The 144179-nt window shown below is 40.8% G+C and overlaps 2 long non-coding RNA genes across 2 annotated transcripts in view; one reads left to right on the top strand and one right to left on the bottom strand.

The window, feature by feature from the left end:
- The window catches only part of LOC125329140, a 13387-nt gene extending 4571 nt beyond the window's left edge, over positions 1-8816 (top strand). Inside the window, exons 2-3 of the long non-coding RNA XR_007205058.1 lie at positions 6486-6587; positions 8709-8816. This is a non-coding gene — a long non-coding RNA (uncharacterized LOC125329140). The remainder of the gene's footprint in view (positions 1-6485; positions 6588-8708) is intronic.
- A 34252-nt stretch (positions 8817-43068) lies between these two features.
- LOC125329790 lies at positions 43069-136939 on the bottom strand. The gene is made up of 3 exons (XR_007205277.1): positions 136832-136939; positions 44915-45170; positions 43069-43909 (listed from the first exon to the last, which is right to left on the bottom strand). It is a non-coding gene; the product is annotated as an uncharacterized LOC125329790 (long non-coding RNA).
- Positions 136940-144179: the final 7240 nt, after the last annotated feature.

Below are 144179 nucleotides of genomic sequence, written 5' to 3'. Positions count from 1 at the left end.
TAAAGTTGTATTGACACAATCCTCAAAGTGTAGGGGCTGCTCTAGTGCTCTCTTGGTGTAGGAGACTGCAGAAAATGGCAGATTTGTGCTCATTATGCTACAGACAAGCAGAGAAGCTATTTAAAATGTTGTCTAAATTCTTTCAGTCTGACAGATAAATGATTGCTCTGTTTGGATTAAAAGACCATTACTACAGGATGTCCCTGCAGGCTCAGGTTTTGTTCCTTTCCCCCTGGCAAGCTGTAGCATGATCCAAGTATGCAAGTGCCAAAAGCATCGTTTCCATCTTCCCTGGTGTCACACAGTCAAGTGCTGGAATGTCAAGCAAACAAAACACATCCCACTGCAGTCAAAACCTGTCATGCTGGCACTAGAACATGGACTTAAGAAAGAAAAGGTCATTTCTACCTTTCTGCACAGAAACTGGTGGGTTTGTTATGTTAAACTGATAATGTTTGTTATCAAGTGCACGAAAGGATCCTGATTAGTAATGAGAAATGGAATAATAAAAAAAAAAAATACAGGAGATGACTGCAACACTGATGCAAAATAGCCAACTAACAGTGGGTTTTGAATCCTGCTGGTGGAGGCTGGTGCTGTGTCTGGGCTCACTGGAAGCCCTGCCTGGGGACCACTTGCCTCTTCCCCACCAGCAATTCTTCTCGTCTTTCAAGGATGGCAGGCCAAGAGCATCCCAGGGTGTGCTGAGTTGATGCCAGTAGTGTTTCTCCTTTGTGGATCAAATAGCAGGAATTGGAATGAGCCTTCCTCAAATTCTCTTTCAGGATCTCCTCCAGGCAAAACTTTGAGGTTTGCATAACTCTGAAATGTAATCTGACTTGACTTTGGCAATGAAAAGGAAGCTTCTTATTTATGCCAAGAAAAGATATATTTCTTTTTAGTAGCATTTTTCATTTCTAATATGTCACTTCTGTCTTCCCTTTTTTTTCTCCTCTTGCTGTGACTTTCCCCTCTTTTAAGGATATTTTTACATATACTGTTCCAGGCATGTTGAGACAAGAGTAAGATATGTGCAACAGTTTATCAGAATGCATGAATTTGGTGTGGTCAAACAAAACATTTCAGTTACTGGTCTAAATGTGTTGTTGAAAACTGAAGGATCATATGAATAAATGGAACAATCAATTTTGCTTTGTTTCTTGAAGTACTCCCAGAAGCTTCAATGAGGACAATCCAAAAGAGAGAAAAACAAAATAATATCCTTTGCAATTAATAGGTAAAAATGTGGGTTTAATACAATGTAACACATTGCCAGAAGAGAAGCAATGCAGCTATTGTCATTTTTGATCAAGGCAAAGAATTTGTGTGATACTTTTCATTTTCTCACGTGACAAAATTTAGTTTGGAGCCAACTACAGCCACAGAGATACCAAAATGTTGTACCTTATACCTTTACAACTTTGTGCTAGAAGGTTTAGTTCAAGACCTACAAGATGCTTTGGAAAGTTTTAAGAGGCAGTTGGTGTCTCAAAAATGGATATACATTTATTTATTAGAAAGGAAAAAATATTTTAAAAAATATTTTTTAAAAGATTTTCACATGTCTTCTCAGTGACAGAGCTGTGGCCGCTCCTTGCAACAGCTCTTGGTGGGTCCTTTTGAAACCCTTGGCTGTAGAAAGCTCTGTAGTGAGAATCTCAAATTCCTGGTGCTCTGGTGTGTCTCAAAACATCACAGATATGCCCTGCCTTTAAGCAATCATTCTCCCCTCATTCATGCTTTAATCTTTTTGGGAGAGGAAAGAGAAAACAGTCTAGCTGCACTTTACGTATTTAAACCCAGAAAAGTCAGAGGGGCCACACCAAGAGGGGAGCTGCTAAGACAGGCTGGAAGGAGGTCAGGCTGGATCCCATCCATCACTGGCTACAGCTTTAACAGCCCCGAGGAAAATCACCGAGGCCCAGCATCAGCCAGGCACAGCTTTCACTGCACCTCTGTCAGCTCGGGGGGGATGGATGGAGTACAGGTTGGAGTCCTTGATGCTCGATGTGGTAATGCCCCGTGGAGCTGAAGTTAATATTGAAGAGAGGAAAAAGGGAACACAGTGTTGAACAAAAGGGGCAGCTTGATGTGATTTATTGGGAGGGCTGAATTTCTCACTACTATGCAATGGAGAAAAAAGGGTTTTAAAGCACCAGAAGTTTTTAGGCTTCCTGTGGCCAGGGATGAGTGTTTGCAGTGAGATGGGCAGGCAGAGGATGCCCTTGTCTTACATTGCATAACCATTCTGCAGAGAAAAGCACCTCTTCTATTCTGTGTGCCTCTTCAGGTGCTTACACTCTAATCCTTCCCATAAATTAAGACACAGTAATCACCTACTGCTTCTCCAAGTTTCCTGCTCCTGTTTGATGTCATTGTGCTTAATTCATCCTTTACACTGAGGTTAAGCCTGGCTTGCTTTTTTTGGTGTTGCCCCTATTTAATCTTCTTAATTTATGTGGCGTGCTGATATTTGTTTAGAACTCTAAAGTAGATATAAATAGTAAAATGGAGACATCCCTGAAACAAAGAGAACCTCTGTTCGTAAGAACTGGAAAGAATTTCTCTTTGTCTGTTCTAAGGAGATCACAGTCATGAGAAATTGTGTCAAGAAGAAAGGGTTCACTTTGTCTTAGATTATTTTTAAAAGAGAAAATGGAACCTGGGAACAGATTTTTGGTATCTTTTTTTTAGTATTGCATAAAAATAACAAAGAATGAAACTCCCTACAAACAGATGACATCATCTAGAACACCTCTGTGTTGTTAATTTTTTTTTTTATTAAAAAGAATTTGCCTTCAGAAACAAAAACTGTATCATTTATTGACAACACAAGACAAAATCATCTATCAATTGTAACTCTCCAACCCATAACATTGACTGAATTAAAGATATTACTTAAAATAATTTCTCTAGATCTTCCTGCAAACTTAAGATAGGCAGCTGTATCCACAGTGTTGTTGGGAGAGATGGAACTTAAAATGGCAGAATAACTACACAGGATCCCCACAGGACATAAATTAAACTGCCAAAAGTGTGGCTTTTATACAATCATTACTCTGATTTTAGGTTGCTATTCAACTGAGCCTTGCTAGTTAGGTATGGATTTTTCGATCTTCCTAACCAATAAAATTATGGCAGCAAAATTCCTGTTTTAGATAGAACCTAAATGACATATTTCAGATTTCAACATTTTTTATGTCGTCTCAATCTCACAAATGTCCTTTTGAACACCAGTTTACCAAAGCTGGTTATGTAAGTTTATTAGACCTCTAAGTGATGTTATATATAATTTTGCACAAGTATAGAGGCATAACATATGAAGGGGATTCTTAGAGATCAGCAAAAAGGGAGAATCGTGAAGTCTTCATAGAATAAGTCGGTGTTTGGTTGATGCAGATTTAGTCAGTTGATTAAATTTTGTCAAATGGAGGATAAATAATCTTCAAGGAGCAACGAGAGAAGTAGATACCCATAGTTTCTATCAGTGGATCCAGTTTAGTTGGCAGTGTACTCAGCTTTCTGTATTCCTTTAGTCCAAACTTGTGTTTTGTGTGACTGAAATTCCTCCCTGGGAGGGTGGGCAGGCCCTGGCACAGGGTGCCCAGAGAAGCTGTGGCTGCCCCTGGATCCCTGGCAGTGTCCAAGGCCAGGCTGGGCAGAGCTTGGAGCAGCCTGGGACAGTGGAAGGTGTCCCTGCCCATGGCAGGGGTGGCACTGGATGAGCTCTAAGGTCCCTTCCAGCCCAGGCCATTCTGTGATTCTGTGGTACTTCCAGACAGACCACAGCCCTGTGTCCACTCCTCCCCTGGTTTATGCACAGTGACCACTCCCAGGCAAAAAAGGGCTGGTCAGCTCCTGGCTCAGCCCTTGTGTGATCCCCTCAGGGCTGTTGAAACAGGGAAAACCGTGCTGGCTTTGCCACTGTGGGAGCCCCAGTGACTGTGAGTGGCTCTGACTGGTTCCTCTGGGCATTGTGTGCCCAACACTTCCTTATAGCAACTCCTCAACACAGGCTTAAATTAGCATGTCTAGAGCCAGACTGAGAGTATTTGCATGTCTGGTATTAGGCTGAGTGTATTTATCTTGGGCTAACACGATCACAGTTAATAATCTCGCTGTAATTGAAACTTGCCTTTGACATCACCTCCCGCCTGACTAATTGGATTGTGTCTCCTTATTCTCCCTCACTATTTATTTCTGTCTCTCCTGATCAGCCTGAAAGGTAACTCCCCAGCAGTATTACACTAAAACCAAATTGACCTGTCACAGGAATCAAGGCACAGGTTCATTTTTTACACACAATCCCTTCCTGAAAGAGTTGAGTGAGCGAGGTGGAAGTTTGTGCTCTGGTGCGTGGTGGAGCTCTGTGACTTCTGGTGTCACCCACGGCTTTAGAAGTCAGTTTTGCTCTTGCTTTGCTTTCACCATAATTGTTTCCATTGAGACAATATGGGATTTTGCAGGCTTCCAAATCTGAACGTTAGCATTATATTCTCTCATGTAAACGAACACATAAATTGTGGAATATTTAAATTGTGTTCTTGGGATAGTTTAGAACACAGGACACACCCTTCATAACGCTATTTATAAACATGGGGAGAGCAGTGAATGTCTCAGTTAAAACAGCCAGCTCACTTTGTGGCTCACAATATATAAAGCACTTTCCTCATAATGTTTGCATTTGTGGGAATATTTCTTTTTCCTACACTTTGTCATGCACTGAATTTGAATGACTGATCTCTTGAACGATAACTGATGTGGCTGTGATACAGCTGGCAGGCAACCTAAGACATTCTTTAATTTTTAAATAAATATGTTCAAATAACAGTGATTGAGACCGTGGCTATATTAAACTTGATATAAATAACCTGAATTACGTAAACGCAGCTATAACTTCATAACTTGAATTCACCTATGGATTCTGTATCACGTAATCCATTATTCTATAAACACTTCCAGGGAGATCACACTAGCTGGCTCACATGGCTCTTCTTGGAGGGACAGAGGAAATTTTTGCCCCTTAAGTCACCTGTAGCTTCTTAAAAATGTAAAGAACAACAGGACATCACGTTTTTCTGTATACAGACATACTACTGAATAATAAAGCATCTTCAGCACTGAGATTATTTTTTCCACTGCAAGAAACACGTAATACTTCCACTAAATGCCTGTGTGAAGTCACAGCTGGTGTAAATCAGGAAATTCCCATCGACTCCTTACTGGATGCAGTGCAACTGTAAGAAGTGCCTGGCATTGTTATCAAAAGGGTAAACAAGAGATCAGCCAGAAACCTCAGACACAACTAGCACTGTAAACTCATTGGGACAGCAACACACACATGGTGCAGGAATTTTGTGTGTATTTATCTGAAACAGCTAAATTGTGGGTTGGTTTCTTTCTTACCCCAGGAATGGTACAGCCATGCCATATGCACTAGAGTAAAAAAAAAAATTATAATTTAAGAAGTATACATTACTTAACACAAGTGCTATTCCAAACATGCAGCATAAATCCTACTCCTCGTTTTAGCAGCTGTAGCAATCCCAGTTCCCTCGGGAGCAATGGAAGTCTTGGCTAACCCTACACTGTCCTGCACCTCCCACTCCCAGCCTTGGAGTGGGGTGAAAGGATTTAGGAGAGATTTACTGTGGCAAGGAGCCTGAGCCTATCGATTTAATTCCAGAGCTGTTTTCCTTTTGCAGAAGGAAAGCTCACAGCCTTTCTTTGTGCACCACTTTGTGGTGTAAAACTTCTCTTGATTAAAGCACTGTATTAATTAGCTTTTGTACCCACGTCATTGAGGGTTATGGTGATGGTCCTTCTGCTTCATCTGCTGCAGTTCATGCTGGGATCTCCAAGGTTTCCATCAGGGGAAATATTTGGGTGCTGTTAGATTTATACCGGAGTGAGTCTCAGGTTGAAATTTTTCGTATTGTTCAGAGGAGTAGGATGCCAAATTCCCACCACACTGATGAGAAAGTAACCTTTCCCCTTCGAAAAGGGCTCTTGTGCCTCAGCTGAAGGATTTCACTCACACTAGGTAAAAACTTTACAGTGTAGAGACTGTTTTCATGTCTGCTGGTCAGATGCTGCTCTCACAGGTGAACAGAATAAAAACAGTTGATAAAATTCCTTTCTTTATAATCAACCTGATTGTCTTGACTTTGCAACTCTTTAGAAGGTCTGATGGATTCCTTTGAGTGCTGCAGTGCCCTTCCCAGTAGCAGCTGCCCTTCTATACATCAAAGGAACACAATAAAAGGCCCTGGGCTTTGTCCTGTGCATTATGTTGATTTCTGTCTCCTAGAACGAGACTAATACTTGACTGAAAAATCACTTCTATTAATAATATTCTGTGTAAAAAAACCAACTGTGCTTACATGTATGCTCTCTTGTTTGAGTGGAAAAGGATAAAGGTGGCTTGTCTGATTTTATTTCCTTAGAAATTATTTATTTCCTCTCCCCTCCATGTTTCTGTGCAGCTTTTGGAATCCCTGGAGACTCGGTATCTAACTGCATCAGGCAGAAACAGTTTCTTCCCTTCATCCCTGAAGCTCAGCAATGTTATTCCGAGCACCTGGAAGGTAAGAACAGGAGTTGCCATTTTTCTTCAGCACAATTCAATTTTTTTTCAGAGTTATTAATAACTAGAATGGTAGATTTCCATCCTTGTGTTCTGGAGCTTCCAAAAGGTCACAAGTTATCTAAAGTTTCAGGAGAGACCCTTGGTTTTTTTCCATGAAGGCAGTGCCACTACTGAAGCTGTAGGGTTGGTCTTGTACCCAGGTGGGATGACAGGAGGTTATTTTTATTAGAGTCTTTGTGGGTGAAAAAGAGGAAAAGAAGGGAACTAAAGCTCAGCTCCAGATGCATCTTCACCCTGCTGCATGTGGGGCTTTGATTTACTGATCTCTTTGATTTACTGATCTCATTTTGAGCACCCACACTAACCTTCACTCCTGTCGAGCAGAAATGAGATGTGCATAAACAACACAGCTGCTTTCAACACCTACTGAGAATAATTTATAGATCAGGACCTGTAGACGACTTTATTGTATAGTCACCAGCTCCACGAGGCAGAAGCTGCTTGGAATATCCATGATCGTGGCATGGAACCATCTCACAGGGTGACCACTACAGCTCCTGGTCGCTTGCCTGTTGCCATAGAAGCCCCTTGTCCCCCAGTAGGACCCTGGTTCTGGTTAACTAAGCAGATGAGGGTTTGTTTTCTATATTTTCCTTGGTTTGTTGCCTTTGGCAAGCACTTGGCTGCTGCCTGCACACCTATGATGTTCAGCAGAACGTGACATGCTAAATCTCTTCCACATTCATCTAGTCTGTGCCATGGTAGCACTTGCAAGAGCAGAGCACGCCAGGAGTGAGTTAATGTTTGCCTAAAAGACAGAAATTAATCAGAACTAAGCAAGCTCTAAACTACTTGGCTTATTGACAGCCTGTTAATGCAAAATGCAGGCCGTGATAATTGCTAAATACACTGGTCATTCTTTCCAAATTCTCATCAAACTAAATCCAACTTGAGAGTACAGGAATTAATTCAACTTCATCTTAAATGGGATACTCCTACTTTAATGTGTGGGTACTCCTAGTTCTCCTCTCTCTCTTTTATTGTTTGAATGTACTCCTCCATTCTGCATGAAACACAAATGCTGGGTGAAGCATCACAACAAAACATCCTGGCTGCTGCTCCAGGCTGGATGTGTGACCTCAGTATGTCCCCCCAAAACTTCACAGAGACATCCCTTTTCTGCAGAGCTTATGAGAAGTCATTCTTTAACTCTTGTTGCTGTTTGGCAATTAACCCTTAAAGGAATCATGAAATTTGTTGCACTGAATGTGGCAGCCTCAAAACTTATAAATTCTGTGAACTTCTCAGTAACATCAGACCCAGCTGAATGTTTGGATGCTTTGCTACAGCCAAGTTTAGGACATGTTCCTTGGTACAAATCCATCAATATAATGGTAAGGATGTTAGTTGTAGGTACCTAGAGCTACTTCCTTTTTGCAGTGTAGATGTTAATAGTGGCGGCAAAAAAAGCTAAGTAAAGTCTTCAATTTGTTGTAAAAATAAAACACTCCTCCCTAAATTTTAATAAAATGATACCATGTGCTCTTTCCAAGCTTTTATAAATGGTCTTAAAAAGAAATCCTTGAATCTGTGAAATGTGGCGGGTTCATTTAACATCTGGAAGTGCTCTGATGGCCACCCTCACTTGCTTTCAAGACAGTGAAAAACAAGGCTGATTCCTTGATACTCATACAAGGAGTCCCTAGTAGCATCAGTGCTAGAAAATAAAAGATTAAATTTTCTGCACTGGACATTGATGTTTGAAATCTTGGGTTTGGGCATTTCCTGAGGGCCTGTTACTCATGCAGAATGTTGGGAGCTGTTTGTTTTCAGTCCGTAACTAGAGCAGCCAAGCTGATGCTCATTAGGTAATCTCTGTTGGACCATCTCTGCTGCATTTATGCTGAATAGTGTCCTTATTACATGCCTAGCTCCATTTATTTCATCTGTTAAAATTAGATATTTCCACTGAATTAAAAAAGCATCCATGTTCTTGGCTAGCAGGCCCAGGAGTTGAAGCTAGCAGTTAGAAATTGTTTCTAGAGCAAGTTTTTAGGAAGTTTATTTTTTTCTAAAGCGACTTTTTATGAAGTTTATTATTTTCATTACTTTTGTTCAGGAACAAGAGCTCACAATGCCTGTGATGCTTCCCCCTGGCAACTCAAGGGAAGGAGCACAGTGACAATTGTGATTTTCAATAAATTTAAAGAAAATAAGCAGACAAAGCCCAAAGAGGTAAGAAAATAAACACTCAAACATTTCATATTCTATAATAACATATGAAGATCTAAAATGTTCCAGGTTCAAAGAGACCTCTGTATTTTCCTGTTAATAGACTTGGGGTTTGGATCTTCCCTAAATGACTTAAGGAAAAAAAAAGAGAGAGAGAGAAATTAAAAGAAGCGGTTCTGCGCATTTTTAGCAGGTTAATTCCCTCTTTTGACATTTCTGTTTCAGAGAGCTGTAGTGAAATACCAGCCTTGATGAAGAAATAGGCCATTGGTGTGGTCACAACTATGTGACTCAAAAAATGGCTGGAAAAAGCAAACCACTTCCAACTAAACATGCAAAGAAATCAAATAATTGTTCTTTGTATTGAAAATACTCACAAGTTTACACAGAAGGCACTGAGAGATGCTGATTATGTCCTTTTTGTTAAATTTGGGGTTTAAATGTCTATTTTTCATTTTTCAGCTGAACCAGTAAATACAGACTACCTGTCTCTGCAGGTATTTCAGGAGGAAAATCTCCTCTGCATTTTAATGGCCGTGATCATTCAGAGAGCACACAGCCTGCACCGTGGGCACAGGCACTTTCTCACATGCATCATTCATAGCAACATCAACTGATAAAAGGTTGAGAGAAAACTCTCCTTTTTTTTGCTAGATCCCTCTAAAAGGAGTTCAAGAATAGAGTGTTTAATAATTATGTAATCTTGGCTAGAGTTCCATGATTAAATCAGTGAACTACAGGATATTAAACACAGGGGAAAATACCGTGGGCATAAAGCAAGAGCTCCCAGATGGACTCGACCTCTGCAGCTGTGCTGAACCTCCTGCTGAGGCTGCTGGACATGCTGGACATGGAGCAGTGACCCTCAGCTGATTGCACAATGACCACCAGGCCCAGCTGATGCTCTGGCGTCAGGGTTTGAGTGGTGACCTGGACATGGCAGTGTCAGTGTTGCATGAGAAACATCTAAAATAGCAGATATTTCCTCTTTATCCCTGAAGAGCTACAGCTTCTACACTGAGCTGTTTTCTCCTGAAGAAACTGCAACCAGCAGCCACAGGGGTGGTGTGTGTTAGTCCTACAGCCAGCTGGAGACCTGGCCATACAACACACAACAGCCTTCACCAGGGCTGGGAGGAACTTCTGCCAGAAATTCCTCCCAAAATGGAAGTAATGGCCCAGGATCTCATGACCTGTGCTGTGAACTTCACTCGTATCTTTACTGAAAGAAGTTTGTTTGTAGAGATTTTCTTTGTATTTACTGATCCAAACAGAGGAAGTTCTCTGTCATTTTCTTTCATTGCAACATTTTCTTGGAATATTCTTTTGTATGTTTTTACTTTCTTTTTGTTTGTATGTTCTCTAGGAGGCACGGAACAAATTTCCAAACAATGTATGAACCAGGCTTTTCCTTCTGAATGTGACATGCTAGTCCTCAAAGGACTCTCATCTCTGTGCACTTGGGGCTGTGTTTGTAAGACAGAATCCCTTGGAAGCAGCCACAGATTCAGGGCTCATGAGTTTGGGGTGTCCTGTTTGATACAAATGGCTTGGGTTGTCAGATGACACATTGAACTCTTTACTAAATCCTTCCAAAACCAGCTATTTGAAATTGAAAAATCTTAATAAACCCTTCACCTGAAAATACTGACTTACCAGTAGAATTGTCCCTTGCAGGACAAATATTCCTTATTCCAGTGTGCCCTATTCTACTGAATTTTCTTCACATTGGAAATAGGACCAGCTTATCCCAGCAGATAATCCTGGCAGGCTCCGAGGGTGACCTTCCACAGAACCTGGCCGTGACCAACTTTGTCTGCTGAGGCACCATCACAAAATCCCTTGCCATTGCCCACCTGCTGTAAGTGACACTAAAGGTAGAGCTGAGACAACAGTTTACTACAAAATGTAATTGCAGGCCCATTTTTCTTCATTAATCTAATGTTAAACATGACCTATTACAGGGGTTCTATTTCAGGAACAGATGGTAAATACAAGTTAATGCAGATACTGATTAAATAATATTGGCAACGACTCATGCATTTACACAAAGCACAAAGCTAGTAAGTGCTAAGTGTTCTTAAAACTATGCTTAAATCATGGAAAATTAAATCCTTTGATAGATTTGTTTTTAAATTTCTTCAGTTACAAAGTATTTCAGTGAAGCTACAGGGCAAAAAGCTCCCAAGATCCCTGCCTATAAAACTTCTAGATCCACTCTATAAAATATTTTGAAGATTTTATTGCATTTTATTTTTTTTTCTGAGTTACAGTATCAAACAAATGCATTGCTTGAGCAGGGGAGCCAAGAGCTGGATCACAAGCATGGAGGCTGAGGTGCCTGGGCTTTTCCAGCGGGAGGAAGTGCTGGTTTAAGAATAGCACAGCAATGTTTTGTTTGCCCAAGAAAAACCCCCAAAGAATTCAGCTTCACACGATAAAGTGCAAACTGGGCTGTGTGAAGCAAGGTATTCCCCACACTGCAGCTGCACATCTGGACACAGCCTGCACCAAAATCCTTTCTCCTTCGCCCTGCTGATCCCTGCTGAATGGCCACTTCCATGGGACTCACTGCCTGCTTCCAGGGAATGTCAACCAAAGCTCTTTTGCCTTCATGATTGTTGCTTTCCCAGGCAGCTGGATGGGGCTGGTGAGGATCCAGTCCCTGGGATATGGGCAGAGAGTTTAGGATCACCCCGTGAGAGAATTTCTGGGAAAAGGGCAAAATAAAAGTAGCCAAACCTTGTCCTTGTTTTGGCTGAGATAGAGGTAAATTTCTTCACCCCACTCCCCACTTGTTTATTTGACTTGATAAGAAAGTGGCAGAAATCCTCCTGTTAAAAACTTGATTTTTTTTTTTTTAATGTTAAAACAATATCTAAAGGAACTTCCACATTTAATTAAAAAATATGACAGACTCAGCTGACTCTGCAAGACCCTACTTCTGTGCTTACCTCTGGCTGTAGCCAAGTGAGGGAGACAGAGAGATGCAGACAATGTGTCCACAAAATCATCTGCTAGTGGGGATGTTGTCTGCTAGATAACTGGATCTTCCCAAGTTCTACATGAGAACCAGGATCTCAAGCTCCCTTGAAAACACCACAAATGCAAGTCAAAGAGTTGCAGTGACTCAAACAGAAAGATTCTATTTTCTCTCTTTTTCTCCTTTAATCTGCTCCCCTCATTTTCTCTGTGCTGTCTCATCTCCCTTTCTTTGTGCATTTTGACATATGCAAATTTATACAAGGATATTTATACTTAATCAAACAAAACCTCTTGCTTTGAAAACAGTAATTTTTCAAACATCCCAGGAAGAAAACTAGTGGATGTTGTTCACTGAAACAAAATAAAGCAAGACAAAGAAACTCTAGATTTATTACAAAACAGAAACCCAGTGCTTGCAAAACAATTTTCTTTAAGTGCAGTAATAATTCCTTGAGGCAGATTATACGAGGCCCTTGCACATGAGTTACACTTCAATAGTGAAATCCAGCTCAATTTAGCAAGGAGATACAGCTCCAACATTTAGAGCAAGTAGCCTCTGGCTAGAAAATGTGCTTTTCAGAATCACTGCAGAATCTAGAAGGATTGTTCTGCAACTTTTCAAACACCCAAGGTTGTGGAGTTTTTGGTTATTTATTTTTCGGACTTAATGACGAGATGCCACAATCTTAGAGTAATGACATTATATAGATATTATTCCATTAGAGGAATGGAATAATGTCGATATTATTTTCCATAGTACCTACAAACTTGCTGGTTCATGGATTCAGGGAATTCACCATAAGAAAAAATACATGGAGTTCAGCGAGGCTGGCTTGCTGACCTCTATTGCATGACAGGCATTTGAGAATGGAGGTGTTGGAAGAGAGGTGGGACAGTGGTGCCACCTCCATGGAGCACAACACACTCTGGTGCCCAATTCCTGCTCACACTGACTCACTGTGGAGCCTCTGTGAAGCACAAATCCAACTCAAAGCACTTTTCTGTCCCGCACCCTGGTTTTCCTCTCCAGTTTGTGAAAGCCAGGCTTGAAATTACTTAGAACCTGTTTTACTCAGGTGGGTTTTCTTATACATATATAACATTGCACTGTTACAAATAATAAATTCTTTCCCCTCCTTAGCAGCCTCCAGCACATATAATTTTGGCAAGCCGATTGCATAAACATGTCTCTTCCCATCAGGGCTGCATAAACGTATTGGGTGCTGCCTGATCCAAGACACCTTTACTTTTTCCTAGGCATTTGTGCAGTCTAGAGTAGGATACTTTGGAAACTCTGGAGTTTCCAGCATGCTCCCTCCAGATATTTAATGTACAGATGATTTTTCTTTCGCAATCTCCCTTGTTCACTCTCTCCCATGCTCCACGTGGAAAGCAAACCCATCAGCATTTGTTTTATGTGAGCTCCACTTCAGAATGAAGTAGGACTACCATTCTTCTTGTTTATTTTTTTTTTCAGTCTCATCTCAGTTTTTTGTGCTCTTGGAAGGCTCTTTGTCTCATTTTTCCACTTGGCATTGATTCAGTAATCAATTTTTTTTAGTTGTCTCCAAGGCTACAATGCTCAAAGGCCCCAGAGTTGGGTACTTGACTGGAAAGACACCAGCGATGTGGGGGCCCTGCTTCTCCTTGTTAGCAGAAATCAGAAATCCCAGAAATTTCTGGGATTTCTAAAGGAAAAAATCCAGGGCTGCAAGCAGCAGCTGCCCATGAGCTGTCTGTAATCCCTTCACCCCCTTTGCAAACCTTAGCACATGCATTCATCTTGTGTAGATCACACCAGAAGTCCTTCATGGCCGATTGTAAAGGTCTAAAAGACAGCCCGTGGCAGAGCTTTGCTTGCAAGCCATGGTGCTGTCCATGAGTCCTGCTGTGCTCCTGGGCTGTGGGAATAGGGAGACCTGGGCATTGTCAAACTCTCCTCACAACCATCACCAGGAACGTGCAGTGCTGCTCTGGAAAATACTGTCTCAAATGGAAGAGCTGTTATTATTTGAATTATACCAGAATTAACCAAATCAATGGGCCAGCTCTTTCATCCAGCCTAGACTCTTTGTGCCATAGGTGAAATTTAAAAATGTTAGAGTAATTTAGCTGATGATTATTTTCTGGATTTTAAAGCTGTTTTCAAATTTTCAAATTTTCAGGGTGAAAACCAAGCTTTTCCTTCTAAGAATTTTCTTCTGAGAAAAAGCAATGTTTAGCTCAGAGTAGAGATTTTGTTAACAATAAAAGATAAAAGATAACAGACTAACCAATACCGCTCCTGGCTTGGTCATGAGGACAAGGGACAAGAAAGTAAATCAGACCCTGAAGAATGTATCAATCCAAGTAGCCTCATGGCTGAGTATCAAAATAGTAGTCAAAGGGTTTAAACCCATATTATTTACAAGAGTAAATCTAACAATGGGGAAATTTTCACCCCTGTTTCCTAATGTCAACCATTTCACCATCTCAGTTTAATCCCAGGGGTTCCTCTCTTCCCACAGATGTGTTTTACCCCAATGTCTGTGACTTTGTGGAAAGGAGATTGGACCCAGACACTTCCAACACTTCACCTGCTAAAAGGTCAGATGGCACAAGCTACATGAGACCACTTAGAATGTCTCTTCAATGTATTGCCCCTGAAATGTGAAGAGATCAAAGCTAAGATTTAGGGCAGAATTACTTAAGGATTTAGCTGACAGCTTATTTACATTATTATTAATGGTAGCATTAACAGGACAGTCACACCCCGAAGGAGCTTTGCACTTTACACACATGTCAAAGGCAAATTCCCTGCCCAAATAGCAAACAACTGAAAAGAATTCACTTCCTTGTCTCTTTATTTCTGACAACAGTGAAAATTTTCAAATGGAAAGAGTGAAGATGGAATTCCAGTCTCCAGTGGCACCTGCAATATCAAGAAGTACTTTAGAACATAATGCAACCTTCACGAAACACAAGGAAGCGTTTTAGATTTACAGTCGCCTGAAAAACTACTGGTGACACACAGACACAGATAATTCATTTTACTATCTGTCCAACCTTCTCAATCCTTTCCATCAGTGCTTTTCTTTCTGGCTGCATCGTTGTTTGAACTTATGTTGCCGTGAACATTAATATGTGTTTCATGGAGTTTGAGCCATGAAAGTTTCTGGTTACTTGGAAATTCTTCCCGTTGTCCTGATTTTAATTAAACTGCTCCAGTTTGCACCTCTCAGTAGATTTTATTAAAATAAAATCTCATCTTGGAGAGAATCTGGATATTTCTTACTAAAAAAGGGGGAAATTGTCGGGGTTTAGGTATTCCAAGAATAGAAGTCTTTAAATTCTAGACCTCTCAGATGGATCATATTGCTTTGGTCAGATCCACTCAAGTATTTAGACTCCCAAATGAGATTTTGGCATAATTTAGGAGCCTATTTCCAAGAATAGGATGCTCCACCTTTCTCATGGGTCTCCAGCTGTGCAGAATTATTTACACTTTATCAACTGGCCCATTATTTTGGTCCTGATGTTTTGTGAAAATGCAGAGGAGACCTCTGGCTCGTTTGGGAGTGCTGATCCGTGATCAACTGTGGTAGAGCTCCAAGGACATGCCAAAAGATCCTGTTTTAGAAGAAAACAGTGTCGTGCTGACCTGGATAGGACTGGTAGATACTACGGACTTTTCCACTCATATTTCAGCTATGGCTCTGACCAAGTTCTTTGGAGCAAAATATTCTAGTGTTCACTAATTTTGGATGTATGCCAGGTTTCTGACCGATTTCCCTAAGAATAGATCAGTTTGAGTTATAAAAGTAAAAAAAAAAGTTCTACAGCTTCACTTGAAGATTGCAAGAACTGTGGCACCCTACTTCACAGCCCCAACTATAGATTAATGCTTGTGTTATTATTTGTATGTTATAGAATGATGTTTATGTTATCATTTGTAAGAGAAAAACATGGATTACATCATGCATTAGAAAAAAAAAAAATAGTAACAAGGATAGAAATCCCTTCCAGAAGGGAAGAGAACATAGAGCCAGTGACCACATTTCTCCAAGAAACTGCTTTTTACTTTGAACTACACTTTTTGAAATATGACTTCTACAGAAGGTGTTTGTACCATGGTGTTGCATTTGGGTTTTTTATCCACAACTGAATGGATTTTATGCACTCAGATTTTCCTGGGCAGGGAGTGCCAGCCCAAAGCAGGAGCAGCCACACTGGGAGCAGCAAGAGCAGTGAGAGGCACCAGGCAAAGGCTGCACCCTCAGATGTGCCCTCCATCCCTGGAGCTTTTTGAGTCAGAGGCACGTGCCCTGCAGTCCTGTGGCAGGTCCACAAGTTGGTGCAGAGACAAATCACCGTGCCCAGTCAGCTCCCCAAATTAAAAGCCGAGACTGGCAGTACATCAAGAACCAGAATTTGTTCCAGATTTAAGCAAATGCAGGATGGCAGGTGTACAATGGAATTTAGGTCAGGCAGGGGAGAGAGATCAACAGCACAGAGCCACGGGCTCAAATTCTGACTAATCAAAGGCTGCCCAGGGGTTTAGGCCTGGCAGTTGAAGTGGCAAACTGAGGATAATTACATGTTTGGGAAAAACATCCCCGTGGGCGCTCCTGGGTAGCCCAGACCACCAGAAATGATTGTGATAAAAAGCATAATGGAATAAGCAGGTCTGCTGGTAGCAGCCAGAACATCTACTGCAGTAACCGTAATCTAGGCTCTGCAGAGATTTTTGGGGGAAGACTGGAGGACAGGGCAGGAACAAGTGTGTAGGGAAGTGCAGCTGTGTAGCTGTTTGAGAGACCAGAATTTTAAAGACCCCTATATAAGAGTAAGAACAACATGGCACTTTTAGATTTAGCAGAGGACTCAGAGATAAGCTGCTTAATTTTTATGACTGATGTAAAATATTTTAAAATGTTGCTCTTTATTTCAGGCAGGTGTTCAACGAAGCCTTTGCAGCAGCATGAAGATATCTAAAGCACGGAAATCCAAGGAAATACCCTTGGGGTTAAGAAAGAGGATGTGATGTAAATTATTCATAGCTGGAAATTTGTAATTAGTCGTTTGGTGACAGAGGAGACAGGAAGCCCAGACCAAGTGTTCATTAAGGTGTTCTAGGCCCTATTTCAGCTGGACTGCAAAGTGACAACCAGAGCAAAAGCCACAACACACCCAACTGAGAGGAGTTTGTGTTGCAGGAACAGACTGTGAGTCAGAGATTCTTAGAGTGTGTGAATAAAGGTCTGTGCTCCAGGGCCCCATATGGGCATGAAATGAGAAGATAAAGACCTTGCCCACAGATGAGCTGCCAAACCACAGTTCAGTGACACCTGTGCCTTGAAAGACGTCCCTCAGCCAATGGAGGTCACCTCACTCCATGGGGTCCCCCATTTAGGATCACCAATTCACCAAAATATGGCACTGGGGTTAAATATTGCTCTGTTATTCACTCTGAGCACTTTGGGGCAGACTGACCTAAGAACTTACACAGGGAGTACTTACTGCTTATGGGGCCCTCATGTTCCCTGGGACTCTAGAATCCTGCTCCTGGAAAAGAACTGGAATGAAAGGATTCAAATAAATATGGGAAATGGAAATGTATGAAGATAAAATAAATGTATTTTATTATAATAAATGCAATAAAGAGAGCTGTAGGAAAAAAAAGCGCCAATTACTTTAAACATTGATGGTTTACCATACTTGGAGGAGTTATGTTATTTAACTAACACCTAGTGGACTTTAGGAGCTGCTTTGGTAAGGATGTTTTGTTTTGAAATATAAAAACTAGAAAAATGCAATGAAACTAGGACTCTGAATAAAATAAATGAATATATTTTTTAAGGCCACCCTTCCCACAGCAGGAGTGTTGAAACTAGATGATTTTTAAGGTCCCTTCCAACGCAAATCATTCTGTGATTCTATGATTATAATTCAAACAAAGAATTTGTAACTTCTAGGGCCAAGCTTTGGAAAAAAAGTAACTTTGATAAAATGGGTTTAAAAAATCTGTAAAATTTTAACATGAAAATGCATTTTCACTAAAAATATTATTAATAATATGTATAGCATATAGAAGTTGATTTAAGCCGTTAATTGTTTGCAACAAGTTGGTTTCATAGGCTCAAACTGTGCAACAGATTTAGGGCAATCACAGGCAGCCATTTCTCAGGGGATGGAGACCTGCATTTGAATTTTCCCACAAAAAAACCTGAATGGGGGTTGGCAGTCTAAAATAAATTTTAGCAGGTCTGTGTACTTGTTATCTGCAATTTGTTATACAGAAGAAAAGAAAATGTATACAAGGTTGAGAGCAACCACAGTGTAGGAACAAACTGTTAAAACAGGGCACATATATAGGTCAAGACAGAGTTTCCATGGAGTGGGAAAAGCAGGAAAAGAAGATTTAGGAGACAGAAATAATTACTGAGGGAATTTTTGGCATGTGGACACTGTCAGGATAGAGTCAAAGAGCCATTTGAAGTAAAGTTGGCCAGTTTTTGCTGTATGAGCAGCACAGCAGTGAGGATCATTTTTACAGGGCTGAGGGAGGAAATGAGAAGATTACATATAAATCAACAGAATTGGAAAAATGTAATAATACAGAATTCTGACAAATACTGGTTTAAAATACATTCACTTATATAAAAGCTCTTACCAAAGCTGCATATAAACCCATAAGCTACCAAGAGTTCCAATAAGAGGCTCTGGGGTTTTACTCATAAAAATGTGCTGACATGGTCGGGTCAATTTTTTTTTTCCATTAAGTTTAACAGTAGGATCAGAATGTACATCCATGCATGGCTTGAGAAGAAAAATGTCCAATTTGGGAAGTCTGGTACCAGCCAGTGAATGAGATTAAGAAAATGAGATCTTAACACAGGGAAAAGCTCCTGTTTTTCGCCCATAAAAAAAAAAGAGTAATCACACTGTCAGCAGCAAAAATGATGCTGTTCTAGTGGATGCTGGAAATATCACATTGCATTTACTGTGGCAATGCAAGGCTGACAAAGATTAACACATTTCCTTCCACCTGACTTTATTTTCTTTATTGTGTTTACTTTTTAAACAGAAAACGTTGCTTGCAGATAGCAAAAAACAAATGTAGTGAGAGTGAAAGACTTAACTGTGATAAAGCACCTCAGTTTGTTCATTCTCTATTTTGTTTAATATAAAGTGACCCGCTCACAAAATGCTAATTTAATTTTAGTTCCATGTTTAAACCAGGGAGTAGAATTGTGATCTTCAAAGTCCTCGGTATGACTATAAAAATACCATTTAGTTGTGTAATAAATGGTCGTGTGAAGTGTAAATGAGCACTTGGGCAGTCAGATGCTCCATGTCTCTCCAGAATGGCATGTGGTCAAGGAGAGAGAACCATTATCTCCTCCAACAACTCACACTTTAATTAATTTATTTGTTCCTGCATGCAGTTGTACTGGTGGTGCTCCCTACAAGCTTTTATCAGAACTGCAGTAGAAATGTGCTCTGGAAATGACTCCTGACTAGATTCAATAAGCAGAAACCCTGAAAACATTTGCATTGTAAAAAATAATTTCCCAGAACTTAGGTTTTCTCAATCCTGTAAACACTGTTCATTTCAAAATGTGCCATTCCTCTGATGGCTGAGGCATTCATGTGATGGCATTTTAAAGTCCCAAACTTATGGTCTAATTGTTATATCATGAAGGAGTTAGGAAAGGTGATAAAAAGTGGCTTTGGGCTTTTCATGAATTGATCATATCCATGCAAAATGATCACAGATCTCCCATTTCCAGCACAGAGTAATTCCCATGGGAAAATTGCTGGCTGATCCACTGTTGTGGTCACCTGTGACATATCTCCTTTATGAAACAGACAATGATCTGAAGAGTGACAAAATGTCACCCATTCAGCTCCACATGGGAAGCCACCAAATCCACAAGGACCCTCCCAGGAGAGAGGCAGCTGACAAGGACAATGACAAGGTCTGTAAAGTCATGAATGATGAGATTGTGGATGCTGAAGGTTTAAGAGGGAATCGGACAAGTTCATGGAATGGAAATCCACTGAGGGTTGTTAAATCATGGAAACCACATCTGAAGCTGAGAGTGGTCAGAAGCTGGGAGAGCTTGAGTGGGGAAATCGTCTGTGCCTGTTCTGTTCCTGCTCTTTGCCTTTGGATGCCAGCAGAGAGAGTGGACTGAGGCAGGCAGACCTTCAGTGGGATAACTTCCTTTATATTTTTATTTAACTGAACCTGCGGAAGCTGCCATCTGTTGAAGTCTGCATGATTGGTATGACTCCTCTGGACAGAAAGCGTTATAAAAAGCTCCTCTTCTGTATTTGACACCTGAATAGATGTTTGAACAAAGAAAATAGGCACAGATTTTATTTTTAATGCCTGAAGTTACAATTTTATGGGAACTGTTTTTCAGGAGCCAAAAGAGATAAAAAAGATTTGAAAATATTTGATAGAAAATACAAGTTTGCCCGTTCAAAGACAACAGGACTGAGCTTTGAATATTTTGCTGTCTGAGAGGTTTCATGTTTCTCCTTCTTCAACCCCTAAGGAGGTTCAACCATTTGCCTGTTCAGAACTAGGGCAATAAAAAAAGCTGGATTTGTGGTAATCCAGTTGCTGGAGATGCACAAATGTTCAGATGATAAGCCAGGTGAAACACCACACAGGGACCCCAAACCCAAAGCATGGTGTGAAATGCAGGTTTGCTCCTGCTCCCACCTTCAGAAGAGGTGACTCTCCACCCCTGGGGCATCACAGGCTGAGGAGAAGGGCTGATTTTAACCTCTGAGTTTCCCATAAAGACAGAAAATAAGGAATTGCATTGGAGAAGTTACTTTCACCACAACCACAAGAGCAGATAAGAGAAGATCAAAGTTAATTCTTCTCTAAGGAGGGGAGCTAATAAATTAAAACACTAGATAACACCAAGAAAATGTTGGCTCGAGGAAAACCCAATAGGTGGGCCTACTGGTCAACAACGCCAAAATTAAATGCAAATATTTAAAGACAGTATCATCTGGAAATTACAGGGATAGGGATTAATCAGCAACTGAAGAGAGACAATTTTTACCAGGACAGCAGAAGAGGTGGGAAAGTCTTCATTTTATTGATCAGAGCTATAAAATGTGGGTGTTGTGCACACATGTGTCTGCCATCTGCAGAGCCTGGCAGCCCATGGGCTGGCTGTGCAGGCAGCCACACTTTCACATTATGAATGATAAGAAAGTAATACAGTGGCAGCCGTGGCTCGTGGTGTGCTCCACCACGCAGGTGGTGTTTACAGATAAACGCCTTTTTGGAATGAGCACTTGAGGTCAAAATAATCCAGGGAGTTGTTTGAGCAGAGAAACAAACAGTATTAAACTAAACATGAGCTCACTGAAGCCCTTCCTGCCTCGGCTGTTGTGTTTGTGGCAGGCTCCCAAACGGAGCAGGTCCTCTTTGTAGTCCTGCAGTGCACCTGCCACCTTTGCAGAGCAAACTCACACCTCTGTTTTCACTTTGGTAATCTCTGCGTGGTCTCCTTGTGCTCACAGGCTGTGCAGTCCAAGAAAAGACCCAGATTTTCCCTTGATATTATTTTCATGAATTGCATCATGGAGATGTAGGTTGAAAAACACACACTGTACAAGCAAAAATCAGGTCCATTTAGAGGAAGTTTTAAACAAAATAAAGCACCACGTCTTTGGCAGAGCATACACCGAGCAACTCATAGCTGTTACCACCAGAATGTTAAAAAATAAGTTTCATGTCCAACCTCAGCTTTCAGACACAGTTACACACCAAAATGTGCCATTCACTGTGACCTAAAGGAGCCAGTCACCACAAAGGTGAATTAGGACACACCGAGTTTGGTGAGATCAGCTCTGCAGTGTTGTAACTGTATTTAAATATATGGACAATCTGTAGTGTGGAAACAAATCATACCAGCCCAGAGCTGCCTGAGTGAGAGGTCTTTGACTCTGAATCTGTGATTTAATGCTGGTTTGGAAGAATAATTTGCAGTGGGATGAAAGGCTGGTCTCACATCCATTAATAATAGTCAGCATCTCATCATTCTAATACTAAATTATTTTGTGAGAGTATTTTCTTCTGTTTGGTTCTGTGTTGGGCTACAAGGAAAAACATGTGTTATGAGTTTCAGTGCAGGCAGAAGGCATTCTTGGCTCTTACATCTTCTGAAATGCATCCATCTTCCCAATTAACTATTTAATTTTATTGTGGCTTTGGAAGCCTTAAACTCAGCCCTGTGCTGCTTGTGTTTACAAAGCTCTCTGACCAAAGACGCCTTGTAGAAAAGATTTATTTGGGGAAACTATTTCTTGTTTTGTGAGTCTGGAAGAAAACCAAAAGTGAAAACCTGAAAAAGTCAAACTTTCATCATTAAATTTGAATTGAGTGCAAACATTTGACTCAGCAGAATATAGACATCAGTAAGGAAGTAACTTATCTGCTTAAAAATACAATGGCAAGAACATGCTGGGTATTTTAAGATACTTATAAAAAATAAGTGCATGGGAAAGATGTACAGTAAATGATAAGGCAGATGTTTATACAATCTTTTTACAGAGTCCAGAGCAGAAGCCTGTGTCACTGATGATTCCTTTTGGTAAGCACATTCAATTGCTCAGTATCAGGGAGCCTTTACTAATTTTCTCTTTGCAGGCAGCAGAGATAAGAAAAGTGCACTGCCAGCTTTTTTAGTGCTGCTAGAGCCTTGGAGCTGCTTCTTAACACAGATGGTATAGAGGTGGAACAGAGTCTCATATTTCTGCCTAGTAATAGCTATCATTCATAGGAAATTCTATTCCCAAGGCACTTATCTAGTTCTCATATACACACATTTACATGTAGATGCACATAAAAATAGATTAAAAAAAGAATTTATGTGTATAAAAAGAGACCACGAAAGGCAGAGTGCTCAGTACCTCCTTTAGCAGACTTCCTGGGGGCTGCCTGCCGTGCTTCAGGACAGAGCGTGTGGTGCTCTGCCTCGGGGATTTATTTCAACTTGCATGACAATCCACTGTGAAATTATGATTTTTCAGTGCTGAGTGGCTGTTGCTGGCAGGAAATGAGGTTTATGAATGCTAATGATATATGATTGGAGCCCACCACATGGCTCTTTTGCCTCCCCTATAGAAGAAGGCTCAGAGCTGTGTGCCAGCAGTGCTCGTCTCCTTCCCCAGTCTGCACCACGGGGTTTGGAGAAAGTCCCAGTGTCTGCTTAGGATTAACTTTGGAGACTTTTGGGGCAGAAATTGCCCCCTCCACCCCAAATACATCAAACAACAAATACAGGCAGACCTTAGGAGAGGGGCTCAACACTAAATAAAGTTAAGGAGATCTAATCATTCTTGTTCCACTCCAGCTAGAAAACCTGCCATGATATCCAGAGATCCCAGACCATTAAGGGCCTACCTGGAAAGAGATGGCTATTGGATCCAAGACACCAAATTTTTGTAGTTTTCCTCCTTTATCTGTAGCCAAAGTGGTGCCAACAGATTACAAAATACATGAGGAGAGCTGGTGAGAAAATTGGCATTATTATAGGAAGATCTTGACCTTAGATGCCAAGGATGACCAATGAACTCTAATAACTGGAATTTATCCTCTTGAAAACAATAGGGCTCGATGACTTTCTTTCTAGGGTTTGGTATGGCACTGGAGTTTTGACATATTTAACATTTACATGACAGCAGAATGTGCAGGGCACATTTCTCTGTCCATCAGGGTTAGAGGGCATCTATCTCTGAGTTAGACGAGATAAAATTTGTGATCACATTGCTCATATTTTTAAAAAATATCTCTGGTTCTGACTCAAAGTATTCTGCATCTCTGTATGAAAACTCTGTGTTTCCTTGTCTGTTACTGATTTTAATTGCAGCTAATTAGCATCGGGTTGTTTACATACCCTGTTTGTCTGAGGATGGGAGATTGATGATGTCTGTTAGATGATGCATTTCCCAGCTGTTGAAAGTGCACGGTGTTTGAAAGTTAATTTAAAAAGAGGTGGAATGGAAGTAACAAAAGACTCAGTTTAAACTGCTGTTAAATGCCACAGTGGCTAAATCCACAGTGAACCAACCTAAACCACAATTTTATCACTTTCCTTTTCACTGTTTGCACCCAAACCTTAGAACACAAATCTTATCCTTTTATTGTTAAATGACACTTTTTGAAGCACAGTCGTTTAACTTCGAATTGCCATGCTTATTTGTGAAGTTAAGAGTACTAAGGGAAGTTTAAGCCCCATATAATTGAAAACATCAAATTATATACCCATGAAAATGGGATTTAGAATGGAAATAGCAGCTGATGCTTAACTGAAATAGATATGTTGGAGTAACAGTTATGTACCTGATTTTTAATTCTTCAGATGACTCATTTAGGCAGGAGTTACCAGTAATTTTAGAAAAAGGTAAAGGTCAAACATCTTATTTGCAAATCCATGTTCCTTGGTTATTGCATATATATCTCAATTCAGATTTACATGTAAGTAATAAACCTGAAAATATTTTAAGCTGATTAAATGAAAGTGAATTTCATATTGTAACATGCTAAAACACATCTACAGAATGAATAACAAGCCCCTGAAGGAAATTTAAATACAAAGTGATTAATACCTTGAGCTGATGAATAATACAGTTTTATAAGAAGTGTGCTAATGAATCAGGCACCCCTGCTTGCAGTCAGTCCATGTGGGTGGGCCCTGCAGCTGGAACACACCGAGCTGGGGTCTCTGTGTGGGTGGAAAGGTCCAAACATACCCACATGTGGATGCGGCTGCAGGACAGGGACTGACCCCTTAGCACTCTGTAGACGCTCACATCCTACTTGGAAAATGCCAAAGAAGGCCAAATATCATTGACCTCAGTGTTTGTAAAGAGTTTCTGCCAAGTTCCAGGCAAATCCATAAAGAATAGACATGATTTTACTCAAATTCTCAGTCCCTTCATTAGCAGAACCAAGCAGTAATTACAAGTTGCAACTATTTTCTTAATTTGAACATATTTTTATCTACCGACTATCTGGTTTGTTACTTCTTTTAATTGCACATCTCAGTAAGGAATGTTGGGAAAGATGAAAGGGTCAAAAGAAGGATCTTGGAGGATAAACTGTTGTCTTTAAAAGCAATCCCTACTGGAAGAAAATATGATGATTGAGAGGCCAGTGGTGCTAGGGTAAGCACAGGATAAGTCGCAAGCTATTTGAAGTAATGTTTCCTTTGATCTGCCAGGCCTTTCCATACATAAGGAAATTCAGTGGGGTGCTAAAGGCTTTGCTAATCTTCCTAATGATATGCTGAGGATGCTTAAGGCTGAGGTTAAAGAGGCCTTTCAGTGCAGCTTGACTTGTGAACTTTTGAAATACAGAACTTACCTTCCTCTCAAAGATGTTTGCAAAGCAGCTGTTCACATTAGCAAATGTGCAGGCAACTGTGTGGATGAGCTCAGGCCAGAAAAGTCGTGTTAAAAAGAGAACCTTTAGATGAGCTTTGCCTTTGGCATTGCTGCCTTGGGCAAGGATATTGTGGGGTTCCCACAGGGCTTTAGGAACAAAGTATGTTAAGAACAAGGATGGTTTAAAATTCTTGAGGAAAATAGGCCTGGGTTGGTCAAAACTTTGACAATTATTATCAGTCAGGCTGGCGGGCACAGCACAAATGTGCTTGGGAAGACTCAAGCTCCTCATTCTAACGTCCAATTTTTAGGTCAACCTTTAACATTACCATGGTATTCAAAGTCAGGCACGAGCACAGAACCAACATTTGACTAAAGAGCCTGAAAGTAAACTGGGGAGCCTTTCATTTATCAAGAAAGTTCAAGAATCATCCACAGGGGGAAAAAAAAAGAAAGAGAGAAATACATGTAATCCATATAGGCACCACTGAGTTCTGAGTGGTTTGATTTTGCCTGTTCAGAAGGCGAGACATCTCCCAGTCTGGTGATGTGACTCGTTAGCTTCAGACTGTGTCCAGTACATATAAACTCCATGCCGAGTCTGGCAGTCACGGCAACTTTCTTCCCAAAAAGAAGAGATCATCACTTGCATGGCAGCACAGCCAGGTCTCCTCAGCAGCCCAAAGGGTAACTCAGGGGCCTGTAAAACACCACAGGCCCTCACACGTACAGGGTGATGCTGTTACCACACAACTACAGACGAGACCTGGCTCGACAGCTGCCTGGATGTGCAATTGTGGGAAGGTTTCACACCAGGATGGCATCAGAGGTGGCCAGAGCACTGACTGAAGGACCACACAACAGGGTGGAACCATGGCATGGGCTGCAGTGGTGCACCACTGGTGGCCTCTGAAACCAGAGCCAAAATGGCCCAGGTGGTTGGCAGGAAGCACTGAAACCTCGAGGCTGAGGGCTGGACAGCAGCAGCATCCAGCAGGAGGGCTGGGGTCAGCTGCAGCTGCTGCAGCCAGAGCCAGCTCTCTTCTTCAGACGAGCTGGCTGGGGCAGCTCACTTACTCCCAGCTTTTCTCCAAGCAGGTTTTCTTAATCAGTCGATTAAAAAGCCCAGCATGGAGCTTGTGGCAATAAATAGAAAAGCACCTTCCTCTGTTGGCAACACCTGCAACCTACCTGCCAGTCTATGCTGTGTGGGACAGCCAATCTCCCTCTGAGGAAGGTTAATATCCCTAAACACAGGCTAAAGCCTAATTTTCAGATACTCTCAGTTATCCAAGGACTATTTCCATGCAAAGTGGAATAACTTCAACATGAGAAATCTCCCACTACACATTTTAGTGGCTGGGGTTAGAGCACATCTGTGGGAGGTAAGGGTTGAATCACCTCAACCAAAGGAAAAAGAATTATTCCTTACATTGCAGGTAAGAACTTTAATTGGTGGTCTATGGGCAACGATTTAAATAAAAGTCTGGAAGCACTGCTTTGGAATTTAGCTGTCCTGGGTTTGGTATTGTCATTATTTATTTGGTCTTGTCTGATTTGGGGACTTGAGTCACTGCATTCCTGAGGACAGTGCCAGCATTTTCACTTGGAATGACAGAGTGACATTCAACTGCTTTCAACTGGCCTATTTTTATATCTGATTGCACATGAAAGGAAGACTTTTTCATTCTGTAAAAATGGATATGTTTTGAGCAAATCTACCTGGAACTGACAGGCGGGGAATCCTATGAAGTCAATAGGCTTAGGGCTGAGATAGGAACCAGTCCTAATGCTGTTAAGGCTCAGTTTCAGAAGCAGGGAGGGAGGTGCTTTGAAAACTTCGCTGGCAGGAACCAAGTCTCTAGAAAAATTAGACAACTGGAAACATTATTTTGATTTTGAGGGACCAGACTTTAGCTATGGAAATCAGTACTTCTCTGCTGGTAAATGCACCTATGTGAGACTTGAAAAATTGAGATTCATGGTTTATTCCACCAATATTTTGAGTATGGGGTGTTTAAAGGTATACTTGGGAGTTTTAGCAAAAATAGAAAAAAATATTAATCCTTCTTATTCATTGCTTAGAAAAGCTTTTCTGATGAATAAACTTCTGTCTACAGTCAGTAAAGAGACATCTCTAAAAACCATGCAGTGAACTGGTGAAAGGCTAATAGACTTCCCTTTTTAGCCATCATGACTGGTGGCTTTACCTTTTGCAGGTGTAGTCTACTGGATGAAACAGAGGAGAGAAAGTCCCGTTAGAACCTCAAAAACATAAAAAAATATACACAAACCCCAGTTTTTATTCAGGACACACACTTCTTGCCTCACACCAAGCGGGTTTCTAAGGGCCAGCTCCATGTAAACATAGAGGCTAAATAGGACAGCTAAGTCAAAAGGTGAGATCATGGAAACCACCAATCCTTTATTGCCTCACCTCAGAGACCTCTCAACTACATGTGGCTGTCACTTCCAGACTTTAAAGTTTCCCCTGGTTTTGAGGCTTCCTGAAAACCCACAATTGCCTCAGCCCTGACCCTGCCAAGCAGCCTGGCACATCACCCCCTCCACTGAGTCCCCAAAGGTCCCTGCTACCCACCTCCCCCAAGGAGGCCTCCAGGAAGGAAACGTTCCCAGATGACATCTAGTACACTCTTATAAAAAACCATGGGGGCTGCCACTGTCTTTCAAAAATTAATCAGAGAAAAATAATTCAGATAGTTATTTTAAAATATAGGTCATTAGATGAGACTAAGACCATGTCTCCTCATTCTGAGTCAACCAACAGCCACGTTGCAACACCCTGCAAATCCTCTCCACTCTGGATTGCTGTTCTCCTCACAACAGCTCCTGGTACCAAGTGCCTGATAGTCAATGCCATTGTCTTTTCTGGCTCATAATTCCTCTGATGAGCATGTGGAGCTCCACATGCCTCTTTCTCAGAGACAGGAGTTCACCACCACTCAGAAATATTTGGAAGTGTTTATTTGTGTGGACGTGTATGAGCACAGAGATAAGTGTGTGGGCGCATGTTTGTGTATTTAACTACGCAGAAATAAACTTTCTGGATGGAAGCTGATAATGGTCAAATAAAAGCAAGCACTGAAATGATTGCTAAAATAATCAAAAGGCCTTTTTTTGTCTTCACAAAACAGCTCCTCACTCATACAGCTAAATGTTAATGTTAAAACCTGTAACTACTGCATGGAAATATGGAAAATTATACTGGATCCGATCCCTAACTTCTGGATAAGACAAAGAATGTAAATTGGGCCAAATGTTGTTGTTATTTATATGAAGAAAAAAATACTTGAATTTTAAGAGAAACAAGTTTCAACCAGAGAGAAAACAGCAAGGAAAGAAGCAGAGCTGGAGCAATACCCAGATTATGTGCACCACCATAATGTAAAGTGTAGGAGGTAACAACCATGGCCTGTGCATGCTGAAAATTGAACAAAGCAGAAGAATTCAGAATTTTGTGTTGAAGAGGATATGTGGTTATGTGGTTGGATGGGAGGATGGAGTGCCAGGATGCTGCTGGCGTCTAGCACCAGATGAGGATCTGAATCACCCTAGCCAGTCACGAGTTCTTTGTGTTTCATGGAAACCAAAATGAGCCGGGCAGAGCCTCACTGGAAACCAACCCAGTGTCTTAGAACTGTTTTCCAAGTCAGGTCATGAACATAAATATTCCTCTGGAAAGTACCTAAGTATGAAGACACTCTTTCACAAGCCTCCAAAGAACAGAGTTTCTGCAAAAGTAGTCCAGTGGTGCTGTGAGCAGTTTGAGGGCAGTCCCCTGAAACCTCTCTATCCCCAATAATCTTAAACCTTCAAATTCCCACAAGACTGAACCCTTATTGACAGCAAAGATAAAGGAGCTGTTTTCTGAGTGTCTCTGCATTTCATTAAGACCTGAACTGCAGAGAAGGCCAGAACAGGAAAGAAAATCCTGTGGGCAAACATTTAGTTCTATGGAAGGCAATGGGCAATCTTGGATTGGGTTCTGTGGGGGAAAGATTTCTTCCTGTGCTTTTAGATACATAAAACCACGTTGCATGGATGAAATTAGAAATTACTTCACTGTGCTCTGGTAATAGCAGTAGCAATCTGATGTAAATTTGAGAAGAACCACATTTGAATGATTCCTATCTTGAAGTAATATCGATTTTCCACAATGGCTGTTGGTCTCTGATTATTTGTTATTGCTTAATCCCTTGAGTATCTGTGGTAGTTGCTTTGGCTATTTCTAAGCGCTGTGCATTTTTATGCTCACAGGTAGTGCAGTCGTGCAGTTTATTTGCACTGGGAAGTTTTGGGGAGTGTGTAAATCTAAGCTGTGTAGTTTGGGACAACAGCTGTGCAAGTACCGTGAGTGTGGGCTCCATTTTTGCTTAAGTTTCTTCTGTCTAACATTCCCTGCCTATGCATTTAGGGAGTTTTCTTGCTGCAGAGTACCCAATATCTGCCAAATCTGCTTGAATTCTGGGGCTTTGGGGTCACGTGAAAAAGCTCCCATCTCTCCACTCCATCCATCTGTTTTTTCCCAAGCTAGAGCTGTTTTCTGTCACTGAGTCAGTAGGTGGAGGAAATTGTTGAGCCCTGTGAGCCCAACAGCTGTTGCACAAAAGGCAGTGATGCCAAAGGCATCTTTCTTGTAGGGAGGGAACACAGGCGGGGAGACCTCTTCCTGAGGCCAGAGGATGCACTTCCCAAGGACAAACAGGAGCCAGAGTTATGCATAGGCTTGATGCTGTAAACACAGCAAAAAAAAGGGGGCTGCAGTTATAAAGGAAAGTGGCACTTCCCAAGGGAGCAGCCAGAAGGAAATGTAAATGTGAAAAAGCCCTGGAAATGATGCAAGGCTCTAATGGAATGTGATGGAAAAGGGGAGGTTGCATGCGCATGGCAGTTGGCAGGTGAAAACTGAGTTCCTTTTGGGTTTCTGTTTAGTTACAGATGTGGCAGGAAGTTCCAATGGAATAAAAAAAAAAATCACAGAAACCACCCCAGGAGTGTTGAGAGGTGTGGGCAGGACGGTGTCTGTCACAGGAACAAAGGCAATGTTTGCACACTTTGAGAGGGCAGCCATTGGCGTGCACGACAGGAGATGTAAAAAGGATCTTTGATTTGAGCCACAGTTTGACAGCTCTCAAAGTGTAATCCAGAGGCTGGATCGGTTCCTTTTTTGATATAAGGCGTCTTCTAAGCGACACCAAATCTTGTTGGTGGCTTCTTAGCCAAGGCAGAGGGGAAGCAGGGGCTCCTTCCAGCCCAGGGCAGCTCAGGGCTTCTCCAGCCCCAGCCGAATCCAGTGGCTGCAGGATCATGCTTGGTGAGAGCAGTGCTGAGTGTCACCAGCCAAAAACTGGGAAAAAACCAGCTGACACAACCCAGTGGGGAACAGGGGGAGATGAAGGCAGATGCAGAACATCGCTAGCCCTCTGTGCCTCTCTCCTTGCCCAAAAACCGTTTACCTGAAAGCAGGATGGCCAAAGGCAAGGACAGAATTGATCTGGGAGTGCTGGTGGCTGGAAGCCCCTGCGTGGCCTGAACCTTGGGCCATCCATGATCACTGGACAGTGCAGTGCTGCTTTGAAGACCAGTGGTACAAACAGCAGGAGCTTTAGCAGGGTCTGGCAGTGGGGGGACAGCAAGCTTGGTTTAATTCCCTTGGCTGACACTTGGTTATATTTCAATACTTTAAGGGGTGCTGGCTGGGTGTTTCTCACCACTGTTACACATCTGCAGCCTCCAGCTTCAGGGCTGCAATCCCCTAGTTTGTATTTCTGCTTGTCAGGCAGTAAGTGTCCCAGAATTTTATGTTAGAGAGGGAGAGGCATAAATAGAGATGGATATTTCCCAAATGCATTTGTCATAAGGTCAGATAAGTGGAGAGAAGCTTGATCCAGTTAATAATTAATAGCAGACTTTTAAAGTAGGAAAACTCATCTCGTTTGTTATAATTCATTGTTATAAAATGTGATTATGTTCTGCTGGATTTATGAGGGAAATGCTCAAACTTCTGTTTATTTTTTAGTGCCAGATGAGTCAGTTTTGTTATCCTCAGCAATAATTTGTGATATAGTGAAAAATTTGGTATGATTAATTTATGTTATTAAACAAAAGAGTTTATGTCTTCATTGTAAATAGACACGGTTCATTTTGTGCCATTAAGCTGAATCAAGAAATGTGTGGTTTAAGATGCAGTTTACAAGCTAGTGAATATCAAAAATAATAAGTAGCATGACAATCTTTTTGGAAAGGATGTAAGTCTTCGTGCTTCCAGGACATAAGATAACCTCTAATTAATGGGGGCTAGTAAGAATTCTTTCCTGTCAGCAAGTTATTCCATAATTGCCTTCTGTAAGGCTTCTTGTCCTTTCCTCTGAAGCAGCTGGTGTGCTTCTGCAGGAACAGGATGATAAAATCAATAAATCCCTGACACACTCCTATACCTCTGTGAATGTCTTTTTTTATGGGAACTTTTCATCCACCCAAGACCTGGGTTCAGTTTGCTTTGTGTGCAAGGCAAAAACTGCTGGATGCCAAGGCAGAAGAAATGTCTTGATTCCTTTAGTGATGTCTTCACTTGTGACAGGAAAAACAAAGCCTAATCCTTCAACTCATGTGTTGGCATGTAGGAAGGAAGGTAAAGTAATTTTTTTCAATAACTTCACCTGGAGAAGCAGTTGGTTGTGTTGTTAATATGGACCCACAGTACAAGTATCCTTCCATAGAGGGAGAGAAAAGCTTAGTTCTTTGGAAGGTGTCTGGGTAAAAGAAATCTCACCCCAAACATTCTCTGAGCTTTGGAGCTGTGTTTAGGAAGCCTTTGCCCTCACCCTCAACTCTGTTGCTTACAATTTACCCCTAATATTTCCACTTGTCTTCATCAAAACTACTTTTGGACTAAAATCTAAGTTTTGATGTGTAATAGGTAGGTTTCCAAAATGACCTGATGGTTGCAGTCACTGGGTTCTAAAATAAATCAAGGAAATGTCTCCCTGGAAGTGCCTTTGCCCTTTTGTCTGTCATACAAAGCAGCTGAGGGATTGGCATAGTCTTAGACTGGCTTACCTTAACAATAAGTGAATTGAAAGTTGGTGCAATGAATCACATCTAATTTGTCATTGGAAAGGAGGTTTCATGATTTTTAGCTAATAATGCAGTCTAAGATAATATATATCCACTTTTTAAAATGCAGGTAGTAGGCTGGGAAAGGGAATGTTTCTGATGAGTGATAAAACTGCAGATGCACACACCTGCTTTGGGAAGATGGTCTTCCTGCAGGTCAGGGTCTGAGCCAATTAAAGGAAGCCCTAACTGGACATGAATGGGCCTTTTTTGGTCCTCTAGGCAATCCAACAACAGGACACTTTCCTGAGGTATATTTGCCATTCCCTCCCTCCCCTCCTTCTCCAATTAGTGTCAAAGCATGAATTATATTGTCTTTTTGTTGTTGTTCTTGTTTGGACATGAACCAGGAAAATGAATCTATTCATGCTTCAGATCCCCATGACTTCTAGAGGTTGTACTGATCATCAGCTACTAGCTGTGAATAAAGCCTTCAAACTGTATTTAAACATCAGAGCACTAATTATGGTTTCCTTAAGTAAAATGCTCCTAAACTGTAATTACCCATAAGATTATACACTGGCAGTTACACAAGAAATTGTCTTACAGGATTCTACCAGGGGGCTGAGCTCACCCTACTGCCTCAGTCAATCAAATCTGGTGAGAAGGACAAATGTAGCAGTCAGAGTTAGCAGTGGAAAACCATCCCTGTGTTCTGCCCAGCCCCAATACACGCAGAAAATTCATTTAATATTCAGCGTGCACTATTCAGTTTATAGCGCTGCTCCCAGTTCTCAGCTGATACAAACAAATGTTGATCAGTTCATGTTTTGGCTCACAGTGCAGAGATCTCACCCCTTTTTGTTTAATGTGAAGTGCACTGTTAGCTACCATTGAAAAGGGAAACAACTCTAATGCGTGTTTTGGGTTTTTTTTAAAAGGAAACAGGGAATTTTGGAGGTTAGTTCTGGTAAAACAGACACTATGAGTGTTCACTGCTCACCTCATCCATTTGTAGCATGAACACACAGATTAAACAGGACTGGAAATTTGGAACAAGTTCACACTTTAGAATAGATGGAGGGTTGGGGCTAAAACAGACGTTTTCCTGTCATCCTCTGTAAACCCACTCTCCCTTCCACTGCACGATCAGGTAGTTTCTTTTAATGAAAAATACAGGAGCAGCATAAAACCTCTTATTCCTGCTTGTTTGAATTGAATTTTGTTATTTGCCCCTACAGTCTGTTGGTTTGGCTGCATGACATTGATTTCCAGCTAAAACAATTTACTCACCAATTACTTTCATGGACAACAATTTCAAGCAATTAAGAGGATTAAGAAAGCATTTTTGTCCTGTTAAAAAATACATCTACAAAGAGCTTTTAAAAAATGCAGCATGAGATTCTAAAATTCACTTTGCTTTTCCTTAGATATTAGCAGGGGAAATTATGAGAAATTCCAGTAAATGTTTTATGCTCACCCACCTACATATGCAAGACAGCTACCAGAATTGCAAATGCATTTAAATTGGAGACTACCTGCTTTATTCCAAAAAACTGCTTTGTGGGGGTTTTTTTTCTGTTAAATAACCCACTTTTGCTCCACTGTGTGGATGCAAAACATACATATCTATTCCATGCAAATTCCTGCTGGATTCCATGTGCCTGGTGATGCTGCAGTAGCACCGCAGGGTTTGTCTGTAGCCCTGCCTGCACACAGCTCTGCAGAGCACATCCCCTCTTTCCTTTGGGCAGAGTTCAGAACTAAAATGGCACTTCCTGAGGGGTTGATTGGAATTAAAGAAGATTTTGCATATGCATAGACCAGGGGTGAAAAAGCTGTGGCTGTGTGGAAGGAGATGAAATTATGTGGGAATGAGGAGCACGAAGGCACCAGAGCTGTAAGGATCAGTAATTAGCAGACACTACCCAATGCTTGTGCAAGGAGTGCCTCAATTAAAGTGCAAATCAGTAAGTTTGAGGAGAGGGCCTTAAAAATTACTAAAGCATTTAATGATTATGAGGAGGACTTTAATTTAGGAGACAATTACTGGTATTCCCACACTCCCACCTGAAGGCATTACCATTTTCCGTCTACCTGTGCCCATCTTGTCCTTTTCAATAAGACTAAGTCCTGGATTCCAAACATCACTGTTGGCTCTTGTTTTACAAAGCCCTTTTCCCTGTTTGTGGCTAAAAGAGTTCTTGTTACCTCCTGATTTTCATGGATCATTTAAGAGGAATTAAAAAGAGCAATGAAAAACTCAGGCCTAGGATCTCACAGACACTGCCATGACCTCTCTTGCATCTATTTAAAGCAAATATTTCGCTTCCTTGGGATTCTGAAAATGTGTACATTTGACTTCTAAACACACAATAGGTGAAATGTTGGAACCAGTTTTACACAGGTGTGGCTCCTTTGGTTTTGATGGAGTTTCTACATATTCATTGGCAGAGGAAGTGAATAAATACTCCAGAGCTTTGAAGACAGAGCTACAACAGGAATTAACAGAGAGCAAGTCTTCTTTTTAACAGTGAAGCACAGGAATGAATTTAAAATGTGTTTTAATATGTGTACATACAGATCTGGGGGGGGGGGGGGGGGGGGAGGAAATCACAGAAAGGAAGAGAGAATCTTTTGTTGTGAAGTCAAAATTCCCTTTACAACCATGGCAGATAACCCTGGACTGACAATAGCCATCACTTTTGTAAATACTGTAAAAACTTTGGAAAATCTTGTCACCTGAGTGCATAAAATCTCTCAGAGATCAGTGAGGTGCATTCATTCTCCTCCCTGTGTTTCACATGAATCCCTCTTTTCCAGAGATCTTCACAAACATTGAAAAGATTAATGTCCAAATATGAAAAAAAATGAGAACAAACTCATCGTTGAACAGGACTAAAGAAAAGGAAATAGCTGATTTAATTAGGTTTTAGGTGATGAATCATACCAACATAAATCTTAATGAAAGGACAAAAATAATTACCGGTAATTAATGCCAAAGTATCTAAAGTTAAGGAATTTAGTTGCCTTGAGCACAGTACATAACACACCCAGTTCTTCCTTCTGTAGATAACATAGAGCATCCACTAATTTAGGTCATGGAGTTTCTTTTACACTTGTAATTATTTTTAATGTTGACAGTTCTTTGGCCATAAGGGAAACAGTGCTGATAGCATAACGAAGCCGACCTGTCTAAAACAGAGAAGCTTTTCTGTTTTGCTATTACTGGGGCTAAAATGGCATGAGTCAAAAACAAATTACATCCATCATTCTGCCACTGGATAGATCAGTATAAAATCAGTGAGATGCTAACAGAGATAGATGCCATGTTTTTATTGTTTCTGTTTGAGGTTCAGTAGTGTTTCTCAGCCATGGTTTTATTTTTAATGTGTCAAAAAAGCAGCTCTTCAGTGGCTACTTCTTGTATCAGTGTTGCTGTCAAATTGAAGCTCTGATGTCAAAGATTCAATTCTTTATGAAGATCTGTTCATGCCCATACCTTCCAGAGTAGTTTGAAAGGCATTTCTTTCTTTCTTTCCATTGATTCCACTGAACAAGCTAATACAAATATTGGACAGATAAATAGAATATTTTGCCATTGATAAGAGCTGCAGGGGCACCATCTGGATGGACTAGACCGAGAGCATGGATTTAAAAGATGCATTTTGGTAGTTCAGAAAGAAAAGCACTGTTTCTTGGGTCAGATCCCACTCCATGTATTTCCCTTTCTTTGGATTGTTGGAGATGGAAGCTAATGTCCATAGATAGGACATTATCATGTCCTACAACTTGGGGGCTTTCATAAACCTTATTTTACAGCAAAAAAAATGGTATTATGGGAATATGAATTATGTCTTCAGTTTCCATATCGGATAACCTAAATTTATGCAGGTGGGAAGCAATTTTCAGAATTTTAAACCACAACTGGGAAAAGTGAGTGCAAAATTTGGGGCTGTTCGTTATGGAAATAAATTCATGACCAGAGCTGGTGCTTTCTTATAATTTTCTTTGTCCCCTTCTGTGGTATTTCTCTTCTCATCTATGAAAGCAGAATCCTCGATCTAACTCCTCTTAATTCAGCTGCATTTATCCAGATATGTATCCTTAGCTATCTGTCTAGTGAAGTTATGTATTTTAGTGAAATCACATCTGATCTAGAGAAATGATACTAGGGAAACATCTCTGTCTTACCATGAAATTAAAGCAGCAGCAATGAGCCTGTCAGTCTGTGGGGATATTCAACCACAGAGGAGCAAAATGAGCCCGGTTAGTGATGAAGGGTAGATCCCACTTGGTTGTGAATTAACTCTAAAGGGAAGTTGAATGGGAAAGGAACAAAAAAGCCAGTCAAAGCTTTTAAGGAGTGCTGATTGTGGAATTGTTTGCTTCTGTGCTCCACAAAACGCATGGACAAGCTTCTTCTCCCTGAAGCAGTGGGGCTGGGTGTCAGAAGAATGTGCCCTTGTCTGAATGACAGGTGGCACAGACAGCAAATTGCCTGAAACAACGGAACAGGGATACGGTTTTACAGTGAGAAAACAAGCCCAGGTTTAGTTCGTGTGGCTGGCAGGTCCCGTGGCAATCAGGCAAGTCCCAGCCTGACTCCCAGCCAGGTGTGCTCCTCTGCTCCCCTTATCACACAGCCCCCTCCCAGTCCCCAGGGATGTGGAGCCAGGGCTCCACTGGATGGTGAGGGACTTTTTGCAGGACTTTCATGGGGTGGGAGCTCTGGAAGAGCCCGTGACCTCCAGAACTGCTTCTTGCCATGGGGTGCAGTTGTGAATGGGACACTGCAGCCCCAGGGCTCCTGCAGCACCATCTGCAGCTCTTCTCCTCCTTGCATACAGGCTATGGCTCTTCAAAAAACCTCTTTTTCTCACTTCTGCTTGGGAGTGAGACCCAAAAGTCCTGGAAGAGCTCACTCCTGTTCCCCATTGACAGCAAGAGTAGTGGGTGCAGAGCTCTCAGCCCCCAGCCCCACTCGATGGGACCAATTCCCCCGGACTGCTGTAACTCTGAACTGTGACAACATCGGGGTTCCTGAGAGGAAAACAAAACAAAAATCTCTGGGCTGCCACCCAAGAGTGTGTGATTTTGATATTTATTCCACAGGATAAGCAGGAGATAAAAGGCAAGTGATCTCTGTGCTTGGATAGCTCTGAGGAAATATTTTCCATGCTGAAAATCTCCAAGGGTACTCACGAACACGAGTGCCATTGGCAACCCACAGATTGAGCCCTGGCAGGGCACAACTGAAAGGCCACCTAAACCAGAATATTCATTGCACTGGGGCACAACAGGAAATGCCTCTGTGGCCAGGCATTCAGCAACCTCCCAGCTCTGCAATATGGCCAATACTCACCGTGCTTCTGGGAGACGAGGTGGAGGTTTGTTCCCAAATCCCAGCAAAGGGAAACCGTCTGTGAACATCCTAATACGTCATTCTTTCAGACCAGAAGCTGCATAATTAAGCATATCCATTAAGGGGGCCACAAAATGTGAAGTAATGAACTCCATCTCTCTGAAGACCAGTACTGCACACAGTAAAATTAATGGGATTGTGAAAGCAGCCATTGCCTGAGAGGAGCAGCCATTTTATGGATCTGCTTTGGGCAATTAGGAAAGCAGTTCCAAATCTTTCCCTTCAACTTGTGGAAGTCAAGAGCGGGACTTCTATTTTGACCATCTAAAAGTCAATGCCTACTTTTAAAATTTAGTCTTCATGTTAGAAAATGGCAGTTAGATAAAGACATTCCTCTCGCTTTGTTATGAATATGATTTTTAAAGCCTTCCTGCATCAGAATTTAGGCACAAACTGAGCAAAATACAAAACCTCAGAACATGTAAATAAATCAATCATTCCTGTGTTATATATCTTCAGAATACGATCCAAAAATATCTCTGGGTGTAGTTTTCAAACTTGAGCATTGCATAAACTAAATACCCTGCAGCACAATTGGACTGACATGAATTACAAAGTAAAATAAATACACACTGGGATGTGTCTTTTGTTCCTGTAATTTTACTTTTCCTTTTGCCTTTCAAAAGTTGTATTAGAGCCCGATAAGTGAAAATTAGAAATGTCATTTAGAAGAGGGAAGTAATTTAGTTTTGTACTGTAGATTTCTAACATACATCTATGGAAATGCTCTTGCCTATCCCAGTGATTTCCCTCCTCTCAAATATTTAAGCAAGGATAGGGCATGCCTGAAAGATGCATGTAAGTGCTTTTTTAGTAAAAGAATTTAACCTCTGACTTTTACAAGCAGAGATTTGATTTCTAGATATGAGTTCTTTGCCTGCTTTTCAGTAAATTGTTCTTTATAGTTATTTGGAAAACTGTACCCAAGTCTTTATTGTGCACTACACTTGGAGTTCTTTTTTACTGACTTAGGCCGCTTCTTGCCAAAGTCAAAAGGTTGGAAGCAAGGCCACTGGCATGGGAAGGAGTGTGTAAAGAATAAAACTACTTTGGTTGGAAAAAAAGGAATTGAAATGAAATAAAAGAATTGAAACGAAATAAAAGAATTGAAGCTGGATGGAATGAACTTCTCCCTTTTAATGGTTGTGTTTACTTCACAGGCAGTAATGACAGACCCAAACTAAGCTCACTGCCATGGGAAGATGCAGGGATTTCTGCGCATCCAGCACTTTTATTGGCTATCAGGTCTTGGGATTCAGCCACATATCCTGGATGTGGACAATTGGGAGATCTTTATCTCAGCACCCCTTATTTCTCAAACTTTTTCTCCGCCTTTAATTCCTCAGAGTTGTTTCCTTTCCCTTCAAGACCTTCCACCTCAGTTTCCCTCTTTTTATTCTCCCCTTTCTCTCATTTCTGAAGTGATGTTGTCTGTCTGAAGGTATGAATTATTTGAGGACTGGATTTATTGTAGGATTATTTTTGTATAGCAGTACTTTTAAATGACTGCTTGAACTTATATACATGAAAATACAAGTTCATATCCCCTCAGCTCTGTCCAAGCAGGAAAACACAAAACAACTTTTCAGAGATTTTCTTTTACCAGCTCTCATTCTTTCCACATGTAGGAGATGAGAAGAGGGATCTGATAACTTCCTAGCCAAAAATCTCAGCTTGTGTTTGCTTAATTTTTCTTAGCGTGGCCTCAGGTTTGCAAATGCACCAAACCACAAACCCACAGTTCAGTTTGCAAAGGCCAGAGAACAAGATTTAATATGGACACACAGAAACAAATATTTTATGCATTTCTACTGTATCTTACTTGGCTTAGGAAAAAAAAACCCACCATCAGTTTTCGAGGCAAAATTGAAACAAAGTTGACAAGTCTCACCTGTGTTCATATTGAAATCAAACCAGACTAGGAGTTTCTCATTGTTCTAAAACAAAACCAAAAGAACCTGTAGCTGACTCATTTTAAGACATTGAATTGACCCAAAGTCCTGCTGTTACAGAACTCACCCATGATATTCATCACCTTAGAATATGCTCAGGCTGGCAAACCTGAAAAGAGACAACAGAAGCAGACCTACACAGTTTTTATTCTCCTGTTATTGCTATCTATGTCTTGGAATTTTTCCCTATTTATAAAAATAAATTTATTTGTACATTCTTACAAAGAAATGTATCTGGGCCTATTCCTCAAGGCAAAGCTGCATGGATGAGTTATTTTTGGTGTACAGGTAGGTAAGAAAGTAGCTCCCTCAAGTACCCCTGCACTAAACTATCCATTCTAGCCACATTCTGACAGAACAAGTTTTAAGAGTATAAAATAAATATCTTTTTTGACACTGACCACCTGTCTCCCTCAGAATGGCATTTCTTTGGGCCAGCAATTCAGGAGCAGTTTCTGTACCCCCTCCCTCATACACACACTTCTTGGGGGGAGCAGGAAAAGCAGAAACAGTTGCTGTGAAGGTTGAGAGAATATTGATGGCACTCATAAATTTAAAATTACATTATTCTCTTCACAGGCTGTGCAAGGTGCTGTTCAACCTGGTGAATACTTGAAGGCAAGGCCAAATCATCTTTCCATGCTGCATAAGGTAAGAAAAATAATAAGGCAATGAGGACAAGAAACCCCCCCCCAAATCAGTGAGAAAAGACAAAATCCAGTGGGAGAAAATCTAATGAGTCTTGGGTCCAACAGAAGCCTTTTCCATGCTATTGTGGGGGAATTTATTCTTCAGCAATGTGGATCTGTCTGCACTGGCTTCTGCTGTGCTGTTTTGTGGGGTGATTGTGAGTGCTCATCCAGGAGTAAATCCTTGGCTAGAGAGGTTTAAAAAGCAATACAAAAGTTTATGCAATGATAAATAAGACTACAAGGTCTAAACTTAAAGGGTTTATAGACCCCAGAAATCAGAACTCTCCTCTATCAGTCGTTTTGGAGTGGTAAAACTAAAAATAACACCTCACAAAGAGCTGCTCTGTTTTACTTTTTTTTTCGCCCTTAGAATGAAAACATTCCATTTAAAATTAACTTGTTTTGACAGAGCAACACAAAGGTAAAACATGAAAACAAAATAGTCAGTGTTTGGCACTCGTGTTTCCAGCTGAAACGCCTATAAATATTGCCCGAGCTTACGTGCTCACTCTTCCTGGATTTGGGAAGCAGGCTGGGAGAGGTTTGCCTCCTCCATGTCAGCTCCCACAGCAGTGGTGGCTGCTGGAAAAACAAGCTGGATGTACTGTACACAGGCACCCAGCCAACTGCACCTGGAAAAGGAAAATAATGTTTTAAAGGGGAAATACGTGCCATCCATGAGCACAGGACTCTGCAGGCACCACCACTAGAGATCAGATGGTAAAATGAGTGTAGAAGGGAGTGGGGAAAATAGAGTTAGCAGTAATATCATTATTTATGGGCAGTGAGGATCTTCATCCCGCAAGGTCCAGAGTGCCATAAAATATGATTAACATTAATAGAATTTAGGACAATTTGTGTCTTTCAAGACTAGAATTCATGCTCTTACAAGTGTAGCCTTAGGATTTTGATAGGAAAATGAAAGGCTGGAAGTAGAATGACTTATGTGAAGATTCCTTTGTTCGAGTCAGTGACATCTAATAGCCCAAGGAAGAATGAAAACTACATTTTAATGAGAAATCACTTATCATGTAAGACAGAGGGAAGGAGAAAATAAACCTTCTTTTAAAAGAAAAGAACCATGGAAATTAAAATATGTAAATTGAAAGTATGTGATTTCCTGGGAGAAAAACAACCTATTTTTGTTTTGTCGTTTGCTTGGATGTTACAATTTTTTAAATGAGGAGTATTTGTATCATTTTACCTTTTAAAACTGATTAGTTCTCCATGTCTCAAGCAAATGGTTGGAATCCTGCACAGTTAACAAAACTGAAATGGAAGGGTTCACTCTTACAGAGAGATGTGTGTAGGGTATTTTTTGCTCAAAGAGTGATAAAAAGCAAACTGAATATGCAAGGAATAAATGAAAGTGAAGAAAGGTCTTTTGTACTCTTGATTTATCTGTACATTAAATCTCTTTTTTCCAAGAAGCGGATGTAGCATCAGTTACAGCTCTATCTGAATATTCTCACATTTTTGTAGAGGAGCCAAAGAATATACAGTTTATAGAAACCTCGAGAACTGCTTCAGGTGAGATGACAGATACAGCTACAACTTCCTACCCCAAGTTCCCCCTCTGCCTGACAGCCAAACCAAGCAATGCAAAATGGGAAACAAATCAAAACAAAACAAAGCAACAGATGGATTCACAGCTGCACTTTGTACTCAGGAAGGTAGAATGTCAAGAAATGCTGGTCAGTCCTTGCTGAAACTCCCACTGCATTAAACAGAAACTCAATTTCACTGCGTCAAGTGTAATTGAGGCTTTCATACTGAAACAACAGAAATGCTTAATATAATTTAAAAAAAAATCTAAAATAAAAAGATTTCTTTAGAATGGCTTCACACTAACAAAGGGCAGGTTTAAATCAGATGTTGGGAAGAAATTCTCCCCTGTGAGGGTGGGGAGGCCCTGGCACAGGGTGCCCAGAGAAGCTGTGGCTGCCCCTGGAAGTGTCTAAGGCCAGGCTGGACGGGGCTTGGAGCAGCCTGGGACAGTGGAAGGTGTCCCTGCCCATGGCAGGGGGTTGGAACTAGGTGATCTTTAATCCCTTCCAGCTCAGGCCATTCTGAGATTCTATGGCACTGGACCATGAAACATGTTTTTAGGGAACTGGGTTAAATTTTCTTAAACAAATATTTATCCAGAGATGGAATCCAAAGCTCCTCTCTCCCTGCTGAGTAGTTCTTTGCCTATAGCAATTTTTTTTTCAGGCATGAATCTGGAATCTACGAACATCAGAGTTTATGTTGTATTCATGACAGGGTTACTCAATTCAGGACACTTCAATGCATAAAAAGAAATACTGCCTCCTAATTTTAGCATGGAATTCTGGTGAAGGTTCGAACCCCACCTGAAAACTCCCAAAACTTCTTGCAAGAAGCCAAGACATGGAGCTACAGAACAGCTCTACAGTGAACAGTGAATTCAATGGGAATTTTAATTTCTCTCATTTCCAAATAGACCTGCTTTTTCTGGCACAACAGCTGCACAGAAGTGAAAGTGTGTGGTTAAACCAGAGCACACGAGCAGCCCAGCTCAGTTTTTACCTGCCTCCAATGAGGAGTGAGCTCCAGAAACTGGAACTTTCAAATTTAATAATATGAATTCTTTCTCACGGGAAAAATATGGCTTTGTGTCTAAAAGTGATGGTGTAAGGGATTGGCAATAATGATTTGTTTCATAGAATGACAAAGGGACTCAGAAACACGGAATTTCAGCTTGTTCCCAGGTATTCTTTAATGCATCCAGGAGGCACCACTTGTCTTGTCACACGAAGCCTCTTTCACATGTAACAAATTTTCCTCTAAATAACTTTAATTAGGTTGTAGTTGGGATTTGGCCACTGGGGCACTGGGCAAGGCTCAAAATTCAGCAGCAAGATATGGAATTCCCTTGTTTTCTTGACTTAGCTTCCTCCTACACGGGTGTCAGTCTCACGTAAGTAAACAGCAGATGGCACTTCCAGGGTGTTTCAGGTCTGTCTTCTTTGATTTCAGATCAGGTTTTTCTGATATAAAATTTGTTAGTTGCACAGGAGCAAGGAGTGCACAGAAAAGTCACTTTTCACCTGAAGTTTGCAAACTCTGTTGGGCGAATATTTCAGTAGTGGGAGCAGCCTGCCAATGTGATGACCCAGTTGTTGAAAATGCTTCAAATGCTTCCATCCAGCCAAGGTGCCTGCCCAGGAGATGTATTTAATCCCAGCTTAAGTGAGCTGTGGAGGGGTAAGTGGAAGATCTGCTTCACAGAATGGGTTACACAAGGCAATCCAGGCACCAAGAGCATCTCCTCTGCAGCTGGAGTGTAAAACACCTCCTGTCTCTGTCACTCCATGCGCTGCTGGATTAATTTTTCCCTGGCTGGTGTAAAAGGCCACCCACCCTGTGGCACATGGCCACTATTTTTGTGGAAACTGTGATAATATTGATGTATGGTGGCTCTGTCACTGGCTGAGCAGCAGGAGTGAACTGTCTGGTGCTCCTAAAGCTGCATCCAAAGCCTGCTGGACATGGTGGGAATAGCTTGGTTGAGTTCACCAGGTCTTGGAACAAGCTGTTGAGAAAAGTATGGGATGGCAGTGAGGAATAAACCTGCAGAATCCTTGACCTGCAGCACACATACGTTGAAGGGTTTTGCTAAACCAAATAACCATTTTAATTTAATATCCACTAGAAAAATAGGAAAAATTAAATGGTTGCCATATGGGGAAAGTATGTCAAGCTTCAAAGAAGTAGGAATCATTAAATACAACTATGAAGAGGGGTTTTTAGGTTTGAATGGTATGCCAGTTTCAATATAATAAAACATATATATATAATCCTATTAAAGCCTCATTTGAAAAAAAATAAAAGCATTCCTTTGAAAAATGCAAAATCTTAGGTCACATTTTTTTGCCTGTATATTTATTTTCATTTTAAGCTAGGCTGCTGTAGTGAGAAAACTTGGTAAGGTTTTCAGTACCCATCTGCTATTTCAATTTTTTCTACTGGTAACATCAACATGAACCAGGCTTTGAAGATAATGAAATGAAAACTGAAAACCAGGTAAATATACTCACAAATAGTGGGTCACCCCATAGCCAAAAGGAATATTAAAACCAAAGCTACACCAAGGACTCACCTATCTTTTCCATAACTGCACTGTGTAGAAATCAAGACAATAAAAAGAGAAAACCAGAGCCTCTCACTGCCTTTCCAGTTCTGCTTGTCTCACAGAGAAAACTGAGAATTCAGATCAAGGAGCTCCATGAATAATTCTGGTATAAATACCGTAAAGGGCTTGCCAAAATACAGTCACACACACTAAATACCCACATTCCAACACTTACAGTCCCCTCCCTAAAATCTCCCTGTAATAAAGAGTAGTCAGGCACATGAATGCACCTAAAGGGTGAGGAAAATGGCTGAGAGAAGGGTCACAGCTGATGGCAGAGAGCAGTTGTAGCCCTGTGCAACACTTGGAGGGGTTTCTTACAAGGTCCCTTTGAGTGCAGGGCCTTTTTAGAATTGTTTGGGTTTTTTTCCCCCCAACAGTAAATATCACAAACAAAGCACTTACTGTTCTTGATTATTCCTGTTATTTTTTCTCATGGGGTGATGCAGGGAGACCTCAAACAGAACTCATTACCCTAATACAGCTGACCAACATACAAAAACATCAGTTCTGTCCCAAGTGTGTTACAGGCTAATTCCTCATTTTCATTGGAAGATCCACCTTTACATTAACCTTCAGGACTGAAGAGCATGGCAAGTTCCCAAACTGCTGGAAATGCTACTGAACTGCAGAGCCTTCCTCCTCCTTCTGCGTCTTTATCCTGTAATAAATGAGAGAAATAGACTTCAAGAAAAAGCTGTGTCTCCTTTTTTTTTTAATCAGCTCTGTCAGTAATTCCATCACTAAGGCCACATTTCTGACACTGCTTTTCCTCGGGTTTGGGTCTGTGATGATTTAAGAGGTTTGCAGAGCAGCACATCCTCTCTGCTGAGGGCAGAGGACTTAGTCCTGCCTGTCCTGGCTGGGGAAAACCTGTCCCTTGCAGTTGTACCCACAGGTTCTAGAAGTTTCTCTTTGAGCATATTTGGTGCTCTTCAGATTCAAGTGACTGCAGAATTGCAAAATGTCGTCATTTATTATTGCTGTTAAATAACAGTGTTGACAGGTAGAAAATCCTCCAGGAAGGAGCATCTGTGCATCTCTCCCTCAGCAGGCACCAAACAAAGAGCTGCACTGTTTGTCCTAGCAGCACAAAAAGTCAAGTTCCTAAAAGTTCAGTCAAAATTTTGGCTTTAAAAAAGGAATCTTTCAAAAGTGTCTTTCGAATATTCATTGGGGTGGTTTACTTCCCACAGGATGTGCAGTTTATTTATAAGAGTAAGTGCTTGTGTATGTGCTGTTGTTTTGGGGGTGGCTTTTGCTTGTTTTTTTTGATGGGGGAGAATAAACTCTAGCTGAAAATCTCTTCTTTTGTGAAAACAGATCAATTAATTATTAAAAAGAAAAAGTGTCATTCCAAAGTACTCAGTATATTTCCACCAGTAAAGTTTACTTTATTGTTCTATAGGATATGGGCAATGGCTTTCAACTGAAAGAGGGCAGGTTTAGATTAGACATTAGGGAGAAATTGTTCCCTGTGAGGGTGATAAGGCCCTGGCACAGGGTGCCCAGAGAAGCTGTGGCTGCCTCTGGAAGTGTCCAAGGCCAGGTTGGACAGGGCTTGGAGCAGCCTGGGACAGTGGAAGGTGTCCCTGCCCATGGCAGGGGGTGAGACTGGGTGATCTTTAAGGTCCCTTCCATTCATTCTGTGATTCTGTGGATACCAGATACACACATTTACATGATAAACTACACCAATATCAGTAGCAGAAATTCAAACTAATGTGGAAGAGGGCATAAGCTTGTAAGACTGAATTACACATGGTCTTTTGCTAGTGCTGCTTACAATTAAATACCAACAGCCAAACATTACATCAATGAGTGAGACTTAAATGTAGAAAATGGGAGCCTGAGAGGATTTGGAGTTTCTCTCACTACTGACAGCAAAGTAGAGGGCATTTTACACTTGCTTCCACAGGAGCAGCCTGGATGGCTATAAAGATTACAAACCAGCCCACATGCATTATCTTTTTTTCTTTTAAACTTGCATTCTTTCATAATCTTACATCAGTATCACTGGTAAAACTTTTTGCTGACACCTGCTTTCATGCACAACAATTTTCTTTGATCCATTTGGAGCTGAGCGTTTTGCACAGGGAAAAATGTTTTTGGCTGTGTTCGGTATTCTGCATGTCATTTTAAACAGAGAGGGAAAAGACTGAATATCCACGGGTGATGGAGGTAACTAAAAGATAAACTTAATCAGGAACTATCAGATAAACTGAAATATTAGCTGGGTGTTGCAACCAAGCTCCCACGTGATTCATAGCATTTGGTTTTCTTGTTCAAAAAGTCCTTACAAATTCTCCATAGACGGTGTGCAGGATCATGGTTTACAGAGTGGTGAAAAAAGCTACCTTTTTAAATACTGTCCTTTGTGATTAATAGCATTAAACTGAATTCATCCAGGAATACTTAGCCTCCAATAACCATAATTGAAAAATCCCTGGAAAAAATGTCACCATTGTCCTGCATACAGAAATGTCAGCCAGCAGCCACAACTGCCTTGAACAACAGCTTCCCACAAGGGTTAAAGAAGCTATAAAAAGCACTGCTTAGACCTCATGACACCCTATTAATTAGCTCCTTATGCGGATGGTATTATGACATTTGTAAGGTCATACAATAAGTAAGAATAAAAACTCAAGAGGTGCAGTTTGCCAGCTCATTTACCCACTAGCAAAACAGAATATCAGTGGAGCCTGTTTTTTGGAAAAGTGCCTGCTCCAGTTTCCATTTTGCTTCACTAGCTGTTCAGGACAAGCAAAGAACACCATGAGTTTCTAGATAAAGTATGTAAACTACCAATCGAACTACATGAAACAATCTCTTAGGGAATTAGCAGATTAGAGGGGAAAAACCAGCAAAAATTACCATTAGCAGCCAAAAATGAATGGCAATTAGTGGTAAAGGCTAAATAAAGCTAAGGAGAAGGAAATGTGCTGACACTCTGGACTACTGCTGACATTTCCCACACACTCCACTCCTGGTGGGAAACTCCTGCATTTGCTTATAAATGCACTCTCTATAACCTAAATAACACAGACACTAAACACTGAAATCCATTGTTTCTATGAGGATCACAGCATCTAAGAAAAGGCCCCAGATATGGCTCATTTTTAAATTCCTTTTACAAAGGCTGTGAATTATTACACTGAATTTTTTTTTTTGGCGGGGGGGGTTGGGGGGAAGCTTTGAAAATTTTTTTCTAAAGTGAATGGGCAATTTCAGAGCTGGTCTCTAAACAAGAAGTCCTGATAACATCCCAAGTTTCACATGCTGTTAGGATGATAATCTCCACAGCTGGAAAGATGAGCTGCAGCTCCAACAAGTGACAAGACCTGTAACCCTCCTGCAGCTGTGCTGCACCAAGGAAACCAGAAACTGTAGGAAGATACCGATTTTATCTTACTTTTTAATGGAAAACAGGCACAGAAATAAACTGGAAGCCAAGATGGCCAACTTCAGCCCGGGAATTAGAGGCTGGGTTAGGACTGATTCTCTCTCTTAATGGAGGAAAGAAAAGTATTTTCATTCTCAAGAGCAGCTCCAGTAAATGGTAAGGCACACTGGAAACTGGGATTGAAGCTGTTCAAGAATGAGGTTTGAGGATCAGAATGTAAGGTTCCATGAAAATATCTCAGTACTCAGCAGCTAATGAAAAAAGGAAACTGAATGTTGGGATGTTAGGAAAGAAATAGAGAACAAAACAAAGGAAGAATATCTTTATGTCAAGTTATTCGTCTGTGGTATGTGTGAATCTTGAATGTTATCTCTAGTTTTAGCGTCTCTGTGTCAGAAAAGAAAGAAGAAAAAGGAAAGGAAAGGAAAGGAAAGGAAAGGAAAGGAAAGGAAAGGAAAGGAAAGGAAAGGAAAGGAAAGGAAAGGAAAGGAAAGGAAAGGAAAGGAAAGGAAAGGAAAGGAAAGGAAAGGAAAGGAAAGGAAAGGAAAGGAAAGGAAAGGGAAGGGAAGGGAAGGGAAGGGAAGGGAAGGGAAGGGAAGGGAAGGGAAGGGAAGGGAAGGGAAGGGAAGGGAAGGGAAGGAGAGGAAAGGAAAGGAGAGGAAAGGAAAGGAGAGGAGAGGAGAGGTCTGATACATGTAGGAAGGATAATCAAGATAATGCTGGATTCTGCATGGGCAGATCAGGATGGCTCAGCATGGAAAAGAGGTGGATGAAGGGCAATATGAGAGAGTACACCTGAGTTTCCTGGATACTCAGTCTCTGTTCATGAAAGTAGGCAAGCAGGCATTAGAAGGAAAAGCTTCTCCATGCAGCGCAGGTCTGCTGTGGAAGCCTTTACACCAGTGTCAAAAGTCTTTAAGTGTTAGAAAAGTGGCTGTTTTAATTCAGAGAAGAAAAATTGGAGAGGAGTGCTTAGGAAGCCCAGAGGAGCTAGATCTGATTTCTGCGAGGCCCCTGGGCACTAAATTGTTGGAAGTTAGGAAAGGACTTCTAAGAAGCACTACCACAGTCTTTCTTTGCTCATTAAGTCTTTTCTTTCAGCCACAGTTGGAGACAAAGTAGTGGGTTAACTGTATCTCCCACGTGCTACAGGTGTACCTGTGTTATGTTAGATTCCCTTCAGCCCTGTAACGACCTCCATTGCCTGCATGAAGAGGTAACACAAAAATAATTTGACATAGCAGATAGTTTTAAACTGAAGTTCAGCATCTGTAAACATGGGGCAACACAAAAGGGTACCCCGGGATTGACTGTCTGGTGTTCTTCGTGCAGCAATGATCACAGAATTATCTGCAAAAATGTGTTGTGAGAGAAACCTCCAGACATAGGAACAGAGTTTGGAAAATGAGACACATAGATCTTCAATTTCAGTCCCCTAATATCCTAAAGACTATGTCATATAATCCCTTTTATAAACTGTTCAGGCTTCGTTATGATTAAATTTATAGGCCTTCATTTTTCCTGGAAAGCTGTTCCAGAGCTTCACCACTCTGCTGATTAGAAACCTTTTAATTTCCAAGTGAAATTTAATAGGACAAGTTTATACTGTTCTGGAGAAGTGTTACAGTTGCTCTCCACACATACATCACAGAGCAAATACCAACAAGGGAAAAGAGCAATTCAAGTTAAAAACAATAATAGCACCAAAGTGTTGTTGGCCGAGAAGTTTCCTCCAATTTTAGTTGCAGATCCCACTGCAACCTTTAATTCTTTGGTAATAAGCTACTACTAAGGGAACTCAATCTGTTCTGATAAGCTCTGGTTTATATCTACAAATGCATATTAACCTCTTTCCCACTAATGAATCACTGGGGCTGTCATAACTCTAAAGAACACGTTTCTTTCTGAGGGTGTTGATAATCTAAAAGCGCTCACTTGTTTTTCCTGTCTCGAATTACGTCGTAAGTGTAAGCACATCTCCAGAGAGTTTATCTGTGGAGGCTGAACCAGAGAGAGACCCCTGGCCCTGGAAAGGAGGAGTGTTTCTGTTCACAGCCCGTGGAGCAGCTGTGTCAGCTCACAGGGAAAGCACACTCACACGCTCCTGGGACGTGACCCTCGGAGAGGTTTGGTGGTGAGGGCTGCCCCAAGACAGGCTGGAACAGCTTCCCAGCAAAGTGGTGGAGTCGCCATCCCTGGAGGGATTTAAGACACAAAGTTGTGGCTCTTAGAGACCTGGTTTAGTGCTTGGCAGTGCTGGGTTTAAGGTTGGACGTGATGGTCTTAAAGGTCTTTTCCAACCAAACTGATTCTGTGGTTCTGAGGTTTGCCTGCTCAGCCACAGACGTGCAACTTCTATTTTGTCTCTGATTCAGGTCAGCCACATTTTGTGTGACAAGGACTGTTCCTTCCACACCAGTAGGGTGTTGGACTTGGCCAAAACCTTTGATCACTACAAAAACATAAATGTAAGTGGTGCTAGCAGCTTGTTTGCTTGGATTTGAAGCCCATGCCTTTGTTGTAGGCACTTCTGGTGTTCCTCCAAACACAGTCAGGAGAGGTGGGTGACTCAGTGCTCCCCCCAGACAGGCTATGGTCAACCACTTTCCAGAAATAACCAGGAGTAAATGGCTTTTAATTGTAGTTAATGAAATTTAAAAAACATTTACCAGGCTTTTTCCTATGTGCTATTTCAAAAAAACCCCTATACTATACAACATTTTCAGAACACTGGAGCAAAAGAAAAAAGGCATCTTTTTCTCTCCATGAGGTTCAAAAATTTGCTGTTTTCAATGCCATTTCTACTAATAACTGGAGGCAGATAATTTTGGAGGCAATTAGCATCTAATTACCACTTTCTCACAGAATTACTGGCCAGGAGAACAGTGACTTGGAGAATCCAAGAAAACACAGTTGTTTTTTGAGTTCCATCTCACAAAAGTTGCATTTGTTCCCTCACTCAAATCAAATCTCACTTTCTACCATTTGTATTTCATTTTGTCCCACAGCTCTATCAGCCCTCCAGACCTGTTCCACTCTGGTTTATCTCTTGCCAGTGGTGTCCAGACTCAATCCTACAGGACATTTGGTCAGGCAATGAGATACTCCCCTAAGGACAGGCTTTTGAATGGTGATGTATTGAATTTTGTTGCCTAAGTCATCCCTCTCCTGGTTGGGTACATGGGAAGAGGGTGGCCAGGGCTGATGATAAATCTCTCCCTCCTCAGCTGTCTTGAAAACAGTTCTGCCACCACTGAAGATGTGGTGTCACTTCTGTGGTGTCTCAGGGAAGGTGGCCAGGTGTCCCGCACGTTTCATCAGTCTGACAGATCAAAATTCCCTCTTCCATAGGGAAATCGTTCCTTTTGTTGTTGTGTAAAAGCAGCACATCTCTTTACAGCCTCGCCCAAAAGAGGAGGCAGCAAGCATCCCTGTTTCCTATTTTGATCCAAAAAGAAATGGTACCCACAGCAATGGCAGTTGCAGGTGCCTCTCCAGCTCCTTCTAGCAGAGATTTTCCAGGCTCAAACCTTGATCCTAAGGGAAGTAAATTATGGCAGTGTCTTTCATTAGCTAAGATGAGGGAATAAGAATAGGCAAGTGCTACCAATTATATTTCAACACAAAGCAGTACCCACTTAAGTATAAGCTAAAGGCCACAACTCTGTTGTTAACAGGGGTGTTCTCACAAAAAAAAGCTTTGAACACACTGGGAGCATTAAGGAGAAGATGTCTCGCATGTGCGATTACTCAACACATCTTTAAAACTGCGAACACTTGTTCACATGTGGTGAAAATTAGAGCTGTGAGCACTTGGGGAAAAAAAAAAATCCCACCTGGCAGGCACACTCTTTTTCACTTTAGAGTTTTATAGGAGCTCTCAGAGCTTGTTGGTCCAGTGAGAGCTGAACCAAAGTCAGTGGAGGAAACTGTGAGGGAAGAAAAAGAAAATGCAGAGAAATGTGCTATTTTTGTCCTAAGCTCAACAAGTTTTTGACCGTTCCAGTCTGGTCCACCCTCAAAGAGAAAAAAAAAATTAAAACATGCATCTCTAGGTCTAAATATAAATATTGACAGTGCCTTGGCTTCTTTCTCCACTGGATTGGAATGCCGAGGAGTTTGCAAGATTTTCCACCCTATCCCACAGGTGGGTTTGCTCAGCAGTGTTCAGCAGGTCTGAGCTGCTCTAGGAAAATTGGTGCAAGATCCAATAATTCCCTGAGGATTCCTTTCTTCTGTGTCACATAACATTGGTCATGGACTCCAATAATCACAAAGAGCTGACACCCTCCTTGGACAGGCACCACTGTCGGTGGGTACCAAGCAGTACCTGTAACTCACAGTTCAGAATATTATTTCCAGGGGACAAAAAATGTAACTAAGTAGCCAGGAAGCTTAGTCAGGACCAGAGCTTTGTAATAGATCCTCCAGACTATCTAAACATACCAAGAACTGGGTTTATGTCATATCTTTTCTGAATTTCATCGCTGTGCTCCTCACTATACATCTTCTGCCATCATCTCAGGGAATACCTTTGAACTGGTTTGGTGTTGCATGTTAATATCCAATATTCTGATGTTCTTAATACTATTTTGTCTCTCCATGTCTTGATCTAAGTGCTGAGAGTAACACAAGGACACCAAACCACATTAATATTTATTTGGCTGTTGCAATTTCCCATTTTCCAAGTCAGGTCTAGAAACTTGGCGTTAGATGTCCTAGCAGGCACCTAGGAGAAGAACACACTAAGGACAGAAAACCATCTTTATTCCATCTAAGGGAGAGATCTTTATTTCTATGACTCTTTGAACTGGAAAAAAATTTGGGACTGAAGGCAGAGTTATTTACGTAGCCATGAAAATTAAGAACTCCAATTTTCCCGAAGCAAAGTAAGAAGTAAAAATGTCCATGATGAAATCACAGATTTAATCCCTTTTTCCAGTTCGATATCCATCACCTCAGACAAAGGCCTCCTTTCTAGTGTGAGCAGTCAGGTAGAGACACCAAGCTCTGGGTTATGGCAGATCCTCCCAGGTTAGAGGTGCACAAACTACAGGGCGAACTTTCACCCTGCATCTCCTCCATGTAAATACTCTGACAAATTCATCAGTGCATCCAGTTCAACTGGATTTACTACCACATACAAAATGACACTAAGAAGCCTCTTAAGCTTTTTGAAAACTTTGCAAGGAAGTAAAAAGCTGTATGGAGATTAGCTGAGATGGAGACAGGCATTTTGAGCCAAAACGCACGGAAAGTGCTGACAGTTTAAAGAAAGAAGGAAGTTGGAGAACAGATGAGATTTGACTAATACTTTTTTGGTCCTTCCAGAGGCTTGTTACAATTACCCCTTAATTTTCCCTCAGGGACTCATTACAGCCCAGATAGTGATATCTGTCTACCACTGGTCTTCCTTTCTCTCTTCTAATGACAAAATGCTGATAGCCAGACATCATTCCAGACACATTTAGCTGTAATATAATAACTTTGGAATAGCATCTGTGGCAGAGAGAGGCAATTTGATGGGCTATGCTGCCCAGAGAAACTAAAAGTACTATCCCTGTTTGACATTTCCAGTCTGGAGTGGCCTGGGCAATAACCACAGTGATAGGAGAGCTCTAACAGCTACCACCAAAGTACAGAATTTTTATGTTGGGACTAATTAGGTGATAAAAAAGTTGAGTTCTGTACTGTTACTTCTCCACAGTCTGCCACTATTCAATTCATGGTAGAGCACATTCAGCTGCATGAAAGGCAGATAGGGAGGTGTTTTTGCAAGGCATGACACAAATGCTTGTCCCACATGAAAGGGCCCTTGTAGTAGTAAAACAAGGCTCTACCAAGTTCTTGGAAAATAGCAAGCCCCACTACAAGCTCCCTTATCTGAGTTGTCAGCACAGAAAGAAGAGCTTTGAGCACTGATTCTTTACTGTGGAAATTTCAAAAGTGATGACATACAGAGAGAGTCGTGTTTCTTCCCCTGAGACTTGTTTGTAATGCCAATTTACCAGATGATGTGGCAATTACACCGAGTTTGGTCACATATAAACGTGTTCTTGGATGTGGGTATATTGCTAACATCTGTTGTTAGTATTAAGAAAAATTTGCATTGCTGAAAACTAAATCCGAGTTAAAATTGAACACTTGAAGTCATAAAAAGTTAAATAAGAAAATCAGGGCAACTCAGAAACTCTGCAAACAGACAAGGGCCCTCTGTGTTGGTTCATTCATTAATTTTACTGGTTTTAAATGTAAATAGATCACAAGACTTGATATTATGCTAGGCAAGAGGAAATCCCATGCCTAACCAGCAGTAAATTCTTTTTCCATGTGACATTTGAAGATTGTGGCTCAGAACCTAATATCAGACATGCTGAAAGATTTTGGAAATATATCACTGCAAAACAAATTGCACCAAAAAAAAAAAAAAAAATTGTTCCTCTCTCTTTTTTAGAACCCTAGAAATGGATCTTTTGAAGTGAAAAATATGGGAATTTCTGCATCAGCAGTGGTCATATTTCATTGCCTTTATTTCTCTTCTGTTTTTTTCCAAAGTCCCACTCTTTTTCTGCATCACTCTAAGCAAACAGCATCTCTTCACTGGAGGCTTTTGTAATGGATCTAGATAAATTCTGGAATAATGCATTCCCAGGATATGAACTGCTCCTCACACCCCCTACAACAAGCAGGATGGGCTGAGGCTGGGCTAAGATTTGCCACGTGATTTTATCCCTGATTTCATCCCTGCCTTGGTTATGGATATCAAGAATCATAGGATGGTTTGGGTTGGATGGGACCTTAGAGATAATCTCATCTCACCCCCTGCCATGGGCAGGGACACCTTCCACTATCCCAGGGTGCTCCAAGCCCTGTCCAGCCTGGCCTTGGGCACTGCCAGGGATCCAGGGGCAGCCCCAGCTGCTCTGGGCACCCTGTGCCAGGGCCTGCCCACCTTTCTGATGTCTAATCCAAACCTACTTTCAGTTTAAAGCTGTTCCTCTTGTTCTGTCACTCCAGGCTCTGGTAAATTCTCTTCATTTTCCTTGTTAGGTCCCTCCAGGTCCTGGAAGGATTCAATTAGGTCACCCTGAAGCCTTTTCTTTTCCAAGCTGAACAGTCCCAATACTCTCAGCCTTTCCTCACCTTAGACCTGTTCCATCCCTCTGACCATCCTGGTGCCTCCTCTGGCCTCTCTCCAGCAGCTCTGTGTCCTTCCTTTGCTGGGCCCAGGGCTGGGGCAGCTCTGCAGGTAGGGTCTCACCTGAGCAGGACACAGGGGCAGAATCCCCTCGTTCCTGCTACCCATGCTGGGGACTCGGCCCAGGACAGGGGGATTTCTGGGCTGTGAGAGCTCAGTGTCAGCTCATGTCCAGCCTCTCACCCACCAGCACCCCCAAGTCCTTCTCCCCAGGGCTGCTCTCCATCTGTTCAATCCCCAGCTTGGCTTTGCTCCAAACCAGGTGCAGCACCAGCTCTTGGTCTTGTTAAACCTCGTGAGATTCCAAGGTCCCACTTCTCGAGTTTGGCCAGGTCCCTCTGGATGCCATCCCATCCCTCGGATGTCTCAACAGCACCACTCGGCTTGGAGTCATTGCAGATTCACTGAGGGTGCCCTCAGTCCCTTTGTCTGCACCATTAATGAAGATATTAAATATCACTGTACCTCTTGGCACACTATAAATTTTCTGCTTCTGAACACTACATGATCCCTGGCATTCATAATCCTAAATTAGAGGATTATCCGTAATTTACTGCCAAAGAACAGAGTGTTTAGATACCTTTTTTTGGTTCAGGACAATTATACTGGAAAGTGATTGTTGTTTTCCTAACACTGATGGCAGCCTACCCAGTGGGCCTGGGAGTTCACATCACTGCTGCCATTGCACAAATATTGTTGTGCAAACCTATGGAACACCTTTGACAAAATAATAAATAATTTAAAAATAAATGCTTCAGAAAGACATTTTGCAATTTTATTTTCACAATTTTTTTTTTAGACTTCTTCTGTCCAATATTTAGTCAAACTCCACTGAAATAGGTCAGTGCTTGAGTTCAGAATTGCTGCCAGCATCCTGAGTGCTGGTGCTTTGCAATCAGGCTGTTCATCCTGGCAAAATGACTCCCTTAACCACATCCCTGCAAAGGGGCAGCTCCCAGTTTGAAATGCACTCTGCTCCACAGCTGTGAGGCAATCCCACAGGTTATTGGGGTAGAACACAGGGAATTCTGGAGCAGGGAGCAGGGAGAGACACACCAAGGGCAGGAAAGGTCCCACTGTGCAAATTTTGCTCATGAAGTGAAAGAGAAATGAATCATTCTCAAACAGTAGACATCTAAAGGCTGGATGGAACAATTTCTAAATATTAGTCAAACCAAAAACAACACACTGCTGAAATAATGAGGGTATATAAGAGACCAACAAAATCCAGGAAATTCAAAGTTGAAGCTAAAATTCCGCTCTTAATTTAGGACTGTTTTCTTTTTTAAAGAATAGTGTTCAACTTGGTTGGGGCCACGTAAGGTTGCTTCCTTAGGGTTTTACAAAACACACACAAGAAAAACTTTTTGCTCTGTTTTTTGGGTTTGTTTTTTTGTTGTTTGGTTTGGGGTTTCGGGTGGTTTTGTTTGGGTTTTTTTGTTTGGTTTTTGTTTGTTTGTTTGTTTTGGGTTGGGTTTTTCTGCTGTTGTTTTTTGTTTTTAATTCCTCTGCAAATGCAAAAAGAATAAACTATTAGGGCTTTGAATTTTAGATGTGTTACTTGCCTAGCTAATTTTCAGTCACAGACCTCATCAGCATTACACCTGGCTGCAAACAACCAATAAAAGCACCCTGTCCCTGAAGTTTATAATCAGAGGGAGAAAAGGCAGCAGATGAGAGCAGAACGGGGAGAGCCAGAGCTGACGGCGTCGCTGCACTGATGATGCACTGGGAGCACAGTTCCCTGCACAGGGGATTGAAATGCCAGCAGAGATCCCCTAGAGCAGCAGGAAGAAATGCAGGTGATAGCAGCAGGCATGTAATCTTTCTTTGAAGGAAGAGAAGATCTTTCTTGTTAGCACAGACTCAGGGTTTAGTGGAAATAGGTACTAGTAACACCCTGCAAGCTCCAGAGGGTTCTTCACCAGAGCAGGGAAAAAAACCTGTTCAACTCTTCTCCACTTCTCTTCTTCCTCCTGAGCTGGAGTAAAGGAATTTTGTTTGTATTTTCCTTACAGTCTCCAGGCTGATTTGTGTTTGCACAAGGCCAGACACGGGCGTGTTTACTCACGTTGAGTTGTGCATTAGCTGGCAAACAGTCCCACTGGATTCAGCAGGGCTGCTCCTGAACATCAGGAATTACACCAGCAAACTCCAGCAGGACGTCTCAGAGAGCTAACTAAGAAAAGGGCTTTCTGTTTCCTTTTTCTAGCCCTTTTTTTCTTTTCCTTTTTCTACCTCTTTTTCCTCTTTTTCTTCTTCCTCTTCCATTTTTTTTTTCTGTTGGGGAGTTGCTCCCTATACTTCCATTCCAGCTCGAGATACTCAAAGATTTGACAATTCTACCACTTTCAGAAGCTGGATTCTTTTAAAAATGAGGATGCTTTTCACCTCAGCACCAGGATTAAATCCCTGAGTGCCAGAGATTGGTGGGGAACCCTTGACCACAGCAGCAGGCACAGAGCATCCCCTCACCAGCCCCCTAGCCCCACGGAGAGCATCTCATCTCTGTGCTTGGAAGGGCTACAGATCCCTGCAGGAGGGGATCCCCCCTCCTGGGCACAGCCATGGCTTTGAGCCTGTTCTCTCCCTGCCCCTCAGACCTGTGTTCTGCTCCTGCCAGGCTGCTGCTGCTGCTGGAGGCTGTTGGCTTTCCCCGAGCACAGAGGGCGGTGCTGGAGAGCTGTCGGCCGCCTGCCTGGGAAAAGGTTTGGGAAAAGGTTTGGGAAAAGGTGAGCACTTCGTCATCCAGAGCTGTGTTTTTGCAGTGAGACAGCTGGAAAGCCATAATGAAAGCCACTGACACAGTAAGGCACATATGTCAGATATGGATATCTCTAATTCTACTTTCTTTTTTTTTTTTCCTTTTCCAAGCAGAAGCATAAATTTGGTTGAGAAAACAAATCTTGCGTCACTGCTCCAGGACTGACTTTGTTACTGAATTGACATTGAAAAACATCAATTCTTTGACATTTTAGAGGATGAATGGGGAGTTTGTAATTAGGTTTCATTTCTAATCATAGAAAGCTTTCAGAAAAAAAGAATATACCATGTGTCCTGGGGCTACCTGCATATTCTGCCACTGAATTACCTCTAATTTAGCCATTGAAATGCAAGGAGAGAGCGCTTGCATATAACAACAGAAAATGTCTGTCTTAGTCTATTGTTCATTTGGCTCTGCTCCACAGAACAAGAAGTACTTTTCATTCAGGTGTGTTTATGATGAGTAAACTTGACCAGATGTTAAGTCTCCTTTGTATTTTAAAGTGCTTTATGGTGCACATTAGTCAGCTGGAAAAGGGCCGATCATTTACATTCCCCTGGACTTCTTTTCAGGTTCAAGCTTCCCCAGAGGAGCGTGGGACTATATGAAAATACATAGAAGGAAGAAATGAACTATTGCAAGTGTAACAATGTATAGCACAGAACTGAATAAATTCCTTTGATTTACAGGATGGTTTCTGTAAATATTGAATGTTATGAGACTACAGGTCCACTCCCCCACCCACAAGGGAGACCAGAACAATAATTGAAAGCATATTCTTTTCCTTGTAGGAACAGTCCTGATGATGCACACAGGTGAGAAAAGAGCTGTTGGCTTTTCACACACACTAACACACCAATGTTCCCATACTCAAAGGCTCACCTCTCTAGATGTCATTATTAAAGGATATTAAAGCACGTATCTCGAAGGGGTTCAGTTCTTTTCCCCTACAGAATAAATGGCTGATGTTACAAAAGCACTTCTGGGACTTCTGTGTAATACAAAAAAATTGAGCTACAATTTTTAAAGGAATTTTGACATCCAGGTGCACTAAAAATGATTGGCAGCCCTGAAATTTCGTTTTTGCTGCTGAGCTTGAAGATTTCCCTTCAGTGCTCAGCACAGCTGAGCTCAGAATGTACCCAAGCACAGGGAGGGGAAGTGCAAAGCCTTCACCTCAAACCAGTTTAACCTGGTGGGGGGTGGATGCCCCAATGCTGCACCTCAGACCATGAGCTCCATGCAGTTTCAGACATTTCTACAGTGCAAAGCACGTTTCCATCATGCAGAGGTCAGGAGCAAGGTGTTTTACCATACTGCTGTGAAAACTATGCTAGAAATATAACATTTCAATTATTTTTCTCATTGAAGCTGCTGGGACCTGTGGTCAGTTCAGATCCCTTTGTACCTCAGTGCCTGAGAATCACACAATTTATGGGATTAATATTTAATTATTGCTTCTGGAATTTCTGCAGTACTGTGGCTGGAGAGGAACTTTCTACCCTCCAAATAATTTGCATTTTAGACATTTCATTTTACAAACAGAAGCCAAGCATAAAAAGGCTCTGTTTGAAGTTAAAAGAAACAGCAATCTTAATTTTGCTTTATGTATGCAAACTAATGACAAAGTAGTCTTTAAAAGAACCTCCCTGGTAAGAGAAAAATCCTTCCTCTATGTCATTTAGAGTGCTGTGTTTACCCAGACTCTTTTGTAGAAATACAAATCAGTGTTCCTCTCACCTCAGCTGGGACCAGGAGCACCTCAAGAAAAGCAGATATTCACAATAATTTGCTGAAGAGAACTTTACCTCCATTCTGACCACTTGGATCAATCAATAAAGGAAAATGTAACACAAATTAAGGCATAATGGTTTACAAATTAATTTACCCAGATTAAATAGCTGTGGAAAGAGAAATCAAATGAATGGAATACTAATTTCTATCTTAGGCAATAATAGCAGGTGTTCAAACTATTAGGGGAAAATCTTATTTAACTCAGGTAAATTGCAGAAACTCAGTTATTTACAAATGTCTCTGGGTATCTACATGGGCAGCATGACTTTGATCAGGTAAGACATGGATGCTCTGGTATGTATGATATGCTAAGTCCAACACCAAATATACTATTATTATTATTATTATTATTATTATTATTATTATTGTTATTTAGCACCTAAAACACTAAACATCATAGGACAGATTTATCTCCAAGGCTACCATTTTCAGACTCACTCAAGTATTTTAGCTTTTTCTATTCCCAACATTATTTTATCCCTGGTAATGCAATAAAAATAGATAAACTTGTAGGGAAGAAGCCATCAGATTGCTGCAAATTGTATTCACCATGACAGATGACCTTTGAGCGTATTTTATCCAGTAAATAAATAAAAACAAGTCTGTTTCCACAATCCAACCACTACAAGAAAAATTTCCAACCTGGCAGTAGTACAGGTGATGATATGGAGAAAGATGAAAGAAGACTGTTTTAATTGGATTTATTGCTATTGTTACCACTTCTGCAGAAATATTTTGACAATTTGACTCTCAAATTAGGGCTTTATTGGTTTTTGGGGGGGTTTTGTCTGCTGTTCAATAAAAGGTATGCAAATCAAAGGGTCTTAAAAGCTTGGTAGAATCGAGGTAATTACTAGACAAAAAGAAAAACTAGCATCTTGAGATGCTCACATGGACATCAAGAACTTTTGAACCTGAGGAGAGTGAGAACAAAGAGTTTAGAAATGAGGAACTAAACCCATCAAAGAATAAAATGCGGCTGTCTCAGAAGCTCATAATTCTCTGTGAGTATTGAGATGGTTTCAAGATTTTTGTCTGTTTTCTTATGCAGAAGAATCCTTTCAGGAAGGATCTTGCGAGCAGTAACAAGTGCCCTTCACCCTTTCGGGTGCTCTAAGGCTGGCTCTGTAGGTAGGAGTCTCAAATCCATCAGAAAAGCAGTGGCAAAGATCAAGGACTGAAAAAAAGCAGTTTCTCACCTAATTCAGGCATCCTGAGAAGCCTTTACCAGTGACCAGAGGTTTATCTTCATAAAATCACCTGCATTAACACTGCAGACATTTGTGAGCTGCTATCCCTGCTGTTATCCACCACATCCATGGTGTCCCTACCATGTTCACAAATACAGTAGGACATTAGGTAAGGAAAATAGCCCTGTTTTCCAGACTACCACCTTTGCATCCCAAACTCAGGCCTCCTTTGGTAAACATGTCACAACATTCTTCTTCTTTGTTTTTTTCTCTTCATCCCAAGAGGGAGTAAATCTCTTCAAAGAAAATAAAAAATACTAATAAACCTCCTGTTCTTATGGCCCTTAATTTTCTACAGTTTGCATGAGGTTTTGAGATTTATGGTTGCTATTAAATGTAACAAAGGCAGGCTGGCAAAAGGTCCACCAATCTGCACGATGGAGCTGTAACACCGAGAACACATTGTTATTATTTGCCTTTTAATATTATAATTTTATTAACTTAGAGAACATGCTTTGAAATCATGCCAGGAATACACATTAAATCCCTAAAACGAAAAAAATGAGTGAGACAGAGACGTAGCTCTTAAGCAGTTCTGTTGTAGCCTCAAGATGAAAGCACTGAAACCTTGGACCCTTTTGAGACTTCTTGCCTCCAGCCTGTGTGTGAGGGATTATGGGGAAAAGAGCTCTGCATATTCCCACTGTCTAGAAGTTGTTGGAAAGGGAGGATAACTTGTGATGTGGTTCAGCACAAATGCTGGCAAGATGACTGCAGGTCATTTTTAGGTCGTGGACTGGCTGAGGTAGTTTCATGCTCGTTAGAGGGATAGCTCAGAGATATAGATAATAATAGAACAGAGTGTAGCTTATCCATGGAAGTTATTAGGGATATTATTTTTAGGTTATCCCCCCTGCCCAACAAGGCATTTCTTTCTGGGTTTGGGTTAGGAATTTATTAGGGACATTTGCAAAAAAACAATGCCAGGGGAAGCTACCAGATCCAGCAGCTTCAGATATTACTAAGATTGATATGCCCTGTTAGAAATATAAAACCCAGATATGAGTGACTGAATTTCCACACGGGGTAAAATGAAAGTACCACAGTGTAGGTGTGAAGGATTCAGAAGGTGCACTAAAGCACTCTGTATCATGACACACTTTCCAGACATTTTTTATTTGTCAGAAAGGTGGGGAACATCTGCTGGATTAAAGCTATGCTGCTCAAAGGGAGCTAAATTGTGCAAGTTTCACAGATCTTCCTCTTGCTGTGGCTGCTTTAACAGAGCTTCATGCTCAGCCCTGCATTATGATGAGTTACAGGTACTGCTGTCGGTGTTGGACAGCACAGACCTTGTTTGTGCTGAGTCCTGAGCGTGCACTGCCTCCTTTTCTGCAGGGAAACTTGTTCTGCGGTGGGTCAGACTGGGAACTTGGCCAGATCATACTGTGGGGCACTGTAATTTCCTTTCCATGGAACCCAACCTATCGTAAAAAATAGGTTGATTTCCCTCTGGGAGCTGAAGAAGTCAGGACACACTAGGATAGTGTGGGTCTACTGATCTCAGCAGCCAGAAGAATCCTCCTCCTTAAGAAGAGCTCAATTTGGCAGCAAAATAAATTAGGTAATAAATTCCAGAATCAATCAAATTAGCAAATAAGAGGCCAAACTAATTTCTTAGCCTGGAATGTGCACACCAACATGTAGATACTGGCATTTCCACAGTGTTCAGTACTCCAGCTCCACAAAACCTGAAACCATCCAGGTTTGCACTGCTCCTTTCAATTATTTTGCTTCATATTCATTTGCAGTGTAGCACAGACACTGTGACATCTGTCACGAAAGCAGAATAGCCAAATACATCGTTTACTCCTATTAGATATTTCCAACATGTACAGGGCTGATACTGTGTGAACCAGAGTGATAATTTGTGATGCAAACTGAAGTGAACCTTAACATATGTGGAAAACCCCAAATCCTTAACAGTGCTGCATTTATGGATGGATCAAAACAGAAAAGGAAAGAAAAATTATTCTGCCTGCTTCTCCTGAAACGTGGCTGACGCAGAATTATTGACTCTCAGGTGGCTGTGCTGGGACATCACTTGTCTCATAGGAGGCACGAGGAAAAGCACAGCCATGAATAATGAATATGTGTGTTCTCCCAGCAGTGTGTTCTGGGAAATGTTTACAGAAAGGGAAAATATATATTAATTATTTACAGATTACAAATAGATGAATTGATAAAACCACAAATTATTTCCTTCACAGACTGGCGTAGGGATTTTCCCGTTTTGCACACACACTGTGGGTTGGTGTCTGAGCAGACAGTACCAGTGTGATTCCTGTTACATGTATTTTCCAAACACTCAGCAGTAGTAAGTCCTAAACTTTTGGTTATAATTTCCAGGAAAATGAGGTCCGAAATATTTGATCATACTTTCTAAGAAAGCCAGGGACAAAATGGGAGGTTGTCAGTAGCTACATTGGCCTCAGTGTTTTATTCCAACAGTTTGGAACTCTTCCTTTGAAACCCTACAAAAATGAAAAGCCCAGATGACATTTTTATGGAAGTTACTTTTGGGGTTGGTCAACAGTATTATTTCTAAAGTAACATTATGGAAAGACAAACTTTTAATAATTGTCTATAAAAGTGAATTCTGTAAATCTACTCCAAGTCAGGGGAAAACTTGTGAATGGCCAGATCTGGCACTGTGGGGTTAATGGTTGATCTTGACGATCTTAGAGGTCTTTTCCAACCTTAATGATCCTATAATTTTGACACCAATTTTAACCACTGTCAGTGTGCTATTCATTTGGGTATAAATAAAACCCACATCTTAAAGAGCCTATTTGTACTCTATCCTTTTACAGCAGACTTTTAATTTGTGTGTGATCATTAATTTTTAAGTGTTCGCTAATGAAATACATCCTTGTCCAAAGTTAATAAATGGATTAATAGCTGGGATAATGAGAATTCTGGCCAGACGAGAAAATATCAGGAGGGGGAAAGAAGAAGGGGGAACCTGACAAGTTAATGATCCATTAAAGTAAATCCTGGGTCAGTTTGGATCCTGCATGGTTCATTACTGTACAATAAATTAAATTAATAGCCCTGAAAACCTAGGCTGAGGCAAGAGTGTTTTTGGTTAGACTCTGGGTAGACATTTAAGCTGTTTCTTAAAGGTTTTCAGTTGTCTCTTGTTGAAAGAAAACTTGCTAGTATTAAAAGAATTTAAGTACACAAATGAAAGTCAAACACCATCTTTTAAAGCAGTGGCTGGCTGGGTGTGTCACACAAGCGGTCACCTTTACATGTTCAAGCACCACCCAAAATAAAGTTAAGAAATGGGAATTAAAAGTCCATTATGCCACTGATTATGTTTAAAACAATAGCACAATAAGGCTTGATACACAAAATAGAATCATTTATTGGGAAAACAAGTGGTGGTGTTTGGGATAGAGAGAAGAAGTGAGTCCTCACTGATGTCCTCTGTGGTGAAGGGCACAACTGAGGTGCACACCAAATGCTAAATCGAGTCCAGGCATGTCTAACCTGACAGGAACGGAGATACAATTGCACTGAGATGTCTTATCCTTGCATGCATCTTCAAATTCTCCTCTTTTCTCCAAAGCTCCAAGTTCTGGAAATGTTTTCTGGGTTCAGGACTTAGAATCACAGAATCACAGAATGAAATAGGTTGGAAAAGACCTTTGAGATCATCAAGACTCTGATAGGTCCTGAGCTGCCATCAGCAAACATCCACTGCAGGTGTACTGCTGACACAGAAAAGTTTAACCAACAACTAGTAAATCAACACAAAACCCCAATTTTTTTATTTACATCTCTAGATTTTTTCTCATGGATATTTAGTTAACATTATTAAAACCATACTTGGTAAATTCCTTTCCTTCCCATGACCACATTAAATTATTTATGTATTTCCAAATCAGGACACTTTCCCTCTGTAGCAGAGTGAAGCCTTACCCAGAAAAAGTCTGTAAAAAGTCTCTGAAAAGAGATAACCAACGTGACCTTGACTATGTGGAGCATACAGAAGTTTAACACAATGATTCTGTAACCCAGAAATGGAGCAGGAGTGGAAGCCAGCAAAGGGCACAGTAATGAGAACCTATTTTTAAACACCCACTTTTCATTTAAGAGATGCAGCTTGGCATGAATTGTGGAACTACCTAAAAAGGCTCAGTTTGGAAGAGGAACCAGATGTATTCCAGATATATTATCACAAAGTGGGCTCAGAATAGCAGGAAAGGATGGGATAAGGTTTTAAGGACTATGTTCCTGGGGAGTCTGAGGTTGCTACAGCAAAGGACCCTGCGCTGGAGATTGGTACGAAAAAAAAGCCTGCAGGAGGGTAGGATTGCAAGTAAGCTCAGTAAGACAACAGAGAAAACAGCCTTGGTCAAAGAGAGTGGAAAAAATCGTGGTCAGATCTTACACCCACATAATTGCCCAGGAAATGATCAAGGAATTAGTGAAGCTGAGGGATGGAACTGGCCTGCAGTCCATTCAGCTCCCGTGTCCTCAGGGTGATTTTTCCCTCCTGGCCCACGTGTGTGTGACTGTGGGGGCCGCCAAGAGTGTCTGAAAGGCTCATTCAGCTCTCAGCAAGGAAGGTTTGGCTCAGGGCCACGTGGCTGGGTTTGCAGGAAAGCAAAGCACAAGCTCCCCTGGAAGGCTGCAGAAGACCCAAGGCAACTCAAGCTGAAATGCAGATCCAAGCCCCAAAATGCATGGCCTGAATGCAGAAGGAGAACCCTGCTCCCAGATAATTTTTTAAGTACCTAATTGGGGGGAATATGAATTAAATTCTTATTTTTACAGCTTTTGGGAAAAATAAATATATTTATTCCATATAGGGTCAATTATGAGTCACATCTACAGGTTGACTGAGGATCAGAATGAAAATTCCCTCTCTACTCCACAAATTTTATGTCATTCCTGCACAATGCATTGGGTGGGAGGTGGGAGAGATCTGAGTAGGAAAAGTCTAATTCTGCCTCAGGAGACACATCCAAGCTGCTGCGGGGTTTTGCAGTTACAGGATCCAAATGAAGATGAAATGGGATGGGGCTTTCTGCACGAGAATGTTCTTGGGATTTTGCTCAGCCCTAGACCTTGACACCACAATCTCAAGGGATTCAACTGAAATACAATTCCAAGGAAAACAGCATGCGTAATTTTTCAGTCTTCAGATAAAATAGCTCAGATTGATACATTCTGATCCAAAAAATCATCCCTAATTCAAGTTTAAAATTATGTGAAATATCAGTGTTTAATAAGTATCATATGTAATCAGCATGCTTAACAGCAGTAGGAATGATAATATGTTTTATATTTTGATGAATGAACAAAACTATTACTAGTGACCCATAACACTAAAAATTTTGTGTGTTGTCTCATGCTGTTTCTCCTTGTAAATAAATGACAAAAAATATTTTTAGCCTAATTATGAAAATAAAATATTGTTTTTATACATCTAGAGATATTTTGAAATATGTATTTAACAGTTATATATATGTATATGTCTGGTTTTTGAATTGGCGTAGAACAGAACAGCTTTGACCCATTTTTAGGTTTTTTGTTTTTTGCCTTTTCAATAATTTGTATTTAGTACAGTTGTGCTAAAAGAAACCCCAAAAGTACAATGATTGCTTTAATATACTATTCCCGAAGCTGGAATTTGGGAATAAAATGAGCCAATGGCCAAAAAACTTTTTCCTGTTTTTTATTCTTCTATATAAGGTGCATTAACTTAAGTGGCCTTAGTTAAATATATCCTACTGCTGCTCCATCAGGCTGAATCAGTCTCTTGGTTGTTAACAATGGGCATTTTCTAGGTTTTTTCCCTAGAATTGTGGGATTTGCTTTCAAAAATCAAGGTGGAGGAAACACTAATTGCCACAGGAATTCTACCAAACTCCAGGTCAGTAATAACTCTGTATTCAAACATTGCCTATTGAAAATAAATCAATCATTAATTAGAAAGGTACATTTGAAGATAAATATAAATACCTGAAGATAATGATAGTTTTAATACCACTTTCACTTCTTCCAATTAATAGAAATTACATGATTAGTGTATAATTTTTCTAACTTTTACACTGTCCTGCTCTTAAGAAAATCCAATCTTTTCTGCAAAAGATGCTACAGCAATAGGAGCAATAACAGAATTTATATTAATATTTCTGCATCTGTGAGAATTCACATGGGGGTTTCAAACACATGAAGGAAGTTGATAAAGTAGAATTTATGAAAAAAATGAACTTTTTTTTTAACAAAGTGTGTGCTGAAAGTACACAATAGTTGCATTGATATGATCCTGTGTGTGCATAAGGTGTTTGCACTGCTGAAGTGTTGGAAATGTCTCTGGAGTGTAAGATCATTATGCAGTCAAGCTGTGCTGCCAAAATTCTGTTTCACAATGGCTTACCAAATTCTGGGGGCCTAAGAGACAAAATCCAAAGTAAATTCAGATTTTCCCTGAACTGAAACTTGCTTTAAACAAAGTGGGGCTACAAGTATTGGCAGGCATCACCAAGCTATGCAAAGCCTGAACTAATGAGGAGATCGTAGTATGATAAAACACTTGATCGTATCTGCTGAATCTTATCCCAGAGGCTCTTTCCAGGACAAAGTCTGCAACTTCTCCTCAGGTTTTTGGTACAATTGTCCTTAATGTGCAGTGCAGTCTATTCCCAGTATGTTAAAAAAAAATTGGTTGACTCTTTGGTTCTTTGTCAAAAGAAGATCTCATTGCTTTCCTTCTGCAACAAAATGTGTTTAAGCAGGGGGAAGTTGTGCAGGGCTACAGAAATTTTCCATTACTTCTGGTGTTGGAAGTTTAGTACCCTGCTGAACCCACCAGGGCTCTCACTGACCCCTGGGCACCCTCACCCATCCCACAGCATCCAAATCCTCCAGGAAGGTGGGCAAGGACACAGAAAGGCCATCCCCCATAAAGCACTCAGCTGTTGTATCCTGGGAGCAGGAAACTCACATTGGCCCCTAAGATCCACTCTTTATATCCCCTGAGTTTAATGAAATAAGAAGGCTCATTGTATAAAATAGTGTTAAACACCATTTCTTTCCAACTACAGTTAGGTGAAAGATGAAAAGAAGGACTGCCAGCTCTTAGATAATTGCCCGTGTTATGAGCCTTCTGCCCCTCTTTAAACAGGAATTTAGCCATTATCAAAGGTCAGCTTTCAGGCTTTCCACGGAGAAGTTTATAAAATGCTAATAAAGCCAAATTCTAGCTTGTGCTAAGTCTGTGTTAGGCAAATTTTATAAGAAACATTTTGAGCAGTCCTGTACTGCTGGGTCCCAGATGATTTTCTTCTGGGACTAATGCAAAAAAAAAAAAAAAATACTGCCTCTTAAAAATCCTTTTAGGACAGGTCGTTCTTGCTGGTATTTAGGCCTTTTATTGAGAGAAGATTAATATAAATAATTTCTTAAAAGTGGGTTATGACTTTTTTTGTCATATCACTGTTCTTTTATTAGAAAAACCCCACAGTAATCTATAGGGAGGTGTGTAAGTTCATTGTTTGACATGGAGAGGAATCCCTCCAGATTATTACACTACCAGAAACATCATCAGAGTGGAACCAAAAGACACAGAATGGGTATTCATTTTAATGATATTTGGGTGTCTAAACTCCCAGGCTGGCTTTAAAAACCTGAGACCAGAAAGCTGCAGAGAGATCAGACAAGTAAAAGGTTTGTAACAAGGAGAGGTTGAGCAGCCTGCTCTGATCTGAGCTTCTCTGAAGTCTGTTCAAATTCAGTTCCAATGTTTTGTTTTGGTCCATTTATAGGGTTGGTTTTTTTTGCATTGAGTTACCCTTACAGTCAATATATTGCAATTTGTACATGTTTTGCAGCTCTCTGGTACATACAAGTCCTGTGTATGTTGTTGTGTTGCTGTGGGTGTTGCTATGATGCAACATTAATTTTTAAATTATTTTTTCTTGAAACATCCACTCAGTGAAATATAACACGAACTGAAATTGTTCTGGAATATGGCAATACAGGCAGTATCCAGAGGGATAAATAATAGCTGTTTCCTAGGAGCTGGATAACCCTGTCTCTGCTGGACCAGCAGTGTAAACATCCTAAACTGGGAATTAATGAGAGGGTATGGATCCAGAGCAGGACATGTGACAACAATCAGGAGGAACAGGGCTCACAGGAGCACTGGAAATGAAGTAAGAAAAGGGCAGTGGGCACAACAAAGTGCTGGAATAACACCCAGCTGCAGTGCCAAAGCCCTGGAAGCAAAGCAGAGACAGCCAGGGCCTTGTGGGGTGGAGAAATAGGAAAATCCATGGAATAGCCTGTGGATATGCAGTGTGATGAGAAAGCATTTTAAACATACTTTCCATGCAACTAGTACTTATTGAAAATATTCTGCATACTTGCAGAGGTGGAGTGAACAGGTCTGGGAAATTTCCAGCACCTCTAACCATGGAGTGCCCATAAACACAGAGGTCTTTGGAGACCCTGGATGTGGCTGCTGTTCTGCTGACTGTGCCCTTCCTGAGCACCTCGTTTTAAAAGCCCAGTCTGTAATTATCCCCCCATCCTCTTTCCTCCAAGTAGTGTAAATTCTGGCTGTATGGTTGAGAAGTAATATTATTTCACTTTTTTATATAGCATTTTACATGCTCCAGGCATTGAGAAGACATTGATTCAGCTTGAAAGGGCTGCAGTGAAGTGGGTGGGTAACTATAATTATTATCCCTTTGCAAAATGCTGGAAAACTGAAGAGAATTGTCCCCAGAGAGTATCCAAGCCAGAATGAGGACTCAGGGCTGCAAGTAACATCCTGTGTTCATCCAGGAAAACCAGCCCTTGGACTGGGCAGGAGACAGGGAATGAGAAGGGCTTTAAGCAATTTAAGGATAATTCTTCAAAGTTCTGATTTCTTTTTTCCTCTCATTATGACTCACACAAAGTAAATTACATGGTGAATTCTGCTACTATGCAGCTATGGGACTGTTTAGGGTGTCTGTTTAAAGAAAATAAAACATAAATGTGTGTGGAACCTGGAAAACCCTGTAAGCTATTGAGTTCACAAAACTACTCCTTTATGTGAGTGGGGTCTGCCCACAACTTGATGAATGTATTGACAGATTGAAAAGGAAAAAAAATCTTTAGTGTGGCAAAAGCTGTGAAGGTTCATATGATTTGAATTAAATTCAGATAATAACAATTCTTGGCTCAGTGGTGTTTGGAAAGAGAGTTTGAAATTCTCCTCAGAGGCATTTCTTAGTTTAAATAAGAGCTATGACTGAGTCCTTTCAGAGGAAGAAAAAGAGTTTAAATCCTTTGCTAGAGCCTCTTGCCCCTTTCAAGATCTATTTCCTTTTAAAATTATATTTAGAGATAATAGGAGAGGTGAGAGCCAGCAAGATACACATCTGCACAGAAATGCTCACCTCTCTGTGTATCACACTCTATAAATACACACATTATAAATAAAGATTTATTTCTCAGTGTGTCTGTGGATGAGGCATTTCATGTTCACAGAGTCACAGAATACTCTGAGCTGGAAGGGACCCACCAGGATCCTCTCTGGAGTGAAAGGTCCAAACATTGTCTGTAGTTCCTGAGTCCAGAGAAAGTCACTTTACTATTGAAATTGGGCATTTGCTCTTGCCCAGGTAATAAAACCCTTTAGAAATCCATAGCAAACACTAAAATCTGATTTGAAACAGTATCACTTCTTAGTCAATCCACGTGAACACATTTCATTGCAGTGGTAGCAACCCAAATATTTTTCCATAATTAAGGCCTGGCAGCCGAGAAAAGCACAGTGGGAAGAAAGAGCCAAACCAATGTGATGCTATAAACACACTCCCACCATTCCAGCAGAACTTAGAACAGTCCCCAGAAATTGTAATTTATGTTGGCAATGACAGCTTCAGTAAGAGCAGAGATCAGAGATGTGCCATGAGCTTTATCAGCCCCTCCCACCACTGATAGCCCCTCTTTTCTTCAAGTTCCAAGTTGGTCTATCCAAGGATTTCCAGGTAAGGAAAACCTTCAGCCCTCCTGTTTGACAGCCTTAAAGCTGTTTTGTGGTAGAGGCAAGCTATTAAAATGCACCACTGGCACCAAACTGCTCTCAGATCACAATGCCCATTGTAGTTACAAAGGGTTTAGTAACAGTGAGGAAAACAAATAACTTACAATGGAGGGCATTGTTTGTCCACAATCACATGGTTTTCCTGGTTTACATACATGGTTTCCCTTACTACACTGCACCCAGCACTGCCAAAAATAATTTACAAGGAAGTAAATTCAAACAAGCCATGAATAAGAAAATAATTCCTTTCAAAACAAAGGCAATTGTGTTACAATTTATAAATGTCTGTGTGTATGGGGGGGTGGGGGGGTGGGGGAGGGATATTTCTTATGCCAGTGTTAAACAAACAGCTTCCACTGCTGTTTTGAATTGCTCAGATAAAAACACAGATCCACCCCCTCAAATTTGTGCACATTTTTACTCAATAACCCTTCCTCAACCCCAAATGGTGCAGATATGTTCCAGCAGCTGTCCTTGCCTTCTCTGCAGTGCGAGTGAAATGGATGAGGATGTGTATGAGTGCCCTATCATCAACTCATTAAAGATCACCTTCCAGGTTACTGAAATGTGCTCAAAAACCTTGTTCTGCCCTGAATACCTGGGTGCAGCACCACTCAGTAGTGTGTTTTCTTTCCAGAGGATGTTTTCTGATGTGTTACCAAACATTTTGTGACATTCCTCATCAGATTACCTGCTAGAAAGAAACCAGTTCCATATTGGCCTCGTCAGAAGGCAGAATCTGTTCTCTTTATCCAGTGACTTTGGGTTTGCTTCTCATATTCTTTCCTAAAATACCATTTTATTGGTGATCCATCTTGCACTGTTCAGCCTAAGCTTGGGGGAAGGAAAGGAGAAATAAAGGACATGTGCCAACATGATGGAGGTAATCAGGGACACGTGCAAGCAAAATGTGTTTGAGTGATGCTGAAACCAAACTCACTGTGGATATGGGACTAGTTCTTCCTCCAGATGCACTCAGACTTTAGTCAGAATGACCAGAAACCAACACAAGGGAAGTGGTAACAGGGCACACTGATGGTTTCCCAAAATACCTGAAGGTGCCGTATTTCTCCTAAAAATAAAACCTTTGTCCCAGGTATTACACAGTGCGGTCTGATTCAATTATGAGTTCCTTTACAGGGCAGATTTTTTGTGCTTTATCTACTGCTCTGCAGAGCCTGTGACAAAAGTGGTGGGTAAGCAACCCTGCTACCACTCTGATAAGCTTGCTCACATCCCTGATATTGTCTTTTTTTCTGCTGATTTTCTTCTGACTCTAATTAAATGCCCTCTTTGTGTAAACAAGCTTCTATTTATAAGATGTATTAGAGCAAGGAGATTAACTTCAGTTCCACTAAGGTTTAAACATGTGTGATGTTCAACAGGAATAGATTCAAGCACCTGCCTCAGCCTGTTCTGCTGAAGTGCAGCTTCCAACAGTGAAAGGACACAAGGAAGAAAAGGCACTTTTTGCCTCAGTGGTCATTCTTTTTTTATCCTCCAGAAAATTTTTTCTTGGGAAATATCTCAGACACACATAATCAGAACCTGACTGAGTCTGTTGTATTGTTCCAGAAGAACTGAAAATACACGGCAGATAATGGCATTCAAGATGACGAGGAGGTAGCTTAAAGAGTGCTTATACAAAAAAAAGAAAACAAAAAATGACAAACAAACATCAACCAAAAAACAACAAACCAACACAAACACTAAAATTGATTTTAAAAAAATGAATACACTAGCCTGCAATTTATCATAATTTGTGAATGGGATTCCACATTTCCCATCTCCTTTGCTAAGAAAGCTGTGCAAAATGTCTCAAGTCTGCAGTGAGAAACCCTCACAGTATTTCCAATGGGAAGAAAACTGCCTGGTTTTGTAAACCAGGACAGCATGACAAGAGATCAGACCAGAGCAAAAGACAAAAATGGATATAAAGTGTATTTTTTCAGAATCAGAATCATAGAATATTCTGTGTAGACAGATGATACTTCCAGTCGAAAGAATTTTTCCTGCTTGTATTATCCTACCATGACCCTTGATTCCAACAATAACACCCATAATTTTGCACTGAAAAGTTAATTTTACAGAGTTAAAATGGCAAATATATCACCTGTTATTATATTCTTTCTTTTGTATATTTTTACATTTCCTATAAATGAACAGAATGTTTCTCTGTGTATGAAATATATCACAAGGCTGTGTTTAAAGATTTTTCCAGCTATTTGTGAAATTCATCACTTATAATATTACAATAGGCTGATACTGATAAACACTATTACTTGTTTACTTTTGTCTCCAATGAGGATTTGCCATTTTGGAACATCCTAGTTTTAGTCAAACAGCTATTGAAAACTTACATAACTCGTCCAATAAGCTCTTGTTTGTCCAACAAATGTGACTTATTACAGAGTATTTCTGTAACTTTATATTACTACCTAAGAGCTGAAATGACAAAAGAAAATGTTCATGTGGATATCTGAAAAGATATAAAACATGCTGAGAAACAGGCCATTTTTATATGGGGAGATTCTCCTCAAACACAACATCTTTTAAGAAAACCTAAAAAAATTCAATTCAAAATATTTTCATTTATACAAAACCCTATTTACTATTTTGATAAGTGTGTTATGAATACTACAGGTTACATCAGAAGAGATTTGGTAGTTATTTCCTATTCAAAATCCCTATATTTTCCCTGGAATGAGATTTTTTTTCCACGTTCCTATTTATAATTACATATACAGAAAGTTCCCTTGTTTCAATAACAGAAGCAATTTCCAGTAGTACTGATGGTGTGTATGTGTGCATAATGAGGGGAAAAGCAAATTATGGCAGAGTTTAAAGGTTTTATTGTCTTTGATATGCACATGCTGCTCCTATTGAGGTGGCTACCGGAGGCTTTGCAGGAATATCTGCACCAGAACAGACCCTGCAGCTGTGAACCTGTAGATTGGTCTCATTTATCATTTGGAGAAAGGAAAAAGAGACCTATTTGAATATCTCATGGCAAAAAAACGACTAAAGTTTTTACAGTATAAGTCTAAGCAATCATTAACTATTCCCACCTACCACTGCTCTCGTTGAGAACATTTTAATTTCTTCAGGAGCTCTTTCCAGCTCAAGGGTAGGCACTAGAAGATGAGTCTGATCTGGTTTGGAGAGCGGATCACCAACACCACCCTGGGGCTCCAAAGACACAACTGCCTCCCCAAGAGATTGCTGCTGCCCCTGAGGCTATTTCAGGGAATTTTGGTGACAGTATCAATCACAAACAGAGAAAAATAGAAATCAGTGATTCCCCTTGTAAGTTCAAAAGCAGTACATGTTTGGTTTGGTTTTTTTTATCTGGGCCCTGGCTCCTGGTGACACAGAGGGGTGAAGGGCATGGAGTGTAGCAAGACTGTTATTGTGAAGAAGTAAGAAGTGCAGCAGATGTAATCTCTGCTCTTTCTGTCATCCCTCTTAAAATGAGTTCTTTTAAGAGTTTTAGTGAGGTAGGTACTACCAGTGCAGCCTTAGGACATAAAAACAACTTAACTAACTAGAGAAGAAATGTCCTAGATGACTGATTTGATAGTCCTAAGATGTACTTTAATAAATCTAACTTTATGAAGCAAATAGCTCTGTGTGCTGGGGAAGCTGGCAGAGTTGGGCAGTGGGATGGCAGGCAGATCCCAGCTGAAAGCATCTGCCTGGTGGGGAATGACCAACTCACTCAGCAGGAAGAGCCTCTCAGACTCATTAGCTTTTTCACCTCCATCAAGTGAAGGGGGTCAGAGAGGTCAGAGGAATGCCAGCCCATGTATCTAAGCCACCACCTCCAGTGTTTGCAAGAGACCCTCAGAACTGCTCTCTGTGCTCTACCAGTGACACTACCATCCCCACTGATGAAGCCTTTCCCTGTTCGTTGGCAAAATGGGCAGGGAACTCTCCAAACAATGCAAAACCATAGGCTTGGGCTCTGCCTCTAATGCAGGATTTTAAGAGTACATTCTTTGCTACAAAAGAATTTGTTTTATAAACCTCTCCACCCACACCCAAAGCAAATGCAGAACCTGCATGAGAATTCATATCTTGTGTTTGCAATCAGACACTATTTTCTTCTGCGCAAACCACAAGCAAGTGTTAACTGGAGAGCCTTAATGAAGCACAATTACCTGGTGGAGGGGCAAGGCAGCAGCCCCAGCACGGGTCTAACGGTTCCAGTGCTTATTTGGGGTTTTTCCATTTGCTTTCATCCTCTTCTCTTGCATTTCTCCCAGCACCAAAAAGATGCTATCCTGCCTCCTGAGAGAGTGAGTGTGTGAAATTTCTGCCCTGTGCAGAGTCCTTGCTATTGACAACTCTTCACCTTTTACACAATTTCTGCTGGAAGCAGCCTCTGGCTGAGGCTTGTGCATAGTTGTAGAACCGGGCAGTCAGAGAGAAAATTGCTTTTCTTGACTGCCTGTAAGTGGTGGTACCACGCTTCAGCCTCTAAGTGAAGTCACAAGAAAGAGTTTTTTTGTTGATGTGTCTGTTTCAGAATGCCGATCTCATTAAAAAACTCCACCATTTTAAGTGACTTAAAAATTGTCCTAAAGACAGACATAAAAACTTGTTTTAAAACTAGAACCTTAATAATATATTTTATAAATAAACACATATCTAGAGATGATAGAGTGAAAAATAAGGGATAACATTCTTTTTGCAGCACTAAGAATAGGCTGATTTGGGAAAATTATGTTCTGCATTGCATTTAGCTTAACTTTAAATACTAATCAAGGCAAAGTTATGGATAGCTGCCTTGTTTTCTCTAACCCAGATATATCTCACTTCAAGCTCTGAAGAATGTTAAAAACACATTAAGTAGAAAATTACTAAAATGGCTAATTAAGTTTTATCGAAGAACACATCTGCAAGTATACATGCACTGGCAGCTCTTCCATCAGGAGCTGGTCTTATTACAAAAAGTAGAAACCAGTCCTTGTAGGGAAAATCAGGCAGTTACTTCAAGAAGGAAATATTTATACATTATTAAAGGACTGATTTTTCAAAAACCTGACATTAATTTAATGAAGATGGAAATCATGCCCATATTCACCCATCTGTTTGATGAAGGCTTTGCTGAATATTTCAGGATGGAGAAATTGGCTTCTTTCAACACCATTAGAGAGATTTAGTCAAAAGCAGGTGCTACAGAAAATTATTTTAGTGGATTACTATCCCCCATTTTCCACTTAGATTAAAATAATTTAGCATGAAAAAAACGCATCTTGCAGTTCACCTCGTGAAATGGCTGTGCCACAAAAAGAGTTCATTTGTACCAACAACCCCTGGGGTCAGTGGATCCTGCAGATATATTATGGTCTGGGATGGGTTGTGTCATAGGGGTAAAAAAAAATTCGAGTTCTCTGTTGTTGCCATTATTATTGCTATTATTATCTGCAGTTTTCCACGGGATTCCATGGGATGGGATGAGCCCCAGCCTGTGCAGCTGTAACCAGTGCTGTTCACACTGTGTATCCTCATCACATGTGTGTGTTCCCTGCAGCCAGCCCAAGGTCCTCTCCTCACCCTTCCCATGGGATCCTCACCCTTCCCACCAGGGTGCGACCTGTGTGGATCCGCTCACACTCTTTCCTACAGCCCATCCCTCCAGACCATCCAGCCAGGATTTGCAAAGCCTTTCAAGGCGTGCTTGAAAGGGGAATTATCTTCTTTTAGCTAGCTGGAAAATACCAGGCACTGGAATGCCTCCAAGAGTTCTTTTTTACGAAGTAAAATATTTGGAAAGTACATTTGCAATCAATTTAAAGGAAAGGCACATTTTATATTAAAACCCTCATACTCTGGTTAAAACACCACTTTGACTATTATTTTCTAAAATGGAGTGTTACAAGATCCAAGCACAATATACTGTGGCTCTCAGAGCAGAGTTAATAAACAGGATAAAGTTTCACCAACGCAAGCTGAGATTCTGCTTCTCTTTGATTATTTCCCTTTTTATCTTGACCCGTGCTGCTATGAAGTGAAAAGGGTACGAATCACAGTAAATTCTGAAGATAAAAGTTGGGGTCATAGTTGTGAAAAACAGAATCTGAGACTGATTTTTCCCAAAGCAGGTCTAGAATCCTAAAGAAAAAGGGAGATGGTTCCCAAAGCTGCTTATCAGAGAAGTATTGGAGAACCACTGGGCTTGTAGCCTTTTAGAAATTTCTGACATTTTAGGAGGTTAATGCCCACCAAAATGTCACTAATCATTTTGAAAGACACATCCCACAAAAAAAATAGTGGAAAAATCCTCCCCTAAATCACATAATTACTTTTGAAATGTGCCACTCTTTAGACTTCTTGGCCTAGATGAATTCAGAGGCAGGTTTCAGTGAATGAGCACTGACTAATGGCAATGCCTGACTCATGTATCTCTTGCAATGATGTTTCTTGTGCAGTTTCAAACAAAGCCATAACTTTCCCCCTCATGACATAAGGCAGAAACTGTTACTGCCACAGTTATAAATCCACAAAAGTCTTTAAATATTTTTAAAAGCGAGTAAAATAAATCTGATTGTTTATTTTAACCTTTCTTGTTTTACATGTGCTGCATTGGTTCTATCTGAAATCTAAGAGAAGAAAATAAACCATGCCAGGCTACGGCTGTGCTAAGCCTGGTGTTTTATGGCTTTCTAAAGTAAAGTGTGCTGCTTTAAAGGTGCTAAGTGAAGGGAAGATGTAGCATTGTTATTGCAGCGGGCATTCTGATTCTTTGAAATGGCAGAGAGTGGATGTAAAAAATAAGAGCTCCTTACATTACATCTCACTGACATCTTGCACTTCAGAGGATGAGCTCACCCAGCACTAGTACATGTTGATCCAGGGGGTGCTTACACAGCCCTCATTAACTGCAGCACTGTGTTTGCAAAGAGCAGAGTAAAAAATAACGTACCCAGCTGAAAATGCAGCAGTCATTTAGGCCAAGGCACTTGAGATTCTGATGAGAACGCAGGGACTGACACCCAAACTCTTGCAAAATGTGTTTGCAGGGTCTTTTAATGACCACAAGCAGCTGTAGTGGACGTGAAGTTTTATATCTGAGCACAGCCAGCACCATCCTTTTATTAGTTGAGTCATGACTCAAAAAACTTGCCTGTTCGTGGGTATCCACTGGAAGAGAACCCTGGGTTTGGAGTCAGGGCTGTGCAGCCAGACCCTGAGCTTTCCCTGTGGGCTGAGAACATTCCAGTCTGTTTGCTCCCCACACTTCTGCAGCTCATGAGGTGCTTGCAAGACTGCCAGCAAGACAGTGTTCCAGTGTCTGAGGCCGGAGCCCAGACATATTTTACATAACTTGGGCTCAAGTCTTCCAGATTTAGTGGTGACTGAGGCATGTCTAGGTGAGCGGCACACCCAGCATCCAGGGGAACCTCCTTTCTGGGCTCTTCCAAACCTGTGGCTGAGACAGACACTTCCTGTTAGAGCCCAGTGTTCCTCAAGACAACACCATTTACAAAAAGCCCTCTGTTGTTTACCACCACCTGCACCAAAGCTTTGCAGTCAATGCACTCTTAAAAAGAGCCTTCCAAACTGAAATACTAAAAGGTATGAGAAGCACAGTTTGTATTGGCAGCACTGGGTTGGTACCTTGCAGTGCCACAAAGCCTGCAGGGGCCTGGTCCAGCATGTTTGATCCCTCATGTTAATTCCTGCTTTGCTCTTTTATTGGCTCTGCCAGAGCATTCACACTGAAATCCATGCAGAGGGGTGTGAAACCATAGGTGACATGATAGAGGAAAGACAAACACTTTGGGTCCTCTTGTTCCTCTCTCAGTGCCTCCAATAACTTTCTTCCTTGGAAAGATACACCTGTTCTTGGCAGAGTCAGCAGGAGAGTGGGCACAGGCCTTTCCTGGAGCAAGTGCAATCACTCCTGGGAATCCTTAGAAAAAGTGGCAGCTACTTGTCCTACCTTTACCAGTATATCTTGCACAATTCCTTCTGAAAATATCAGTACTTTTATCATGAGAATCACCGCTAAGGGGTGTGGCCCCATTTAGAGAGGAGTAGGAGTAACTTGGGTAGAGATGTGGAGAAAAAATGAGGTTACCTGTGCCTTAAAGCTAAAGAATCAAGCCTGACCATGCATTAGCTACAGAGAGAAATGGAGATTTGGGGAACAAGAAAGCTTGGCAGAAAAGCCTCACATGTGGAGGACACACAAAGAGGACAAAAGTCCATTATTTTGAGGTATGTGGAGCTGAGAGCCCTGGGACGTCTCCAAAGAGCAGAGTGCATGCTGTCCAGAGGTTGATCCTCTTCTTTCCATGTCACAATTCTCTGACCGAGAGCTTTCCCTTGGGAGACTGGGGGCAAGATGAATTCATTTAGCTGGTGGTTTCAGGTTACACCACCAGCTTAGACTCCTGCAATCAAAAGACCCCAAAAGTTTAATTTGTACAGTAGGGCTGGGAGCTAAATCTGCCTGAGGCAAAGACCCAGCTGGAAATGCCTCTAGAATTCCCAGAGCAGCCACTGCTTCCAGCAGCATCATGATGGTGCTGGGCCCTGGCCTGGGCAGCACTTATTCCAACAGGCACTGAAACCCATCCCAGAGCAGCCAGACCTCCAGGAACAGGCAGGCAGACCCCAGTCACCCACAGAAACCCCAAATACCAGCAGTTCACAGCTCCATAAGCCCAAGGCAAGCAGAAGTCAGCTTTTGGTGCGTGTAATGTGATCCAGACCCCACCTTGTCTAGGACAAGGAACAAGCAGAGGCAGAGCCCCAAAGAACCAAGACAACTTCAAGCCTGGAGAGATGAAAGTGCCTGCCAGGAACCCAGCAAATCTTGTGCTCCCAAAACATCCACCACGCTCCCCAGCCCTAGATTCCCATAATGGGAATAAATGCAGCAATGCATATTCAAACAGCCTGAAGATAAGATGGAGATAAAATTTACATGAACTCTGCACCGTTGGTGTTACCAGGTAGAGGTTTGAGAAGACATGTGATAAAACCTGAAGTTGTGGAGAACCTGGGAGTAAACTCAAAAAACTTCAGCACTGGCAGATGCAGTAGATGGTATCAGGAATTTTATAGAACTATTTAAGATCACCTTGCTTATTAAAATCAAGGGAGCTGCACTAATGATCAGCCAGGATAGTTTTGCTCCTAAAACAAGCTGTCTTCCAGGCACGGGGAACTGGAGAAATGAAAATCTGAGCTCATCTGGTCTTAAACACTTTGTCTTTTTTGGCATCTCACTCACCACATTTCTTGCACTTGATGTGAAACTCCAGAAGCCTCTGTAGATAGATGAGATCTGCTATTGAAAATAGCATATATGCCTCTTGTAAGTGTGTGTATATTCCCACATATCTGCCTCTGGAGCTCTTCATCAATGAAGAAATTGTTAAGGATACCTTCTTTCCCCCTGTCTGTCTGGCTTTAACAATGTTTTTCTTGGATAATGTGCAGGAAAGTACATTTTGCCTTGAAAATGGCAAAGCTTCCAATCCTGCAGAATACTACTGAGCACTGAGGATACAGAGAACTTGTTAGGCATTAAATCAAGAGCAAAAAGCCACTGCATAAAGCTGGATACAAGCCCCAGCCTGTGTGCAGGGACTCTGCCAGCCCAGGCTGACACTCAGCAGCAAGCACTGGGCCCAGGCTAAGTCTGAGCTGGTTCAGGGTTCACTGCAAATGTCTCACACAGCCACACAAACAGCCCAATATAGGCAGGACCTTGGATTCAGTTTTAAAAGTCTGCAGATCTCCAAGAAAAGCAATATTTTCTCTTTGCCAGCTCTGTGTCAAAGAAGGAGCTAACAATTATCAAGGTTTGAAATTATTTTATTTCCCTTAAACATAGAATTAGTGCATAGATGGATATTCAAACACCCAAACAGCACAGCAGTTAAAAACAGCAGCTATGAAACAGTCATGGAATTTACATCATCAGCTAATAATGCCAGGTTTGTAACACGTTGCATCCTTATAAAACCAGAATATTCAGTAGTGTCTTGAAGTTTTAAGCTTTGAATACATTTCATCTTCCTTTTACAAATGCCCCAGCCAGCAGAAACGTATGACTGTTTACTTTTTAATGGTTTTTTGGCTTCTTTTTTTTTTTTTTCCCCAAACTGTCAAAACAATTACCTCACTGGAAGCCACGTCTTGGCATAGAGACAGTGGAATGAAGAGTGATTCTCTTTCGTGGACAAGAACGTGAGCCGCTCAAGCTGGCTACCCTTGGAGAACAGCTTGCTGCAGGATAATGTGGGAGATAGCTGATAGCACTGACTCCTTTTCATGTTACAAAACAGGTCGATGCTTGTGAAGGGATCAACCTGTTATTTTGAATTAGACACAACAGAACAAAGACAGTGACTTCTGAGAATAACAGCAAAGCAGGAAAACACATTTCTGCAAGGTTTTGATTTCGTCCCACTGCTATCCTTGAAACAGAGAAAAGAGAGTTATAACACCCATGACAAAACAGATGATTTTATAAGAGGCACGTGTCAGCTCAGAGTGCATGAGTCCAAGTTAATTTCAGTGTGAGAAAGGCAACAGAGTGGTTTGATGAAGAGTGTCCTTGAGCATGTTCCCCCTTTTATGCCATTTCTGTGGGATCTTTTCCCCCCAACCTTGTGGAAGTGTTGTGAATTACCCCTTTGCTGAATTTCAAATGGTTGCAACTTCCGTCTTGCTCTCTTCACAGGAGGAAGCGAAGCTTTGCCATACCTGACTGCTCCCAAACTCTCAGGCTGGTAAAATGTCAAGGTTGCACAAGGATAACACACAGGGCCTGATCCCGCAGGTAGGGGCACAGCAACAGTCCCAGGTCCATCCATGGAGTGTGTGATCCAAGCATGAGCACTGGCACGTGCCCAGTGCAGCCTCCCAGCTCACTGCAGCCCTGCCCAAATTAGGATGCAGGCAGATGTGTGTCTCAGCTGGGAGACAGCAAACACTGCTGCCACATCTTGGTGTAATTGATAGATCTCTGACAGGCCACGGCCCTGACAGCTGCTTAAGGCTTCTCCTAAATTCTGCTCTGCTCTGTAGTGGAGCAGGCAGGTGTAAAGTCACACACAGTTTAAAGTTAACCTGTTTCCCACTGAGCTGGGATGGAGAGGTGCCCATAAAATCAGCACAAGTCTCTGCCTGACCATCTCCAATAGCACAGCTGCAAACAGGGCAAGCACTTGCCACCCCTCTTTCCCCTTGTCAGGATTAAGCTGCTCCATGTGCCCTCCTGCTGGGAAGGTGTAGCAGGAGCAGAGGCAGGCGCTGGTCTCAGCAATACCTTTACCAGTCAATAACACACACCAGGATAGCTAAAGGGACATGAGCTTACCACACAGGACCCACAGCTCTCCCTAAACACTTTGTCTAAGCTTGGATTACACTTAGCTGTTACTAAATACTTGCGTGGAGCTACATCAAATGGAAAACGTCTCTTAAAAGCCTTTTTTAAGTGGGCTTCAGTATTTGGCTTGAGGGAAGTGGCTCTTGAGGGTGTTTACACAAGGCCAGATCCTGTCACAGAGCCCTTCGCCTCTTGGTGCAAAAGTCACTGAGGTTATGCCTTAAGGAAGTGCAATGGCAGAGAGGAAAGCTTGAGCAGTGTGACTCATCAACATCAAAGTGGCTCTTTAAAGAAGACCTTGCAGCCCAAACTTAATGGACTGGAAATTATTTTGAAACAACATTAGATGAAGCAGAGTGATTTTAGATGTATTTACATGATCGCATGGTGGGTAACTCGAGTGTGCCCACAAAGGTCAGCAAAAACATTTCCACTGACCTGCAAGAGGCAGAGGCAGATGGCAAAGAGACCAAGAGCCACAAAGAGGTGCAAACTAGAAACAAAATTTCATGCACACTTTTTTGAACTTCCCAGCCACAGTTGTTCATAATCCATTTCCAGCATGAATGTTTAATCTTCAGAAATGCCAGGCCCTGAGGAGGTGAGCTGAGCCCTCACAGGATCTGCTGAGGTGCTCCTGGCACCCTAAACCGAAAATGTTGGTCTTAATTGTTTAAATACGTGCAGGAATAACCTTCATCAGAGTGAATCTGTTCATCTGTGCACAAATACAGGGGATTTGGGCAAACTATGGAAAGAGACCATGTGATGGGAAGGTGAGCCGTCATTTTCTCCAGTGGTTAAATGGCCTCAATTCTGCCCATCCTTAGTAAATTAAAATTTTCTTTTTTTTTTTAATAGAAAGTTTCCAGAAAAAGTGATATTAATGTTTCTCATTTAATATTCTATTTACAGAATGAAATTATGTGGATTTTGCCTTAGAAATTTTCATCACTTGTACCATTTACCAATAGATTTTACTATTGAAGTGCCTTCAGAAATGAGAAGATGACAGGTAGGTTTACCCATCCCTGTTAATATTTGCCTTGGATTTCTCATATCCTAAACTCGAGAATTCTGGGATGTTGGAGGTTAATACCTATCAAAGTGAACACCATCAAAAGCATCTATAAATCCAAGAGATGAGTTCTTAACTCATTAAAAAGTAAATTATTACTATACTTTCTGAGATACTCAGAAAAAAAACCAGCTTAAGAAGCTGAGTGTCCCAGTAAGCACTGCATCCCCTCGTGACCAGGGGCTCCTCTGGGAAGGTTTTCAAAGTTCTTTCCAAGTGTGGAAAACTTGGGCAGACTCAGGTTTGAGGCTCCTTATGAATTTTTGTGTCCCGCTTTCGCTCCCACTATCAGCTCCCAGGATTTTGATCACCCCCTTGTCCACAGGACACAAAAAAATCTTGTGGCTCAGCACAGGTCACTGTGTTCAAACACCAGAGCTCAGCAAAAGGCAGAAAGAATTTTGCCAGCCTTGGCTGAGTTCTAAAATTCTGAGGTTGTTAAAGTCTTCCTGCATTTGGATGTGTGCAGTAGCTAGTGAACAAAGACCTGTTCTTATGGTAGATGTTAAGACACTCTTAAAATATAAATACAGACAGAGAAGAGAGACATCTGAATAAGTCTCTTCCAGATATTAAATATTACATTTCTAACTTTTCCTTTCGAAGTCATCCAAAGACCAACAGTAAAACCATTCAGAATTACTGAAGATAAAATAGAAAACCTCTCTGCAAGCCAAAAATACTATAAATGTATAAAAATTAACCTTTACCTGCAAAAACCCCTTACATTTCCAAAGTTCTCACAGTATTTGCTTTTAGTTTAAATGCAAAGCATGTGTTTGAAAATAGGGTATTTCAGTTTTGTGTATTGCTGTAAGGTAAATCAGCCTGAAGAGCTGACACTGAAACAGCTTCCAGTCCTGCCAGGAAACACAGTGACCATAATGTCCTGTGACTGGAACAAATGCAAGACACAATAGATAAGTCTTAACCTAAAGTACAGAACTTGTCCAATTAGGAACATCCCTTCAATCAGGCACTGGCAATTACTCTGAATGTTATAGAGCCTCAGTGTCTCTGGCCAGAAGTGTAAATACTGTCCTCTAATTGGAAAGAAAAAAATGAAATAGAATTGTTAAAGCTGTCTTAATTAACTGCAGCATCTGGCAAGGATGTTATTTACATAGGCTGAATTTCACAGCAAAATCTTACTGTCAATAATTCCTTGTGCCTTCAGCTACAGAACTCCCCTTCCCTATCAGGCCACATATCATCAGTTTTCTCCTTCCTGTCTCTGTATACTGTACACTGTTATCTTTGGCTCTGTAATTAGAGGATTGTATCGTTTTGCTTTGACTTTTTTTTTCTTTTTATATAGGCACTAATTGGATTCAGAAACCAGCAAAAACCGTCAAGAACCTAGAGTAATTTGACTAAAAAAAATCACTCTATAATTTTCAACGCTTTCTTATATCTTTATTATCTAAATTTCCTTCGTGTTTTAAATAGCAAATTACTATAGATTAGGGCAATTTCTGTTTTATACTAAACTTAGCCTGCCAGCAAAGCTAAACCTGCCCAAGAGATTTCCTAAAGATGGGCTAAAGTCCTCTCAATAAAAACACAGGCTCTCAGACCCTCAGGTCATCATCTGGATGGTCAGGATAGCTGGTCAATTTTCAGATGGGAAATCATGAAGTGAAGGAAATTGGGTTCATGATTCAGTAGGAGGCACTCTGAAGCAGCATTGATGTGGTGCCCTGGAAATGTATTGCTGTTGGAAAGCCTGACTGTTGGCTGGGGTGGAAAACCTCATGACCACTTCTGGTGATTAATGGAAATGGAATGGAAAAATTAAAGATCTTATTCTGCTTTTGACAAGAGCAGGGCTGTTAAGCTGGGTCTTGTGGCCAAATTCCAGGTAGCTGCATTCAGCCTACCTAAATACTCCTAAAAGTTATATTTGAATATACTGTATTATTCTTAACTTCCTACCCTCCTCTGGTATTTCTTCATGCAGCTGAACAACAGCTCCATTGTGGCTCTGAGCAGCACTGTGACTACATGGGGTGAAGAGTTTTTTGGTGTGTTTCAAGTGCTCTGAGATTCTTGAGGGTTAAGGGCTGAATACACACAGGGTATTTTATTCTTAGTTTTAACTGACATGGCGAAGCTTGCCCACACTTAGCTAAAATTAAATGCACAGTACTTTTTGCACATAGTTTTCTACCCTTTCCAGATTGCAGCAGGGAAAAAAATATCCTCCACCTAGCCTACTTTTATGAATTTCACCTTTAAAAAAAGAATAGAAGTGGTTTTTTGTAAAAACTAGTCCTGTGAATTAAAATGTTGAAAATGTAGCTGTAATATCCTTTCTGAACTCTACATATCTGTTTTTAGGTTTTATATCTCTAAGATGAAGAATGGCATTCTTGGACATATGTTTTCAGCCTCTCATTCACTAAAGGTAGTGCTTCCTTTGCATAAATTCCACAAAACACAAGGAGAGTAGAACAATCTCCCAAAGAGATGAGCTGACAGCTAAAGATGCCCAGGAGTTGTTATAAGCCGTTGGTCTTGAAATTAAATTTGAGCCAAAGAAATATGTATTTTGACCCAGTTCTAAGTTTTGCCATAGCTCACCTATTCCATGTTACAATCCAGTGTGAGGGAAACATGATGTACATGTAGTTCCTGTTTCTCAGGCTGTTTCCAGAGCTCAGAGCAGTTTTGGAACCAGAGTTATGTTTCTGAGATAACTTCATTTCAAAACATGCAGAAACTAAGCAGTGTTTGGAGAGGCTTAAAAATAGGACTAAATGTATTTATTAATAGCTGGGAACTCACAATTGGTTGGTCTGACTCTCCTTTAGTCCCACAAATTCTAGTCCTACCTCACCTTTTGGGAATCTACCTCTACCTGCACATCCCACATATTTACATCCTCCACCTCTGCCTGAGCTTCCGACACCTTTTGGGTCTCACACACCCTCTCAGTGCCCACCTCCACCTGGCTCTCTCGCATCTTTTAGCCTCCACCCCTGTCCCAGCCTCCCACACCACTTGGGCTCCCCACCTCTCCGGGGGCCTCCCTGCTAATTCCTTTCATCAGAGACCCTGGAATGCTTTTGTAACTCTGCAGCTCAGATGGTTCCTATCAGCTTCTGAGAGCCTCCTGAAATGTGTAATGACACCATACTGCAGAAAATTAGCGGATCTGGCCCAAGGCTAGGCCATGCTAATTCTCCTTTTGTGTTTTTAAAAAACAATCGGATTTTGACACAGCTACTGCCGCTTCTTTTTATTGGCTCTGGCAAAATCTTCTATCGAACCCGAACATTTGGAAAGGACCACACGGGCATCGTTTCTCTAGAGGAGGTGGGAGAACAAAGAGAATCAAATAAGGGTGATTAGAGGATAAAAAGAATGTTTGGAATGAGTCCACTGCTGGCTTGTGTGATGCTTGTCTCTATCTCCTGCTTTGTGAGGTGCTGTTTGTAAAGCCCCTTATCTCTCCCCGGGGCCTTTTGCCGGGTGACACAATGACAGCGCTGGGACCAGGCATCGCTTTCACTGCTCATTTATTCACAGAGCTCCTGAGAACGGCCCAGCTGCTCCCAAACAAGAGCAGGTGAGCCACTATCAAGAAGCCAGGGATGCCAGAACAAGTTTTATCTGACAGTCGTCCTCTTTTTTTGAACAAACACTCACCAACAGAACAGGGAAATGCAGGGTGTGGACTAAGAAAACCAATGTCAAAACCTCTTGGGTTTTTTACAACCTGCCCTTCAAGGCTCTGCACTCAGTGACACCAGACACACTCTCTTGTTGCTGTAAGTAAGGTGGCTGTGTTGTGAAATTTAACCTGTACTTCACCGCTCTGTTAACATTTCATTACATTTCTAATAGGTACATGACACCAAAATTGTATTTACTATCCTGACCACGTCTCTTTTCATGCCCAAAATATTAAGACATGCCAAGCATTTTAAAATACTCCACTTTAATGGAGTCTAATTGTTTTGGCAGAAAGTATTTTTTCATGCTGAGTGCTTTACATGTCATAGTAACCCAGGGCACTTTAAACAGTGGATGTCCAAACCTGTAACTACTATTTTTTCTAGTCAAATACTGGAATTTTTACTTGGATGCTGTGTTTGATCTCGCTAGCTCCTTATGCTATCTGCAATATTGCCAAGCAAAGCAGCTGTAGGGACAACGAGTATTTCCTACAACTCTCAGTCCAGTGCACAGTATATCAATCCTGGGTTCCAGCTGCACAGAAATGCTTTCATTTGCTTTAATTGTTTCATTGTGTTCACATTTAACATGTATTTTCTTCCCCTTTTTTTTTTTTTTTTAAATCCCCACAGCAGCTCATGATCCCTGTTTTTCATGAAAATTTCATCAACTCCCCCTGGAAAATGGATGGATAAAATCACTAAAATTTGGTAATATAATTAATGAATTTTTCTTGTTCTTTCATGCTTTCTACATCAAGGAGGTTTAGAACTGCCCTTAAAATAATGTAAACCACAAAATCAGGCAGGTTCAAAAGGAAGGTACCCCCAAGATTTCTGTGCTATGACATTTTTAGTCAAATTCTTCACATTTTAATTAAACTTGCTTGATCTGATAGAAAGAAATGAAAAAGGCTCTTTTTGTCACAGGAAATTTTTAAAAGCTAACAAAGGGATTTTCAGTGGCAGGCAGCCAGCAAGGAAACCTGATCTCAGCCAGTTTTATTAAAGTAGCTTTACACTTTTGACATTTGCCTTTTCCCAATAAAATTCCTTGAGCACTTGCAAGGATAGGGAAGTCAATATCCACAAGCACAAGGGCAGATGGGCACAAGCCTGGCTCGTTAGTCAAATATCCATGATTCAAAATAGAGAAAACCTGCATTAGCTGCACCAGGCAAGTCATAAATTACAGCACACTTGAAGTTCACAAAGACTGGGCCTGGGGTCCAAACTCTGTGCCACAGCCTGACAAATCAGGGCTCCCTTTACAATATGGGAACCTGACCTGCTACATAATATTATGATCGCTCTAATGGCTCAGCCTGGTCAGAGATTACCTCCTAGAGCTTTATAAATTATTTAGATGTACTGAAAGTGACAGGCTGTACATAAAAACGGTTCCACAAAAGCTCTTCTGTGGGGCAGAAACGGGGAGAACCGTGGATGCAGTGACTGCAATCCAAACCTTCTCCAGCCTTTTCTGAGTTTCCTGGAAATCCCTTTGCGTGTTGCTGCACGCTGTGCTGCTCCATTTCTGAACACATATGTCATGCAGTGGAACTAATTCTGGAATCCTGTACAGCTTGTGCCTAATTCTGCCCAGCTTAGCAGCAGAGCACTTTGTTTGCAGCGCATAAAAGAGACAATCAACGGGCCCTGACCAGTCAAAGAGTTTCAGATGGTCAGAATACGATCCTATGAAACAATTGGAGCCGTGTTGGCAAAAATCTGCACAGTTTAACAGGCAATTAAAAAGCAGCCTTCGATTTAAGGCTGACTCCTGCTGTTTCAGAAAACAAACAAGTGTTAAAATGCAAAATAATGTCAGTTACTGTTTAGAACCTTTTAGGAACCTCACTGGCCTTTTTCTTACCTTTGGCCTCTGTGTTGCCCTTCAAAGCAACTGTTGCTCCCAGTATTATTCTTCAATAATTAAAGCTGGGTTTGCTCATAAGGTTTTTATAATAAAGGGATTATAACTGAGACTCTTTGATACTATTACGTATATCATGATTAAATACTGCTATCATAATAAATATAGTAATAACATTGCCAGTAGCACTTGGGACCATAGCAGTAAATTCCGTTGCAACTTTCTGGAAATGAAATGTGAAGCCATGAAAATAGAGTATAAATAGACTGAAAGGGAGTTAATTGTTTTTCTTATGAATTTTTCTAATGGCTGCCTGAAGCCCTGACATTACAAAGGAGCTGAGATTGAAAGGATTTTTGTGCCACAGCAAGAAGTAAGGAGAAAATCTAGGTAAGGGACTACTTAGGGAGAGAAGGACCATGGTACTATGCTTGTAGCTGTCAACTGGAAGGATAGTTTCTTGAATAAATTATGCCTCTCATTATTTGTGGATGTCCACTGAAGTTTTCTGCTTTTACATATGGCTTCAAACAGCCAAATGCTCTCTTTTTCCAGTTAACTGCAGCCCCGCTTTCCCTCCATCAGTTTTCACTTAACTCTCCCTGTTAGGATCATCATAATTCAAAAAAAGGTCAGTCCTGGTAGCCCTCATGCATTTTACATCCAGCCCAAGTTCAAAGTACTCCTCTATCTCCTGTCTGATGGGACTTATCTCACAAAAAGCTCTGCTTCCCCATCACTGCCCTCCCTCTGAGCAATTCAGTTTAACTGCAAATTGTTACTTCTTGAACCTCGTGATTGGCTCTTTTTCTACCCTTCTAATGTTATTTTCCCAGTTTCATTCATCCCTTGGCAGCAGGATCCAATCTTCTTGGGAAGCAGGGCAATGGGTTTGAAGTAATTTCTGTGTTTTGCACCCAAAAGGGAACACACCACGAACAACTTGCATCAGAAACACAGAGGGAGTGGATGTTTTAGCTGGCCATCCTGTGAGACTGAAGACCAGTAAAATTTGGCCAAAACTTGGAAAAAAATCTCTTGTTCAACAATTTGGTAGTGGTTTTTCCTGTGCAGGGGTCAAGAAAAATTCATCTTGAGGCTGGAGGGCAGAGAAGAAGGAAGAGAAGAGAGAAATAATGTTAATTTATCTAGCATTTTCATTAATTTTTTTCTTTATTTCCCTTTTACCTGCTTTATCTATAAAGAATTTAAGTCTCACTTTAAAAACAACTATTAGTAAATTGGGTGAATATCTGATGTACATTTTTGTTTTGAAAAGAAGGCAGTTGCCATGACAAAGGCTCTTCCTTGAAAATATTGAGAAAATCTGAAAGCCGATTTTAATATGTTTGCAGGATTAACAGAATGATGCACATGGATTTCTTGCCAGGAATATTAGAATACACGGTGGGCTTTTTTAAAGTTGGAGAGGTGTGAAACTGAGGGTAATGACAAAATATGATGAATTTTTCCTATATTGGCCTCTTATTGCCACACTGAGGATTGTGTATTTGTGATTGAGGGAGGAACTGAACGTAGTGTTAATATGATTAGTCGAATAATATGTCCTGTTATTGGATTTTTAGCATCTATTACTTCTTTGTGTGTGTTGTGTGTGAGTTATGTAATCCCTACTCTAATGAATGTTGAGCCAATAAATGTGCAACAAGTTCCTCAATACTGTTCCTTTTTTTCCATGACTGAATTTGTAACTTTCCACAATAAAAGAGTGAAAAGTTGAGGAATTTGTATTTACACAAAGCTCAAAAATGCAAAGTTGGGGGAAAAAAAGTCATGATTTGTTCTTTTCTAAATGCTGCTAGATACACATAGTAAAAATAAAAAGAAAAAATAAAAAGAAATAACTTTTGCAGCTGAATGTAGGAGTCAGGAAAGAAATGATGCAAAATTACATCATCACCAATTTCCCTCCAATCCCCAACAACATTCCTAGTTCAACTCTTTCTGAAGGTTGCTAGGTTTATTTGCACAAATGAGGGTTCAGACGCTGCTGGGCTGGCTGGGTTTGAGCAGAGGAGGTTTCCTGCTTGCTGGAGATCTTCGGGTGGTTCTTGAATTAAGGCACAGAGCTCTGTCAGCGTTAAAATTAGAACTCTGACAGCCTCAGAGACAGCCATATATCACCAGGGCAGTGCAGCTCTGCAGCAGACAGCCTTTGAACTCCGAAGGGGAAAAAAAACTACATGGAATGAGAACAGATGGAAATTTGTCAAAAGCTCATAAATCACCACTCCTAATTTCTGAAGCTTTGGTATAGAAGAAACTTATATGAACCCAGATTTGACTCCATCCCAACTCCAGACTGGATCCCCCTTGCCTCTGCTGTCCCTGCCCATATGCCAGTTCATAGAATTGATCTCACATGGAATTGGTATCTGACAGAAGGAGAAAGAAAAGTGTCCCAGGCACAAAACAACCATCTATACCATTAATCAAGGGCATTCAAGGTCCTACTTTAGTCATTAGAGAAGCCTATTTTTAAAATATGTGAAAGCATTCAGTTTGCACTCTTACAAATATTGAGCAGCGAAAGGTCAGGTCACTACATAAAGAACACCAAAAAACTGTAGACAAATGTCCTTGAAACTTCACAGGCAGCCAGAGACACCCCAAAGGTATCTTTTGATTCTGCCCTTGCATCCCATGGCTGCTTCCATGAGGTAAAATTAAAAAAAAAAAAAAAAAAAAAAAAAAAAAAAAAATTGAGGCTGAAAGCAGAAAATTAATAGCTCTGAATGAATAGTTCTGTAAAGGAAAGAGCTGTCTAGAGAGCAGTCTTCGGTACAGTACTAGGCACACGGAATTCCTGCACACCTCTCTCTTTTGGGGAAGTAACCTGTGGAGGTTCCTGTTAGTCAAGAAGTAGAGGAATGTGAATTTTCCTGACCGGTTTTCCCTGGGAAATTCTGAACGTTCTGAGGCACCCGGGTTTTTGTAAGATCTTTTGGTCTGACAGCCAGAAGAACGAGCAAAGAGTAAGCCCATAAAGTGACTGCCAGCACTCATTTACATCCCCTTTCCTTCTTCCTTCTCTCCCTGCGTGCTCACTGCAGGAGGGAAATGTCCTGTCCCCAGCTTTAAACACACTCTGGGTCACACTGGTGCTTTCTCCTTGTACCCTGTATTTGTAAAGTTCCACTTCCATTCCTGGATCACATCTATAAATTCTTCTCACCTCTCTGCCTTAATATTTCAATTATTCACTGTCATTCTGAGGCACTTACTGTGTTTCTCCTACACCACGTAGGATAACAAGTCCAAGATATGGTTCATTACCATTGTTAGCAACAAGCGAGCTCTCAAAGTGTTAACTGCTGCTGGCTTCCTCTCCTGATGGTTCGCAGACTAGCAGGTCATTAACTGCTGCAAGTGACCGGATTTTTAGGGATTAGCTTTTAATGTTTTCAACTCACACAGTCCACACAGGACTCATTCTGATGAGCATTTTGCTTTTGTCCCGCGTATCACTCTTGGGCTTCTATCACAAGTGCTGTTTTTGTGTATATCATGGTGAGGGCTTTTCATTTTGTTCCGTTTTGGTGAAGACTTATTTGGTGAGAGGGACGGGTGGGTGGGTAGCACAGACCAGAGGGAAGAAGTTCTATGTGGATGTTCAGCTCACTCTTTTCACCCTTGTGTTTCCCTGTGGACACTTCTAAGCTGGATGCCAAACTTCTGGAGATGGATTTGTTCACTAGCTGTAGTGGAAATTAGCTTTATTTGCCTGTTTTTAGAGACAGAGATATAATCAGGAGTTTGGAAAGGTATAATCAGGGCCTCGTTTCAACCACTGTTAAAAGTGGGAGTCACCTTTCTGACCCCTGTTTGGAGCAGAAGCTCTGGTGATGAGCTGGCTTCTGTCCAGGGAGGAGACACATCCCCACTGCCTGCAAGAGTTTCCCCAGCTAAGAGAGAGCTGGTGAAAAAGGCCCCTCGTCCTGACCAGCTGGAGACAAGGAGAACAAAAGGGAGACTGAGGATTCCTGAACTTTCTCCTCCCCTTTCTTGGATATCTGCAAGGAACAGCCTCAACTCTGCTGCTCTCTCCAACACCCTTCGTTCTTTAAAAATGCAGAGTGCAGAGAGGTATTCTGTGCTGATTATGTGATTATGATGATCCATTATCAAACACTGCCCACCAGAACCCTTGTGATACTCTCACCTTTCTGTGATCAAGAGATTGCCTCGAGAATAACTCAAGCAACTTCCATTTATAACCTTCTTTATAAAAGTAAGCTTTGACACTGGTCACAGGCAGGAAACTCAGCAATGTGAAACACATGCAATAAGTTCAGAAAATGAGGCAAAGTAAGAGAGCTCAACATACAGATTTTTCTAAAAATCTCAGAGGTTTTAAATCACTCATGATTTTTTCCCACCTAATTGAAGATTTTTGAATATTGAGGGTGACAAGACTGAGATACAATTGGGATTTTATGGCACTAGTGGATTGTCACATCATGCATAATGTATTATAATTGCATTTGATGACCTTTCCATGAAATTTGCTTTCTGCTTATCACTTACAGCAGTAGTGTTTAGTGGTCTGGAACAGAGAGATATCAGTGATACAGTCCCTCAGTGGTATGGGATGTGTTCTGACATTAAGCATTTATTATTAATGAGATAATATGAGCTTAACACATTTACAAAGGTTTTAGTTAAATGTGAGCTAAAATGAGTAACATTAAGCAGAAAGAAGAGGAAATTCTTTAAGAGAAGTTGTGCAGTCTGAACCTTTCAGAACAGCACCAAAAATCTGTGATTGAGTTTTACTTTTAAGCATCAACTTCATCTAGCTGGAGAGCTGGGCTTTGGACAACTTCAAAATGGGACTCACAAAATCTAAATTCACATAGAATCTACACAGAACTCAAAAAACACATAAATCCAAATCTAAAACCTTTAATCAATTGATCTGGGGAGAATATGGCCTCCAGAAATGCCTTTTTTTTACAATGCAGCATTTTCTATGTACCATGATGTGTTTCTGGGCATGCTCTGCACTGTGTTTTGCATTAAATTGAGACTGAACAGAATACAGAAACATTTCTTGGTCTATACAAGCTCAAAACTGGGCACAGTTTCCCTTAGAACTGTAGTGAAATTCAGGAGTTTTCCAATAAATTCGTGATGATATTAATATTCATGAGGCCCCATGGGACATTCACATGCCTTTCTGTTCAGTGGCATTTGGGATAACTTGCAGAGTGATCCCAGAGGAAGCTGCATAAAACTGGGACACCAACAGAGGCACAGAAAACCAGATGTAAAACCAGACAGAGAGCCGAAAGCACACACAGCCACACCAGCTTTCCAAGAGAGCCAGGTCACTTTGGACAATTCCAGAAGCATGGTTTAAGTATGTGTCTGTAAAGTTTGTTGCCCTCCCAATGTGGATGGAGTAACCTGCAGCCAGGGCATGCCCAAAATTCTCAGTGAGGACTCAGGGATGGATCACACTCCTGGCTTACAATGAACACCCTGCTCCCAACCTTGCAGAGCATCCCCTGCCACAGTCTGCCACAGCACCTGCACTAGAGAAACCCTGCCCAGGCCAGGGGAGAGCCAGCCCTAGGTCATGGAAACTCCCTACAAGCCTCTCACCTGATCTAAAAGAGTCTTTTTAATAAGGGACAGGCAAAAGGGGTTGTGTGGTGTAATTATCCCCACACAAAAGTAATAACAGAGGGAATAGAGCAGACAGAAAGATATGAGCTGGTTGTCTGTGGCCACACAATAAATCAATAGAAAACACTCAACCAGGAATCCGGAGCTGACTCAATCACTCACTGAGCCACAATTCATTGCTTCAACTACCAGATAGGCTTCCACCCAGAACAGCATTTGTTTGTGTACAATATGCCAAAAATGCATTCTTGAGCCACAAAAAAAAAAGGAATATGATACAAAGCAGGTTGCCTAGTAAAATGAGATTTAACCCAATGCCCTTCATCTGTGCTGTAAGGACTCTCTTGAGAGCCACAAATTGGAGCAGTGAGATTTTGTGAAGGAGAAAAGCATCACAAGTATAACTCTGATGCTTCATAAAAATAATAGAAAAGCCCCTTGGGGCTGAAAACTTTTGCCTGAATCCAACCGAATCCTTTCAAATCAGGAGCTGTTGTAGCTGTGTGGCCGAGCTACCGCACACTGCCCTGACAGCATCCTGGTGGGGCTTGAGAGGACAGGAAAACATGCACTTCTCAAATATTTGAACAGGGGAGGAAGAAAACTTGAAGGTTCAATTCACATTTGTACCCTCTTAAATTATTTCCTCAGACTTAGCTCTGCTGGAGTGGCTGTGTATCACTCCTGTAGAATTCAGATTAGGAGAATAGCTGGCTCAAGCATCTGCTCTTCTGTTAAACTCTGTGTGTTGCAGCATGAATTCATCTCCCAGCCTTCCCTGCACTGTTTGCCTCCTTCATCCACCTGTTTGGCTTTACGTGACACCTGGATTATGAGCTTTCAGAGAACTGCAGAGCATTTCTATTTTAAATACCTCTTCTACGCCTTAGGATTTCACTATGATTTCTGTAAAATTATATTATGGTTATCAAATCTGTGCTTTCTCAGCCTCTAGGTGCACACCCATTTTGGCCCCATAGATGTGAAAAGCTCTGTTGGCCAGATTCTGCTTTATTTTATACACCTATATAACATTGGAACATTTAAACTCCACTTTATGTTTTTTATTTTGTTATCCATGTTCCTGTATAAGAAAATAAATAATCACACTGCTGCCACTCTAATAAAATACCTGACTCTTTTTGATATGGAAGAAAAGAAAGACAACCCACTATATTGCTGCCTCTAGCTGAATTCAGCAAAAATGTTCCTCTCCATCTAGAGACTTGGATAATAAAATAGGTTATTTATTGGCAGTGGGTGATGTGTGGATGATTACAGTCTGGTAGGTATTTAGGGGTAAAGTCCAAAATTGTAGAACAAAAGCTGTTTTCTATTCACATTTGGCTCAAAATGCCTCAGATGAAATGGACCACCCACAATCTGACACTTCAGGCTGCAGAGTACTGAATCTGCTGAGAGCCAGGAATGAAAAGTGATACAGTAAGATCATGCTAAACACAAAAGGAAAAAATGACCCAAGGAGTCTATTAAAAGAATAAGAACACTGAACTAACAAGCATGTGTGCACATTAGAACTGGACCTTTTGGCCGACCTGATCCATGATGAAAGGACAAAAAAAGGCCTTTGCCATTTCAGGGATAAAATCTACTCCAGGCAGGAGGAGCACCATCAAGAAGCTTGTTTTATGGTAGATCAAGGCTGCTGATAAAGCAAACACCCCTCCCACTGCCTTAATTATTAACCTAAGTGTTAAATTTAGATTCTACTGTACGGCACTTACAACAGAACCATAATTCCCTCCAGGTCCAGATCACTAGTTAGCATGCATTGCTCTTTCCCTTCTCCAAGAGAAGACTGCTAAACAAAAACTGCATGAGAAGAATATGGAGGTAAAGGAATATACCTTTCATCATAACACAAAATTTGTGTTTTGGGAGATGATGAATGCAGTTGGAAAGTGCTACAAAAAAACCCCCCAAGAAACTAACAAGAAACACAGCTAAAATTCATCAGTTATAACCAGCCCAAAAAAGCTGGAGTTTATTTCTCAGGGAGCAATTAACAGCATATCTCCTGCTCCCAAAGTTTTAGTTTTTCCATGTTACTGTGTGTGCAGATGTGATTAGCTGTATTAGCCTGATCCTGCCTGCTGTTGAATGCCCTGATGAACGCTTAGCTTTGGCAAGAACACCATGTGTGAGCCTGGAGCTGAGCCTGTGGTGAGTTGTACCGTTAGAATTCACGATCAGAACTTCTACACATGTAGCTCCAGTTTGCCTTTGCAATCTCCTCCAATGGTAATTGCCCAGATAGAGAAATAATCTGATTAATAACTCTCCTGCAAATTGCACTTCTCTTAGGCACAAGCAAAATGAGTTTCTTACACCCCAGCTGCAGTGAAATAGCTGCAGTTTCCTCCTGTTTCTCCAAGACACTTCCAGGAAGTTGCCAGGAAGCCACTAATGTGGCAACAGCTGCGGGGCATGGGCACAGCTCGGCACATGGGACCTGAGGAGAAGCTTCCTGGATGTTCCAGATTTACTGTGCAGGAGCCATGGAGCAGAGAGATGCCAAAGCACTTGGCACACATACATTTCCAGATGTCCAGCAGCCCTGCCAGAGCAGGAGGGCTTCTAGATGTCTGAGTAGCCTTGATGAATGCACAAAACCCACACTGAAAGAAAAATGTCTAAGCAAAAAGGACTTGCTTAGGTAGCTGTGGAGCTGTAGTTGCTCTGTCTGTTTAACAGACAAATCCTCTATAGTTTAGAGTATATTTCATCATACTAGAGTGGAGTCACTAACTGGCTTTTCATGGCCATTAAAATCATTTATTCATCCTAACAAGAGGAAAAAAAAGAGTAGGAAAAAGCATGTGTTTGAGCCTCCTGATTGGATATACCAAAATCATTCACCATTTACTCTCTATAGATGTGTTAACACTGGGCTGTTTTCCTCCCAGAGACCCTTTTCCAATACTTTCAAAAGCTTTTGCTGCTCTTTATTAGAAGTATTGCATCACTATTTCATGTCTGAATTTTCCCCTAATATTCACCTTTGTAAACAGAAACACAGAATGAAACCATCAGTTGCAAGTAGCCATCACCTTCAGTCGCATGAAACCTGTCCTAAAATATAGCCATCTGGACAATTTCCATCAGCTGTGGTTTTTATGGTTTTGAAGCAGTTGGATTCCTCTAAAAGACCTGTCTAGCCTTTGCTCTTGCCCATCGAAGCAATTCTTGCACAACAGAGTTAAAAGTTCCTCGGTGCCCCTGCTCTGTTGGGCACTTCACAAACCTTGTCAGCAGCTGAAGCATCCCACAAACCTTCGGCAAGCCCAGGCTTTGCACATCTTTAGCAACTACTTCCAGATATGAAGCAGAACAAATAAATTACAACAGACAGGTCCCCTAAACAGCAGCCCCATTCCCTATGCATTATTCTTACTCTGTCAGGAGCTTAAGACACTCCCTTACTCACACACTGCTGATATGCAGAGAAAACCTGCTGAATTCGGAATGTATGTGAAAACCATTTCCTCAGGCAAGTGATTACGGTCTCTGTTGCTTCTCTTGAGTGGTAATGGAGCCCCTAATTGCTCTCCTGACTGATTATGCTGTTCCTGGTGTTTCATTTTCAAAGTACTTAAAGTTCAGGTAAATCACACTTACCACATGACCTTTCCTATTTTATGGCTCTTTTTGCCACGGAAAGGCAAAGCCATATATGTTTCCTTTGTGTTATTTGTTTTAACATTAGCTATTAGCAGATTTCCAAGGGGAAGTGCACCAGAAATTGTTGTTGTGAAGCTATTATATTATTGTGAAGTTAATCTTTTGTTCAAGGGCTTTGCTGGTCAGTGACATTCACAAGCATGTGTTTATAATTAAGCCCTGTGCTTAAAAGCTTTGTGAAAATGAAGTCCTAATGCTTGTCAGGCTCTGGACGTCCATTCAACTTGTTAAAATTACAGTATTCTGGTGAAATCTTGATTTCCATCTGGGTTTCTTTTTCCTGCTCTGGAAAATGTGTATCTGTTTACAGCATCTGTTGCTATAATCTCCTGGTAAGCAACCTGGGAAAGGACTCGTGCACACACAGAGCCCTCTCTCAAAAGCGTAGCTTTGCTTTCTCAGACAACAGATACAAACCCTAGCACGTGTTCGTTCCTTCAGAAAAGATTTTGACAGATGCACAAAAAGGCACCTATTCTTCCTGCCCAGAAAAATTCTCAGTCGTTTCATGAGAAACACCAAAATTTTAATAATTTTGCACAGCCTTGCAAAAGGAAAAATTATCCTAGTGCATGAAAAGACAAGACCATCGGGTCAAACCTGGGATCATCCAGTTCCCTGCCACAATCAGGGACACTTTCCACCATCCCAGGTTGCTCCAAGCCCCATCCAACCTGGCCTTGGATGCTCCCAGGGATGAGGCAGCTACAGCTTCTTTGGGCAAGCTGTAGGTGATGCATCATGAACCCGTTTTACATCTGGGAAACATGAGACAGTGATTTTGACATGAGGTAAGATAATAATTTCCCTGTTCAATCTTAACTGTGGGTCTTAAAATTTCTATTTATTCATTTTTCAAAAAGTACAATTCTTTTTAGGTCTGAGGACCATCTGAAATCTCTTGTTTGTCCTTATCTAAAGCAATGAAAAATGACATTCATAATGCCTTGTTTAATTAAACCTGCTCATCTACTTTTTTTGGAGTCCCCAACTGGAAACAGCAAAGTGACAACAGCACACATTTTAAATAATACATTAATCAAAATTTAAAATTTACATTAAGTTTTTTGTTCATTTTATTAGCTGTAGTTGATTATACCCATCTTCTGTGCCAGCAACATTTGAAAAAATATAGAACTGTATCTTACACTCTAAGGTAAACTCAAAAAAAGCCTGTGTCACATCAACATGGAAGCATGAGAAAATAAAGAATTGGTTCAGAATTATTGTGTTACATTCTTTAAAGCACATCCAAGCTGTGTCAAGCAAAACAGAAATATCACACCTTGGGCACTTACTGACCCATTCCCTTATTTTTCTCTAAGAAAACTGGATCAGTGTACACCCAGTTCTATCACTGAAGCATCAGCAAGCTTTGATTCAACACAAGAGCTTTTACTACCATTTACACAGAAGCTGGGGATCAGCTGCTGGCTAATATGAAGAAATATGGAGCAATTATCTGAACCTTTTAAAATGGATCTGTAGTGGGGTTGCATTGATGCACAACACGGTAGTTGACATTTTCATGTACATTTGGTACACACGGCGTTCGTTTACTCAGACACAATCCATTTCCTTATCATTACAACAAGCAATAAAAAGAGCAGCCAAAGACAAAGTGAGAGGGAATTTGGTGCTGTCAAATGAACAGGCACCGTGTGTGTATCATATGCACCAAATTTGGGTCTGAAACACAACTCTATTTTTTTGGTGAACCCGCATTCCAGCCGTATTTACATTTTTGCTGCTTTAGAATTAAATAGAATACATTTCTATTCTTGACTACCTGGCATCACTGCACTGCTGAAATTAAAGGGTAAAGGCACAGTAGGAGCCCATTTTTCAATGGGGTCATCAAGTTTCTCCAATCTGCCCTGCGTGCAGCACTGCCCCATCTGCTTTTACACTGGCATTGGGGCTGTTCAGGTTGTGACCAAAGGCCTGGCCCTGTTCCTCTCCATTCATGTGCAGCTCTATATTTCCCAGTGGCTCTGCCACAAGAAGTTAACTTTGCATCAACATTTTATCTAGTAAGTCCAATGTTTTTAAAAGAACATCAAGAAAGGTTCTTGATATATAGGCAGTCTGCAGATGCACTGAAGTGTGAAGGCCTTGCTTGGACCAGCTCCAAAAGTGAACTTCAGCCCAAAAGGGTTCAAACCCAGCACAGGACATTTTTTACCTGGTGCTGTTGTGAACATGTTATAGGAGAAAATACTTTCAGGAGAAAGGAACATTTCCAGCACAGAATGGCACCGCCAGCATGTCATGTCACGTTAGCTACAGCACAAATACCTCTTGGGACAGGCATCAGCTAAGTTTGTTTTCCCTCTGGCTCCATTCTGATGACACTCTCTGTAACCTGTGGGTATCACCCCTATCTCTTCCTGTTTAAACTTGACTACAATGTCACTCTGTCTATCTCTTAGTCAGAAAAAAAGGTAAACAAGCAAATGTTTCCTGCTTATTATTTGGAAAGGAAGGAAAAAATATTCCTGCAGAGAGTCATAAAAATATCAATAAAATCCAGGGTGATGCTTCTGCAGCAACAAGTTTTCCATCCTGGTGAGCAGTCAGTCATACACTTGCACTTCTTTTAAAGCAAAGCTGCCTTGCTTTCAGCAGTTCAAAGTTAATATGTAAAGATTTCCCCAGCTAGTGGGGAAGAGCACCCTCACAGAGCAATGTTTTCCCTGCCAAAACAACACAGTGAACAAAAGTAGGACTCAGAGGACGTGAAAAGCTGGGAATTAAAAAGCCTTGGGTGTCCAGGGGTAAACCACAGCATGGTTTAACAGCACAGAACATATCTGGAAATCACCACACGTGTCCAAGCACCTCTTCCTCCCCCAGTGATGCTCCCCCTAACCTGCCTACTTAGTCCTGATATTTTAAACCCAAAGGACTATGGCAGTTTATCACCATTTTAAGTGAATTTAAGTTGAAATGACAGCATGGGTTACCTGGGCAAGTAATTCAAATGACTGTGGTTTGGGGTTTTTTAGGAGAATCTGCAAGATTTCTGAATTGACAGCATAGTAAGACCAGGCCAAAAAAACTGAAGAGAAAGAAGTTTCAATTAAATCATTTTTAATAAGGTGCTGTGGTGGTTCAGCTGTATGGAAAGACCACACAGTTTAGCAAGGACCTATGGCACAGATGGATAGCAAAGTCAGAGGGAAATGCAGGGGCTCAATTACATAACTCAGCAGACACTCGTTGTCTAGAGATACTATTTTAATCTCAAAACTATGCTTTTATATATGTATGATGTAAGATCTTTGTTTTCATAATAAAGCATTTTCATTTGAGGTTATTTTCTGCCAAACTGAAATTAAAAAAGAAGTTGAAATATGAGAATGTAAAGGTGCTATTTTGTATTTGTCTCAAAGGGTGCTCAGTACTGTTGAAAATCTTTCCACCTCCTTAAGTGTTCATCTAATACATAATATCAGATCATCATTAAGAAATAAGAATAATACAGTCCCAGCTCCAACTAAGGCAAACCCAGACTTTTATTACCAATTAACTGCCTACTGAATTATATCACAATCAGAGTCATGGTTTTCCTCTTTAATTTCTGCCTTATTTAATGGCCTCTTTTTAGGATGCAAGAAACAAAAGTGTCATGCAGTCAAAGGCAGAACTTCTATTTAAATGTTTATACAAACCATGCACGCTCAAACAAACGTGTAGCACATCTATAATATGCCCATTGTTCCTGAACACAGGATTTGCCATTGCACTTTGACAGATCAGATTGTTCTCTTTTTTAATGCTCCACTTCATCTGTTCACACTTCCTATCCCTAAATAATTCCAGCGTCAGGTTTTGGGATGCTATAATTTATAGACCCTGTTGTAATTGTTCCAACGAGGCCACGCTGAAAAGAGAAAGAATTAGATGTAGAGGAAATCCCACTCCACTGCCAGGGGAGAGGCAGCCAAGATATGACAGTCCCCATCCCTCAGAGGTTGGGGACAGCATCCCAGAGCTGGTGGGGCCGAGCTCCTGAGGGGTTCTTGCTGAAAGGACTGGGATTGTGGCCAAGCCAGCCTTTGCCATCCAGCAGAGCTTGCTCCCATCTGAAGGGATTTCCTGTCCTAGTAACTCACTGCACTCAGATTTGATTTTCTATTCCAGTAAGGGACATATGAGTAGAGCATCTTCTGTCCTTCAAATAAATTGGTTGGTGAATAGTAGCAGACAAAAAAAATCTCATTTATCTTTACCCTAAAAGAAATATGAGATTTTAATGAACTCTACTTGCTTTTCTCACATTTTCCTGATTTCTGGTTGGCAGATTCCATTATGAATTGAACACATTTGTAGGCTTTGCTTGTTTGCTTTTTAGCTCACATCTCAAAGACAAACAGCTTTTTTTTCCCCCAAATTGCATTATTTCACTGAGGTTTTGACTAATTATTGTTTCTCTTTTGTCCACATTTCTTTCAGAGGGAGAGAAATCATTTTTTTTCACAACTCTCTTTGAAACTTTTAAATGCAGATGTGAGAAATCCAATGTGACAGCAGAGCTGTATGTACCACTGCAACCTTAACTACAGTGGCTGAAGAAATTCTAGAGGACAACCCCCATTATTCCCACCCATTCACTGGGTGTTTATTTTTTGTAACAGTGAATGTTTAAACTAGATTGGGGGGAAAAAAAAAGATTACTTCTATTAAAAAAAACAGTGTAGATGCAGAACATCTAAAGCACCATGGAGAATCTCTATAAGCCACATTTGTTCATCTTCAAATGCAGAGGACAAGAAGAGCTTCAACACCAGCAGTTTCTCAGGTGTTTTGGCTCTTTCTGTGCAGACCAAGCAGTCCTGTAAGAATTTCCTACGGGGCTGTAAAACTGCTTTCCTGCAGCCACATTTGTCCTTTTGTTCCAGGGACTGTCTTGGCACAAGGCTCGGGTTCCTCTGCCCATCTGATTAGATCGAATTACATGCTTTTACTACTCCTACAAGCAAAAGCAGGAGACCTACAATTAAGCGTGGGATGGTTTAGGGTCTAAATGGAACTAATGTCTGGCCTTAGCTAATGCCCCAGGTTCTGAGTTTGGAGGGTTTTTTTTCTTTAAATTGATATTTTTTTAGGCTGTTTTCCAAAACGTAAGCCCCTGAAACAAGTCAGAACAGTGAACCCACTCACCCTATTCAAAATTATTGTTGCTCCCAAGCAGTTCTCAGTGTCTCTGGCAAGTTACTCACCCTACAACCTTGCCCTTGTCAGGAAGGAATGAACTGGAAGCAGCAACGTGATGTCATTCAACCTCGTATAATATCAGCATTTTGGGGGAAATACATTTGTTAGCATGGCCATAGGTACGGGCAAAACACTGCAGCTTTATGTTTCTGCACCTTGAGAATGGAATACAAGACAATATGGCATGGGATGAAAAAAAATTAAGAAATAAAGATAAAACCAATCCTAGAAACCCCTCCTTCCCTGGCAGGAAAGTGAGAAATACCAGAGGTGTTAGAAACCCTCTGGCAATGCAATTCCTGAAATTATGACAGAGCCTTCGAATTTGTTCTGGCTAGTTAGTCTGAAAACTTCCTAGAGGGAAACAGATAGCTGGATAACAATATGATTATTGCCCACAGGCCCCATATGGAAAAGGAGTGTAATTTCAGTGCACTGATATGATTACATTTAATTTGCTTGCTATAGGCTGCAGCACGCTGTGTGCTGAGGAGGACAATCAGATAACCCTCAGAACAGTGCTCATGGAATTCAGAGCTTCTGGCACCAGCCCTGGAATAAGATTAATGGCAACGTGCTTCACTCTGCCCTGAAGTAGGTTTGTATCTATTTTCACTAAATATTGCTGTTCCCAGCATCTTTATGAAAAAAAAATTATAATAATTTAGGATCCAGAAACCTGCCAGTGTGAGGAGCTGACATCTAATTTGCATGCATCTTCCTCACTGATATCACCTGAGCTGAGCACTCTGTGTGTTGTCTTCAGTTCAGCTTTTAATGGAGAAAGAGAAAAGTCTTCTATAACCTGCACCGGGACCCTCAAATTTAACTATAATTTAGCCCATAGGAAACAAACAGCTGAATTTTCTCACTTGGAATAAGTTCACAAATAACCTGATTTACACTGTGCTGTCTTCCCTTTCCCTTGTTCCCTCTGCTCAAATTTTTATACACCATGCTTGATAATTGACTTTAAAGATCTCCCCAGATTCAGGTAGCTTTTAAAATTTGTAGCACTGTGAAGCTTGCTCTTTTTTTCCAAAACATCATGCTTTAATTCCTTATATTACCCATTAAACACCTCTATCTCCTGTATAGCAATGAATTAAACAGGATCATGGAGTGGTGTGGGTTGGAAGGCACCTTCAAGATCATCTTGTTCTGCTCCCTTCCACTAGACCAGGTTGCTCCAAGCCCCATCCAGCCTGGCCTTGAACAATTCTAGGAACGGGGAATCTGCAAATTCTCTGGGCACCCTGTGCCAGGGCCTCACCACCCTCACAGGGAGGAACTTTTCCCTAATATCTAATCTAAACCTTCTCATTCTGAAGCCATCCCACAGGAAAACATTATGGTTTGGTATCACAGAATCACAGAATGTGCTGAGTTGGAAGGGATCCTTCAGGATCATAAAATCCAGCTCCTGTCCCCGTGCAGGACACCCCGAAAAATCTCACCCTGTGTCTGAGAGCATTGTCCAAACTTATGGTGGAACAAGTGTCATTCTTGTACAAAGTATGAAAGTGCCTACACATACTGTTCAATTAAATAACAACTGATTGATTGTTGAAACAATGAAGAGTTAATAAAACCCTTGTTTCCCCCTCTCTCTCTCTTTCTTTGCCCTGGAGACCTGTCAGTGTGTAATTATTTTCCACACTGATGAGTTTAAGTTGTTGGACCTTTTCCAGCTATGTTCAGCCTTCAGATTGCATTCTCCTGCTTGCTCACCTGTGACAGAGAGAGCCCCTTGAGTAACCAGCCAGCCCAGTCTTCTCCAGTCTTGCTCTTTGGGAACCCCACCCTGGGTAAGATCTGCACCCCTGAGCCATTCCACTCCGCAGGAAAACATTCTTTATTGTGTAATGCACCTCTGTCCACACTGCAAAGGACTTGAAGCTTTCCTAAGGTGTGATCTTGTCCCACATCTCTCAGACACAGCACACACAAATCAGCCACAGACCTTCCCTCAACTTCCAGTGCCTGGGTTATTTGGGTTTTTTTCTCTTTTTTTTCCTTTTCTTGCAAATTTCTATAGTGAAATAAACTCAAGTGCTCTCAAGGAATTGAGGTTATTTTTATTAAATGTGTAATTTCTCTGGGCATGTAGGATATTCCTAGAGTAAGGGAAAATGATATAGACTTTTTTTTTTTTAAGCTAAAATGGGACATTAGTCTTTATTTACTTTTCATTCCTTCATTCATTCCTTCCTTCCTTCCTTCATTCATTCATGGCATATATGATGTCTCACTTCCATTTCCAGACCATATCAGAATCACAGAATCACAGAATCAATGAGGTTGGAAAATGTCTCTGCAATCATCAAGTCCAACAACAATGTACAACTTTAGATGCAAAAATGTGCTGGTCTGATGGATGACACTGGACATTAAATGTGGTTGGATTTTTCAGAAAAAAGGATTCCCATGCCATTCCCCACTAATTGTGGTTGTGTGCAAGGCAGGCTGGGATCTCTGAGAGACTTTCACCATGTGAGTGTAGAATTGTTTTTTCTCTTTTCTTTGAGGTATTCTTATTTTTTAACCATGTGCTATTGAGGAACATGCAAGACATTAATCATTCAGGTTCTCTCCTTTGGTGTTGTCTCTTGCTAATAAAATTTGGATGCCTAGAACCTTATTCCTGTATATTTTTGGTAGTCCTAAATTTTTTAGGCCTCTCCTACAAGCCATTGTAAGCAACAGGGAAATGAAAAGTGGGCAAACCTCTGGTCTGACTCTATTTGGCCATTTTGAAGGTTTTGTAGAGACTTTCTGAATCACCTTTTCACAGAATACATTGTGCAGAACGAGTTTACCTTTAAATTTTCTACAAACTCTACACAGTTTTCCCCAAAATTCAGAGAATGTGCTGTTCTGTGCATGTCAAAATTAACATTATATGGCCAAAATTATTCAGTCTTCTCCTTCACCCCATAGAGCATATCACTCATTCTTTGGGGAAAGCAATGCTGTTATCCCTGTCCAAATAAATGATCACTACGAAAATAAACCTGAACTGTAAACAGATTGTTGGACAGAGGTGTACATGTGGGACACAAAAGCCATCTGTTGAAGTCTGGTCTTTTTTCATTGCAGTAGCAGAATAATTCCAAAAATCTTAAGAGATTGGCTCTTTATCTAAAGAAATCATCTTGCCTAGAGGCTACTGAAGCAGCTAATTTGAGTTCCTTTTTAAATTTTTTTTCTTTTAACACTATAATTATGATGTATGAATGTTTTAATATATATTTTTATATTCTGCTAGATCACCATGTAATAGAGTGTTAGTTAACAATCAAAATAAGAGACTATAAAGCACAAATTGCCAAAAAAAAAACCCAGAGAAAACATTAATTAGGTAAATATTAAGTTTTGCAGAAAACAAAACAGGAGGAACAAGTATAATGTCATCCATATTTCCTCCTAGGGTAACAGTCAATTTAGGAATAAGATCCACAATTTATCTGAACAACAGCATTCTGGCTGGTGACAGGAATAGGAAATATGTGTGCATATATGGGGTTTTTTTGGCCAAATTAACATTTTATCTCTTGAAATGCAGATTATTTCAAAATTTTTTTTTTCTGGTTTCTTATTCACATAACAGGATTTTTTCTTCCTCAGTAAATTCAACCAAATTCAAATATTTCTCTCTGTGAGCTGCATGATAATTCTTTTTCCAAGACAGCTTTTTAGCAAACTGCATCTGCCAGGCTGCTTACTGGGACAAGCAGTTCAGGTGATTTATGGGCTCTGTCTGGGACAGACTGTGACACTCTGGTGGAGTCATTTGATGGAGCAGATGACTCATGTTATTACCTCACTGAAGCCATGGTCCATCTCACAGGGACTTCTTGCATGTGGTACTCAGACATCCCCATCTGCTGATACTGATTCCTTGGAGACAGTCACAAGTATTTGGGGGCTGGAGAGAATCTATTCCCATATTCCCTGCTAATGAAGTTTGCTGTTTCCCAGGTGGTATCTTCCCTCCATTCCAATTCCATACAGCAGAGTTTCACTAAACCCATAATTAAAAGGAAATCTGGTAGCCCAGACAATGTAGAAGGTGCAGCAGCATTCATCGAATTGTTGTGATCCATTGTCCAAAATTAACAAAACTAACACCAAAATCAATAAATAAATATGTATCTCTAAGCAGGGAAAGGTAATTTAAAAGTTTCTGAGTTTTGGAAAGCTAATGGTGATAGTTAACGGTGTCATGAGGTAAAGAGTGTGGATGGGACTTTCACAAATATGGGAAATAACACAAAAAACCAGGTTCACCTTATGTAATTCTGACTTCCTTGAATAGCACCTCTGGGTTTTCCTTTCTGCTTTGTTCCTTTCCTGACTGCCATGTGGGGACCAGTATCAGCACTTCACTTTGTGAGAGAACAATGCCCTGAAAGAGATAATGCCTCCATCCCTGCAATTTTTTTCACCAAGATCTTCACATAAAATTCCACATCACCCAGACCCCACATTTCACTGTTATCCATGCAATCTTGGGTATGTTGGGAAGAGGCTGTTGAAGGTTTTTAGTCCAGATGTCCAAATGAGACAGACCTGTCCCCAGCACTATCTCAGGCTGTAGGTGCTTACCCTGGAGGACTCCAGACTGCAGGAATAACCTTGATCAGAGGATTAAGCTGTACTTACACAAGACCTGCCTGCTCACTTTCCTTCCTGTTTTTGAACAGCTGGTGCTTTCCTCGTGCTGTGCCTTTAAAAGAAATTTGGTGCCAAATATCAGTGAAAGGATGCTGGCAACATCTTTTAATGAAAGGCAAATCCCACTTACCACTTTTGATTTCGTTGTAGTAACATTAATCATGATGAATTCATTCAGCATGTCACATGACTGCTGTGTGTAATTTCTTAGGAATTCCATTTTCGTTTAACATTAATTAAAGAACACTGATTATAGTGTTACCAAAATTAATTCCCGGTCTGCAGCCCTGTCTGCCAAGTTTCAACCTTCAGCAAATTATTATGGGTGAGTTATAGACCCTGGGAAAATGAGGTCTATCATGGAATATAAACCATAGTGATGCATTCCTCACCACAGGGCAATGCTCAGGGAGGTGCTGATCCTCCAAAATGATGCACTCCATGGCCCTGCTCCTGTCTGGCCCTTTAAGAGAGTTATTGGAGCCCATAGAAATTACAGATACTTAGCAAGCTTGTTTAATCCAATATGGCTTGTGAGACACACCATCCTTCTTGCTTAGAGTCTGTTTGATTATGATACACTGATCAGACTCAGGATATTACCTCTTTGGCAATTCAGCTTCCTGCTGCTGAAGCTGCACAGACACCGTGGCAATATTTTTGATACAGCCCAGCAGAGCTAAGTGTCGTTCATTAAAAGAAGATTTATTCACATGCATCTATCTTGAATCTGTCATATTCTCCCTAAAGAGGCTCAGGCATTTAATACATCTCTTTTTTTTTTCCATCTATGACATTCACCATGGAGTATATAATCTTGGCTTTCCCATATTTTCAGCACCAAAATAGCAGTTTTGTATATCTTAAAGGATTTTGCTGTATCCTGTTTTTTGCAAGAAACCCTAGAGAGACCATGAATTATATAACAGACCTTCCAGGAGGAGAGAAGTTTGGGCAATGCTTTTTCTTGTTGTTTTATGCAAGTCCACACACCATTAGTTGGTCCCTTGTTCTGGCATCTTTCCTACAAAATTCCAAACATCTCCAAAGCCTTCCTGCTGAGAAAATTTTAAAAATCAAGGCAAACAGAGTGATTTTTGCCAAGAATGAGATGACTTTTTTTTAACCGAAGAGAGGGAAATAAATGCACAGGAAAGCTGTAGAAGTGACCAACATGAGAATAATCTCTGTGCTTTTCTTTCCAGTCCATTATTTAATATTTGTCTTTGGGAAAGTTGTTTCCTGAAAGTAACACCTACAGAATTTCATTCCCCTAAACAATGCTGAATTTCACGGGTGTTTGAAAGCTAAAGTATGTCTACAACAAGTGGAAGAGAAGAGTCCTGTGCTGCACACACAACTGGGTAGGCCAATACCATGGTGGCAATCTAAATATCTGCTCCCAGACAGAGGAGAAAACAACAACAACAACAACAAAACCACAAAAAACCACCCCCCAAAATAAACAAAATAAAAGGTACCCAGCAAAATCACAACCTTCACTTCAGATTCCTGGGATTTAAATGGGATGAGGTCCTACCTGTTTCATCAGGGATTGATCCTCACAGCTCATCACCCCATTTCCTAACAAATCAGAGGAACTCTGACCATTCAGCTACTGACCAACAGAATCAAGAAGCAGCTGCTGAAAGGTGTTTTCTGTGCCTGAGAATATTTGGTCCTGCACCTTCTTCAACTCAGGACCTTGTGCCCTGTCCAGAGGGGAAGCCAAAGATATAGGGAGTTCAGACCCCTAACCTGATGTTGTGTGTTTCAGGAAACTATCATTATAGCACTGCAATGTCAAACCTAAGCCATTCTTTTCATCCTAACACTTAGGGACTCAACATTCAAGACCCTTATTCATTATGTATTTATCTCTCACACAATTGGACTCAATAACAAAGCCACAGTCTGTGTTTGCTTGGTGAAAAGGATGGTCTCAGGGCAATAGTGGCAGACTGGTATAACCTTTGGTTTATAATAACTGCATAAAAAAAAAAAAAAAAAAGAAGAGTTTTTCCAAGCACTAGGGTCTGTTCCCAAACTTCAAAAATAATTCACCATACAGGGCTCTGCAAAGCTTCTGATGGAAGCTTCCAGGGGTCATGGGGTCTCCTCTGCTGCCCAAGGCCTCAAGCCGCCAAGCCAGGAAACATCAATATTACATCAATAACTACTTAGAGATTTGAAATTTAAGAAATCTGGCCATGTCTGCAGTGCTGGAATGAGGGATATCTGTGCCAGGAAGACATCTCCAGGAACCTTTTCCTCCTCATCAAAGACCATCCCGAGCAGTGACCCAGCAAGGGCCGACCACTGGCTTTGGGACTGACACAGGGCTTGTTCTGAGGGAGTGATGGCAACACACCTGATATGAAACAGCAGTCTCCAGTAATGAGATTTTGGCACATCTTGTTCCCTCAAGCACTTCTCCCAAGCATCCCTCAGAGTATCTGTTTTTCCCTCTGCTTGGTGCCTGTAGATCACACACCAGCACGTTTTATACTCAGCCAGGGACCTTCTCAAAGTAGCACCATCCTGAAAACAATCTCATCTAAAAATCATTCCTTGAAAACTTTCAGTAACAGCTTACAAAGAAACAAAAGCTCTTAAACCACTGCAAGAGAAGCAGCTATTGTGACATGAACCACTCAGGACTTTAAGTTGCTTTCATGAAGTGATATATGTAAAAAAGAGTAAGGGTTGAGACTGTGATTACCAGACTGAAAATACCAAAAACTGGCATGACCCTAGTCAGGAATGAATGATTAACTACTAAACTATTAGGTCCTTTATACACATTTCCTTTTTCTACTTGAAAAAAATTGAAGGAGAAATTCACTGAGACACAAGGAAACAGCTCCAAGGTACAAACCCAATGTCTCTCAAACCTTAATACTGCTAAGAGCTGAGTCACATGGCTGCTACCATCCAATCTTCTGCCAGAATACATGAGAAAAACATACAGTAAGGGGTTTTTGTCTTTTCTTGCAGGGTGACATCCGTCACATTCATGCAGCAACTTGCAAGAGTTTGCTCTAAACTGCATTTTGTGAGTAAGCACTGCAGGTGAAGATCAAAGCACACGTCAGTGGGTTCTGGGTCATGCACCGGCACAAATCTGAGAGGGGAGAGGTCTTCCCAACATTTACAGGTAAGAGTTTCTTATGTACTTTGCACACACTTCCTCTAAACCCTGCCAAACTCTGCCAACACATGCCTCTGGTATGAATAAAAGACTCAACCAAGAAAATGTTTCTATCGCTAGCAGGAAATGTGCCACCACCTGATGACTCGCTTCAGTAACATTTTCAGCAATTAAGTGAGTTTCACCTAATTGGTGACAATAATTCTGTGATTGTGTTTCACTCCACTATTCAGTTTTAGCCCACTTTAGGCTTCTGAGCAGCTGGACAAGCACCTAATAAGTGTCTTTTATAAACGACCCCTAGAAGCAGATGGCTGGTTGTTCATGGTACCTCCAAAAAGAAGTATGTTCACAGCAGGGTTGTGAACATATGAAAAATAAAGTAAAAAGCTATGATAGAGTCATAGAGTCATTTAGGCTGGAAAAGACCTCTAAAATCATCAAGTCCAACAATTAACCCAGCACTGCCATGCCCACCACTAAACCATGTCCCCAAATGCCACATCTACAAAGCTTTTCAATCCCTCCAGGGCTGGGGACTCCACCACTGCCCTGAGCAGCCTGTTTCAATGCTTAACAACCCTCTCAGGGAAGAAATTTTTATTAATATCCAATATAAATCTCCAAGGCTGTTTTCTCTCTGCTGTACTGTATTTTCAACAGAGACCTGGTAAGCTGAAGTCCCCTCATAGTACCAAAACAAATATATAACAAAGAGGCAAAGGGTCTCGAAAAACCCCAGTATCTTTTGGTAAATAGACAATAGACAAACCAAGGTAGCCATTTAATCTCTGCTGCATGCAATATTTCATTATCTCACTGTGAACTTCTTCAACTTTTTTATTTGCATGGTAAAAAAAAATCCTCGAAGACCAGAGTAGAGTATGCAAAACATCAAATCTGATCCCAACAGCTGGGGTCAAACAGGCAAAGGTCCTGGATTTTACTTGGGATTATGCATGGAGTGCCTGGAGTTTCCTACCACCTCTGTAGCTTCTACTCAGTGAACAAGCAGCACTAAATTCAAGAGGAATTACTCGTACTAAACCCAAACTGAATCCTGCAGGCTGCTTGCACAAAGTGAAAAATATTTGATGAGACAACTTTTCCTTTGACTGAACTTTCCATGTTTGTTTTTTTCTTTTACTCTGTTGGGAAGGAAGCAAGTTAACATCAGCCACTGCAGCAAAGGGCAAGCAAGTAGATGTGCCTGCACTGATACATTTTCCACACTTTAACATTTGTCTGGTCATAAAACCACATTTTAAAGGATGGTTTGGTGTTAGTTTCCCAGGCTTTGGAAAGAGAAAGGAGACTTGGCTTAGCAGGTCATTCCATCCACATCCAGCTAATTCTGCAGATGATATTGATCTCCTTCAAGAATATTGCTAAAGAAATACCACTACAGCTCCTGATTTTTCCTCCATTTTCCCAGCTCCCTGATGGAATGAGGCTTAATCTCAGTTCTGACAGTGCCTTTGATCTGTGCTTCAGTAGGCTCTGTTCAAATCTGATGTGCTTCACACCCGGGCTCTGCAGAGTCTCTCCAAAGCTTTTAGTGACCATCCAGGCTTCACCCACTCTCAGAGCTGCTGCTACTGCAGGGAGTGTGACACTGAAGGACGTGGGTAGATTGAATTTATAGTACATTAATCTCAGAGTCTGCATTTGTTTCAAGACATGGATCAGGTTTTCCTTTTCAGAAATAACCTTCATTTGAAGAAAGGATATAAGGACATGTTGACACAATTCTGTTTCTAAGACAAGTGCCAGAAGAGTTGAAGCTAATTAGCTACTGAGATGTCATCTTACCTTGAGGTTGCAATGTAGCAAAACCAATTCTTGATTGCTCAATTTTATAGGAAATATTGAGAAATCATTATCTAAACACTGTCCCTTCATAAGGTTTTAGACCCCTGAATATTTCAATGAACTCAGAAGGTTTATCAGACAACAGCTGTTTAACAAGCTAAACTCCCATTTTACTCACCAAAAAAAAAAAAAAAAAAAAAAGATAAACACAAAAAGCAAACCAGATGCTACTGTGTAGTGAAGAATAATAAATTTGTTTCTTTTTATTCTTTAAAGCTTAGAGCTTTTACATGGAAGCTGAAGAAAATGTAGTGTCTAATGAACACTGAATTTCCATTTCTCTGACTTTTCACCATAAGCATTAACTTCTTGTGGAGACATTTCTTAATTTCCTTTGAAAATCCTGGTTTCTGAGTCTACAGATTCAGAAGTGCCCCCTTTGGCTGTAGATCAGAGCAGTGTAAAGCTGCCTATGTCCCCTGGGTCACCTAAAAGCCACAATCTTTCAGTTCAGGTTTGGTGCAAACCCAGAGCTCCTGAGCTGGGTTCTTCGGTCAGTGGAAGCTCTCAGAGCCCAGGCTCCTTCCTTCCAGCAGGGCTGGTGAGGACTGGTTGAACTGGGAAAAGAATAGGTGTGCATTGTTAGCCAAAATTGCCCATGAGGTGACAAAACAGGAGTACTGAAGGTTGGGAGATGCAAAATAATTCTATTTTTTTCCCCTCCCCATGCTTCAGAACTGATTTGGAAGCTCTGCATGTCTAAGCTTCAGCTTGCAGGTGGAATCCTTCAGTACTGCAAGCTCTGACTGGTGTCTGCTGCCCTGCCTACCCTGAAAACACAGAAGCTGCCATAAATTCCAGAGATGTAGAAACTTACTCTTTCTCCTTATTCCCTCAGATATAATAACTGCTGAAGCCATGAAGGAAGGACCTTGTAGGTAATGGGCTTTCCAATACAGAGCTGAAAAAACCTATGAGATGCAGATTTGGTCAGATAGAATATTTTTATGAGGAGGATTGGTTTTCACAAAACTTCCATTATGAAGCTTTCTTTGGCCTCATATGGGTTTTCCAGTCCAAACCCAGGGGAAAGGATCCACTCCAAAAAGTCTCGTTAGAATAACATTCCCCTCTGAATATCCTATAGATCAAAATTCCATTTCAATCCATCTTTGGAAAAAATGCCATGATCACAGAAGAGTTATCTACCTCCCATTTAGGATTTTGGCCTCTACTGCTCTCCACAGGGTGGAGGTGGCTCTGCCACAAGGTTACTTAACCCAACAAATGTCCTCAGATGCCAATATTCCATCCAATAACAAGAGAAAAGTTGGGAATCCTCTGTGCCAGTGCTTTGAATTGGCTTGACTCACTATCACCAATACTGGGAGGCTCTGACTTACAACCTCTCCATCTGTGAGCAGTGGGAATTATTTTCTTGCATGGAGTCAAGCCTAAGTGAATAAGAAGATGTAATAGTTGGAATGTTGCTCTGACTGGTGTAGTTGGCAGCACAGTGGTAGTTTTCCAAAGGTAAACATCAGTATCTCTTCACCAATCGCCAAGAAATTTGTTGAAGTAAAAATGTTTATCTTCAACAAAATTTCTACAGCTAGTTCAGTTTCCCAGGATTCCCCAAAATAACTTTTTTTTCCCCAGATTTTCAATTGCATATATATAAACACTTCTGTCTGCCTTGGCAGTCATTTTAAGGTTTAATAGTTCCCACCTTTTCCCATGTGGCTCCCTAATAAAACATGTTTTGTGCGTTACAAAAAAGAAGAGATGACTTGGGAATTGTGGTTGTTTGAGAATTGCCTGTTTCCACTACACCACACTGTTTGCTGACACTGCACTGGGTGGTGACACATCACTGGTTTCAGCCCTCCACCGTTTGTTAGCTTGGCTTTCATTTCCATTTAAAATAGAGGTATTTTGGTAGCAAAAGAAGAAAATGAGGAGCTTGCTTCCGTAAGAGTTTTTTTTTAAAACCTGAGTATTGTGAAGCATCACTCAGTTGAAATTATGCTAAGATATCCAAAATGACAACTTTTCCTTGCATTTCTCTTTCAAAAGGGTGTTCAGCATCTATCAAAATTCCTTCTATAAACAAGACTAACATTTTTCTGGTTTTAATTTTTTTTACCATTTCAGGTAATGATACTTGACTTGCTCCGTAACGTGCAGGGAAGTCTGGTGAATGTTAGGGTTGTTTGGCAGAGAGGAAGTGACTGCACCATTAACACTGTCCAGGAGTGAGTGGTGATAAACCCTGGCACGGCAACAGAAGGAATGGCCAGGCAGAGTGACAAAAGGACTTGTGGAGTACATTCTGCAGTGGGAGGCAGAAGGAACTCAAAACACAACCAGCTCAAATAAACCTTGTCCCCTGCAAGCTGCAAACGAAGCTCAAGAGTGAATGTATTGAGGGTGGCATGGGAGTGAAGTGAAATAAGAGGTTTTCTTCTACTATAGTTTTTAATAAAAATTTAAGTATGTCAGCTTTACTAAAAGTGTGCTTCACATTGCAATTAGAACTGTAATCAGTTCAGAGAAGTCCAGTTGTAGCTACCATCTTGAATTTATCTCTCAAGAATTTCCTGCTGTTATTATCTCACCACTCTGGCAGTTTAATTGAGGCTGAATGGCAGCTCGCTGTTAACTAAGAGAAACAAAAATGCACCAAATATTTCCTCGGATTCTGATGGGCTGCTCACATTTTAACTTTAGGCTCCATAAGTTATGTGAAGTTCTACATGGTGTTCATGCTCCCATGTGCTGTTCATGCTGAATTATGGCTGTCATTCCCCTTTTAGCATGAAATATGAGCCAGTTAATAGATTTACCTTATTTCCGTTCAGGATCGAAACCCAGAAAGAACTGAAAGAAAAAGTTCTACCTATGAGTGATGAAATATCAAACAAAATACTGGTATCTAAGAATGTGTTCATAAATTAAGCCATTTTTGAGCTTTCAGTAAGGAAATATTAAGTTCCAGTAGATACTGACCTGCCACGTGCATGAATTCCATCCATCCTAATCTATCCATCAATTCCAAGTAATAGCTTGCATCCCATCACATCTAAAATAAACTTTTGCTAATGAGTTCAAGGGAATAGAAATATTTGCTTTGGCATCCTGGATATTTATATTTCTCAGACCTAACCCATTCTGACATAATCAACAGCAGGACAGCACATTAACCTTTCCTCAGTGTTCCTAACTCAGCAAGTTTGATGGCCAAGCACAAAGTCAGGTAGTCCAGATAATTATTTAGGGAAACAAGAATAAAAGTCCTGAGAGAATAATATGAGATTCTAGCCCATGCAGAGACAGGTTAAATACAGATAATATTTGAACTACAAATGCATTGGCCTAGGTTGAATTTTTTCTCCTATCTCAATAGTTACCACAGTTGTTTGTTCAAGCAATGGCTGATTAAGTTCTCATGCCAGTGCATTAAAACATAAAATTAGGACTAACTTAATCAATGGCAAATAAATGACTCAGGCACTGGTGGTGCCAAAAATGCAGAAGAATTTGTCTGTCAGTTTGTAGCATGTTGATAATGTTTATAAACATCAGAACAACATCTCTGTACTTGAACTTGATAGTTTCTCATGAAGTATTTCTTTTTTGTGGCACCTCCTTTTTCTTTTTGACTTGGTACAACTTTTTTAAGACTTTACTAAAGAAATGCCCATCATACATGGAAGTACTGTAAAGGTGTCTCTTTGAAATCTCTTTTTTGTGCAGTCCTCATCCAGCCTCTGTGATAAATTGAAAAAGCATTTCACACTCAAATCTCTGTGGTAGCTTTAAAGAGATAAAAAATAACAAGTGTATAAAACATCAAGACAGTTCCCTTAGAACATCAAAAGAAATGATTCCACGAAGAGGCCAGCATTAACCTAAACTGAGATAGGGTCTTCAGCTACTCCTTCTTTACTTCTGTGTGAATTAGTCTTGGGGATTTTTTTTACTGCTGGTTTTCATTGGGGGTTTTCTGAAGCTATTTTCAGCAGCTGGTTGTCAAAACTTTTTCTGGAAAGCATTGCTGATATAAACAGACTACTGATCTAATCGTGCAGTAGCCCTGTATTTAATTAAACTTACAGTGTGTCTTCACATTAAGGAATTTTTTTAGCCCTTGAAATGTACATACATAGCCAAACTCTTGGTTTGTTGGAAATGCTTCTTTGGGAAGAAGGTAATGATTTGAAATGTCATATTTCAAAGAGTTACCACACAAGTAAATACAAAGCTTACCTCCCCTGGGAAATACCATATAATGGATTTAAAAGATGAACAAAATCCCAGTGTTTATTCACTCTAGTGGATAAAAAGAGCAAACTCATGACTTATCACAATGGTCAATTGTACAAGAAGCTGAAGCAGGTCATTTCTGACAGCCAGTGAAAAGTAACGTTTGTGCTCATAAAAAAAACCCCAAAAAACAGCCAAACCACTCATGTTGTATTTCATAATGAAAAGCCAATAGAAGTCTCCAGCCAAGCTTTTTTTATCACTGAACTATCTTGATTTATACTTTTTTTGAAGTTCTCAAAATGAAACTTTCAGTCTCTAGCTCACTAAAAATAACCTTGCTCTAGCTGGTTTGGGAGGCAGCTGAGGCAGGTAAGATTTGAGCATTCAGCCCTTAGGAGAACAATTGAGGCATTACTCTTTTGTTCTTTAGAAAGCAACCATTTCTCCTACATATTCAAGTCTGCAAATTCTTGTAATAAATAGTCCATCTGAAGCTGATTTGTGAGATGGATTTGCAGAACCTGATTTTTTTCTGAGAAAACCCAACATTACTAATGGAAAAATGTGCCCTCTCTGCACATATTTCAGTTCAAACACTTGTAGTTACCTATTAGCAGTTGAACCACTGAGAGATGCTGTGAGACCCTTAAAATAAAACAGCCCCTTTTCCTCACAATTTTTTTTTCTTAATAAGAAATTAGGCAAAACTCTGTCAGGACTGGTCTGCAGTAGCTGACTGCTCTGGGACTAGCTGATCTCTCCAGCTTTCCACTTACCTGTTCAGATTCGGAGAGTTTTCACATCAGAAAATCTGTTACTTATATAGGTAGGTACAGCATTGCTGGTTCAAATATGATTTATGAAGTTGGTTCTGAACTCAGACAAGGCCAACAAACACTCTCAGACCTGGATGTCTGTTCCTGAGCCACACATAAAGACATACCTGACCCTCTGACAGAAAAACATTCAAGATAATATTATAATGGCCTGCAGGACAAAAGACATAAAAATATGGAAAATAAATTCTTAATCTTGCAGACACTGTTCACCTTTCCTTGGATTTACTGTAGCTTTGTATTAGTGTTGTACTGAGGTCAGTTTTGTGGGGCTGCATGATGGTCTCATATATAAAACTTTGGAGTCAGGTTTTTTTTTTTGCAGCCACTAATGTATTAGGGGAAAATTTCTTTTTACCTTACTAATAAACAGCTTAGTTTAAAATTTTCTCTGTTCTCTCCAATTATTTTAGAACACTCTTTCTTAACCCAAAAGCAATGGAAGATAAAAGTGGAAAAGCTGCAATCTGTTGGATCCCTCCATGTGCACAGGTCCTGAAATTCCTCGTTGTCCTCACCATTTCTCACACACACCTTCATAAGCTTCAGAAGAGCCCCAAGGGACTATTTCATTCAGAATTTCACACAGCAGACAACGAGAAGGAAAGAAGATAGAGACATCAGAATTAACGATTGAATGTTTAAGGGATTCTGTTCAGCAACTGGGCTTATTTTAAGCATTAGTGCTGACATTGTTAGACCTATAAAAAAAAAAGTATTAAAAAATCAACTGCTGAAAGTTCTTTAAGTTCTTTAAACTGGGATAAATGTCATTTATGCTACGCTGGAAACTGCATCAGAAAGGGTGGACGTTGTCTTTCTTTGAGAGTATTCTAAATTAAAAGCCATAAGGAAACTATTGTGCTTGTGTTCTGCAGAACAAAGTACATGTTGTAGAGTATATTCCTCAATAAGTCAAACTTTAAAAGGTATGGTATTTCAAGCCTTAAAATAACAAAGCTACACTCTTGCAGAGGCTATACCACATGGGGGTGTTCATTTCCCTTTGTCTTAGCTGCATAAACTCAAAATCAACCCTATACAGTAAATGATGTCTGCCCTATTGTCTTGTATAAACACTGTTTTGTTTTTCTTCAGCTCAAAGCTGTGTTTAAAGAAAGCTCTGTACGAATTCCAATAAAGAAACCAGTGTAAGAAAACTGGATTCGTAAAATGACTTAGAACAGCTCCACTGTTACCTCGCCTGGTGCTGCAAAGCCAGCAAAGTCAGATAATATTTTATTTGGAGCTGAAATGAACTGTTGTGAACTCTGACAAACCAGCACTTCAAAGCATTCTGAGCATACTGCCACCAGCACAAGGAAATTTATCGTGACTAAGAGCCTGACTCTGACCCTCCTTGCACCATCTTTACTCGGATGGAAGAGCAGCAGAAAGTCATTCACGGCTCTCTCTGTTGTCTCTGACTTAGAGAAACAGGTCAAAAATAAAGATGGGAACCATACTCAATACACCAATTTTACTCCCAAGAAAAAGCAGCTCAGAGAAACCTCAGACAAAAATTTGGGCGACTTCATGGGTGGCCCATGTGGGACTGAAGAGAACTGATGAAAAGATTCAGATCTGGTGATATTGCTGAATCTTTAGAAATTCAAACTTTCTGGGATTGGGATACAGCCCACATCATTATATTATTTTTACTGAGCCATAGAAATGCATCAACGTGGCTAAATTATAATATAAACCACAGTAAAAGTATCTGAAGGCTTTAAGAAAAGATACATATTTTTACAACCTCAAGCCCGTTCTGGATTTCATGGAGACTGGTGTGTAGCAACTTGACATTATTACAATGATAATTTATTAATGATCTGTATATTTCAGTGCCCCTCTGGCTCTCCTGAGACAACATCAAGACTTCTCTATGCTATGCATTTTGCAGACATAAAGAATGGACTTTTTTATCCTCATAAATCAGCTGAATAATGCAATTGCTGAATGCACATAAAGGCCAGAACACAAGAGGATTGTTACAGAGCAGGGTATAAATTGTGTTGCCAGTTATCCCTAAATGTTCCCTTTTTGGAGCTTTACAGGTTTTTTTTAATCTGTACTGTTCATAGATGTCCTCAGACATGAAAAACGGTTGAAAACTTGTTAAATTCCTTGATCACACACGAGTGAGTGAATAGTAAATATAGCGTAGCCACCAAGAAGAATTCAAAGGACTCCGAATCTTTAGATCTGATGTGTAATTCAGCTGACACATGGCACGTGAAATTTAACATAAAGTAATGCAAATTGGTTACAGAAAAGCAGTTCAGAAGTAAAAAGCGAAAGGGGAAAAAACACAGAGGGGCTTAATAACAGTGGACACCCAATAAAACAATCATAGGACCTGGCCTGCTGCCAGCACAGCACAAATATACACATCCCTGGAGCTGATGGAGCAAAAACCCCACCAACACGCCACAGGGGAGCAGGGTTAATCTCAGCCACAGCTATGATGTCATCAAAAGCTATTATTTTGTTCCCATTTTTAAAAAAAATTTAAAACTTGAGCACAGCCAAGACAAGTTACACAATGGAACTGCTCTCTCTGTGCTAACGTGTGCCAATGGCATGGTGGCTGGAATGCAGATTTAGGTGAAAACAGGGCGGAATTTTTAGGGATTTATCAGCACTGTGGGCTTTTCAACAGCATCCCCCAGTACAGTTTTGGGGTGGCCTGTCAGGGCTAAGAGGACCCTCTCTACAGTGCAGTATCACACATCAGCCCTGCCCAGAGGACCACCACAAAGTCTGTGTACTGTGTGTACATTTTTGAGCTACCATGGCCCATGTTACCTCCTTAGTTCAAAAAAAAAAAAAAGTCAGGATTAGAGAAATACGTGAAATTTTGTGGCTGCAAATAGTGAATTGCTGGAGTCATTCTTTAAAGGTCCTTTGAAATTTTTTATATATTTTTTTATCACTTCCAACTCCCTTCAAATTCAGATTATGTGTCTCTAATGAGGTTGCATTAAACACTATGGTATCTTTGCCATTTTTTGAACTCCCTTACACAAAACACTTTTTCATTTCTCATTGTCCCACTATCTCTGAGCCTTCACAAACACAGCCTGAGATGCCAAAACCAGCAAAGAATCCCACGTTTGTACACACAAGACGAGAGAAGTGCTTAGCCCTGCCTCTCTGCAGTTGCAGCTTTGCAAAACCATGCTGCCTCGATAGTTTAAAACTTCCTTTCATTGACCACTATAATGTGCTTTTGCAAATCTCTTGATGAATCCCAGGTTAGTTGAACTGTTCAATTACAGCTTTATCCTAATCCTACTTGCTAAGCATTAATGCCAGCAACCTCCCACATCCTAATCCTGTGCCACTTGACACTGACCTACACTCAGTCCCACATGATGTGTGTGTTAGCACAAAGCCACGCAAACAACATATTAATCAGGAATGCAACAGGAAAGGGAAAGAAATAGAACAGAGCAGGGAAGAGTTTTTTAACAAAAAGACATCACTGGCTCCACACACAGGCTTGGCACATGCAGATTTAAATACATCTTAAAAACAACACAAATGCACACACAAATGTGCTGAATGGTTACAAATCTTGCAGCTAAGCTCTTAGAAGGTCTCTTGATCATGATTTAAAACAAGAGAAAAATCCAGTCTGAGGTCAGATTGAAACTATTAGAATTAGATACAGTCTTAGAAAATGGAAAGGCTTTTATGTGTGATAGATTCCCATCCTCTATAATTCACTGCAGACTGGGAAAGTGATTCCTTCAGATCTGCTGCTGACAGCTTAATATTCCCAACGATAATGTTGTCAGGTGATAACACAGGGCCAGCCTATACACTTTGATCTGAACGGAAAGTTCGCTTTAACTGTAATATTCAGAGAGATTCTGCTTGGGAAAAAAGAGCTCAGCTAAGCTGAAAGATTGCCTGAAAAGCATTCAATTGTGGTCAAGTTAGAAATGCCTCAACCTTGAACAGGTCTAAGCTGCTTTCCCTGAACAAACCCTAAAGAGTGACCAAAATTCTCTCTCCAAAAATATTACTGAGGCAGACAAAGGCACACAAGAACAATCCTAAAGAACCTCATACCCAGTTTTTAAAGTGAGTGTGCTGTCAAATGTATTCTCTCAAATTTCAGGAACATGAATATATGGCTTGTAGAAACTCTTGGTTTAAATGTCTCTCCACATCTTTCCTTAGCTAACCACAAGACCAACGAAATTCCTGTAGGTTTCTACATCCATACAGCTAAATATGCTTTCAATTATTTTCCTGGCACAGTTAAAGAAGAATTTCAATAGTGTAAGGCCTTTATATCAGGCTAGTAGAACTGTGTCTTTTAGAACGCTGTTGATACTGTTCTGCTCATGCCCAACACTGTCATTGCACTGGTGGAAGGCTGGACTGTCCCTGTGGGTACTTGAGCAGGAGGGAAGAGCTGAGCAGCGCTGCCCACCATACTTAGGGGCTAAGGACAATTATTCCCTGCCCATGGGCAGAAAGTGCACAGAGGATAGAGAAAAGTAAAGTGATGCAGGGACAGGATTCTTCTCCTCAACTCGATATTAACCATTGGAAAATGTAGAAGTACAACTGTAGCATGAGTAGTAGGAAAGAAGCAATATCTCCATCTTCCAGGGAGCTCTAAATTTTAGGAGGAAAGGCCAAACAGGAATGGCCAGGTTTTGCACTGACCTCAAGAGCAGCCCATTTACATGTTCAGAAGTTCTCTTGTTATTCAGAAAATCCTTAAAGGCTTTCAGTGCAGAGAAGCCGATTTGTGCTGCATTTGAATCCATGTCATAATTGATCTGTCCCTGTTTTCCATGTCATGTTTCTGTGTCCAGTGTAAGGAACACTCTGCTTGAGGGTTTGGTCAGAAAACAAGAACTTTGTCAGTGCAACCCTCTAAAGTATCACATGCTGAAACTGAGGGGTTTGAGGTGGCAAGCAAAGTGGCACTAATGGTTAAAAACCACCAACACAAACTGGAAATGGGATCTGAAAAATAACCCAACTGTTTTGGAGATTACTCTGCACTAGAAATCAGGGAATAATTTGGAAATTGCTTTCAAGTATTATGTTTACTAAAATTGCTTTCCTACCCTGACTGAATTGCAGAGTTATTATCACCTACCACACATACCAGATAAGCTGTAGAATTTGTAACCTGAGCATTATTCTTATCATAAGGTTTTCATTAAGAGCTTCCATGTGATACTCCGGTGTTTATGTGCACACATACGTGCCCCAGTGCTCTGTGTGTGCATCATCAAATTACTTTTCTTTTAATTGCAAAATCCAGGTCATCTTTGTGCTTAATACAGGCATTCTGGAGTGGGGAAAAAGAATAGCATAAGAATAAGAGTCACTCGATTTCCTGAAATTCAAAGTACTACTGTCAGTGAGCCTTAAATGCACTTAGCAGAGTGGTCAGTGAAGTGGAAAAAAAAAGGAAACAACAACATCTTTAAAAAAAGAAATTGAGTATATCACCTAAGCACAATAAACCACTTAATAACATAGAAACTTGAACTTCAGCAAGGAGAAGGACAAGAGCAGCCATTTCTCTTATCGGGGCCTGGTTTTGGCAGAAGTGACAGATTGGATTGATTTCTCATTAGGCCGTCAATTATTAATTTTAATCCTAATACACAGAGTGAATGTTTCATCTTGAAAATCTGGACTTGAAAAAAACATATTGTCAAAGGACTGCATGTTCATTCCCCCAAGGAACAAAGTCTCAGTGAGCTGAAATCATGGTGCAATTTTCACGCAGAACAGAGTGGCACCAGGACCTTCTCCTCACTGACCCCATGGGATTCATTTCCAGGGCAGTTTCAGAAATAAACCAGCTGAGTTTTGTTTTATCTTCCTCTATACAACAGTTTAAAGTTTCTCACTTGGACACACCTCCACAGGCAGCGGGATTCTCCCTGAAAGAGCAGACTCCCAACAGGAAAAGCAGAAATAGTGCAGGCTGTCAGCAACTCTGTGCAGAGTTGCTTTGAACAAGGCATTCAATCCCCCTCAGATTTCCACTAAACCTGCTGGCCACCTCTAGGATTTTGCCTGGACTTACACTTGCTTTTTTCTCTTGTCACCTATACAGGGGTTTTAAGTTTTGGAAACGACTCTATTTTTTCCATTTTGACCCAACAATGGCCTAAAGGTGGCTGGCTACATATTATTATCAGCCCATTGGGGAGTACTGCAGAACAGGCTACAAAGATAGAGCTATCAAATCCAGGTGAGCTTGGTTAGAACATGTTTCTTTCATGTAGAGATGATAAAAACCTGTGGAGTAATGGTAGGTCATGCATCATCAAAAAGTACACATGGAACTTGTCCCTTGCACAGTTCTCCCCTTTGTCAGTCCATTATTTATCATAAATACACCTTTTGTCACTACCTATGTCACTACCACCAGGCTGTTTACGTTAATGAAAAGCAGACTGACAAAATACTGGTCTCATATACATGGAGAAAATATCCACTGATTTCAGAGTGGTCCAAAGCTACCTATAACCCTGTGTTTGGTTTAAATACTTACATATGGACATGTGCTGCTCCATGTTTTCTAGATCTTTTTAGAAGGATTTTTCCACATGGTCTTCTCTTAAATTTTCTGGTGTACAATGAACTTTTTCGAGCCAATGTTAAAGTCTCACCTAACTCACCAGATAAGATGGAATCTGTGCCTTCTGAGCACCAGCAACTCTCACCCTCTGTTACTGGGTGTCAAAAGTGCACTAAAAAAGAAATCAAACAATAAACCACTCTAGACAGTGAGGAATAAAAGTATTCCTGCCTTCCCTCACCCCTTTTACAACTCTTAGTATATCTTATGGATGCTATACTGCTAAAAACACAGAGAAAGTGTTTCATTTGTGCAGGAGTATAACATATAAAATAAGTTAAATAAATTATAAAAATGGTGGAAGACTTTACACTGTTCTCAGCAATATATTTACTTGCCTGTATTTATTTAGCATTGCTTGTTAATGTTTTTATTCTTCTTACTTCTAGTCTTTGCAACCTTTTCTGCAATGTAAATCTGACAGCTCCTCCTGCCACCCTTCTCACTTTTTCTTTAAACTTTCAGTCTTACGCTCTGCCCTCTTTCCCTCGAAACTTAACCACAGTTTTTGGGAGTGTTTCTGTTCCTGGCAGGGCTGCCAATGTCTGGTGGCAACCTCTGCATGGGCAAAGGCTCCCTGCAGAGAAATGGCAATGTTTTCCTTTTCCGAGAATGTTGTGTCCCCTCGCTGTTCCGCTCAGTGTGCGGTTCCTGGCCAGAGGAGCACTTTGTCCTAAGTGTCATATGCTTGAGCCCTCCCTCCTTCCTGCTTGGGATCATGAGATTACTGCTAACAATAATAATGTCAACATTCTGAATTTACAAAATAAAAGGCACAGAGATTAAGCCCTTTAATTAATCGGCCAGGGGAATAATCCAGACATTGCTACCAGAGATACTGATTTTTCAGAGGTGGGGGAAAAAAACCCTCAACCTTGTTTAAAATAATTTTCAGAACATTGCAAATTACTAAAACCTAAGTAGCAACAAACCCTCTCCATGCTTCTCAGCAGACATTTAGAAGCAGTAGCTGCTCAGGGCAACCCCAAATCTACTTTATGGGCTAAGGCTGGGCTGTTGTACCCTGATGCAGGGAGATGGGCTGTTAGCAGCACAAAACACAAACAGGGGCTGTCACAGGCATCTTAGGCACTCTCCCAAACTCAGATGGAGTTTTCTTGAGCTGGTTCAGGCACTGGGGATTTTTCAGTCCAGTCCCACTTAGGAGCACCCTTGAACGAGCTTGGGGCTCTCCATGGCTATGGACACGAGGGCACAGCGTGGTACCAACTCCTGCTCCTGCCCAGGTGATGCTGCCCCCTGTTCTCTTGGCAGAAACAAACCAGGTTTCACTGTCGACAACAGAAATCTTTTTCCTGACCTTTAATAAGGGCTGAATTGGGTCTTTTTTCACACAGCTCCATGACTTGGTATGAGTAAGAACATTACATCTTCTTTTAAGGGTATTTAGTCACTGTTGACTTTTCCAGTATTGGTGCCAGCTTTTCTCATCTTGTTGGAAAAAAAACCCCACAGTGAAGACCCTGGCAGTGCTATAGTGGAGGTTTCATGGTTGTAGAAATCCTAAAACTATCATGTATTCTTCTAACACATGTGTTTGGGAGTGCTAAAACACTGACTTCACCCACAAGTAGTTCAGCATTTTACAGAGTTCCACTTCCCTGCCCTCGAGAGCATTCTATCTTAAATGGCAAAAACAAAAGAAGTGAAGACACCAGAGCAGAACTGAAAAATATTTATTTTTAAAAAAAACCTCTGGTCCTTTGTTTCATCATTTTTGTCAGTAGCTGTAAACAACTTTTATTGCAACAGTAAATGAACTAGTATGTCTATGAGAGAGTACTGAAAACTATAAAACTCTGTATAATCACTTTTTAGTAATTAAACCTTTCTTCTGTCCTTCAACAAAGCTTGAAGGTGGAAAATGGCTAGGAATTGCTTCATGGGCTCTTACAGGAGTCAGTCCAAATTCCATTAGCACTGGTGGGAGGAGGTTCAGACCCACAGTTTTGTTCTGTGAAATGAATGGAATAATTTCCCAAGAAGATGGCACTGATTCAGGAAGACTAATTGTAGAATTAAATATGAATAAAGGCATCTTTAAAATTATACCCCAATAAGGCTGGTGAACATTTCTTACCCTACAGCCGTAAAATACTTTTCTATACTGAAAAAGTTCTTATAGTGTCAATGAATTTTTACCCCAATCCTAAAAATATTAAGAAAAAGATTTTGCTACATGAAATGCAAGGAAACACTTGGAACATGGATTTATTTGATTTATTAATGACATTAAGTACATTTAGGAGTTTCAGTATTAAGCAATGTATTATTACTACTGCTGTACTAGGACCAGCAGTTCTGCTCAGAGGGTGATGTTGATAAGTCTGAAAAGAAATGACACCAAAGTTATGCAGATGTTCCTGGGACAGCAATAGGAAGCACAGCACCTACAAATTCAGTTTCTGGGAGGAGGAGGCGATTCAGACAGCTGAACTGGTATGCAGAGGACTGAGAGGGAGCGAGGATAAAGGCTGCAGTAGAACAGGCAGGGGTCTCCGGGTGTTTTTTGCTCCATGACTTGGAACAGTAGGATTTGAAAGCATTTTTCCATCAAAAAAAATTACACAAAATGACAACAGTGAGGCCCAGCTTTCAAATCTGCGTATAAACATCAGTGCTGGTTTTGAAACTTGTGGTCCTTTAGACCTCCTATTTTATTTTCAAACAGCATACCCCCTGCCAAGAAGTTACATTTTTTCCCTCTTTAAATAAGCAGCTAGGGTAATGGCGTGATGAACAAATTTCATTTCTTTCTGTTCAGTTTTTTCCATCTTTAATACAGCCTCCAGCAGGCCAGATGGCACCAATGCAATTGCTAGTAAGTCAATACATCTGGCTGCATTCCTGAAATGACAAATCTGATGGATAGAGCCCCAGCTCCTATACAAAGCCTCTTTTCAGAACGCTCTCCCTGGTACTTGTCTGCTTTAAGCAAAACCTAATGTGTGAAAACAAAATAAAATTGAGCTCTTTCACCACCCCGCGCTAACGTTTCATTTGCAGTGTTTTTATTAACGCTGCCCTGCTCCTGTACCTCGGCCCTGCTCTGCCCAGAGCTCACTTTTTGGCACAAGACAGGCTCTGTTCGAAGCCCTCCCTCCTCTGGAGCTGCCAGCAGTTCAAAGCAGGTTACAATAAACACTCTAGGCTTTGCTCATTAAGAGCTGCAAGATTGTTTAGGAAATTGTCCTCAAAGAGAAAAGAATCTGAGAAAAGCAGAAATTGAGCAAATGTTTCTTTCAGCCTCAATAATCTCTCGTAGGGCAAATTGGGAGTTAGAAATAGGTGTGACCTGTTGGCATCAGCAGAGCAGCAATCTGTCAGCCAGGCACTGAGCTGGTGCTGCTGCTGCAACCCCAGCCATGCAAGGTGCAAGGACTTGCACAGCATCCCTGGATTATTCACAAATCTGCAGATGAACTCCTGGAGGAAGTCGTTCAGACCAACAGGAGGGTGTGTAGCAGACAACCAACAGACAACAGCAAGTCAGGGGTTACCCACCTCCAGAAAATCACAGAGCACTGCACATCAGGTGTTCAGCACCTCCTAGACAACATTCGACCTCATCTTATTTTATAGGAATGACTTGGGAAAGCAACCAGCACCAGACAAAATGCAGAAGCCCAAAAATTTGCCACTCCAGCAAAGAACCACTCTGTCCCCAAAACTGTTTTGCAAAAATAAAGCACTGTGTGAGGTGTGATGCTCGTAATTTGTGTTTATTCATCACTGACAGACTTGTGGAAAGGGAGAATTTATTTCTGCGGTAACTGCAGTCCCTGCCATGATAAATATCAAACAACTGACAGTTTTAAGTCACAGCCCCCAAGTTACTTACACAAGAACTGGCTCAGTCCTTGAAACATTTACCCTTAAAAAATAGTGCTTTGCCTCCTGACTAAACCTGCTGAAGGCGCTGAGATGGCTCGGGGAGTAACAAAGCTGTAAAGAAATCAAAATATAGAAATCAAGAAACTCATATTATACACACTAATCTCAGTAGTTAACAACTAGTGAGTAAAATGCTGTGTCCAGTGGGTTAAAGATCCATCATTCCATCCCAAATACAAGCCATGATTTTGAGTCTGAGCAGCCCAGCCCCATTGTGAGCATTTCTGTCTGCAACCTGAGCTGAAGAGTCTCAGTCCAGAATATTAGGAGAGCAACACGCAAAAATCTCTGATTTATTGGGTACAGTCTTTGGGCATAGAAACAAAAATGACGACAGTGAAGCTTTCCCAACCTTTGTACTCTGCACCAGGGCTTGGATCCCCTCAGAACTCGGGGTTTTCTTCTTAAAGGGGCAAACCAGCTCAGGTGGAGCATTTCAAACACACCTCCTGCAGCTCAGAGCTCATCTCCAGACAAAGAGCATTGTGTGTTCAGGGGCAGATACCTTTTAAAAACCCCTGCCCTATTCTTCAGAAGGCTTTTAGGATTCATTCTGCCTTAGTTATATCCCATATGGCGAATCAAGTTACTCGCAGAGCGGCTTTTTGCATAGTTCAGTAATATCAAAATTTAACCTCTACTTAAGCAGATTTCATTGTTTTAACTTTATTTTTTATGAATCATAGAAAGAAAAATTATCAAAGCCACAGCGGGACTCAGGGTCTGGGTTGTACAGCACAGATAAGGACCCATTTGTCCAATTCTCTGTAACACAGCATCCCTGGCCTGTTTCTCATATGTGTTTGGGGAAGAAAGGAGAGGAGTTGTGGTGTTTTCAGTCTCTTGCCAGATAATGTGGGTAGCCCTAAAAGTTAGATTCACATTTTTCGCATTTTTCAGTGAGCAGTGAAAATAAAATCCTTGGCTTTATCAGTAGTTTGTGCGTAAATTATTTCAGCCTTATTTTAAAAACAGCAGTGCAAAAAAATACTTCACATACCTCAAATATCAGCAATCAGCAATAAAAAAGGGGAACTTTTCCCTCACCATATAAATTAGAATGTAAATAGCTATACACAAACTTACACATGGAAACACCCAGCCAATGGATTATTAAAGGTTATCTCTAAATTTATGACGTGAAACTGTGTCTTCAATGCATGGTTTCCACTGGTGAAGACACTGAGATTTCAGACCTGAGGTTTTAGATACTGAGCTACTATTATTTAAAATATCACCCAACATCAGAGAGATCTATAGAATTATTCTCTAAATGTTTTACCTAAGAGTTTTAAAAAAACCCAAAACCTGACAGCTATCCTTTTGAGGACAGTGTTCAGATGAGGAAAATTGAGACTAAGAGAGCATCTCATCAAGTATAAGGGGCTCTAGGATTGGAAGAGAGTGAAAGAACCTTATCCTCCACAGCCTTCCATCATGTTTCTCTCACTGTCTTACTGTTTGTAGTTCTTACTTCTTAACCATTATTTCACCTTTCAATCCACTGTAGCCATTAATTATTTGACTTTCAGATTCCTTTAATCTCACCAGGTTGCTTCTCTAGCTGTCCTTTGAGAAGATGCTACATGTGGGTGAATATTTTCAATTTTCTCCACTTGTTTTTATCAAATGACATATTTTAAATTGCCTCATTTTTCCATGCAGTTTTTGCCTACCAGTGTAGTTGCTGCAAGGACTTAAATCCTGTAATATTAGAACATTCTGAAATAGCAGTAATGATCTAAAAATAGAGAAGACTTGAAACAGCTTTCAATTATGGAGAATCCAAATTATTCTAATTTGGAAATATATTTAAGCAAATTTGGATGTGTTGTGCAGCCAGTGATTTTTCACCACTTTCATTTTGCTCAGCTGCATTCCATGCTGATCATCTGAAATCAAAACTTCACTGGCCTTGTCACCCTCCTTAACTTGCTCAGCGAAACAGCACTGAGAAATCGCCCTGTTTTTGAATATTTATCCACTGAGTCATGTACTGAAGCCTAAAACACAGCAGTTGAGGGGGAGTCTCCACACATTAAGTCACCTTTCAGGATTTGGCCAGGGAGAAAAGGAGAGCACACTGGCTGTGTTTGGAAAGAGGTTGTGGGGAGAAGGGGAATCAAAGTAAGCACCTTGAATGTGCTGATAGTAAGATGAGCATGAAAATCCATGTTTTATAGGCACTTACATCCCATTGGAGCTTTTTTTATATTTTAAATCTGCCGTTAGATATTCAGGTGATAGGGACTGTGGAAAACAGATGGTACCCAGCCCTGGGGATACTAATTACTAGAAAATTAGCATAGCCGAAAATGACATAATCCAAGTGAGCAGGGATTGTATGTTAAAGCTTGTGCATTATACAAAATAATAACGAATGGACTTTTCTTCTGGTTGAAGGATAGGACAGAGGCCCTGGAGGTGGTTACTGCTCTCTCCAGATTTGATACAGGTACCTTTTATCACTGGACTTGATGAACTTTTCCTGTCTTTTCCCACTCCTGAGAGTGGTGCAGCCCCAGCCTCCGCCAGGATTTCCAGCCATTATTGCAACATTATTGTTAATAGAAGAGAAATCAGTCCAAGCCACATTAGCAATGCAAATATATCTGAACTTTGGCTGGTTGTATTAGATCTGATGCCATTATGGAGAAAACCAGTAATCCCACTGTAATCTATTCCTAGGAAATTCAATTAGGCCGTTCGATGTGGGCGCTGCTACTTCGTGATTAGCACATCACAGGGATTCACCATCATTAGCAAAGGTAATGACTGTTTATCTCATCCCTCAGGATCACCTACCAGCTCTGAGAGCTTCACCTCTCTCATTTTCTAGTCTGAGTGGAGTCAGGAAGGTCTTGGAAAGGTTGTGGGATTTGGAGATTGCTCCTTGGAAACACGTGCTCAATGAGGAGAGGCTCAGGCATAACTGACATAGTTTTGATCTGAATTCAGACCCACAGGGTTTTATTCAACACAAGAAATGATGCTGGAATCACAGTTTGGGCCTTTGCCTGCTTGGGTTGATTTTCTTAAACCACTAGGTACTTTTATTCCTGTTTTTCAGCAAATAACACAGGACAGATAATCAGTTTTGACTGACGTTTTGAGGGATTCTGAGCTTTTTTGTGCAGCAAAACATAGTGGGTAGGAGAGCCCTATCTCTTGCTCTCACTGCACCTCCTCAGATGCAGAATAAATGTCCTGGATTCAGATGTCCTCCTCGTTGGAAAGAGCCCCTTGGCACCTGATACCCTGGTGTATCTGTGTAAGAGATATCATGTTATCAGTGCTGCTCAGAACAAAGCAGCCCATTGTCTTTGGTTTAGAAGAAGTTATATGTATCAAATCATTCACCAAAGACTGTGATTCTGGGAAAAAAATGGAGCATACATGAACATAATAACCAAGTATGTGTCCCACTATTTTGGGTTTTGTTTCAAGAGAAAACTGAAAATTGGAGATCATATCTAGGCAAGAGCAACCTGTGGCCATTGTAAATAAAGGTGCTTTTCAAGGTCCATTAAGCACTAATCATACCTGAGATTAAGGGGAGAAGGGGGAACCACGGGTCTAAGGTTGTTTAAAGGGTACATTTCATACTATTAAGAAATTTAAGACAGAGACAGGTCAGGCTGAGTTCTGTTTAATTTAAAAGATACTAATCTCAAGCGTTAGTCAGAGGTCTCGGGATACTGGATGTCTTTCTCGTGACAGTGCACAAGGAAAAAGTGAGGAGAGAGAGTTTCAGGAGAAGAAAGAGAAACGTAGTCCTGCTCAGGCTTAGTTTCCTCCATTTCCCCCAGAAAAACACAGTTTAGGAGCCAGTTCTGGAATTATTCTCACAAATTTTCGAGTTGCTTGTCTAAAACACATATTTAAAATATCTTTATCCTCCCCTAACTTTCCATCTGACTTGCTGCACTATGGAACATCCCTCTGGGTGAGTTCTGCTGCTCTGCAGGAGTGGTTTTCTCTCAGTGCTTCAGCATTGGCACCACTCACCCAGGCAGGGACTGTCTGTCAACTGCACCCCTGCCCGCACACTGCTGGGACCCAGGCAGGCACCAGGCACGTGCTCCTATCAGATAAATCAGATAAATCTGATAAATCCCTGTGCTGTCAAACAGAAGCACTGCTTCCTGCTGAAAACGGTCTTGCCAACTACTGTACACAGTTTGTCGTGACTAAAATTTGAAATACGAGTGCAGCGATGAAGTTCTTTAAGCTGGAGAGGGACTTTTGACAAGGGTTTGTAGTGATAGGACAAGGTGGGACGGCTTTAAGCTGCCAGAGAGCAGGGTTAGATGGGATATTGGGGAAGAACTCTTCCCTGTGAGGGTGGTGAGGCCCTGGCACAGGGTGCCCAGAGGAGTTGTGGCTGCCCCATCCCTGGCAGTGTCCAAGGCCAGGTTGGACAGGACTTGGAGCAGCCTGGGATAGCAGCAGGTGTCCCAGCCCATGGCTGGGGGTTGCAACAAGATGATCAAGAAGATGATCAACAAGATGATCAACAAGATGGTCCCTTCCAACCCAAAACACTCCATGATGCTAGGATTTTAGATGTCATTCATCAACATGGGCAATGATAATTTTAGCCTGAGCCTAATGGAGAGGATCTGGTGACTTAACACAGAGTTCTGGCAGCCTGTTCCCAGCAGCAGGTGAATTATCCAAGGGTACCAGCCACCCAAGCCAGCAGGCACTCATCTTCCTTCCAGCCTCAACACAGACCAGCCACTCAATCTGTCACCAATTTGGATAAGGGACCAAAGCACTCAAGACCTGATCCAAACCCCAGTCAGATCCACTGGTCCCTCCTCAGCTCCAGCCCATCCTGACCTGCATCCCCCTCATCAAACCCCCATTCCCAGCAAAAACCCGACCCAGGCACAGCAGTGCCGAGGTGATTCCAGATTCCTGCTCTGTTGGCTGGGCAAAACAATCCCAAAACAAGGTCAGGGAGGTAAATGTCGCCTTTGAAATAGAAGGAGGTTTCTGTAGCACATTATCACGTAACGTAAACAACAGTGACACCAGAGACAGCTAAAGTTTGCAGCTGTATTATAAACTTTCTTCCATCCCCCCCTGCCTAGGAATAAGTCATCCAAACAAGCCCTGGCAGTTTTGACTGCTCAAGAAACTTTATGGCTGAGAGCTGCACAGATGATTTACTGCCACGTCCCCTTTTTCCCCTCAAGCTCGCACTAAACTGAAACCTCACAATTGTTTAATGGGGGACAGCACACCCGCCTTTTTCTCTTTTATTTTTCCTTCTTGCTTCTCATGAGAAAACTTGTTTTATAGTTCTTGTGAAAGAATCTGTGATGTCTGATTACAACATGGAGCTATAAATCCAAGTCTTAAAAACAGCGTCTCCCTTTTTATTTTCTTTCTTTTTTTTTTTTTTTGTGCTCAGCAATATCACACTTGTTTTAATGAGCCAACTGTCTAGGTATGAGAGCACATGACTGGAGAGAGAGAGGAGATAAGACAAAGCTCCCTGCTGCATCCTTGACGTAGCTGTGATGGATGCTGCTCTAGCAAAGCTCAGAGCTGGTACTTAAAGCTGTTTATAAACTTCAGGCCAGCTCGTTTGTGCTCGTGAAACAGCCTGAAAAATGGAGGCCCAGAGCAAGCCTTGATGCACTGAGGTGCTGCAGAGGAGATGCTGCTCCAAGTGCATTGCCTTCACTGGTCTGAGATTTAATTCTGCAAATACTACAAGAGTCTTCATTTAGTCTATAAAAATTGACATAAGAAAAGTAATTGGTTTTGTATTAATTTAAACAGAAGACAACATCAGAGGAAAGGCAGCCACCACTTTTATAGGAACAGGTGTTTCACTGAATAAAATGCTTCAAATTCAGTACAAAATATTTCATCTTGTGTTGTGAAAACGGAAAAATCTCGATTTTCCATTTTCCGGTTTCAGGTATTTTCCTCTCTCTTCTGTTATTCCTTTCTCTCTCCAGAAAGGATGAAGCAGTATGAGATACTAGAAATACAAGGAAGTCCAGCTTTTTTATTTCACTAAGATTTTTTAGTTAGAAAAAATTATAAACATTAAGATGGTATAAAAGTGGGATTGAAGAAACCTGATTTAATGCTTAACCTCTAATTTAGAGCATTTTTAAAAGTTAATTTGATGTGTAGATCTTTCAGTAAGATATAATCTCTCAAATAATCACAGAACAATCAAAAACAATATTCAAGCTGATTATTTTATTCAATGAACTTTTCATTCATCTCTAAATAGCACGGAGGTCTTGGGGGAATAACTTGTTTATTTTTTCATTCATTGTGACAAATGCTTGACTACATCATGAGTTTTTCTGTTGATACTAATAATTTATGTTTCAGATTCATGTACTGCTGTTTCAGAAACAATGGGGCTGACCCCTTTTGTTAAGAACCATCAATGAAACAGCAATGTTTATTTATTTAATAGGAAAACAGCCTGGTCTCTAAATTGCTTTGCTCAAGATAGAGCGAGATGTCAGCAACAGTTCACAAACTGCATTGTATATTAAAAACCCAGAGCTGCAATTTAAATCTAAAGCAAGGTTTGAATCTTATTCAGAGAAAAACTCCTTAATTTTTCCTGTAAAATCAGAGCTTTTACAAGATCAGCTTTTAAACTGAGTTTTCAGTACCTTGCAAATAGGTTTCCAATAATATTTACCTGTCACTCTGAACCAAATCCCAAATGACTTTTGAATTTCAACATTTAAGATTGAGTCCTTGTGAAATTTAAAGGAACTGTAAAATGAGGTCTGTATCTGATGGCTGTACATGGTTTTGTCTTCGTTTTTTAAGAGACAAAGAAGCAGCAGGGGGACACATGATTTCATTTTTTAATTCATTCATTTTTTTACCATCTTGTCTTTGATGCCTTGCAACTATATTCAGAATGCAGCAGAAAATGAAAAGTCATTTGGCAAAACCCAGTAGAGGCTCAGAGTGCAGGGGCAGAGAATCCCACAGGGCTTTGGAGAGCAGGGAGATGTTCAGATCAAAATTCACTATCTAGAATAAAGAACATCTCTAGTAAGCAACAGAGCAGTGGGCTGCCCTTCTCTCCCACATGAGCCAGTAGAGGGGACATGGACTCATATGTGAGATTAGATCCACATCCAGATCAGGATTTTAGCTGCAATACCATTGTCCATAAACAGGAGTGGGCAACATTATGGATTAAGTTCAGAATCCTTAAACACTCTATTGTGCTCTTATGTCCTCCCTATAATCATATAAATATAGAAATAGAAATAGAAATAGAAATAATGAATGAAAATGAAAATAAAAATAAAAATAAAAATAAAAATAAAAATAAAAATAAAAATACATATACATATACATATAAATATAACTAATGAATGTAAATAAAGATAAATATAAATAATATATACACACACTAGGTCTGGGCTATCCAGGCAGCCTCCCAAGACAGCCATGTGTAAAGTTAAACTTTCCACATTAATATATTTATCATGAGCTCAAACAAAATCTAGGATTTCTCAAATAGACTTATTACTAAAAAAAAAAAAATCAAATAATTTGCAAAGAGATCAGAATTAGTTGTGTAAGGATCCAGGGACTCTGTAACTTTTGGAAATTCTAAGGAGAGAAGAAACGTTGCAGGCTGGGAAAGCACTGCCTGCCTGTTAGGAAGGGAAACCGTTAAAGTAAACAAGATTCTCTCATTCCAGAAGTATTTGAATAATGGTTAGTTTCAGTTTAGCTGCTGAACTTTCCAAAGGCTGGGTGTGCTCACAGCACAAGGTGTACCAGCCCTGGACAGCCATCCATCAAGCTGCAATGGCTCTGCATTTGCTGGTTGAGCTTTTTGACTCGGGCTGCACAATTTTAAACCAGAAAGTGTCAGAACTCTGCTTTTAGCCTGGATCTGCAGACTTTAAAGCTGAGCACAATTTCCTGCATCCCACCACCACCACCATCCCCCGCACCTTTCATAACACACACTCCACTTTTACTCACCACTGCCCCAAAAACGCTGCACACACATTTCTGGCTCCCAAGGAAAACATCAGGGAGTGGGTGTACTTCCTTCAGAGTGCATTGTGCTCAAAGATAAGCCAAACACAAAACAAAGAGCACATTATGAGCAACTGGAATAGCAGCTTCTGAGGTTTCCAGTGCTTCAGTAAGTTTAAAGTGAAGTGGATATTAATGACAAGCAGCTCCACCATTGCTTTTTCCTGGGTGAATCAGGAGAGGACAGTCCTTGCTGATAATGCTGAGTTTGTGGTGTTGCTCAATGAGGGGAAGGTCAGAAATGCTGTGGTGCACATCTACTGTAGGAAATACCACCTAGGATATGGACAGAGAGGTAAATTTACCCAGTTTTGTTACTTTTCAGTGCATATCAGAGCTCCACAAAGCCTCCCAAGAACCTGGTTCACTGGGGTGGAACATCCTGGGTGAGATGGGTTAGGCAGGGCATGCTCCAAATGGAACTTACCTGTGTTGCATAAAATGTTTCCTTATAAAGGAGCCTAGCAAGCTTTTCTCAAAATAATCCTCTCCCACTTCTGACGTTTGCAAAAAGCTTCTGGCACTTGGCAAGCAGAGCATCTTTGAGTTAGGAAAAGGTCCTTTTATTTGTCTCATCAAATTCCTTTTGGTTTGTGTTGATATGAAATTGTTAAAAATCTCCATTTCCTTTCTCCAGCCTGCCAAAATAGCAATTAACTGCAAAAGGTGGCTGATTAAGGTCTCAAAGCAACACGGAGTTTGGAATGATTTTAGCTTTAAGTGATAGTCCCTGCAAGTGAAACCATTTGTTTTAAATTCTGTTATCTGGAATGTACTACCTAAGAGCAGCTTGTAACACACAGAGATTAAAAGCATTGGCTTAGAAAAGAACTATGAAGGCTGCATTCAAATCTTGGGGGTTTTTTTTAAAGGGAGAAGAAACTACCATAGAGAAGTTCTCAGAACTGAACTTTACCATGAAATTGTAGAATAATTTGCCATCAGCTGAATAACTGCTTGCTAAGACAGCACAAAAATTCAGGGTAGTTTGGCTCTAGGGGTATTTGTAAGTATTTTAGTGATTACCAGCCCTAACAAAAAGGGTAAGGGTTCACCACATTATTTTTTCCCCAATACAAAAGTTTAGACAGTGCTAGGATTGCCACTCTGAAGAACCTGGCTGGTTTAGGTGAGAATACACCACATTTAACCTCTGGAGAGATTCTGTCAAAGCTGTCCCCAGGTCAGTGTTAGCACTGCACATGATGCAGCATTTGTCTAGTGACAACAGCAAATCCAGTAATGACAGATGTAGAGGTTTCTAAAATTAAATTACTACAGAAATGCTTCCCCTGAAGCATCATCAAGCTAGCAATACCCCCAGAGCTGTGGGGTCTCTGGATCCATGAGTTACGCCAGGTACAAGAAATGACATAGAAGTCATGAAAGTCATCCATTGGCCATTGATTTTTTAAAAAATGACATATATTAGCAGGGTCAAGATATGAAAAATTAACAGTCATGTGGTCCAGAGCAACTGTGCTGCCCTGAGCTTAAATATAATGTGGAAAAGGCTGGAAGCCCACAAATGGACTCTTGTATTTACATTATGTGTTATCATAATCCAATCCAGCACAGAAACATTAATCACCTGTTTTGATGTTTTCTATTTTTTAAGTGATAGTTCACAAATGCAAACCATGAAGAAGAAGAACAGAGCAGGGGAGACTACAAAAGCAGTCAAATAATTTGGTTACACGCCTTATGATTGCTCATATTACATTTTGTGTCCATGTAATTCAGATAATTAAGCATCAGATAATCCACGCAGACTCTGCTTTGGCCATGTTACAGGGATAATATTGTCACAAGAATGATTGAGAACAACTGGCATGGTGCAATACATGGCTCTTTACAGCCTGCCAATACCCAAAAAGTGGGGAAAAGACCCAAAAATGCATATTTAAAATTAATGGCATAGGAAATCTAAAATGACAGACATTTAACTGTGTAAGAAGGAACAACATTTCTAATAACCTACGTTTCAAAGGTCTGCTAGGCTGACACAAAACCTGACTTTGAGAAGCAAGGTACCACAGAGAATACAGGAAGGAAAGTACTGGGATTAGAAGGAAACCACTTTTTCCTAACTGCAAAACCTGGTCTGTGTCCAAACATTCATCATGGGCAATCTCTTTCTTGCCACCACCCTCCAGTTCTCCTAGAAAGCCAAAAATCACTGATGTGATAAAAGATGCTGGATCTATCATTCTCAGCAGGAAACCCCAAAGAAAATACACCTCTGTAAAACTCAGCATTTCAACATGGCTGGGTTTTGAGCTTTCTTTGACATAAATAACTTGGTTCTTTCTAATTTCATCCTTTTGCATGACCTCCCATATTCTAAAAATTTATTTGGTATTTTTTCTTAAAGTATCCATGTTTAGAGTGATCATATGAGAACTTTGGGCTTCATTAGAAAAGAGGTCTTGTGAACATAAACGCTAAAGATCCAAACTCCAGAATTTTAATAAAAAATATCTGAGATTTTAGCTGTTCTATCACCTAGCTAAATATTAGAAGGACAGACAAGAGGTTTTATATATTCAGGTTTAGCAATATTGAGCTGCAGATTTAATTTTTATTGTCAGAGCAGATAATGCTAGTTTTAAGTTCAACACTTCACAATTTATATCCTCATCATGCCACAAAGTAGTGACTTTGCAAAATAAATGGTGTCCTTCCAATAAGTACTCCTACTGAAAAAATACATATATGAATGAGAATTGAAGTTATTATAAAGCAGTTAAATATTTAAATCCAGTGTTCTGAGATTTTTATGGAGTTGGACTTGCATTAATAAGAATTGCTTTGAGTTTCCTGAAAAATCTGGATTAGAGAGAGGATGTGGAAAAAATTCTGGTTGGCAAACACAAGCCACACTTGAAACCAGCTCAGAAAAATGTCCAAAACTCACCTTGAGAGACAGTGCAGGGCTGACTGTCATGGAGCAAGGCTGAAAACTGCTGGTTAGCTTGTTAAATGCAGCTCATTCCAACTCTTTACATTTTCATGCACCACCAACATCAGCCTTGACTCCTGAATCCCTGCTCTGAGCCTTCCCAGTTCTCCTTGGAGGGACAGTCAGAGCCCCATCTACAGCAGGAGACATATGGACCAGTTCCAGTCCGTTCCCTGAGCAGCCTGGCCAGAGCTGGCAGAGGTTTTTGAAGGCATGGCCCATGTGCACATCTCCTGTGCAGAAAAGCCTGTTTGTTCAAAGCTCGCTGCCTCTTCCACCTCTCTCTAATTATCTGCACAGAGCTTTAACTTATGGTGTGTGTGCTCTTCACACATTTCCTCTGCTTAGAGGAAAAAGAAACCAAAACCCAAAAAAAAAGGCCCCCACACCCAACAAAACCACCACTTTCATGGCCATAAGCCAGGTCTTGCACTAATAATGAGATTTGTACTAAAACCAGCAGTCTGGTACCTTGATTCCTATTTTCTAGGGTCCTGTGATGTACAGAACAGCCATAAGCTGTGCTGCATTTGGGGTACAACAGACTCAATGTACCCTCTGTGCCTTGGTACAGGGGGGGTCATTTTGCTACATATTTATTTCAAGTCCCAGTGAAGCACAGGAATGGGGAAAAGCAGTGAAAGGATTAAACTCTCAGTATGGAAGGAGAAGTTTGAAGCAGGATCAGCCCAGGAGAGACTTTTAGGAAGCATAAAGGAGTGATCAAAGTATGGAACTTCCTCAGGACTTGGTTTGTTAATGTTACCACGGGCTGGTGAACATGAGGTATGAAAAACAGACAGATCCTTTAGCCATGAGGACAGATTCCAGGAAAAATCACCCAGACTGAGCCTCTGCACATGGCAGATGTCACATTGCTGCTTCTCCCTCGTGGACAACTCCAGTTTGCATAAGAAAATATCCGTCTTTATAACCCCCTCCTTCATCAGTATTCCGAAAGTTCGATGGCTTTGTGTGAATATGGTGGCATCCCTTATTTTAACTTCCTCCACAGCAAGAATCAGACTTTTGGACATGAAAACCAGCAATTTTTAGGCTTTAGAAGCTTAAAGGAAAGTGCCTTTGGGAAAAAGCCTCTGGGAATGGAGTGCAGGTGGACAGTGGTGGTGCTTACTGTACCCAAACCTCAGCAGCTTATCCTGTCTCTTCTCAGGTGCCCTTCCCTGGAAGCCTGCAGGAGTCCTCATCCTCAGGCTCAGCTTTCCCAAGAGTGATGAGAAGGACAGGAGAGGAGAGACAATTACAACTCCTAATCTCCTTTGTGGAAGAATTTTAAGAATTTAGGTAAATATTCATCAGAAACAAGCTGGAGAGCCTAATTTGCCTCAACCATTTGGAAGGGGGAAGGAGAAAGGTCCCAAACACTTGTGAGGTCTCAACCGTTCTTGAAATATCCCAGAAGAAAAAAAAAGAAAAGAAAAAAAAATAAATAAAAGGACCTGAAAATGCAGCTTTCAAAAACAGCTGACATATTTTTCTCTTTGCCTATAGTAAGTACAAACCACAGGAGCAAGTTGAAACCCTTCTTTTTCTTTGCCCAGTTATTCAAGTGAGGCAAAAAATTTTCTCCCTCCAAGGTGAATAAACTTCAGCCATAAGTAAAGTCCTGCTTAAATATTGACACAGACCAGTATATTCTCCACTACCCAGTGTTTTGTTAGCAATTAAAGTATTAGATAACAAGGCACATGTACACAGCTGGATGGAGAAACCTCAAATTTCTGAACAGCGTCCCAGTTTCAAGAGTCGGCATGGAGTCCAAATGACCTTTATCTTGCCAGTGTTAACAAATTTAGATTAAGTACACAGATACCAAATTCCTTGCATGATTTATCGACTATGTAATGCTAATTTTTGTGCCCCTACCATTTGTACAGGCTCATTTTACTCGGTACTGTATGAAGTGACACGTCAAGCATGTGGCAGTGTTGAAGAATGAATAAAGATGTTGGGTTTTTTTCCTTGGATTATTTTCCTCTCTGAAGTAACCTGTGAACACCCTGATAATTGGAAAATCACACAGGACACCTTTCAGGTCAGGTGGGCAGAGGACTCACCGAGATGCTGCAGAGCAAGTGCACTGCTCTGAGTGGGATGGAGCAGGATTCCCCCTGGGAACAACGACCTGCTTGGATGCTGCCTAGGGGCTGAGGCCAAGGTCCATCTGCATTTTTAGGAGAGAGAAAGAGAGATGAAAGATGGAAACAGCAACTTCCATTCTGTAAAGCAGAAAGGAATGAGAAGGCTGACATTGAGAACACAGATCTGTCCTGCTTTATTTAAAGCAATGCTAAGCACAAAGCATCGAGATGGAAGTAACAGTGAAACTCAGAATATTGCTCTGCTTTCCAATTGTTTAAAGTTTCCAATGTTGTTAGAAGTCCTCTCATGACATCAAATTCCAAAACAAATGTATCTGTTTCCAGGTGTCCACCAGTAGTACTTGAATTACATTTGTGTTTGTCTATGTACACCTGCGTCTTTCTATTCAATGTTCTGAAATGATTACATTTTCATTTGTAGGTTGAGTCTGGCAATCAGTATGTAACAACATCAGCCTCCTTCCAAGTGTAAAACCAATTTTAAAGGTTTCTACTTTCACACCCTCCACACATGCCTGATCATTCCAACATCACTGCTCACTGCCCACCACTTGCACCAGTACAACATTTTGCAATGGTCTGCTAGAAATTGTATTGGTGAAGTCATAAAAGTTATAAAACTGAAAGCAAAAATGTGGGTGCAATCATTTTCCAGACCTATGACTGCAGAACAGGACTCTCAAAGAGCCCTTGCAGTGTTAGGTGAGTTCACACCACTCATTGCAAAGGGAACTCTCTGCCAGTTGATCTGACTCCTCACTAAGGCATCAAACAGCTCCTTGTATTTCAGAATAATTCACCTGACCCTCTCTGCCTTACAGCATTTGAGACTCAATATCACTGTATAAAAACCCTCTCAAGCTCTATTTCATGGGGTATTACTCTTAAAGAACAGCAGAGCAGCACTGTAGTTAAAAGTGGCATATTTATCCATACTCACAGTGATAAGGAGAGACAGTCATAAATAACACTTAAGTCCTGGTAAAAATAAGGATTTTAAACATGGTGCTTTTAGTAGCTGTCTCTTGTAGGCTGGAACATGCTGCGTCTCTGACTCTCCTTTCTACAGCAACTCAGAATAATTATTTTTAAAATTAACCAAACACAGGTCTGTATAAAAAGAAATCATTGAAGTATACAATTCCCTGAATACAGCTGGGAGGTCAGGAGGTCAGACACATGCTGTGCGCCAATAGCAAAAGGTTAGAGTGAATTTTTAAATCCATTATGCTCAGAAGTATGTTCAAAATCGTGAAGAAAAGGTCGGCTTCTTACTTGATATCCTCGCAGCACATGAAAATCCTGAACACCAAACATAGATTTATATGAGTAGACAGCTTCTTTTTTATGACAAAATAATTTTGTAATCAAATGCCACAACCAGATAGCACAAGAACAACTTAATGATGTAGGAACACAGATCTGGCACAAAATAAAGTGCAGCTCACAACCTCAGGCTGTGTAAACTGATGCAACTTCCTTGGTTATCCGTTTATACTCTTTTATTCATTTACTTTGGTAATTCAGAAACCCAATTTAAGATTTAATATGATCTCAGGAAAGAATCCATAACCCTCAAACATCTGCAGTGATAGTCAACTGATCAATACAATGATGGCATTCACATGAATTTCAGCAGAGCACAATTGAGGGCTTGTGCTGAGGTCTGGGATATGTGTGATAAAATATTTTGGTTTAAATCATTCTTGTCTGAAAGGTAAACTTAATCTAGCAATTCAGGATTCTGGCTTCTCCAGAAGGATAAAGGAAAACAGATTTACCAGGCTGCAGTTGGAAACTCAGCTTTCTGCCTTATGACAGTCAGTTATTCTAGAAACTCATGTTTATCTGCCGGGTTTTGTGCTTATTTAGGAGTTGAATGAACAACTTGATGGCTCAAATGAATTTTGAGACAAGAAAGTCCTTGACAGGTTTAACTTCCTTGAATGCAGACACTCCATGAACAGATTACAACCCGTTTGGATGCTCTTCTTAGGAAAAACCACAGCAGGAATACTTTTCTTGCATTTCTCTACTGCCCTTCTTTCACCAATTGTTCACAGAGCTGCTATACTCTCTGTGCTGAAGCCATTTTCTCTGACACTGATCCACCCTTGTCTCCCCAGATATATTTTCCAGCCGCTGCTACCAGGTGCCCCATTCCCTTACACCAATACTCACATTTACCCTGTGTGAGACAACCTGG

This window comes from Corvus hawaiiensis, chromosome 8 (assembly GCF_020740725.1).
Source record: "Corvus hawaiiensis isolate bCorHaw1 chromosome 8, bCorHaw1.pri.cur, whole genome shotgun sequence".
NCBI lineage: Eukaryota > Metazoa > Chordata > Aves > Passeriformes > Corvidae > Corvus > Corvus hawaiiensis.
This window is presented reverse-complemented; position numbering and strand designations above follow the sequence as displayed.